We start from the raw sequence: 119,706 nt of genomic DNA, 5'->3' as shown, positions 1-119,706 counted from the left end.
GTGGTGAGACCCACCCTCTCCGTTGGGGTTCCAGCTTTGAACTAGAGCTTATCCCACTTCTGGCCACTCCAGCCCCTATCTGCCCGGTCCTGAAGTCCCTGAGCCCAAGACCTGAGCAGAGGTGGGGAACCCCATGGGGCCAGCTCTCCTGTGTGCTCCTGCTGCCTCTCGTGAAGTCTCCCTGCACAAGATGGTGTGGTGAGCAGCAGCTGGGGACCCAGGGACTGGAACGCCATCTCCATTCCTAGGGACCTCCCCTCCACCCAGACTTCCCCCTCCTTGCCCACTTCCTCCTGTCTCCCCCGCCACCCCGTCACCTGCCCCCCATGCTAAGAAGCCCTCAGGGAGGGTCACTCATTAATTTCCTGCTGCCCTCCCATCCCCAGCCAGCCAGGCCAAAACTGCATGCCTTCAGCCCTGAACTGAATCCACACCACAGCCCACCCAACCCCCCATCACATAGGACCCTAAAGTCACCAGAATCTGACAGGGATGCCAACTTTTTCATCAAAAAAGGAAGCTGAAAGACAAGTATTGTGTCACAGAAGGGCATTTTAATACCAAAGATGTGGGAAGGCCATCATCCCAGACTAAAAGGGTCTTTAAATAGTGTGCAGGAAGCTCAGGGGCGAAGCCTGTCCTTCCTGTCCCTGCAGCAGCCCACTGCTGTCCTCCATCCACCCCCATCCTGGGCCACCACCCCAGGCCCACACGCAGCCCCCACATGCAGGCGGCCTCACACTCTGGCCCTCCTTCCCCCCCGGGACCCTGGCGGGGGGAGCTCTGCCTTTTCTGACCCACCTGCCCCCTCCTCTCCCCTCACTGCCTGCTTCCATCCAGGTGGGGAGACAGAGACTCAGCCAAGCTACAGTTAACCTGATGCTGAGAGGGACACGGGGGCTCCTCGGGGAGAGGGTGGAGCTGGCAGGACTCCATACCTAGCTCCCCCACCCAGGCTGCACTGTACCCAGAGGAAGAGGGACCCTTCATGGCCTCAGGCTCTCCAGCGTAGGGGCTTCCTTTCTCCTTCAGATTTGGATTCTGTCCTTGGCAGCACTGCCCACCCTGCCAGGCGTCCCTCCCTGGAGCCCCCACAGCTATCCTGAGGACAGGCCATTGTGAAGGACTGCTATGTGGACAAAACCAGAGCCCTCAGGGAGGACACCCAGCATCAGGGGAGTCTGGCTGTGCCTTCCTGGACTGATGGTGGCAAAGGTCCCAGGGGGCTTCCCAGAGGGGCCCCCCCCGCAGCCTGTGGTCCCCCAGCTCCCTGTCACATGCAACATCCTGGGGTGACAGCTGGGGCACACCCCTCACGGATGGCATCGCAGTCATGAGGGGGTCCGGCCAGTTTCCCAAGCCACCCACATGCCTGGCAGCCATGGCCCTTGGGCTCTAGACCAGACGGCCAGGGCAAGCTATCCAGAGAGGCACTCTGTCCAGAGGGGCACTCAGGGCCCACAAGGTCCTTCCTCACTCCAGGATCTCCAGCTTGTGTCTTCTGCAAAAATGGGTTCGCTCCCTTCCCTCCCCTATTCTGCTGTTAAGGCAGTCACGGCCCAGACTGGGCTCAGCTGCCTGTAGAACGGGGACGTGACAGGCTGTGGTCAGGGCCGGACACGCTGACAGTGACAGCTGAGACCAGTGCCTGCCAAACCCAGCCTGGGAGTGGAGGTGTCAGTGAGCGCTCCGGCTGGAGGGGCACAGCCTGCACCCTGCACCACCTCGCTTTGCTGGGACCCAGCTTAGGGAGCCGCCGAGGCCCACACAGGTGTCTACACCGCTTTGCCTTTCAGATGAGGTGTCTGGGGGTTGGGTAAGGTTGGACTTACCCAAAGACCTGCAACTCTGGGTCCTCGCCTCAACACCTCTCCCGTGATGGCTAACAGTGCTGCCGTCACCCTGTGCTGAGCTGTGACAGCACCAACCACTGCTGGGCCCAGTGCTCCGAGGTGTCACATGGGGGAGTGGGTCACCTCTCCGGGCCTTTCCCTAATGGCCAAGGAGCGCAGTGCCTCCAAGCTGCGGTGGCTGTTGAGGGCTCCAGCTGAGGGGCCTGGTCGGGCTAATCTGAAACCCGTCTGGCTGCACGTGGGGGGCGCCTGTCAGCCAAGAAGCACTGTGGGACAGAGCAGACAGGGCTGGTGCTGGGAGCGGGGTTCCAGGATGGAACGAGGACAAGGCCCTGGACCCTCCCAGCAGCCACCAGGGCCCTGGGGGCATCCCAACAAACCACAGGGCAGAGCCCTGCCCCTCCCAGGCTGAGGACTGTAGGAAGGACTCCTCCAGCCTCAGGCAAGACAAGTAGGTGGGCTGTGTGAGGAGAGAGGTCTGCCTGTCAGCTGCCTCCTCCTGTCCTGGGCTGGGCAGCCTGGTGGGGCCAAAGGACCCACCAGATACAAGGCCTGGGCTTGGGCAGATGGGCACCTGGAGGGGGTAGGTGGCCATGGGCCCAGATCAGATCAGCCAAGGCCCACAGCTGGCCCCACCCCCAGCCTAAGACCCTGTAGAGGGCAGGTGGGGCCCAGGGGGAGGTGAGGCTCTGGCCAGCACGTGATCTGCTGACAGTCAGGGGCCAGGCTGTGGTTCCAAATGTCACCTTTGCGGCTGGGACAATGGTGGTGCTGGGCGGGAGGCCAAAGCCTGGAGCAGCAGGAACTTGGGTGGGGGCGCTTGTGCTTGACTGGGGAGAAGGAGGTGCCTGTGGCCACGTCCCTGGGCCATGCCCCTCGGGCCGAGCTAGGGAGAGCACAGGACCACCTGCAGGTCCGTGGGCAGAGAGCGGACGACCATCTCGATGTACAGCCGTGCCCGCTTCAGCGTTGCCTCCTTCACAGGAAGCTGGTGGCCCTGTGCCCGAACCTGCAGGGGCAGCAGTGGTCAGGGGCAGGCGACCTCCAAGTGCGGCTGGCCAACGTTGGGCAGGGCTGGAAGGCATCTCACCAGCCTCTCCCGAAGTTTCAAGACCAGGTCCACGACCTCCACCTCGGACTTGTCCTTCATCCAGATCTCAATGTTCTGCTGGGAATAAGGTGGGCCATCTATATCACCCAGGCCCTCCCCCAGCCCTGGGCCTGTGACCCCCCTCCCCCCAGCCCCCCTTACCGCCTCACAAATGGCCTCGAGGTGCAAGGCCTCCAGCTTCTGGGCCATCTCTTTGTGCCGCTGCCGGTACCAGCCATCAAAATGGGGGGACTTGAAAAACCGCCTGTGGGGCGCAAGGGGCAGCAGCTATGGGGCTGATCTTGTACACCGAGGGGTAGGCACAGCCACCACCAGCAGGAGCCCCAGGACCCTGCCTGCTGTCCACCCACCTGTAGAGGCCCAGCCAGTCGCCCTTAAGCATGCAGGTGAGCTGGGGCCCTGAGTGCTCCAGGCTACGCAGGAAGTCATCCTGGCGGAAGGGGCGGATCTGGGGAGGGGTCTGAGACAAGGGCCAGGTGAGCCCAGGTGCCTGGGGGGAACTTGGCTGCTCAGGACTTTCCCCCAGGGCACTTCCCAGACTCACTCCTAGGCCACTCACCCTCCTGGGACAGATCCTAGGGTGGCCCTTCCCGGAGAGGAGGACCTTGAGCCCCTCCATGTGGCCCCATTTCTCTGTCCTGTGAGGGACACCTGGCAGGTGTGGGGACAGCCTGGCCCTGGGGGGGCTCCCACCCACCCATGACCTCCCTCACTCCCCCCAGCCCCACCCTGGACAACACCTTCCAGGGCGTGATGCTCTTCTGCAGGGGCATGAGGCTTGCCATGTAGTGCTCCTGTGGGGGGAGGAGGGTAAGCCTGGGCCTCAGCCCCCGCCCCGCCGTGGCCCCCCTCCCCAGGCCTCACCAGAGGGATGATGAAGCTCTGCGTCAGCTCCAGGAGGTGCCTCCTCAGCAGGGCGCTCAGCAGGTCTGAAGGCCGCTCCCTCTGCAGGCCCTGGGGGGTGAGGTGCGGGGGGGCAGCTGAGCCCGGAGCAGCCACAGCCTGGGCCCCCTTCACCCCCGCCCTCCCGCCCACAACCTGCACCTTCAGCAGCCGTCTGAGCAGAGCCTTGTCTCGGTGGAGGTGGGCCGTGTACGCCGTGTAGAGGCCTGGGGAGGGCAGGGTAGCAGTGTGCTCTCCTGGGGAGGGGGGCACTCCCTTCTGGGTGCTGGCCCATTGCCCACACCCATCTCACCCCAGTGCCTGCCTGGGTCCCGGGGGAGAGGGGCTCAGACCTGGCTTGGTGTCCAGGGTCTTCAGCCTTGAGGGCTTTTTCAGCTTGACCTGCTTAGGAAGGTCCCCTAGGAAACAAGCCCGAGGTGGGCCTCAGGGCCGCAGTTCTGCCTCAGGCTCAGACCCCTCACGGACCCCCAGGCAGAGGCCACACTCACCTGACATCCTGGGCTCCCCGATGCGGAGGATGTGGGGCCAATGCTGGAGTGTTTTGATAAAGAAAGGGTTTGTGACCCCCAGGACCACGTTTGGTCTAGAGAGAGAGAGAGAGAGAGAGAGAGAGAGAGGAGGAGGAGGAGGAGGAGGAGGAGGAGGAGGAGGACGGGGGAGGGGAGGCAGAGGCAGGAGGGCAGGCAGAGGGGGCTGTGCAGGAGGCTTACGGGGCCTGCGTGCGCGTCGTGAACTCCTTGAACTCACTGTCGTGGACGGTGAAGTAAGGGCGGTAGTCGCAGCAGAACTTGAGGGGCTGCAGGCAGCTGTGGGGCGGGGGCACAGCGGGGCAGTGAGCATGGCAGGGCTGGTCCAGGGTCCCTACTCCCCTCCCACTGCTGCCTGGCCCACCTGGTCAAGGCCAGCACCATCTCCGAGGACACGGCAGGTGAGGGTGCCAGGACCACCAGCGGCTCCCCGAGGAGCATGAGCTCCCACAGCATCTGCACGTGGGCCAGCACGGGCTGGAAGCACCTGGGCCGGGCAAGGGTGTCGGGGGCCGCGCAAGGCTGGAGGCCCCCCAGCCCATGACCACCCCCCACCATGGGCACAGGCAGGCCCAGCTCGGGTGAACGCCAGGCACCACACCAGAATAACGACGGGGGCGGGAAAGGATGTCTGAAGATACTGCCCCACGCTCAGATGGCCCACCTGTGTTGCCTGGCCCTGTGCCCCCCATGTCTGAGGCTGGCAGCCCCGGCTCCCGCCGGGCCCAGCGCGGAACAGAAGGATCTCCAAAGGCAGAGCCCCTGCAGACTTGCCCAGAGTGGGCAGCGTCAGGCAGTAAGTCTCCCAACATGCCACTCCCCTCCGGCACCCACCTGCCAGGACCTCACTTGCAGCCCAGGGTGCCCACTGCCTCTGGGTGCAGACCCTGGGACCCCGGGCTCTTCCGCATGATTCTCCCCCACAGAACTGGCCAGGAGCTGACTCCTGCTGGGCCAAGCCCCCCACAGCTCCGCCCCCACCCCACAGGCCTGAGCCTTGCGGGCTGACTGGTCAGTCATCTACTTGGGCAGCAGGCGGGGGCTGGCAGGGCTCACCTGAACAGGTCCAGTTCGTGGACACTGCTGAGGACCACGGGGGCTGGGAGCAGGTTCTGAGAAGAGGGGGCTGGGGTCAGGCTGAGGGCGAGGCTGGTGATCCACAGGCCTCAAGCAGCACCTCTCACCCCAGGGCAGCCCCTGCCCACATGCCTCCCAGCCCCACAGTGACAGCAGGGCCCCCATGTCTCTGCCGGTGGGCCAGGGCAAGAGATGGTGGTGAGCTCCCAGCCCTGCACTGGGACACAGGCCAACCTCAGGCCCTCAGCTGGTGGGATGGGGAGGCCCAAGTGAGTGGAGAGTTGAGGCAGGTATAGTGCCACTGGCCCAGGAGTGGGGGCTCCCACCTCATGGCCGCACTGCTTTGGAGGACTGGATTCTGGCTTGTCTGCCCTGGATGGGATGTGCACCTGCGGACCAAAGAAGCAGCTGCCAGTGGGAGTGGGTATCTACATGCACCTGGGCCTTCCCACCCCTGCCAGCCAGCCCTTACCTGGAGGACGACTCCCATGACAGGCAGGTTCAGGGTCTGCCCAGGCATAGGGTCTGGCCACTGGTCAATCTCACTGCACACTGTGAACACAGGTGGCCAGGGTCAGGGGCCTGCCCCGAGAGGACGCTGCCTGCCAAAGCTGCTGAGGCTACAGCCAGGATGACGGGACCGCTCTGGTCACACCTGACAGCCACTCACCCGCTTCCAGACAGGGCACCAGCTTGTCGAAGTACTCAGGGGCAATCAGGCTCAGCAGTGCCTGGAAGAGCCGGACAAAGGGCAGGCGGGACACCAGCACCAGAGACTGCAGGGCCCAAAGGCCGGTGAGACGTCACCTTGGCCACTCAGGACCCTGCAGGGACCTCTGAGGCCTGGCTCATCCAGAGTCCGCCCAGGGCAGGACGTCCTACCTACTCCACAGCACAGCTGTCCCCAGGAATTTGGGATTCTGGGGTTATTAGAACACCCCAATGACAGCAGGGCGGGGCAGGACCCCAGCCTTCAGAGGGGAATGCACGTGGCGAAGATTTCTGGGATGATCTCCCACGGGTCAAACGAGTGCCTTTTGGTGTTTGAGTTCAAGACTGAAGTTGTCCTAATCTTGAAAGGGTGATGAGGGCCGCCCTCCCACCAGCAGCAAGGGACAGGGATGCCCTGGGCCCAGACACAGAGCTGTGGGTGCTGTGCTGGGCGAGGATGGGGCAGCAGGGCCTACTGCCCTGGCAGCTCAGTTTCAGTCCCTCCCTGTGGCTGCTGGCCCCCGCCTCCCTGCAGCGCCACCTCAGAGTGGCCAGGGGCTCACCTTCTGGAAGTAGCCCCTCTTCACGGAGCTGTCCTTCACTTGTCTGAAGTACACGTAGCCAAAGTAGTGTGCAGGCTCCCTCTGGAAGGAGTGGTGTCGGCCAGGCCCTACCCACTGCCCAGGCTCCCTCCTGCCTGCCTGGACCCAGCCATGGGGTCAGGCCTGGGAGTCGTGGCCCAGAAGGCAGGCAACTTCTCTTCGAGGGATATCTCCACAGACACAGTGGTGAGCAGTCTGGGGGCTGGGCGCATCTGGAGACTTCTGCTGGCCTCCACACACCAAGCCATACCCTGGTGCACACCTGGTGCACTGGAAAAGCTCCAGGGACCCTGGCAAGTCCTCAGAAGGGCTGCCCCACCCCCCAAATCAAGGCCAGGCTGCTGGGCCCAGCTTTCAGCAGTTGGAGACCCTCTCCCACCACACAGCCAGACGCCTTGAAGGGGCTACTTGTACCCGCCTGACCCTGGCCCACAAGGAGAGGCAGCCCTGGCCCACCTGCAGAGACACGGGGACCCCGCTGTCACAGTGCCTGTCATCTGGGTGCCAGAGGTGCCGTTGCCCTCCACACTGACGAATGCGGAAGCTGAACTGAGTGTCCCCGAGGCAGCCTGGGGAGGGAGGTGGTCCCCTTAAGCTGTGTCAGGTTGGACCCTCTCCTGCCAGTGTGCGGGGGCAGGGGACCAGGGATGGAGGGGTTGGCCTCTGCTGGGCTGTAAATGCCTCAGAGAGAAAGCCCAGCCCTCTGGGTCTGCATCTGCCAACCGGGGTCCCTGCGTCCTAATTTCTGCACCTGAGGGTTTACATTCAGCGCGTGGAATGGCACCTGCAGTGTGCACAAGCGCCAGCGGGGGGCCCGAGAGCTCAGCGTGGGCCGGCTTAGTCTGCCTGGGATGGAAACCAGGCTGCCAGGGCACCTGAGCCCGGTAAGGAGCAGCAGCTGGGCCCCAGCTCCTGGTGGCCCCTCTGGTGAAGGAGACCACAGCCTGCTGGTCCCTCTTCCAGATATGTCTCCCCATAGGACCCAGGGGAGCCTGGCCGCCCTGCTGCAGCTGGGGCTCTGGGTGTCTCTACAAAGCTGAGGGTAGGGCAGGTGCTCACTGTGCAGGCCTGGCCTCCTCTCCCCCGGTCCCAGAGCCCACCTCCAGGTGGGAGGGTTGGGATTGCCTACCTGAGTGGGAGTCAGGAAAGGACAAGTAGCAGATGCTACTTTTCTGAAACACAGGAAACCGGGTGAGGGCCTGCTCCCCAGGCGATGTCCGTTCCCAAAGGGCAGGACCCACCTCCTTGTCCGTGAGCCGGGAGTCGCTGGGGTACACCAGCTGTGGGGGACAGAGACTCAGTCGTGCGTCTGGGCAGGTTTGGAGCTGCAGGCGTGTCCCCTTACCCCCTGCCCCACACCCCTCCCCTCCAGCTCCCTCCTCTCCTCTGGGGGCCCCCCACCTCCCCAGGACCCTCTCAGCGGGAGGCCAGCACACACCTGGGCGAGATCCCGGATTCCCTTCTCACACTCTTGCCCTCAACGCCACTCGCCTGAACTGTGGCACGGGGCCCCGGCCTCCAGGTGCAGGCAGTCTGTCTGAAGCTGTGCCATTCCTTGGGCCCACTCCCCCAGACTGGGCCTGGCCAGTCTTTACTCAGAAGTCATGGGCACTGGCCTCCCTGTCTCTGAGCATCTTCACCCCAACCCTCATAGTCAGGGGTCTGGGGGCTTCCAGCCTGTGCCCCATTCAGAGTGGTCCCGGGAGAGCACCCTGGGTCCCAGCAGTGTGCAGTGTGACCAGCTGGACAAGCTTTACACTCCCCAGGCATGAAAGCGCAGGCTGAGTGATCCGGGAGACGGCCTTCTCTGGGGGAGGTGGGCAGGAGGCGGGCAGGAGGCCCAGGCGGCACCCAGCCCAGCAGCTCCGTACACGGGCCAACAGCCAGAATGGATTTCCTTGCAGGAAAACAAAAAGGCAGGAGCTTCCAGAGCCCTCACTCTCCACGGGCCCCCAGGTGTTTCCTTGGGAGCTGGTGGACCCTGGGCGTCTCCGTTGCCCTGGTCTGCTTGGATGCAATGGGCTGGCTGTCCCAGGAAGTGGCCATGCCTGCCGGGAGCCTGTGCAGCCCAGGAGCTGAGGGCCTGTATGCATGGGCCCCTCCTCCCTCCATCTGCCAAACTCCTATGCTGAGGAGTTGGGTTTTAGCTGCAATGAGGCTTCTTCTGGGGTGTGCCCTGAACCCCTAGATGGTGAGGTGCTGCGTCCTGGGATTTGCACGGTTGGAATGATGTGGCTTCTGCCCTTGTTTGCTCTGGGCTTGCTGCTAGGGTCCTGTTGTCTCCTCTGCTGTACACCACACATCCCGAGGACAGGGACTGGGTCCTGGTACTTTTGCCTCCCAGCCCCTGGCGGGGAGCAGACCCTCACCAGACACTGTACAGGCACACTTTGCTTTATTGTGCTTCACAGACGTTGCGTTTTTCTACAAATTAAAGATTTGTTGCAACCCTGTGACCAGCAAGTCTATTGGCGCCACTTTTCCAACAGCATTTGCTCAATTTGTGTCTGCATCACATTCTGGTAATTTTTGCAACATTTCAAACTTTCTCATTATATTTGTTACAGTGACCTGTGATCAGCGATTTTTGATGTTACTATACTGCAAAAAGATAATGACTTGCTAAAGGCTCAAATGATAGCGTTTTTTAGCAAGAAAGCATTTTTTTTCCTATTTTTTGGTGGGGGGAGATAATTATTTATTTGTTTGTTTATTTATTTATATTTATTTATGCCAAGCACATACTCTACCACTGGGCTATGCCTTCCCCGAAACATCACTTTTATACTTCCTTTTTTTTTTTTTTTTTTTTACTATTACAACGTTTGATAAAATTAACAATAATTCCTTAACATCATCTAATACCCAATCCATATTCAAACTCCCCAGCAGTCTCAACAAATGCCTTTTTTAACAGCTGATTTTTTGGAATCAGGATCTAACAACTTTTATATTTCCTAGCACATTTGCGTGACTTGCTTTATTGCAGGGGTCTGAAAACGAACCCGCAGCATCTCTGAGGTGTGCCTGTATTTGCGGAATGTATGAAAACACGCCTATAAAGTATAATGAACAGGTGGATCATGTGGAAACCTCAAGGAGATGTCAACTAAGGAGGCACCCAGGAAGAAGGGGAGCCAGACACTGTTTGTGCGGCTGGACCCACAGAGGTTCTGGGATGGCTCCTACTCGGGCCACACCCCTGTGTGTTGTGTTGAGGAGAGTGGAGGAAAGGTAGGTGCCTGGCAGCCAGGGCAGGGCCACGAAGGGCCCTCAGTGCTGAGGTTGGGCACTGAATCTGGTCTGCAGCCACAGGAGTCTCGTAGCATCTGAGCAGGCCCCACATCCAAGTCCAGGGTCTCCATGTCCAGGGTCTGGAAGCAGAGGCCAGAAGGGAGGCCATGCCCTGGCAAGGTAAGAAATGGCGCAGCCCTTGGAGAGAGGCAGAGGGCAGGAGGCTGCTCAATGAACCCTGCCCCCGGGCCGGTGGAGGTCCCATCCTTTCCACCAAGCCGGGCACGCAGGCTGCTGCTCCTGTAACCGTCGTCCCTGAGGAAGAGATGCGTGAGCTCTGCTTTAAGGTGCCTCCAGGGAAGTGCCTCTTAAAGTGTGGTGTGGGTCCCTGGCTCCTTGAGGTCCAACTGCCTTTCCCACTCCCGTCTCCTTGCTGTGTGTACCTTCTAGAGGCTGTGAAACAGGCCGTCGAGGGGTATCCCCGAAGCCAATGGGAGAATCCAGCTGCCTGCTATTTGGCCAGATGTTAGTAAGGGTTGTAGAAGTGTCAAATAATGCCACTCTCCTAAGTTTGTTATTGAAAACATGGTTGTTTTGTGGAAGTATTGATAGTTCTATTAATATGTAAGGTATTTGTGTTTTCACAGTAAATTAATAAGTGTTTTTAAATTCTCTCAGGACTCCTGGAGGGCCGGGCCCTGTCTTCTTGTGCAGCTGTGTCCCTGTGTCCAGCACCAACACTGCTGGGCTTGGCTGGTGGCAGCTGCTCAGTACTTGACTTATTGAATAAACGAATGGACAGCTCCTTGCCTTTGCTTTTGCTGGCCTTTTCAGGGGAAGGGTTACCTGCAACAGCCCCCTCTCCCCTGTCCAGCTGCCTCCCTCTCATCCTCCAAGATCTGGCCCAGCCCCATCCCTTCCTCTCAGCTGTGTCTGTCCCTGAAGTCTCTGTGATCCATGAGCCCCTGGAAGGCAGTCCCTGGTCTTCCGTCACATCCCAGCACCAAGGGCAGCGCCAGAGCCTTCGTGATGCTCAGTCAGGCCCAGCCCTGCATAAGTGAGTGCAGGGCAGGTGCTCCCTGAACGCCTGTGGTTTCGGCTGAAGCGAACCTGATCTTCCCCATGATTTCCAGGGGAGGGAGAAACGGCAAGGATGAGGGCTGCGTGGTCGCAAGGCCCAATTCCTGCAGACTTGACGATGAGGGGGTCCCTGGGTGACTCCTTCCCAGCTATACAGCCTCAGCCAAAGCTCAGAGGCCCAAGCACACGGATCTCTTAACAATTCTTGCTTGAATGGTTATGTTCCAGAAAATTACACGAGAGAATGTCTTAAGGAAACAGTGGGCTCTCTCCTCCTGTGATCTTACCGGGAACAATCTGGGCACCGGTAAGAATGGCGACGGGCTCTGTGATGTTGGGCAAATCACCTCACCTCTCTGTGCTCAAGTCCCTCTGGTGAGCGGGGCTGTCACAGTAGCGCACGCCAGGTGGGGACAGGTGGAAATGAATGGGGTCTCCACAGAGAGCTGGGCAGTGTCAGCCCTTTCTGTTTATGAGACTTGGGCTTCCCCTGGCCTCACAGAGTTCAGCTAGGCCTTGGAAAACACCCCTCATCTTGACGTTGGCTCTCCCGACAAAGGTGGATCAGCCTCATCGTTGCCAACTGCAGTCAGAGGACGCACGGCCTCTTGGGCTCTCAGAAAGTTCCTTCACCGGTGTGACGTCTACCTCCCAGCCTCCCTTGCACCAGTCAGCTCCAGGGTCTGTGTCATGGCCTTCAGGGCAGGGGGAAGGCCTCACTCCCTGAGTCTCACATTTCCACTTAGACCCACTTGGGTGGGGGGTGGGGAAGTCTTGCAGGCAGAGGGAACACCCCAGGCTGGTTGGGCTGAGTGTGGCCAGTCAACAGAAGGATGACCACTGTGGCTGGAATGTGACCCCAAAGGGTCTGGATGTAATTCTAAGTGAACAAGATGTCTAAAGAATTTAAGCAGGAGAGCCACAAAGGTTGGACTTCCGGGAACAGCTGAAAAGGCAATGGATCTGAGATCCCTGCTGGAGGTGGAGCTGTCAGCCTTGCCCACGGATGGATGTGGGGTGGAGGGAGGGGGAGTCAGGAGTGACCCCTGGGATTCTGGCTGGAGTAGCTGAGGGGAGAAGGTATTGTGGCTAGTGTGAGGACAGATTTTTATTGGGGAAAAAAATCAGGAGTACCACTTTGGCTACCCAAAGCGCAGGGCTCCTCTCGCCGCCCTCCCAGCCGGAGGTCTTGGCTACTGGCCTTTCATTCCTTTGCTGGGGCGCACCTTTTCGGGGATGACCAGTGCAGGATTTCGGAGATGGAGAGGCCATCGGGGGGCCTGCCGGGGGTACCTCACACGCACAAGAGGGCCCGCCCTCCCCGGCCCCGCCGCGCCCCCTCACCTCCAGCGCCTGGCCCAGCTCCAGGTCGAAGGTGACCACGCACACGCACTCCAGCCAGGCCGAGAAGCGCGCCCAGGGCGCCCCCGGAGCCCGCGTCGCGGAGGACGGCGCGCCGGGGCGGCCGCGAGCCGGGTGAGGCGCTGCACCGGGCCCAGCGTCCATGGCGGCAGCTGCAGGGCAGGGCGCGCGCTGCCCGGGAACGGCCGCGCGTTGTCGGGGGAACGGCCGCGGCGGCCTGGGCTCACACGGACCGCGCAGTCGAGCGGCCGCCGCGGACCAGAGCGGCTCGCGCAGCCGCGGCCTCGCACGCCCCTGGCGGCCGGAGGAGCGCCCTGCGGCGGAGCGGCGCCCTACTCACCAACGAGAAGGGCCTGCTGGCGCAGAGCGGCCCCGCGCCTGGAGAAGGGACTTCCGATGGGGCGTGTGGCCCGAGCAGGGGCGTGTTAGGCCGGGGTCGCGGGGGCGCCCCGCGGCCGGGCCGCGGCGAGGCTGGGTGCCCCACCTCCGGCCAGCTCTCCTAACCAGAGTTCTTCGCTACTGAGCTCCCTTTCCTCCGCCGTCACACACGGCTCGGCGCCTCCTTCGAGTCTCCTGCCTGGGGTCGCCCCCCTCCCCCCGTGGGGGGTCCCGCGGAGGGTGTCACGTCCTGCGTTTGTGTCTATTTTCTGAGGAGGAGGTTAATTAGGTTTCTTCATTGATTTCCGCTTGGAGGAGGTATACAGCACTTTTGCCTACAGTCTATGGGCCGAAACTAGTCAGAGAAGGCAGTATGACAAGGGAACCAGAGAGAAACTGGTAGATGCCACACAGCTGGCTTTGAAGATGGAGGAAGGGACCATGAGCCAAGGAATGCAGGAGGCCTCCAGAAGCTAGAACAGGCAAGGAACATCCTCCCCTAAAGCCTCCAGAAGGAAGGCAGTTTTGCTGACACCTTGATTTTAGCCCCTTAAAAGTTCAGAATTCTCACTTCCAGAACTGTAAGATAATAAATGTGCATTGTTTCAAGCCACTAAGTTTTTGGTAATATGAAAGTAACACATATGATATGCAGTCTTTTCTTTCTGGTTCCTTCACTTAGAGTAATATTTTTGAGCTTTATCCATGTTGTTGTCTCTATCAGTGGTCTGTTCCTTCTTATGATTAGTATTCCATTGTCCGGGTAGGTGACATTTTCTTTACCCCCCACCGTGTAATTATTTAAAGAAACCCCAGATAAAGTTGGAGTCAGGACAGGCCTGTAGGAGGCGCACCCATGCCCCCCATGCATCCTCAGGAAACAGGAAGACAGGTGTGTCTGGGTTCCCAGCCAGTCAGAGGCTGTCACAGCCCAATCAATGGGAAGCCTCCAATGAATCTTTAGTTATCACAACCCCTCCGAACTCCTCATTTTTCCCTGGAAAAGCAACCCCTCTTGGTACTTGTTTTCTGAATTTGCCTGTGATCTTCCATAGTTTCCACATACTGAGTTGCAATTCTTCTGGCTATTCCTGAATAAACTTGCTTTTGCTGGTAAAATAACTGGCTCTATTATATTATTAAAGTTGACACATCAATTGATGGACATTTGGGTTGTTTCCAGTTTTTGCCTATTATAAACAATGCTGTTACATAAATTTGCATACAAGTCTTTGCGTGGACCTATGTTTTAATTTCTCTTGGGTAAACACCTAGGAGTGAAAGTGTTGGGCTGTATGTTAAGTTTATGTTTAACTTTTTAAGAAACTGTCAAACTGTTCTCCAAAGTGGCTTTATCATTTTGCATTACCACCAGCAATGTATGAAGGTTCCAGTTTCTCCACATCCTTGTCAGCATTTGATGTTGTCAGCCTTTTTAATTGTAGCCATCCAAGGGGTTGTGTAGTGATAGCTCATGTGGGTCATTTTAACATTTCCCTAATGATTACTGATGTTGAGTATCTTTTCATGTGCTCATAAGTCATTTCTATTACATTCTTTGGTAAAATAGTTAAAACTTTTGCCTGTTTTTATGTTGGGTTGTTTGCCTTATCAGAGTTGTAAGATTTTTAAAAATATGTATTCTAGAATCAAGTCCTTTATCAGATACATGATTTAAAAACTATTTCCTCATCTGTGGCTTGTCATTTATTTTTCTTAGTCTAATCTTTTGAAGAGCAAAGGTTTTAAATTTTGACGAAGTCTAATTTATCAATATTTTTCTTTCATGTAGTACGTTTATGGTGTTATATCTAAGGAATCTTTTCCTAACCCGATGTCCTAGCCCAAGTAATTTTCCCTTTGTTTCTCCTAGAAGTAGTTCACTTCTCAGATTTAGGTCTATAATCCATTTTGAACTAATTTTTGTGGATGGTTTGAAGTAGGGGTTTAACGTCTTTTTTCTGCATATGAATAACCAAATTATCCAGTATCATTTGTTAAAAAGATATTGCTTCCCTATTGAATTGACTTAGAACTGTTACTAAAAAAATCAATTGATCATATTTGTAAGGCTTTGTTTTTTGACTCTCTATTCTGTTCCATTGTTATATATGCATATCCTTATACCAATTCTATACTATCCTGATTATTCTAACTTTATAGCACATTTTGAAATTGAGAAGTTAAGTCCTCCAACTTTGTTTTTTTCCAAAGCTCCTTTGGCTACTTCAGTCTTTTGTATTTCTATGTAAATTTGAGTATTCGCTTGTCAATTTCTACTGAAAAAGGAAGACCATCTGCTGAAAAATCCCCAGGTACTGCATTGAATCTATTGATCCGGTTTGGGGAGAATTGCCGTGTTAGCAATCATGAGTCTTTTAATCCATGAACATGGCATGTCTCTCCATTTATTTAGAGCTTTTCTAATTTTTCTCAGCGATGTTTTTATAGCATGGGTGTTGCGAGACCACTCTCAGGTTTGATGATTTGTAGAAAGGCTCACAGGACTCAGCATAGTCATTTTCATGGCCATGATTTATTACAGGAAAATGATACAAAGTAAAATCAGGAAAAGGAAAAGGCTCATGTGGCAAAGTTTGGGGGAGACCAGGTGCCAGCCTCGAGGGTCCTCATGGTGTTACACAGGGCGGAACTAATTGTCCCAGTGACTTGTGACAATGGGTGTAAAATGTTGCCCACCAGGGAAGGTCATTAGAAACCCTGCAGCCGCAGTTTTATGAGGAGCTTAAATTTATTTCTTATGGCCACTAACAAAGCTGGTACAGACTTGGAGACTTAGAACAACAGAAATTTATTCTCCCACAGTTCAGGAAGCCAGGAGCCAGAAGTCTGAAGTCAGCATGTCAGCAGGGTTGGTTCCTTCAGGTGGGTCTGAGGACAGTTCGTTTCAGGCCCCTCTGCTAACTTCTGTTGCTGCTAGCAATCTTTAGTGTTCCTTGGCTTGTAGATTTATCACTCCAATCTCTGCCTCTGTCTTTACATCACTTTCTCTTCTGTGTCTTTTTTCCTTTTCTTAGAAGGACACCTGTCATTGGATGTAAGACCCAACCTGATCCCAGATGATCTATCTTGACATCATAATTACATCAGCAAAGACCCTTTTTCCAAAGAAGGTCACATTCACAGTTTTTAGGTAGATATATCTTTTTTGGAAGGGTCCACTACAGGGCTGGTCAGATAGGCAATCTCTGCCTGGTGCTTGCCAAAATTCCAGACACCCAGAAAGAAAGCAGGTTTCAGCATAAATCATACTGTTGGTACAAACGGTTTAGGCAGAATGAGCCTCTCCAGTCATTTTGGGGATGGTGAGAAACTTCCTGACATCTGGTTTCTCGGTGCCGGCCCAGGACTAACCACGTAAGCAGGGTTTTTGTTTGCTTGTTTTGTTTTGTTGATGAATTGCTAGCCTGCTGCAGTGACTCTTTTCTGTGCGTACCACTTTAGTTCTTTTTATTCCTAAGTATTTTATTCATTTTGATGCAATTGTGAATAGAATTTTTTCTTAATTACATTTTCAGATTGTTTCTAGCATATAGAAATATAACTGTTGCTTATGTATTGATATTGTATCCTGTGACCTTGTTAAACTAGTTTATCATTTCCAGTTAATTTTTTGGGTAGATTCCTTAGGATTTTCTAAAGAGAGAATCATGTCATCTGTGAAAAAGACAATTTTGCTTCTTCCTTTTGATCTGTATGCCTTTAATTTTTTCTTGCCTTATTGCACTGGCTATAACTTTGAGTGCAATATAGAATCATTTCAAATATTTCTTCTATTTCTTTCCTCTCTTTCGGGTATTCCCATAATGTCTGTGTTACACCTTTTGTAGTTGTTCCACAGTCCTTGGATAGTCTGTTCTGTTTTGTTTTGTTTTTTTCCTCAGTCTTTGTTCTTTTAGTTTTCCAGTTTTTGAAGGTTCTCCTGATATAGCCTCAAGTTCAGAGATTCTTTCCTCAGCCGTGTACAGTCTACTGAAAAGCCCATCAGAGGCAGTCTTAGTTTCTGCTACACTATTTTACCTCTGACATTTCTTTGGTTCTTTCTTAGGATTTCCTTCACTCTGCTTAATTGCCCATCTGTTCTTGCCTGGTGTCTGCTTTATCCATTAGAGCCCTTAACATACGAATCATACTTGCACGAATTCCCAGCCTGATAGTTGCAACATCCCTGCCATATCTGGTTCTAAACCTTGCTCTGTCACTTCAAATTGTGTTTTTTGCCTTTCAGTCGTATAATTTGCCTAGTAATTTTTTTGATAGCCAGACATGAGGTACTGGGTGAAAGAAACTGCTATAAATAAGACTTAATAATTGGAGGTGAGGTGTGAGAGAGGGGAGGTCATCTGTAATCCTGTGATTAGATCTCAGTCTTTGAAGCTGTGCCTCTGGACTGAGAGCTTCCCAAGTGTTTCTCAGTTTTCTCTCCCCTCAGGATGCCCGGAGGGGGCTGGAGTTGGGTGTTTCCCTTTCCTAGATCAGTTAGGCTGGGATGAACCCTAGCAGGCCCGGCTCTTGTTAACTAGTCTTCCTTGCGGGCAAGTTAAGAACAGAGTGCTCTCTCTCCCCTGGCAGAAAGATGGAGGGGACTTTTCTCTGACACTCACTGTGGGAACCTGGTTGTGTGCCAGGAGGTAAATATCACAACACTGTGGGGGCTCCCTTATGATGGATCCCCCTGGAATTCTTAACACTCAGACTTGTACTGTGAGCCTCCAGAAGTCCATCAGCTACAGTTCAGGGACACCCCTCACCCCAATACATGCACAGGTTCTCAGGCCGGTTCCTCCCATGAGTCTCTGCTCTGATAAGCTGTGATGATGTGGATTCACCTGCCTTTCTCCCCAGGCTTGGAAGCAGTGGTTTGCCCTGTGTCCTCCCTTCTCTTACAGACCCAGGAAGAGTTGCTGATTTTTCAGTCTGTTTAGCCTTTTACATCTTAGGATGGAGTGGTGACTCGCAACCTCCTTGCATGCAAAATCCTACAGCTTGGAATTGAGGTGGTAAAACCAGATATCCTTGCCTTGTTTCCAGTCCTAGTGGAAAAGCATTAAATCTTTCACCATTAAGTTTGATGTTAGCTGTACATTTTTCCTCGATACCTTTTATGAAGTTGAGGAATTTCCTGTCTATTCCTAGTGTGTTAACAGTGTTTATCATGAACAGGTATTGGATTTAGAAAAATGCCTTTTCTGCAGCTATAGTGACAATCCTGTGGTCTTTATCCTCTATTCTATTAATACAGTGTATTACATTAATTGAGTTTTGGGTGCTAAACCAACTTTGCATTCCTGGGATAAACCCAACTGGTCTTAGTAGATAATCCTTTTTACATGTTGCCGAATTTGGTTCTCCATTCAAGGCTGTTGACTTGAGTGAACATCTTATGTTACTTTCTTTCAGCTTGAAGAACTTTCTTTAGTATTTCCGATGAGGCAATCTCCCAGCAATGAATTTTCTGCTTTGTTTATCTGGGAATGTCTTTATCCTACCTTCATTTTTCTTCTGCCTTCAGCTTTGAAGTACAGTATTGCTGAGTGTAGAATTTTTTCATTGGCAGGTTCTCCTGTTCTTTCAGCACTCTGAATATGACATTTTACTGCCTCTGGGCTCCATGGTTTCTTAGGAGAAGTCAGCTACTAATTCTGTCACTGTTCCGCTTTATGTGATGGGTCACTCTTCTCTTGCTGCTTTCATGGGAGATGCAGGAACTCAGTTATGGTGTGTACAGGTGTGGATATCCGTGTGTTTGTGCTACTTCGTTCATAGAGCAGGGGTCTTCTGATGTACTGGTCTGTATCTTGCTGCCCTGGTGGGGGGGTGGGGCTCTTGAGGAGAAGGACGGGATACGGCCACAGTTCCTCCAGTTCTGACTGTGCCCCAGGGGTGCACTCATTTTATATCACAGTTTTCCTTTTTCTCATTTATTGCTGAATGATTTTGCATTTGGTGATCTTAGCGATAGAATTTACTTTATTTGGTCTTCCGTATCGGAAATACTGAATTCTGCTTGGGTTTGTTCTAACTGCTCTGGGGAAACTCTAAGGCAGTTTGGAAGAGAACTCTGTTAAAGAGCCCTAGCTATCGACTATGTCTTATGATCAATCACAGAACATGGACTGTAGTAGCCTTGCATGTTTCTCTTTGCATATTACAGTATGTGATTATTTGTATAAACTACCCATTTTCTCCTCTCTCCTTTCCATTTTTTAAACAGGTTAACTTTACTATTTAGTTTTAACATAAATATTCAGTGGGACAGTGACCGAATTTGAGGAGTAATTAATGTAGCCAGTGACACATACAATGACTGTTGGGACTGTGCATACCCTCATTTTAGGGAAAGTGAGAATTTCTTCACTTGCAATAAGGATGGATGTACCTTGTTAGGTGAAAGTATTGTTTTGCTGTTGTGTGGAAGTTCAAACATGTTTGAAAGGATGCATACAGAAGCTGGCCTTGGGAGGGTTGGACTCTGCTCATTTTCTACTTACTGCCTCAGCTCTAAATCTACTTCTCTTTGTCTGCTCTGCAAGAAGGGAGCTGGCTCCTAGAAGGATTTCTCTTCTGCAGCTGGCACAGTCTTGAGCTTCACGGGCAGCGAGTGCTGGAGGGTCACTCCTGGGGGAAGGGACTTCCTGGAGTAGGTGTGCATTCTCTCTCCTCTTGTTCTATGGCACAGCAGCCAGATGCACTTGTGGGGGTCACACAGTGGTGCCACCTCTGCAGATGGCTTCCCATTGAGTGTCAGCAGTGCCCTCATTGGCAGGTTCCTCATGCATCCTGCAGACGCCTGAGCCGGAGGTTCCCAGGGCTTAGCCAGTAGACACCTTGAGAGGTGCATTAGCTCCATTCCAGAACAGCCTGGGGAACACCTCTGTCGTCCACTGGGCTGCAGCCACACAGCTCTCCAACACAGAACGAACTCCCTCCTTGGGGAGGGGACCCCTGCCAAGTTTTGTCCTGTCTTGAATATATAGTTCTTTATTCCTTTATAATTATTCCCCTGTAATCAGTAATCTCCATATCAGACTTTCTCTGAAGTCACTCTTTGGTCTCTGTCCCCTTATTGGACCAGGACTACTGATTCAGGAGGAAAAACCAAGCTGGGAAAGGGGCTGTGAGTGTGCCTGTGTGCAGGCATAAGTGCACATGTGCATGTGAGTGTGCACGCATGTATGTAGGTTTGAGCTCTGAAATGGAGAGGTCAGGGAAGACCTCTTGAGGGGGGTGGACAATGGAGTAAGATGGAGGCGATGAGTCAGTAAGCAAGGTGATCACTAGAGAGTGTGAAAGAATGCATGCACAAGTGGCCTGTTGCAGGAGCTTCTCGTGACTGGAGGTACAAGGCGCAGAGCACACGAGACACTTGACTGTGAGCACCTGTGAGTGGCAGCAAGGACTGGCCTTTGTGCTGTGTGAGCCGGGAGCCCTTGAGGGAGGGATGGGGTTGGATCTTTTTCACTGGGTGCCATGCTGATGACAACAAACTGGCCTCCAGTGACTATGCCAGGAGAGACAGACGCAGGGAGCCTGCCCAGGGGCTGCTGTGGGAGCGGGTGAGAGGAACTGTTCTTGGACCAGGGCCAGAGAGGGAGAGCTGCCTATAGCTGGAAGTAGAGGGATTTGCTGATGTGTCCAGTGTGGGGTGTGAGAGGAAAGGGGCCCCAGCTGACCCCAGGCATTCACAGCTGGACAAGCAGTGGGAGCATCTGAAGCGCTGGGGCGCCTGGCCCTGAGCCCCTGTTCTGCAGCACCTCCAGCCTCGGTGGGGAGGGTCTTCCCTTGTTTAGTTTGCAAACTATTCTTGGTTGTTAGACTAACACTTTTTCACCGTCTCTTCCTGAAGGTTCACCCTACAGAACTTGCCAGAAATCTGCCCTTTAGGATACCAGGGAAAGGTGTTCAGGGGAGCGTCTCACCGGCTAGCGGCCCGAAGGGTGCTGGGGAAGAGGAGCCGCAGGAGCTGGACACCGGGACGCGGCGCTTCCTACCGGCCCGCGCGGCGGCGGGGCAAACCCCCTCCCGCAGCGTCTCTCCCGCGCGGACAAGGCTCCCCGTAGCCGGGCGCCCGCATCCGTTTACGCGGAGGATCATGTGCATTCGGAGCAGAGGCAATAAAGTGACAACTGGCAGAAGTGTTAGCTGTTCCTCAAGTGCTCGATTTCCTTTCCCAACGTCTTTTCGTGGTTCACGTTGACACCCGAAGTAACAATTCTCATTTTAGAGATCAGTTTGATTGAGTTAAACAACGACAACAAATGTCAAATGGGCATATATCTTAAGGTGTAAAATACTGCAAGGACCAGTGCGGCGCTTAAAAGAACTCACAGGTCTGGTGTCTGCAGCTCCAGCGCTCCCAGCTCTGTTAGGAGAGAGGACGGACAGGGGACTCCGCGGGGCCTACGGCGGGCTGACCGCTGCTCGACGCCACGCGCACAGAGTCCAGGAGCCGCCCAGTTAGTTGCTCCAGCTGCGAAGACTTTCAGCCTTAGAGGAAGGCCCCCAGGGAGCAGGAAGCCCTTGCCCCAGGTGTGTGACCCTCAGATCTTTTCAGACCTCCGGAGGGGTACTGTTGCTGACGATACATTTGAAAATTTATCACAGCAAATGCTTTATCCCATCAGAAGTTCCCCACGCTTGTATAGAACCTTACCGACACCTCCGGGGGACGAGCCAAGAAGGAAGCCGCGCGCGCCGCCCCCCCGACGCGCCGCCCCCCCCTCCCGAGCGTGCCGCCCCCCAACCCGGCGCATCGCCCACAACGTGCCCCTGACCCGGCGCAAGCGTGCGCGCCCGCATGAGGCCCCGCCCCCGGCGTGCGCGCGCCAGAACGCCGTCACCGCCATTTTGGAGCGACCGGAACGCCGCCTGCGGCCCGAGCCGGTCCCGAGTCGCCGGCCGACCGCGCGGTGTCCGTGGGCTCCTCGCCCCGCCGGGCCCATGTGGGTGCGGCCCGCCCCAGGCCGCCCGGGCTTCGCCGCCGCCCGCGCCCTGGCCTCCACCGGCGCCTTCGAGGAGCCGCCGCGACGCCTGGTTCGCGGGGCAGGTGAGTGCGGCCGCCCCTCAGAGCAGGCGGTGCGCGCCCGCTGGGCCCGCGGTGCCACCCTGTCAGTGTCCTCGTGTCAGTGTCCACCCCCGTCATGTCCTCCACAACAGTGTCTGCCGACCTGTCAGTGACATCCTGTCAGTGTCCCACCATCAGGGGCCTCCCATCAGTGTCCACCCATCAGTGCCCCTCATGTCGGTGCCCTCCCACCCCTCTGCTTTCCCCCCAGTGTCCCCCTGAGCAGTGTCCACCCCACCTCTGGTGCCCACCTCCCTGCCAGTCGCCGCCCTCCATCAGTGCCCTCCCCGCTGATGTCCTTCCTTCCCGCATGCTGCCCAACACCGGCGCGCTGCATCCTAGGCCTGTCCATCCCGTCAGTCCTGCCTAGATCGTCAGTGTCCCCTCCCGTCCTCACCGCTCCCGCCCTTACCCCCGTCTCTTAGGACCTTTCCCATCAGTGCCCTCACCCACCTGCCAGTGGTGCCCTTCCCAGTGCCCCCCACTGCCTGTCTCCTGCCTGTCCATGCCGGGCACTCCCCTCCCCATTGCCCACTGTCGCCAGCCCCTTATCCACTCACTGGGTCCTCTCTCTGTCCCTTTTCCCATCACCATTAGGGTTTCACGTGTCTCCAGTCACCCACTCCCATTCTGTCACCTCCTTACTTCTCACTGCCCCATTTATTCTTCCATCCCCACCTTCTCTTCTTCCACACCTGTCACCTACCCCCATGCACCTTACTGGCCCCTTCATGTTCTCTCACCTGTCCCTGCAGTGTCTTCCACGCAGCCTCACTGCCTGCATGGTCCTCCCACCTGTTACTGACTGCCCCCAGTCTTCTGCTGATCACCTGCCTTACCACCGCCAGCCCATCAAGTCCGTCGCTTCCACTGAGTCCCTGCCTTTCACTGGGTCTTCTTCCCCATTTTGTCCCTGTGCCCACTTGTCTTCTTCTTGTGGCTTTTTCCTGCCCGTTACTCTTCCACCCACCTGTCACCTCCCCCCGTGACCTCTTCTGCCCATGCCCTTGGCCTCTCAGTGCCTGGGCCATGGCTGACACTCTCAGCTGTTCACCTTTTCTCTATGTCCCTTTCTGGCTTCCTTTCCCTTTTGGCTTCTCTAACTCTCATGTCAGCTAAGCTCTGGAAGGCACGAAGTAGCTGGCTGTGAGAAGAGGTGGAGCAGATCCTTCTAGGTGGAGGGGCAGCGCATGCAGAGGCCCTGAGGTGGACCTCCTCCGGGAACTGAGAGGAGGCTGAGATGTGGCCAGGCTGAGGGGAGAGCGCTGGTCTCCCGGCCATGGCCACACCGCTCCGCATGGCATGTGGGTCTGAGTTGGCGAGTGCCATCAACACATGAATGTGGGACATGCGTAAGAGGGGGAGATGAGGCTTTTGGAGTGAGTACAGTTGTGGTTTAGACATTGGTGACACTTACGGACGTCTTTTGGGGGTAGAGCTCTTGAGGCTTGCTGATACGTTAGGAGAGGGGTGTGAGGGAAAGGGAGGACTCAGGGTGATTTCTAGGCTTATTGATGGAAGACGTGAGTGGACGGGGTACTGTTTACTGCTGTGGGGAAGCTAGGTGGGGTGGTAGCAGGTGCAGGGCTGTCATTATAGGTTGGAGGTAGAAGGCAAGGCTTTCTCTTGGCTGAAAGTAGTGGAAAAAGTCTGACAAATCAAAGGATTGTTTGGGAGAAGGTATCTTGCAGAAGAATTGAGCCAGAGGAGAGGTCAAGCTGCAGATATACCATCTCAGCATGAGATACTGTTTAAAACCTTGGGAATGGCTGTTTATTTACACACACGGCAGAACTTTGATCATTTATTGTGGGGTACTGTCTTAAAGGCTTAGTGTGAGTTATTTAATTCTCACAAAAACTCTAGGATGAATAAAGCTTTATTTAGAAAAACAAGCCCAGACCCCAGACACTTTTTAGAGTGCCTCATTTAATTCTTTTTTTTTAATTCTTTTTTTTAAACAAAGTGCTTTACCTTTTATTCTTGTATTCTTATGAGACATAACATTTAGACATGAAGTGGGAGTGATGTGACTTGTGCAGAATTTACTATAAACCAGAGAGTGAAGACCAGTGCTACATTCTACATTTTGACATCTAACCCAGGAACATTTATTTCTTCTTTTTTTTTTTTTAACAGTCTTTATTTTTTAGAGCAGTTTCAGGTTCACAGCAGAATTGAACAGAAAATACAGAGTTCACACATAGCCCTCCCCACCCACACGTATGTACTCCCTTACCTTCAACATCCCTCATCAGTGTGGCATATTTGGTACAATCAATGAACCAACATGGGCACATTATTATCAGCCAAAGTCCATAGTTTACATTAGGGTTCACTCTTGATGTCATACATTCTATGGGTTTTGACAAATGCATAATGACATGCAGCCACCACTATAGTATCATACAGAATAATTTAATTGTCCTAAGAATCCCTTGTGCTCCATCTATTCATTCCTCCCTCCCTCCCTCTCCCCAAACCCCTGGAAACCACGGTCTTTTTATTGTTTCTGTAGCTTTGCCTTTTCCAGAATGTTAATTTGGAATCATACAGTTTGTAACCTTTTCAGACTAGCTTCTTTTCGTTTAGTAATATGTCTTTTAAGTTTCTTCCATGTTTTTCATGGCTTGATAGCTGGTTTCTTTTTCTTTGTCTTTTTTTTTACTGCACATATATTTTAATTTACATATATGTATTTTTCATTGTCTCTAAGAACATTTAGAGCTTTATCTTTTAAACTTACATAGTTATCAAAGGAATAAAGCCAACCACAAAATAAGAATTAATTCAAAAAGAGACTTACATCCTGCTGTTAACAGCAACATTATTTACAATTGCCAAGATGTGAAAGCATCCTAAGTGCACATCAATAGTTGAACAGATAAAGAAGAAGCTGTATATGTGTGTGTGTGTGTGTGTGTGTGTGTGTAAAATGGAATACAACTCACCCAGAAGAAAGAAAGATACTTTGCCATTTGTGGCCCTTCATTCACTTTTTTTTTTTCCCACTTCAAAAGCCAGAATTTTATAACTGGCATGAACATTTCCATTGCATCAAAAACAGCAAAATACCTAGAAAGAAACTTCACCAAGGAGGTTACCTATACTCCAGAAACTGAAATGACACAAAGAAATGTGCTCTTGGATTGGAAGACTCAACACTATCAAAATGGCCACACTACCCAAAGCAATCCACAGATCCAATGCAACCCCCGTCAAAATACTCAAAACATTCCTCACAGAACTAGAACAAACAATTCCAAAATTTATAAGGAACCACAGAAGACCCCGAGCAGCCGAAGTAATCTTTTGTAGGTCTCTTTTTTTTGTAGGTCTTTCTTCTTTTTGTTCTCTTATGGTTTGATGACTGGAGAAGTTCCTTTAACATTTGTTGTAAAACTGGTTTGGTGGTGCTGAATTCTTTTAACTTTTGTTTATCTGTGAAGCTTTTGATTTCTCCATCAAATCTGAACGAGAGCCTTGCTGGATAGAGTATTGGTTGTAAGTTTTCCCCTTTGATAACTTTAAATATGTCATGCCACTCCCTTCTGGCCTGTAGAGTTTCTGCTGAAAAAATCAGCTGATAACCTTGTGGGAGTTCCCTTGTATGTTATTTGTTGCTTTTCTCTTGCCAATTTTCATATTTTCTCCTTATCCTTAATTTTTGTCCATTTGATGATTATGTGCCTGAGTGTGTTCCTCTTTGGGTTGATCTGTGTGGAACTCTCTACGCTTCTTGGACTTGGGTGACTGTTTCCTTTCCCAAGTTTGGAAAGGTTTCAGTGATTACTCTGAAAATTTTCTCAGGTCCTTTGTCTCTCTCTTCTCTTTCTGGGACCCCTATAATGTGAATGTTAATGTACTTCATGTTGTCCCAGAGTTCTCTTAAACTATCCTCATTTCTTTTCATTCTTTTTCTTTGTTCTGTTCTGTGGTAGTGACTTCCACTAATCTGTCTCCTATCTCACTGATCCGTTCTTCTACCTCATTTAGTCTGTTCTTGGTTCCTTCTAGTGTGTTATTCATTTCAGTGATTTTATTCTTCAGCTCTGGATATTCTTTATGTTTTCCAACTCTTTGCTAAAAACTTCGCTCTGTGCATCTATACTCCTCTTGAGTTCTCTGAACATCTTGACCATCGTTACTTTAAACTCTCAGATAAATCACCTATCTCCTCATCACTTATTTCTTCTGGGATTTTATCTTGTTCCTTGGCCTGGGAGATACTCCTTTGCTGCCTCATCATCTATCTTTCTATTTTTAGTTTTAGGTAAGTTAGTTATGTTTCTTGTTCTTGGAGAGGTGGCCCTCTGTGGGAGAGGTCCTATGCGTCCCAGCAGTACACTCCTCTCTTGTCACCCGAGGGCCAGGGTCCTGTTCGTCCCAGGGTAGAGTCTGGCCTGTGTTTGTGGATTCTTTCCACAGGCTTTGGGATTGCTGTTTTCTTGTTTCTGGCATCTGCCCCTGGTGGGTGAGGCTGGACTAAAGGCTTATGCAGGTTTCCTGGCAGGAGGAGCCGGGGCCTGCACACTGCTGGATGGAGCTTGGTCCTGGACCTCTGGTGAGAAGGGCCGTGTCTAGAGGCCTCTGTGGCTCAGGAAGTCTGCTGATGGGTGGGGCTGTGCTCCCACCCTGTGTGTTATTTGGCCTGGGGCTTCCCTACAGGCTATTGGGTGGGGCTAGGTCTTGGTGCTAATGATCCAATCAAGATGGCAGCCTCCAGGAAAGTTCATGTACATGAACACTCCTGGAATGTCTGCCACCAGCTTTTATGTCCCCTGGGTGAGCCGCAGCCATCCATCACGTCCCCAGGAGACCCTCCAAAACTAGCAAGCAGACCTGGCCCAGGTTCCTATGAAATCACTGCCTCTGCCCTTGGACCTGGTGCACGTGACTTTCGGTGTATGCTTCCCTAGAGGGTGAAGTCTCTTTTTCCCCCAGTCCTGTGGGACTCCTGGCACCAAGCCCTGCTGGCCTTCAAAACCAGACGTTGTCGGGTTTCCTTCTTGCAGTGCCAGAACCTCGGACTGGGGAGCCTGACGTGGGGCTCAGAACTCTCCTGTGGGAGGGTCTCTGCGACTTAACTATTCTTCAGCTTGTGGGTCGCCCACCCAAGGGGTATGAGGCCCAATTTTATCTCAAGCATATCCCTCCTACCGTCCTGCTGTGGTTCCCTCTTTATGCTTCCAGTTGCAGAAGATCTTTTTTGCTAGGTTCCAGCTTTTTTTTTTGATGGTGATATAGAAGTCAGTTGTGGTTTCATTGTAGTCGCAAGGAGAGGCGAGCTCGTGGTCCTACACCTACGCCATCTTGTATTTATTTTCTTCTTTTTTAATTTATTTTTTACTTTATTTTTAAAACTTTTTTTTGTGGGGGAGGTAATTAGGTTTATTTACTTATTTGCTTGTTGTTGGAGGTACTGGGGATTGAACCCAGAACCTCATTCTTGCTAAGCATGTGCTCTACCACTGAGCTATTACCCCCCACCCCCACAACGAGGTAGTTACTCTTAATATTCCTGTTCATATTCATATGAGAGCACCAAGGCATAAACAAATTAAGTAATGTACCCAAGGTAGCACTTAATAAGTGGAAGAGCCAAGACTCAGCTTAGAGGGTCAGACTCCAGGGGGTGACCCTGCACGTGGTAGTTTGCACTTAGCATAGAATTCAGAGGACACTAAAGAGAGTGTATCATTTTCCTTCTGTCCTTCGGCCGTCTTTCTCTTGGAAATCATGTCTTGTCCATAACAGAAAGCAGCCCTCTTCTTTTTAACACAGAATGTACAATCTTCTGTGTCTTTACAAATATTCCACCATTTAAGAATTATTCAAGAATATTTTACACCCAGTGAAATGTAGATATATACTTAAGTGTATGTTTGGTGAATTTTTCACAAATGTATACACCTGTGTGTTTATCAGTCCTGTGACGATATAGAACATTTGTATCATCCCTAAAAGTTTCTTTGTGTCTCTTTTCAGTTATTACAGTCATCCTTCAAAATCCCAAGGCAACAGTTGTTCTAATTTCTGTCATTACAGATTAGTTTCGCAGGTCCTGAACTTCACGTAAATGGAATCATAACTAATATGTGCTCTTTTGTGTCTGTTTTCTTTGTGTAATGTTTTTGAGGTTTATTGATTTTGATGGCTATATCTATAGTTTGTGCCTTTCAAGTAGTATACATGTGTGTGAAAATATAATTTATCTCTTTTCTTAGTGATGGACATTTGAGTTGCTTTCACTTTTTGGCTGATGTGACTAAAGTCATTGAAAATTATTGTACATGTCTTTTGGGGACATATTATTTCTTTTGGGTAAATGTCTAGGAGTGGAATTGCTGGGTCATAGTATAGATATATGTTTAACTTTTTTAGAAACTGCCAAACAATTTTCCAAACTGATACCATTTTTTACTCCGCTAGTAATGTATAAGCATTTTAGTTTCTCCACATTCATATCAAAACACTTAATGTTGTCAGTCTTTTTAATTGTAAATTATGTGGTAGTGGTATTTTGTTACGGTTTTAATTTGCATTTCTCTGATGAATAACAACAGTGAGCAGTTTTTCATGTGCTTATTGACCATTTTATATCTCTTGTGAAGTGTCAGTTCTTTTGCCCATTTTTTGTTGGATTGTCTTTATTATTCAGTTTTAGAAATAAAAAATTCTGGTTATGAGTCCTTTATGATGTGTGTGTGTACATACATGTATAGTGAGGGAGTGGGAGGAGGAGAGGAAGTGAGGGGTGAATATTTTTTCCTATTTTATGGTTTGCCTATTTAAAAAAAATTGAGGGGAGGGGTAGTTAGGTTTATTTACTATTTTTTTAGAGGAGGTGCTGGGGATTGAACCGGGGACTTCGTGCATGTTAAGCATGCCCCCTACCACTTGAGCTACACCCTCCCCCTGCCTATTATTTTTAATGGTGTCTTTTGATGAACGGAAAATTTTAATTTGAAGTCAAAATTTGTCATTATTTTCTTTTTATGTTTATTATGTGTTGTAAGAAAATTGTACCTGTATTGGGATTGTGAAGACACTGTCCCATTTTTTGTTTTTGTAGAGGCTTTATAGTGGTGGCTTTTTTTTTTTTTTTAACTTAACACAATCTAAATTTATTGCCCCTTTGTTCTGCACTCCAGGGAAGATTCCTCTCAGATTTCTTCCACTTTTATTTTTTTATTTTTATTATTTATTTATTTATTAAACATTTTTTATTGATTTATAATCATTTTACAATATTGTGTCAAATTCCAGTGTACAGCGCAATTTTTCAGTTATACATGAACATATATATATTTATTGTCACATTTTTTTCCTCTGTGAGCTACCATAAGATCTTATATATATTTCCCTGTGCTATACAGTATAATCTTATTTGTCTATTCTACTATTTTGAAATCCCAGTCTATCTCTTCCCACCCCCCACCCCCTTGGCAACCACAAGTTTGTATTCTATGTCTGTGAGTCTTTTTCTGTTTCGTATTTATGCTTTGTTTGTTTGTTTGTTTTTTAGATTCCACATATGAGCGATCTCATATAGTATTTTTCTTTCTCTTTCTGGCTTACTTCACTTAGAATGACATTCTCCAGGAGCATCCATGTTGCTGCAAATGGCATTATGTTGTCGGTTTTTATGGCTGAGTAGTATTCCATTGTATAAATATACCACATCTTCTTTATCCAGTCATCTGTTGATGGACATTTAGGCTGTCTCCATGTCTTCTTGGCTATTGTAAATAATGCTGCTATGAACATTGAGGTGCAGGTGTCATCCTGAAGTAGGGTTCCTTCTGGGTATATGCCCAGGAGTGGGATTCCTGGGTCATATGGTAAGTCTGTTCCTAGTCTTTTGAGGAATCTCCATCCTGTTTTCCACAGTGGCTGCACCAAACTGCATTCCCACCAGCAGTGAAGGAGGGTTCCCTTTTCTCCACAGCCTCTCCAGCATTTGTCATTTGTGGATTTTTGAATGATGGCCATTCTGACTGGTGTGAGGTGATACCTCATCGTAGTTTTGATTTGCATTTCTCTGATAATTAGTAATATTGAGCATTTTTTCATGCGCCTATTGATCATTTGTATGTCTTCCTTGGAGAATTGCTTTTTTAGGTCTTCTGCCTGTTTTTGGATTGGGTTGTTCATTTTTTTCTTATTGAGTCTTATGAGCTGCTTATATATTCTGGAGATCAAGCCTTTGTTGGTTTCATTTGCAAAATTTTTTTCCCATTCCGTAGGTTGTCTTTTTGTTTTACTTATGGTTTCCTTTGCTGTGCAGAAGCTCGTAAGTTTCATGAGGTCCCATTTGTTTATTCTTGCTTTTATTTCTTCTAGGAGAAAATTTTTGAGATGTATGTCAGATAATGTTTTGCCTATATTTTCCTCTAGGAAAATGTTTATGTCTTTTGTTTAAGTCTTTGATCCATTTTGAGTTGATTTTTGTATATGGTGTAAGGGAGTGTTCTAGCTTCATTGTTTTAAATGCTGCTGTCCAGTTTTCCCAACACCAGTTGCTGAAGAGACTGTCTTTATTCCATTGTATATTCTTGCCTCCTTTGTGGAAGATTAGTTGACCAAAAGTTTGTGGCTTCATTTCTGGGCTCTCTATTCTGTTCCATTGGCCTATATGTCTGTTTTTGTACCAATACCATGCTGTCTTGATGACTGTAGCTCCATATTATTGTCTGAAGTTTAGGAGAGTTATTCCTCCAGCCTCTTTCTTTCTCTTCAGTAATGCTTTGGCAATTCTAGGTCTTTGATAGTTCCATATAAATTTTATTATGATTTGTTCTAGTTCTGTGATATATGTCCTGGGTAATTTGATAGGGATTGCATTAAATCTGTAGATTGCCTTGGGCAGTGTGACCATTTTAACAGTATTGATTCTTCCAATCCAAGAGCATGGGATATCTTTCCATTTTTTAAAGTCTTCTTTAATTTCCTTCATCAATGGTTTATAGTTTTCTGTGTGTAATTCTTTCACCTCCTTGGTTAGATTTATTCGTAGGTATTTTATTACTTTGGGTGCTATTTTAAAGGGGATTGTTTCTTTACTTTCTTTTTCTGTTGATTCATTGTTAGTGTAAAGAAATGCAACTGATTTTTGAACGTTAATCTTGTAACCTGCTACCTTGCTGAATTGTTCGATCAGCTCTAGTAGTTTTTGTGTAGTATAGGGGTAGCTTTGTATTCAGGTTTATCATTCCTCTTCTTTTTAACAGCTTAATTGAGATACAAATGATGTACAATAAAGTACAGATGTTTAAGTGTAAAATTTGATGAGTTTTGACATATGTAGACACCTGTGAAATCATCACCATAGTCAAGTTAGCGAACGTAACCATCATCCCCCAGACTTCCTCATCCCCCTTTGGGGGTCCCTCCCTCCCACCCTTTTTTGCCCCTCCACCTCCAAGCAAATACTGATCTCCTTATGAATGATCCATCTTGCATTATTTTTTTGTGTGAAGTGGAAACAGGGTACATTTCCCCCCACGTATGCGTTATACAATCATTCTGGCGTCATTTGTTGAGAAGGCTCTATCCATTAAATTGTGTTGGAGGCTTTGTTATAAATTAATTGTATATGTATATGCAGGCTTATTTCTGGGCTTTCTCTTATGCTCCATTGGTCTGTTTTTCTATGCCCGCACCATGCTGTCTTAATTGCTGTAATTTTACGGTCATTCTGGAAATCAGGTAGTGTAAGACCTCCACCTTTATTCTTGTACAAAGTCATCTTGCCAGTTTTGTAATAAGCTCTTAAACTTGTATGGAAATTTTTGTTAGGAGTTTGGCTGGGATTGCATTCAATATATAGATCAACTTTAGAATTGAGGTATTAACTTAAGGTTTTCTGATCTGTGCACATGGTATATCTCTCCATTTATTTAAATTTTCTTTAATTTTTCTTAGCAATGTTACAGTTTTTGATGTGAAGGTACGCTTTTTTCATTCAGTATGTTTGTAGGTGTTTAATATTTTTGACATCATTTAGAATATTTTTACATTGTTTTTCAATGATTTGTTAATGTACAAAAAACACAGTTGGTTTATGTATACTGAACATTACCCTGTAACTTTGTTCAATTCACTTCTCTTCACAATGGGTTTGTATATTCCTTTGGGTTTTCTATCTACATAATCATATCATTGGCAATAGAGACAGTTTTACTTTTTCTTTTCAATTGTTATGCCTTTTATTTCTTTTTCTTTATTGTACTAGCTAGAAACTCTAATATAGTGTTGAATGGAAGTGGTGATAATTGGCTTTCATGGTTGAGAAGGTTGCCTTTTAGTCTTATTTTATGGAATGTTTGTACTGTGAAAGGGTGTTAGATTTTGTCAGAGGCCTTTTCCTCATCTGTTGGGATGTTGATTTGGTTTCTGTCCTTTATTCTATCAATATAATGTGTCGTGTTAATTGATTTTCAGGTGTTATGGCAAATTTGCATTTTTAGGATAAATCCCCTTGGTATGGGGTGTATAATCCTTTTGAAACATGGCTGGATTTGGTTTGCAGTGTTTTGTTAAAGACTTATGTATATGTGTTCATAAGAGATATTTGCATATGACTTTTTTTTTATTTTGTATGATATCACTGATTTTGGTATCAGTGTAATACCAGCCCCATAGAATGAATTGGGAAGGTCTTCATGAACCCTTTTTGTAGGGTGGGTTGCTATATGGGATCATTTTCCTTCAGCCTGAAGCACTTCCTTCAGTATTTATCATATTGTGGATGTGCTGGGGACAGGTTCCCTCAACTTTTGTTTGCCTGAAAAAAAATTTACCCTTTAGTTTTGAAGGCTATTTTTGCTAGATATAGAATTCTAGGTTGACAGCTTTTTTCTTGTAGTACTTTGGAAAAGTTATTCCATTGTCTTTTAGCTTCTGTTGCTTCTGATGAGGAGTCTTTCATTCTTACTTTTGTTCACCTGGGATCTTTTTTTTCCTGCTGTGTTTAAGATATTTATTTATTCTTATTAAATTCTTTATTAATTTTTTTTTCAATTTGACCATAATTTTCTAGGTGTGCTGTTTTTATATTTATCCTTCTTGGGATTTATTTAGTTCCTTGGATCTGTGGGTTGATATATTTAATCAGTTTTGGAAACTTTTGACTGTTGCCTCTTAAATATTTCTTTGCCTCATAATCTTTTTCCTCTCTCCTTGGGATTCCAGTGATACCTATTTTCGATTGATGTTGTCCCACAGGTTTTGAATGTGCTGGTATTAAAATTTTTTTTCTCTCTTTGTTTACATTTGTATATTTTCTCATTATCTATTTTCAAATTCATTGTTTTCTTCTTTGTTCTCATTCTGTTATTAATTCTATCCAGTGATGTTTTAATTTCAGACACTGCACTTTTCAGTTCTAGAATTTCCTTTTGGTTCTTCTTTCAAGTTTGCATTTCTCTGCTAATACTCTCTACCTGTTCATTTCTTCTGTCCTCTTTCCCCCAAATCCTTTAACATATTTGTAATTGATGTTTTGAAGTTCTCATCTGCCAGTTCCAGTATATACTTGTTTGTGGGTCCTGTAGATTGTTTTTTCTCTTAATTATGGGTCACATTTTTCTGCTTTGCAGTTCTAGTAATTTTTGTTTGTTTGTTTGTTTGTTTTGGGTGGGGGAGATGATTAGGTGTGTGTGTGTGTGTGTATGTATCTATGTTTTTAATTGCGGTGCTGAGGATTGAACCCAGGACCTTGTACTTTCTAAGCACACACTGTTCCACTGCGCTATTCCCTCCCCACCTAGTAATTTTTTTATTGCATAATAGACATTTTGGATGATATATTCTAGAAACTGTTTTAGGTTATCTTTCCATAAAGAGTGTTGAGTTTTGTTAGTGTAGACTGTTACATTACCAGAAGATCATCTTGATCCTGTAGAAGGTTTCTAGAGTGGATCTGTTTTGGTTTCACACTAAATTTTAAGGCATAGCCTTTAATTCTGGTACATGGTTTTGACTTGTAAGGCATGGCCCTTCTTGAGTTTTAATGGAAAATCCTTCTAATTTAGTAGAATTTAGAAGACAGATTCTGTCTTCACAGTGCCGGACAGCTGCTGAAATCTTTGCTCAGCTCTTTCGCCTCACAACAGCTGTTTTTGGCTCAGTTTCTTGTTTTTTCTTTCTTTTCCAGCTTTGTTGAGATATAACTGACAAGTAAAATGTTAAGATATTTGAAGTATATCATGATTTGACATATGTATACACTGTGAGAGGATTCTTCCCGTCTAGTTGTCACATCCAGCCATACACACCTGTGTGTGTGTGTGTATACATCCATGTATACATATATGTACACACACACACACACAATGAGAACGTTTAAATTCTACTGTTTCAGCAAATTTCGATGATACGGTGCATTGTTACCAACTGTGGTCACCAAGTAACTTAAAAGGTAGCTATGTTAAGATTGAGGAGCAGGATGAAGGGACAGGGTGGGTGAGGCTTCTGTCTGGTGCACTCTTCTGAGGTTCTTTTACAAAGTTTGGACTATTTTTGGCTGTAATTTCGTGTATTTTTATATTCTATTTCCTCATATTTCTTTGGGATTTCAGTAACATGTATGGTAGACCATTTAATACTACATAGGTCACTGAGGCTTTATTCATTTTTAAAAAAGCCTTTTTTCTTTCTTCTCAGATTACGTGGTTTCTCTTGATCTTTTTTAGGTTCACTGACACTTTCAGTCTCCAGTTTTTTATTAAGTTTATCCAGTATATATTTTTATTTCAGACATTGTATTTTTTAGTTCTATAATAGTCATATGTTTTTCTGTGGTTTCATTACTGTGCTGAGATTTTATCTTTTCACTCATTATCACTATCTTTTCCTTTAAGTCCTTGAACTTGTTTTTTGTTATCATTATTGTTATTGTTATGATGATGATGATGATGATGATGATGATGAATTCCACCATCTGAGACATCTTGGGATCTAATAGTTGCTTTTTAATTTTAAAAAATTACATTCACATTTTCCTCCTGCTTTATGTCTTATTTATTTTTTTAATTATATGTTGATACCTTGATTATGGCTTGAGTTTTCTTCTGGTACATAGTTAAATTACTGGAAGATCTTTTTGGTCCTGTCTGGCTTGGTTTTATTCTTTGAATAGGTGTGTTTTGGTTTTGAACTTAGTCTTTGGGTGTGGCCTTTGCTCCAGGTTGTAATTTCTACTCTGCAGGTGTGGCTTTACTGGCCTTATGCAGCGGGGTGCCTGAGAGTGCTCCATGAGGTTTTCCATTCCGCCTGGATTGGGACTCCAATGCGTCCTAGGCCTGCAGGACATCTAGTGTCTAGGTTCAGCTCTCAGTCCCACTGCTCCCCGCTGAGCAGGTGTGTGGGGCTGCGACACCTGTTGTGTAGTTTTGACTTTGGTAAATATTTAACATAGGTAGAAAACAAAATTAAATAAGAAACAATAACAAAAAAGCAATTCCCTCCAATTGAACAGAAACACAAACGAATGGACCTAACTACACCAAGTTGGAGTCATAATCACACCAGGAAACTACTTCAGGAAAAGAAGAGGAAGTTGGTTGTAAGTGTACGCAGTGGTCTTTAGTACTAAGTAACTGTTATTGTGAAGCGAGAGCATCTGTATTATAAGTTAGAGCACATTAGAAGTTGTATGAATCTTGTTCATAAACAAGACTTGCAACAGAAGTCTGAGCTACTTAGGGTCTACATGTTAGGCTCTAAATCCCTCTTCCAGCCAGCGTGTGCTTCTAGCCACGTTGTTAGCTTTGTGACCTTGAGTGATGGAAATGCAAATTAAGATGAGGATTCCACTTCACACACACCAGAATAGCAAAAATGAAGGAGCCTGACCATACCACCATGGGTAGGCAGTCTGGGGGAACAGGAATACGGTGGGAGGATGTATTGATTTCATAAAGCACTTTGGAGAGCAATTTAGTAACATCTAAACTTGAAAGCATCTGTCCTGTGACCCAGCAATTTCACTGTCAGGCAAAGCAGAAGGATGCGTATTCAGAATGTTCAGGGCAACCTTGATGATGGTAATAAATCATAAACGACCTAAAAGTACCTCAGTAGGGAAATGGGTAAAAAGTGCCATCTTATGTGAAGGAATAGTGTATTTAAAATGAAAGAATTAAAGCTAGGTGTATCAATATAGGTAAGTTCTGAAAATACAAAATTGAGCTTAAGACAGTTGGAGAGCACCCATATGTGTTATGAAAGTATTTAAGTATATTCTTAAAGCAATGTTATTACTTATGGTTACATAAGTAGTAAAACAATGAAATTATGGGCACTGCAAATTAATGATTATCTCTGGAGGAAGAGGGTTGAATGGTTTGTGGATTTCCCAATGTATTAGAATTTTTTTTTTAAGTAGGTGGCATATGTGAGCAAATGTTAACATTTATTAAATCTCAGTACATGGAATTTGTTATATTTCTCTCTGGAGCTTTTTTATTTAAAACTTTTTTCATAATTTAAAATAAATAAAAATACTTAAAACTAGGTTATTGTAACGTAGTGACTCTCTAGAAGAGGCATAAACAGACTCTTGTGAGAGCACCGAGGAGGCCTCAGCAAAGCCTGGTGAAAGTGGTTGTCGCTGAATTCCAGACACGCAGGGAAGGTGGGACAGCGGGCGTTGCGACCACGGAAGGCCCAGCGCCGAGGCGTCAGCTGTGAGGGACACGCAGCGTATGTGGGAGATGTAAATGGGGCGTGGTTGGGGAGTTGGGTGGGGCTGAGGAAGGAGGGCCTCAGTGGTGATGTGTGGCGGCCCCGTTTAACGTGTCCTGCTGTTGAGGCTCACAGTGTGCTCTCTGCTCCCTTTCCTCTTTTGCTGCCTTTCTTTGGATTAAGGGTGTATTGACGACTCTTTGGGGTCTTTGTGTGTCTTTCAGGCCTCTGTGTAACACATCTACTCTGCCCTCTAGGCTGTGAGCGTGTGGAGGTGCGACAGGTGTTCGTGTGTCCCTGCCTCTGCTCCACTGCCGGAGTCGCTTCTGGGCTTCCTTGTGTGCCTGCCACTTTTGATTAGATGCCAAGATGCTGTGAATTTTGTCTTGTTAGTTACTGAGTATTTTTGTATTTCTGTAAACGTTCTTGACCTGTGTTCTGGGATGTGGCTAAGTAACTTGGAAACAGTTTGATTCTGTGGGTCTGGTTTTTAGGTTTTGTTAGGAGGGACCAGAGTAATGTTGAGTTCAGGGCTCATTTTGCCCCACCTTCTGAGTACTTTGTCCAATGCCCTGAGGATTAGAAAGTTTTCACTGTGACTGGCAGGGGGAGTAACTCTCTGGCCCCGTGTGACCTTGGGGGATCCTTCCCACTAATCCCTGGTTTGGGTTCCTTTCTCACACACATGCACTGATGTGTACCTGGCTGGAGACAGCAGATCTTCATTGCTGTCTGTGCAACTCAGTCCCCTCCAGTGCCTGACGTGTGAACTTGAGCGCCTTGGCCTCCCTGGCCTCCCAAGGCTGTTTCTTCACTTTAGGAGACAGCTGGAGCCCACCACGTCCCTCTGCTGTGACCCAGGACTACTTGTCAGGCAGAAAGTTAAAGGGCCCCTCTTGTTTTCCTTCTGTCAGGGATCACTGTTCTTCATTGCCTGATAGCCGGTGTCTTCAGAACCATTTCATGTGTTTGTAAATCTGGTCCCTGTTACTTCATCTTGGCTAGAAGCAAAAGTATCAAAATCAGGTACTTGAATGAAGTTACTTGGTAGCATGGAAGATATCCATGGGCTCCCCAAGAGTGCTGACCCCTTCTTGCTTGGGATGCCTTGGGGGACAGCAGAGGCGGGCCTTTCCTGGGTGGACATCACGGGAGTCCATTTGTTTAGGGAAGGAGTTGGGAACAGGGCTTGGGAGAAAGGTTTCACAGGAAAACCCAGGCTACAGGGTGAGATCCTCAGGGCCTGCTGAGAAGGAAGACCCAGCAGAGCCTAGGCTGGAGGACCAGGTGACCAAAGGCCGGTATCTGCGGTGGGAGGGTGTGGGGATGGTGACGCTGCCAGGAGTGCGAGTGTGGGTGGTGCTCGGGGTATGTGCATCTGAGGAGGAGGTGTCATTCAGTCCCCGGCGGCACGTCCCTCCTGACGCCCCGGCTGTGTGGCGCTTGTCAAAAAGGTGTATGTTACAAAAGCTCTGGTTCACAGTCAGAATAAACAGGCCTAAGGGTCCTTATAGAGGTACTTTCTTACTTTGAAACTGTGTGAAATGCTAAAAAACCAATTTTGAATTATTTAGCTTAGTAATTATGGAATGTTAGATGTGCCAACTTTAAAAATGTAACAGCCTGTTATTTTACCAGAAAAATGGGTTTATTTGAGTGTAGCAGAGAATTGCAATTTGGGACAACCAAGTTATAGCAAAAGCCATAGACAATTCCCATAAACAAAGCAGAGGAACATTATAGAGAAAAAGGAAGAAGTTGAGAGGGGCTGTTTTGAACAAAAGTCCGTTGGAGGAAAGTGAGAGTTCAGAGTGGTAATGCTTTCTCACTGACTGAGGTTCTGGGCAACAGGAAACCTCCCTCCATGGAGGTCTGGGATTGAGGCTGAGAGGTAGGGTGAGGGCTCCCCTTCTTGCCTCCCAATTCCATTTTATTTTGTTAAATTTTTATTTATGTATATATTTATTTTTAAATTGACATACAGTCAGTTACAATGTGTCAGTTTCTGCTGTACAGCACAATGTCCCAGTCATGCACCGGCTCCATTTTATATGAAGTTCCCTTTGTTCTGTTTCACAGATGTAAAAAGATTTTCCCATTTTAGGTTATAACACTTACTTATTCCTGGTTTACTAGCACAACTTGGAGGCCTCTTTCTGTTAGATTTTTCTGTAAAATTAAAAAATAGACAAATGTGCAAAAAAACATAATGAATACCCATGTACTCATCTCCCAGCTTCAACAGTGATCAGTACTTTGCCAGGTGCTTTGTTTTTTTTTTTTCAATCTATCCGGTTTTCTCTCACACTTTTAAAATTTGTTTGGTTCTTGTTTTTTGGTGGAGTGTTTTAAAAGTAAATCCCAGAAATAATGTTATTTCACCCATACATACTTCACTTTTTTCCTCTAACAGATAAGGGAAGTCTTTATTTTTAAAAACATAGCCAGCATGTCATTGTCACAACTAAGAGAATGACAGTAATTCCTTAATGTCATCTAATACCAGCCCATATTCAGATTTCCCCAGTAGCTTCAGAAATATCCTCTTCCAGTTGATTTGTTTTAATTGGACCCAAACAAGATCTAAATATTACATTTGATGATTATGTCTCTTAGCCTCTTATATTCTTGAACTGCTACCCCTCCTTATTGCTAAGTATAAATTTCAAAAAATAAAATCATGACTTTCATGCAGATACGAAATGAACAGCCCTGGGCTGTGCTGGCCCATGTTCTTGCTGCAGGCCTTGGTGTCAGTCATTTCTCCAGGGAGTGCTGATCACTTCATTTGGAAGTGGTTCTCAGAGACTACACCTGGAGCACTCTGGGAGCCGTGAGGGGTCACCAGTGAGCCTTCTGGTCATCTTGTGACCAGGATGTGTGTGTGTTGATGGTGATGGTGTGTGGTCGTGGAACGGCTGCACAGAGACTCTTCTCGTGTCCTTGAATTGCAGCCGCTGGCCCGGCCGACCAGACACAGAGCAGGTGCGTATTGTCAGTACTGATCTCCTTGGAACAGGCAGGGACGAGGGAGTTTTAGGTCCTCAGTCATGGAATGTTCTGATAATTCGGGTGCTAATAAAGATCATGATTTTTGTTTTCCTTTTCCCTGTCATTTTGGTAAGTTAACGTTACAAAAGTAGAACTTAAAGTAAGTTTTTTTCCTGTTATTTTTCAGGTGAAGAGATTATAAATTGTCCACTGAATGAAAAAATTTTTCTTCAAGTGGCATATATTCCAAGAAAAAATCCCAAATGTTGTATTTTGCCTGAATACAGAATTTAAACAAGGAGTTTCCACAGAAGGTAAGATAATTTTCTTTTTTGATTCTGCTTTATTGTGTATTTATACACGTATTCTGTATAAGTGAATGTTCAAAGATGGATGACAGCAAAAATTGTAGTTTTGAAGATGTGCGTATGGTTTCCTGACTTTTGCGGGTTTTGATGCTCCTGTGTCTGATTTTGAGATGCTGTGTGTGGGAAGGTTACTTGGTCTCTCCAAGCCAAGGGAAGCCCAGTAAAAGGGGCGGCCAGGCACATGCAGGGAGGTCTGTGCGCGTGTTCTGTCGAGGTTGCCATCCCCAGCGCAGTCCACATATAGGTGGAGAGGGAAGAAGGGACTTGTGCCCCACAGAGTGGATGCTCCTCCAAGGCTCTCCTGTTGCAGTCCAGTTAGATGTGGTTCAATGACATGTATATAAATTATTCTGAGCACGTATGTGCATTAAGAATTAAGCCAACTCTTCAAAGGCCAAAAGAGAAAAAGAAAAGAGATAGTATTGTGGTAGAATTCTTTTGTTCCTTGCTGAAGAAAATATAAATTGTTTTCAGAGCAAAGAATATTCAGTGTAGGCCCTTGGGATTTCTATAGATTAAATTTAAGCAAACTTGAATGTACATTCAGGACACACACAGACCATTGTGAGGAGAGTTGGCATAGTTAGATGCCCTAAGGGCTGCAGGTATTGAATAATCAGATGCAATATATATAATAATGTGTGAAATGTTTGAAGAAATACAAAATAGAATAAAAATTCATAATGAAAATCAAAGTATGAAAATGAACCAACTAGAAATTTCGGAAATAAAAAAGAAAGTTGAAATTAAAAACTCGCTGTAAGTGGATTAAACAGATTAGACGTAGCTGAAGACAGAGTTAGGGAACTGGAATATATCCCTGAAGAAGTTATCTAGTTTGCAGCATTGAGAGGTGGGAGATGGAAAGTGAGACTGAGAAACAGAGGGTAGATAAAAGCGTTCTGAGTGTGTGGTGGGGCCCCAGTATGGAGACTTGAAGAGAACAGGAACAGGCATTGTTCAGAGTACTGATTGCTTTGACTTTTCAGAAATGAACGAAGGAGATAAATCCATAGACTCAGGGAGCTCTAGGAAGCACACTGTGTCCTAACCTGTATAAAAGTGTAAAAGGAAACCCATGCCCGCACACTGAGATTTTATAGCACCAAAGCCAAGAAGCCTGTGAGCCAGAGGTAAAAGACAGAGTCCCTACAAGGAACATGTGAGGCAGAGAGAAGATGTCTCGTTAGCATGAATAGAGCCCAGTAGAGTGTGGAGTAATTCCTCAGAGTGATGAGAGAATATAAATTTTAGTATAGAATTGTGTATCAGGTATATTTTGCAAAAAAACAGCAATGTTTTTATGTTTTTGATAAATGTTAGGCTAGGTTATTTGGACTACCTTCTATCCTCCCCTTCCCCACTCTACAGAAAACAGCTAACGTCGTGTTAAAGAGAAAATCAGAGGACTGACAATACAGCAAGGAAGTTTTAGGCCACAGAGTAACAGAAAGAACCAGAAAGGTAATTTAAGCACCATAGGATGGAATCTTCCTTTGCCCTAGGGTGTTGCTCGTCTGGACAAAGTGGAGCGTGGACGTCAGAGGCCTTGTCGGCCTCTGAGGTGAAGTGAAGATACACAGTCCTCTCGGGTAGAGGATAAAGGGGACCCTCCCCGTATTAGGTGGGGCTCTGAAGGTCTGTGTCCGCAGAGTCAGGGTGAACTAGAACCATCCTGCCCCCACCTGGTTGTCTTTTTACTAAATGTAGCAGGAAAAATGGGGAAACCTGTGTCTGCAGATTAGATTAGCCTTTGTGAGGAGTTGTACCCCAGGTTCACGCTGCCTGGTAGTTCAGAGAAATTGAGCATGAATTGAAGGTTTTCTGGTTTGGTAACACCTTCAGGCATCCTGTGGGACCAAACGTAAAACCTTTCTGGAGGAAGTTACAGTCATCCTAGAATGCAGAAAATTCCTATGGGTATTTTTTAAGGGCAGGGATTAGTACACAGGCAAAACTGGCCCGGCACACAGGGAAATAAGGCACCAGGCACGGGAAGCCGCAGCACAGGCCTCGAAGGCGTCAGACTGGGGGCTGCCAGGGACAGAGTGGTAACTAAGTGCGCTCTCTGTCTTTAAAGAGACACTTAAGGAAATGAAAATATCCGCAGGAAGCAGTAAAAGGCGATGCGTAATACTTGAAAAGAACCAGATATAACTTCTTTATATAGAACCAGTATAAAGAATTTCTCACGTGGTTTTTTTAAACATATATATATATATATATATTTATTGAAGTATAATCAGTTTACAATGTTGTGCCAGTTTCTGGTGCATAGCACAATGTGTCAGTCATACATGAACATACATATATTGGTTTTTATATTCTTTTTCACCATAAGTTACTACAAGATACTGAATATAGTTTCCTGTGCTATATAGTATGAGCTTGTTTATTTTATGTATACTCATATGGGTTTAATACTGAATTATATAGTAAAGAGATAATCAGTGAACCAGAAAGTAGGACAGGAGAAGGCACCCAGAATGAAGCACAGAGAAAATGATGGAAAATATAGGGCAGAGGGTCTAGTTCAGTGGTAGAGCACGTGCTTAGCATGCAGGAGGTCCTGGGTTCAATCCCTAGTGCCTCCATTAAAAAAGACAATGTAGAGTAGAGGTTAGGCAGCATGGAGGATAGCACGAGAATGTCTAATATATGTTAAATGGGCATTTTATAAAAAAAAGAGAATGGGGGCAGATCTATCATTCGAAAAGATAAAGGCTAGAGATTTTCAAGAATTGGTGGAAAAAATACGTTGAAAAAGACAGATGAATCATAAGCAGGATAAATTAAAAGCAAATTTCCAGCTGGTTGAAGAGAGTAAAGCTGCAGAGCTGCAGAGACAAAGAGGGACCCTGAAATGAACCAGAGGAATGAGGTTAATGAACAGTGGTCACACTGAGCTTGCTTCTCAGCTGTGGCCGTGGAAGTCAGGGGCCAGTGAAAGAATAGTATCTTTATTGTCCTAGGAGTGAGCAGTTGCTAATTTCTAACTCTGTGTCTGACAAAAATATCTTTCAAGAATGAGGTGGAGATGAATACACTTTTAGGAAAACAGAAACTGAGAGTTTATCACTAGCAGTCCTTTACTAAAGACATTTCTAAATGTGCAGAAAGTAGTGATCCTAAGTGGAAGAACTAAAATTCGAGAGAGAATGAAAAGCAAATCTAACATTCATTGTTTGTAGTAGATACAGCGTCTTTTGAAGGGAAGTCAGGCCAGAATCACGTGAGGCATGAAAGCAGCACACACGCTGAGAGACGGAGGGTGAGGAGCTGAGGCGGTCAGCGTCTGTGTGGTAGCAGGGCTTGGGAGAGTGCGGGTTAGTGTGGACTTTAGTACGTGCACAGCGCACAAGCTCTGAGGAGCCACAGTAAGAACAGAAACAGTGTGCAGCTTCCAAAGAAGTGGGAGAGCGCCGGGAAACTTCCTGTATTCTTATTAAAAGAAACTTTCAGCAGCCCTTATGTTTGATAATATACTGAAAGCTTTCTCTGAGAAAGTGGGAGGGAGACAGGGGTGCTAGCTCTGACTGCTTCTGTTGAGGACTATGATGGAGATTTTAGCCAGCCCAATAAGTGAGGAAATGGGGGAAAAGATAAGAGATTGGAATGGAAGAAACAAAACCGTTATTATTCACTGATGATGTGAACAAAGTTTTCTTGTATGTAAAAAGTCCAGAACAATCTACAGGTAACAGTCAAATTAATAACCTTTTAGCAAGCTGCTGGATCCAAAATCAGCTTATAAAGATGAATTGTCATATCCCAGGAACAAACACATTGCAACAAAAAAGCTATGTGTATAGCAGCGTATACATCAGAAAGTACCTGGGGACACATCTGAATACAAGGTGTGCAGGGTCCATAGGGCGAGCACTGTGCATTTTGAAACTGAAGAAAGGCTTGAGTGAGTGGACAGCTCCACCCTGGTTTAGGGTTAGAAAATGCAGTGTTGTAAATATTTCAGTGTCCTCCAAACTGGTCTAGAAATTCATCGTTATCTCAATCAAAAAACCCAAGGGCTTGCACGGGAGGATGGGGATAGGGAGGGTGGAACTGACCAGGTGACTTTGAAATGCTTGAAAATGAAAGTGTCCTTGAATAGTTGAGACAGTCTTGAAGACCTGCAGTTCATTCCACATGTGCAGACCTCACTGAGACATGGCTTTGAAGGCCGGAAACGCTGGTGTTGTTGGTGTTGGTGGGGTGTCCGTCAGTCCTGGTTTTTGCCTGTGGTGCTGGTTTTATTAATAGCGTGTCCTTTCATCATGAGTCCCCTTGGAATCTCATTCTGCTATTTCTGGAAAGGCTTGGCTGCACTTTTGGGTTTTAGTGTTTGTTTGTTTGAGTTTCTCACATTTTCCCAAATGTAGAACTCCAAGTCAAGGAATAGTATCTGGTGATAGTAGAGAAAGGTTGCTTCTCTCCGGTCAGTCAGGGCAGTCAGGTGGGAGCACTGGGCTGGCCCGCGAGGACCCTGGGCTCCTCACCTCTGCTGTGGTCGTAGTGCTACAGCGGCAGCTGTCCTTCTACGGCCGGGAGAGGCGGGTGCGTGTTAGGACTGGTGGAGCAGGGGAGGTGACACTGGTGGGGCTTAACAGTGTGTGTGAGTGACGTCACCCCCCTTCCTTTACTTGCCCAGAAAGTGCATTTTTTATATGCCAGACGTATTACTCAAGTCCCATAACCTTTTGAAGAAAATACGGTCATTTTATAGGTGAGAAAACTAAAGCTCAGGGAGGTTAAGAAGCTTGCTCTAAGTGTATTAAGGCCCGGACTGAGCTGCTGCGGCCGACGTCCCAGAGCTCAGTGGCTGAAGCACACTTCTCCCAACCCCGTGCCTGGTCTGCTCGCAGCCTTCCTGGGTGGCAGCCCCTCTTGGAGGAGGTCCAGTCTGAGTTGTTCCAGTTCTTGCTGTCCCCAGGAGGAGGAGGGTCCTGGAGACCCCGTGGCTCACAGCAGTAAGGCCTTGACGTCCCAGCGTTACTTCCACGCCCACCCAGGTGCCCAGGGCTTCGTCACGTGACTACAGCTAGTTGCAGGGAAGCGGGGAAAGCTCCGCTTAAGAAGGGTGGCCAAGTACCCAACCCAAAACGCTGCCATTGAAGGAGGGCGAATGAAGACTGGGGACCAGCAGAGTCCCTGTCACACCTGTTGCGTCAGTTGGGTGGGAGTGTGCACCCAGCCTGTGCTCCCATCTGTTGGCTCCCTGCCCTGCTCCTTGGCTGCAGCTTGCTGCCCCCGGGAAGAGTCGGCCTTTCAGCACTTCCGCCAGCTTTGTCTGCTGCTTGATGTGGTGAACCCCCCGGAACTTTGACCCAGGTGTGCAAGGGGCTGTGAGCACTGCTCCTGTCCTAGAGGAGCTCGCCGTCTGCTGGGGACAGGCACGCTCACTGCCATCTGGGTAGGCCCTTCGGAGCGCTGCCCTGCTAGAGCCTAGCCCTGTTCTGGAGGTTGGTTCTGGCTCTGACAGGGCTGGAACTGTGTTTCCTGAGTCTCAGGTGGGTCAGTATAGACAATATAAAGCTATTCTTTTATAATTATTTAAACTTATCTTTACGTTTATGGCTATTTCTTTTCACTTCCGATTTTGGATTTCTGTTCATCTGTTCCTCCCCTCACTGGACTGTGCCCAGTGTAGACATGGTCTCATTTGTTGACTGACTGATTGTATAAGTATTTACAGCTTTCCACAGATCACATCGTGGTTTTTTTTTTTTTTTTTTTTAGACCAAATAGAATTCCAGTGGTATGTTGGTGAACATTTACAGGTGGCTCTCTGGGGGAGTAAAAACCCCCTGGCTTTTGTTGCTTTCTGCAGTGCAGATGCTTCTGTCACATCCAGTTTGAGCTGCCAGTGTGATGGCAGAGGGAGAAGCGCACAGTCAGCTCCTGAAGCAGGTCATGCCTCTTGGGCCACCGCTGAGCCTGTCCTCTGCGTACGGTGACCTCGTCTGTTTCCTCCTTTCCTCTGCAGTTGGGACCTTTGAGGAGAACGTGCGCCCACCCCGATTACGGGCTCTGCACAGGGTGGCTCAGTTAACCCTCACAGCAGCTCTAGGAGGTGCTCCTGTTCCCAGTTCACAGGTGAGGACACCAGGGCACAAGAGGTCATGTCACGCTCGGGTCACACAGCAGAGTCAAGACTTTGGTCATAAATCTTAAAAAAAAAACAAAACAGCAGCTGATCTGTGGCCGGATAGGTAATAGGATTCATTTCAGATTATGATTTTCTCTTAGCAACAGTCTCTATCACAGTGTTCTTTTTTTGAAGGGCTCTGTTCATGAAACTGCAAGATCATATGAGCAGCATTTCTCTTTGGAAGCTGCCTTCTGTCTGATGGTTATGCTCACCAGAAAAAGTAAATAAAGAAGCAGAACTTGGAGTTCCTTCAGTTTGGCTGTTGGATGAGAATCTGGAGGATGTTGGTGATGCTTTGCTTGGCATCCTAGGTAGACTGTGGGAAAACATAGTCAGGATGTGACAGAATTCCTGGGCTGTGTTGATATTGCAGGTATAGCCAGAGGTGTCTCAAGTCAATGAGCTAGTTCATGTGCCAGTAATTTGTTCTAAAGATGCTGGCAGAGGTGGGCCTCTGGGTCGTCTCGGGAAGGAGGATTAGCCTTCCTGTAGGTGAGGGCCCACTAAGAGTACTGGCATGTCTGTGGAGGGCAGCATGTAGTTGCTGGGACATGGGAAGCGGTTGGAAAAGTACACAGCATTACCTGAGTGACGGTTTTGAAACTGGTGTAAACAGTGAGATTAGCTGTGACTAAACCAGTACCATTGCGGGGAACTCTTTCAGGGATGCCACCAATGTGACTATTTCATAAAATGCGTAGATAGCTGATGGAAGTGCAGAAATGCTGTTGCACAGAGATCCTTGGTTTACACGGAAGTGTACTGGTGTGGGCTCCTGGTGTGTGGTCGCTCTCAGTGAGTGATCTGAAGAGTAGCCAGGTGTCACTGGTAATGTAAATAGAAGTTCTCAGATGCTGGTCTGTAATGCTGGTGAGATAAGCAAAGGCGAACTTTTCTCAAACTGTATTTTTTCATTGAGGTGTTATCCTCAATCCTGAGGTTATGGCTTTCTCGTTTTGATGTTTAAAAAGCCATTGTCTGGAATGAAGGTGATTGTAGATGTTAGTTTACCCTCTGCTCCTTTATGTCTACTTTTCTTTCTGTCTTTCTCTCCTTTCCTCCCTCCTCCTTGTTTGGCAAAGTGAAAAAGTTGGCAACCCTTTGTTAGCTTTCCAAATTAAAATACTTACCAGCCTGCAAACTCTGAGTGTCTTGGGACGACCGAGCTGTCCCCTTGAGCAGGTGAGTTGGTGGATTGGATTCTGCATGTGGGATGGGTTCTCAGAAGCCCTTGAGTGTCTCACTCTTCTACAAGGTGGAAATCCTTACTAGGCTTCCTGTTTTATGATTTAAGGGTAAATAAGTAGATGTTAGCTTATTATTTCAGACGACAGAAGTTAGAATAAGTGAGCAACATGATGCTGATTATTTGGGTTTAATTTTGGTTTTATTTGTTGGCCGAGATTTGCTCTCTACTTAGCCTGTGACGGAGTACGTGGGCTGAGTGGCTGTCCCGACCGTGAAGGGACCTCCAGTTGGGGCTGACACGCGGACCCAGTCCACGTCTGCGGTGCTGGTGTCCCTCAGAGCTGCCGCACGGCGGGCCGGGACATCTGCGAGCAGGACTCACACCACCTCCTACCCTCCCTCTGCTGGGGACACCTCACTGTCCTTGGAGGGCCCTCCAGCCTCCCCATGGCTGGCGCTGTCACGTGTTCAGTGTGCACCCTGTTGTGTGTCTGTGTTTCTGCAAATGCATGCTGTTGTTTGGTGTGTGTGTGTTTTAAATTAAATAGATGGACCGTATCATGGACCTGATTCCATTTCTTACATTTTCCCGTTTGCCCATCCTTTTGAGACTTGCCATCGAGTTTGCCCTCTACCTGTGCATGACACTCCCCAGGTTCGCTTCCTGTGCTGCCTCCTCGTCCTCATACATGGCCCCCTGGTTTCTTTGGGGTGTCCTGGTGGGAGTGGGTCACGGGGCACGTGGACAGACATGGGTGGTTTCCTGAGCGATGTCACGATGCCTTCGTGTGGCCACCCACCTTCTCTCTGGTTGGGAGTGTATGAGGTCCCTCCTGCCACCTGGCCTGCCAGCACTTCTGATGATCCAGTCAATCCTGCAGGCGTGAATTCATGTATGTATTTAGTTACCTTTTTCAAAGAGTCAGGTTTTAGTTAATCTCACTTTTTAAATTTTCTATTTCGTTGATTCAGGTTATTATAGTTACTCTTTCTTTTTCTTATGTTCTTAAGTTAATTGCTTAGTTTGTTTAGTTTTAATCATTCTCATTTCCTGGCAAGTGTATTTAAAACCATATTCTTTTCTTACTGCTTATGGCTACATCTTACGAATTTTGATATGTAATATTTCCATTATTATTCAGTTGTGAGTATTTCTTTTTTTTAAACATTTTTTATTGAGTTATAGTCATTTTACAGTGTTGTGTCAAATTCCAGTGTAGAGCACAATTTTTCAGTTATACACGAACATACGTATTTTCATTGTTACATTTTTTTTTGCTGTGAAGTTGTGAATATTAATCATTTTTTTAAACTGTGGGTTTTTTAAGGATATGTTTGTCTCAGACAGATAGGATTTCTTTTGACAGTTTTATTAAGATATATTTCATACACCATAAAATTCACTCATTTAAAGTATACAATTCGGTGGGGAGAGCGTAGCTTAGTGGTAGAGTGTGTGTGCTTAGCATCCACAAGGTCCTGGGTTCAATCCCCAGTCCCTCCATTAAATAATAAATAGATAAACGTAATTACCTTCCCCCAAAGTAAAATAAAATATTAAATAAAATAAAGTGTATAGTTTGGAGGAGGAAGGGTATGGCTCAGGGGTAGAGTACATGCTTAGCGTGCACAAGGTCCTGGGTTCAATCCCCAGTACTGCCATTAAAAATAAATAAAAACCTTACGAAAACATGTACAACTCAGTGGATTATAGTGTATTCACAGAGTTGTGCTGCCATTATCATGATCAATTTGAGAACATTTTCATCACCCGCAAAGAACCCTTGTGCCCTTTACCAGTCATTCCCCATCTCCCCCAGCCCTCCCGTCCCCCTGTCCTGGACAGTCACTAACCTGGTTTTCCTCTGTAGGTTTGCTCACTCTGGTCGTTTCACGTAATGGTACCCTGCACCATGTGGTCTTTCATGATCGACTTCTTTCACTTAATATATCTTCCAGGTTCATCCAGCTCTCAGTACATAGCAGTGCTTCACTCTTTGTCATTGCTGAACAATATTACATTGTTTGGTTAGATCACATTTTAAAAATCCATTTTTCCTTTGATGGACATTTGGGTTCTCTCCCTCTTTTGGCTTTTGTGAATAATGCCGTGGTGGACATTCGTGTCCTGGTTTATGTGTAGACATTTGTCTTCCTCTCTTGAGTGTGCACCTGGGAAAAGAATTGCTGGGTCATGTGGTCACTCCATGTTGGATCATTTGAGGAACTGCCAGACTTTTGCAAAGCAGCTGCACCATTTCACATTCCCACCAGCTTCTCCACGTCTTTGCCAACACTTCTCACTATCACTTTTTATGATTCTATCCATCCTAGTGGCTGCGAGGTTGTACCTCATTGTCGTTTTGACTTACTTGCATTTCTCTGATGGCTGATGGAACTAAGCATTTTTTTCATGTGCTTATTGGCCACTTGGATATTTTCTTTGGAGAAATATTTATTCAGATCCTTTGCTCATTTTAAAATTTGTCTTTTTATTATTGAGTTGTAAGGGTTCTTTATATATTCCAGATACAAGTCCTTTATCAGATACATGATTTGCAAAAATTTTCTTCTATAAACATTTTCTCCCATTGTGTGGGTTGTCTTTACACTTTCTTGAAGGTGTCATTTAAAACACAAGAACTTTATTTTTGAGGAAGTCCAATTTATATTTTCTTATGTTAATTTTGGTGTCATTCCTAAGAAACTGTTGCCAAATCCAAAGTCATGATTTAGCTGTATTTTTTTCTTCTAAGGATTTTATAGTTTAAGCTCTTAAATTTAGGTCTTTGATCTATTTTGAGTAATTCTTCATATATAGTGTATAGGTAAGGGTCCAAATTTATTCTTTTGCCCACTGACATCGATGGACAGATCTGGACAGTACATTAGTAAAGCAACAGAGATCCTAAGTGACACAATGGAACAGTTAGAATTAATTGATATTTTCAGGACATTACATGCAAAAAAACCCAAGATACACTTTTTTCCCCAAATGCATATGGAACATTTCCTAGGGTAGACCACGTACTAGGACACAAAACAAGCCTCAACAAATTTAAGCAGATAGAAATTATTTCAAGCATCTTTTCTGACCACAGCTGTGTGAAACTAGAAGTTAACCACAGAAAGAGAAATAAGAAAAAAAAAAGATTACACGGCGACTAAACAACATGTTACTAAAAAACCAGTAAGTCAAGATGAAATCAAAGAGGAAATTAAAAAAAATCTTCAAATGACAATGAAAACACAACCATACAAAAATCTATGGGATGCAGCAAAAGCAGTCCTAAGAGAGAAATTCATAATGATACAGGCCTTCCTCAAAAAATAAGAAAAATGTCAAATAAATAACCTAACATACCACCTAAATTAGAAAAAGAAGAGCAAACAAAATGTAAAATCAGCAGAAGGAGGGAAATAATAAAGATCAGAGAGGAAATAAATAAAACAGAGATAAAAAACAATAGGAAAAAATAAAAAAACCCAAGAGCTATTTATTTGAAAGGGTAAACAGAATCAGCAAACCTCTGGCCAGGCTCACCAGGAAGAAAGGAGAGAGGACCCAGGTAAACAAAACAAGAGATGAAAGAAGAGAAGTAGCTACTGATACTGCAGAAATACAAGTAAAATTTAAGACTACCACGAACAACTATGTGGAAACAAATTGCACAACCTGAAATAAATGGGCAAGTTTCTAGAAACGTATAGACCACCAACACTGAAACAGGAAAAAATAGATAATTTGAACAGACTAATCACTGGAAGTGAAATGTTATCTGTAATAGAAGAAAACTCCCTGCAAACAAATTCTTCTGTGTGCAGATATCTAATTATTTATTCCAGCATCATATACTGAAAACACTGTTCTAACCCCATTGAATTGTTTTGGCACCCTTGTCAAAAGTCAATTGACTGTAAATGTGTTTTTTTTTTTTCATTTTTCAGCTTTATTAGGTGGAATTGTTACAGTTTAACTGCACATATACAACATATTGCATGTAAATATGTATATACAATATACTGCACATATACAACATATTGCATGTAAATATGTATATACAATATACTGCACATTTACAACATATTGCATGTAAATATGTATATACAATATACTGCACATTTTCTTTTTTAGTTTACAGTTATGTACTGATCATTATTTCTAAAAACAGTTTAGAGATTTAGGTTTTTAGTGAGTGTTTATTTCTTGGCTCTCAGTTCTGTTCTATCAATCTGTATGTCGTTCCTCATGCCAGAGCCACAGTGTCTTGGTTACTGTAACTTTGTGGTAAATTTTGAAATTGGGAAGTCCTCCAACTCTGTTCCTTTTCAAGACTGTTTTGTCTGTTCTGGATCTCTTACATTCCCAGATGGACTTTAGCATCAGCTTGTTGATTGACATAGGATTTTTAGAAACTATCCTTGAGATATTAATTTCTGTGTTGTGTTGGGGAACACAGTCTGCAAGATGAAGGTCTTTTGGAGTATATTGAGGCTTCCTTTTTTGATTTAGTGTGTGGTTTATATTTGTAAATATTACTTGGTGTGTTCAAAAAGAATTTGGATACTTTGTCCTTGGGTGTAAATTTTGTGTTTCTTTAATAGTTTGAGCTTATTAATAGTATTCACATTTTAAAAGCTGCAACTGTAAGAAATAATACAGAGAGATTCCATTATACACTTTGTCCAGTTTCCCACTGTGGTGACATTTTGCAAAATTATAGTGAAATATCACATTGAGGAATTGACATTGGTATAGTCCACTGGTCTCATTTACAGTCCTTAGAGTTATTTGTATGGTATGTGTGGGTGCTTAGTTCTGTACAGTTTGCCATCTGAGTAGGTTCTGGATCTACTACCATAGTCGAAATGCTGAGCGGTTCCAAAGCCACGGGGATTCTTGTGTTGCTCTTTAATGACCCCACTCGTGTCCCTCCCTCCACTTACCCCTTCCTGATCCCTGACCAGTGGCAGCCACTAGTTTGTCCCCCATTTCTAAAATTCTCTCATTTCAAAGACGTTCTGTATAAATGGAATCATACAGTATGTAACCTTTTGGGATGGACTTCTTTTGCTCAGCAGTAATTCCCTGGAGACTCATTCAAGTTGTTGCAGGTATCGATGGTTTGTTCTTTCTGCTGCTGAGTGGTATTCCATCATATGGTTGGACCACGGTTTAAGCACTCATCTGGACTGATTCCAGTTTTTGACTATGACAAGTTAAGCTGCTGTGAGCATCCATGTGCAGGATTTTGTTTGAACTTAAGTTTTTTTTCTCTCTCTAGGATAAGTGCCCAGGGCCAATGCAGTTTTCACTTTTGGATTTCTGTCTGTTGCTGCAGTAAAGGTTATAGAGGTTGAACAGGACTGTGAGTGCATCTGTGTCTTGTCTTGTTGTCCCTTTTACCTGTATTACATTCCTCTTTGCCTCTAATTTTGTCTTAACTTTTAGTTTGTCAGATGTTAAGATTGTAGCTCAGATTTCTTTTGGTTCACATTTGCCTTGTGTATGTTTTTCAGTCTTTCTGTTTCTACCTGTCTCAGTTTTTAAAGTATGTTTTTTGCAGTAAACAAATTGTTGGGATACTGGGCTTATATAAAATTCAATCTGAAAAATATTTTTATTGATTAGTTTATCCCGTATACAATTATTGAAATTATTATGTTAGTGCTAATTTAGATATTCAGTTTTTTTAGTGACATTTGTTAAAAAGGATTATACTTTCCCCATTGAATTGCTTTGCTACATTTATTGAAAGTCAGTAGACCATTGTTCACAGCAGCACTGTTTGCAATAGCCAAGACATGGAAGCAACCTAAATGTCCATCAATAGATGAATGGATAAAGAAGTTGTGGTATATATAGACAATAGAATACTACTCAGCCATAAAAATAATAAAATAATGCCATTTGCAGTAACATGGATGGGCCTAAAGATTATCATATTAAGTGAAGTGAGAGAAAAAAATACCATATGATATCACGTATATGTAGAATCTAAAAAAATGACACAAATGAACTTATTTACAAAACAGAAACAGACTTAAAGACATAGAAAATAAATTTATAGTTACCACAGGGGAAGAGGGGGGTGGGGAGGGATAAATTGGGAGTTCAGTATTTGCAGATACTAACTACTATATATAAAATAGATAAACAACAAGTCCCTACTGTACAGCATGGGGAGCTACGTTCAATATCTTGTGATAGCCTGTAATTAAAAAGAATACGAAAAGGAATATATATGTATAATTGAATCACTATGCTGTACACCAGAAACTAACACTACATTGTAAACTGACTATACTTCAATAAGAAAATTTTTTTGAGAAGTAAAAAATATTAGAACTTAAAAAAAAAAAGAAAGTCAATTGACCATATATATGTTGGTCTATTTCTGGACTCCTCTGTTTTGTTCTGATGAATCACCAGAACCACACTGTTTTGATTAATCTCACTTTATAGTAAGTCTTGAAATCAGTGGTGTTGGTACTCCAATTTTGTTCTTCCTTTTCAAAATTGCTTTGGCTATTCTAGATTTTTTTCATTTCCATATACATTTTATTAAAAAAATTTTTAAGTTAAAATTATATCACTTATATTAAAAAATGTAAGTGATATATGATATTTGGCTTTCTCTGTCTGACTTACTTCACTTAATATGACAATCTCTGGGTCCACCCATGTTGTAGCAAATGGCATTATTTTATTCTTTGTTATGACTGAGTAGTGTTCCATTGTATAAACATACCACATCTTCTTTATCCATTCATCTATCGATGGATACTTAAGTTGCTTCCATGACTTGGCAATTGTGAATATGAACATTGGGGTGGATGTATCTTTTTGAATTAGTGTTTTCATCTTTTCTGGATATCTTCCTTGGAGGGGGATTGCTGGATCATGTGGTAATTCTATTTTTAGTTTTTAAAAGACCCTCTATACTGTTCTCCACAGTGGCTGCACCAATTTACATTCCCACCAGCAGTGGAGGAGGGTTCCCTTTTCTCCACACCCTCTCCAGCATTTATTATTCGTAGACTTTTTGTTGATGGCCATTCTGACTGGTGTAAGATGATACTTCACTGTAGTTTTGATTTGCATTTCTCTAATAGTTAGCGATGTTGAGCATCTTTTCAACCTGTTGGCCATCTGTATGTCGTCTTCTTTCTGTTTAGCTCTTCTGCCTATTTATTGATTGGATTGTTTCTTTTTTTTTACGTTGAGCTGTATGAGTTGTTTGTATATTTTGGAAATTAAGCCCTTGTCAGTCGCATTCTTTGCAAATATTTTCTCCCATTCCATAGATGGTCTTTTCATTTTGCTTGTGGTTTCCTTTGCTGTGCAAAAACTTGTAAGTTTGATTAGGTCCCATTAAAAAATGTTTTTTGCTTTTATTTGTTTTGCCTTGGGAGACTAATGTAAGAAATCATTCCTATGATTTATGTCGGAGAATGTTTTGCCTATATTCTCTTTTAGGAATTTTGTGGTGTCATGTCATATATTTAAGTTGTTAGGCTATTTTGAGTTACTTTTTGTGTATGGTGTAAGGGAGTGTTCTAGCTTCATTGTTTTAAATGCTGCTGTCCAGCTTTCCCAACACCATTTGCTGAAGAGACTGCCTTTTCTCCATTGTATATTCTTGCCTCCTTTGTTGAAGATTAGTTGACTGTAGGTGTGTGGGTTTATTTCTGGACTCTCTAGTCTGTTCCACTGATCCGTCTATATACATTTAAGTGTCATCTTGTCAATTTCTGTTTTTAAAAATCTGCTAGGATTTGTTTGGGATTGTATTGGATAAATAGACCAGTTTAAGGAAAACTAACATCTTAACGATACTGCATTTTCCAATCTATGAATATAGTATATCTCCCCATTTATTTAAGTCTTCTTTGATTTCTCTCAGCAATGTTTTGTAGTTTTCAGTTTGCAGGTCTTGCACATATTTTATTAAATTATCCTGAAATATTTCATGTTTCTGAGTGTTATTGTAAGCAGAATTAAAAATTTTTTTTTCCAGTTTTTCATTCCTAATATAGAAAAGTACGATTATTAACCTTATAAACTGGTTAGCTTGCTAAATTCACTCCTTAATTCTAGTAGCTTTTTCCCTTATCTTCAGCATTTCTGTGTCCATAATTGTGTCACCTGTGAGTAAAGACAATTTTAGTTATTCTTTTTCAGTTTGTATGTATTTTGTTTCTTTTTCTTGCCTGATAGTGCTACCTGGGATGTTCACTGCAGTCTTGAATAGGAGTGGCTCGAGTCTCTTGTTCCAGTCTTGGGAGGAAAGCATTCAGCTTTGTCACCACCAAGTGTCCTGATAGTTGTAGGTTTTTTAGTGGGTGCTCTTTATAAGATTTAGGAAGTTCCCTTCCATTCCTAATTTGTTGAGAGTTTTTATCATGAAAGTGTGTTGTATTTTTATAAATATTCAGACTCAACCATATTAAATGTAAATGATCCAGATACTTCAATTAAAAGGCAGAGAATAACAGGATAACAAAGGAAGACTATATCAATCATGTGCTGTTTAGAAAAGAAACACTTTAAATATAAAGATACAAATAGATTGAAAGTAAAAGGATGTTAAAGGGGATACCAAACATGAACCACAAGAATGACATGCTGTATTAATGTCAGACAAGGCAGAGTTCAAGACACCCTATGTTGCCAGAGAGAATAAGGGACAGTTCAAAGTGATCAAAGAGGCACTTCATCAAGAAGACTCACCAACCCTAAATATAAATACACATACATAATAAAAGGAATTCAAAATGCATGAAGCAAAAACTTACAGAGTCAAAAGAAGAAATAAATAAGACCACAGTTAGAGTTGGAAATTACAACCCTCCCTTCTTATTTGTTGGTGGAACAAGTGGACACCTAATCAGTGAGGGTGTAGAAGACTTGAATAACATTACCAGACAACGGGACTTAATGCCCTGTGCAGCAGCAGCATAATGAAAATGGTTTTCTGGCACACATGCCACTTCCACCAAGATGGACCAAGTCATATGTAAGGCCGGCCATGGTGGGGAGATTCAGCCCACTGCTTGGTTTTGTGCAGCTTGAAGACAGAATAGTTTTTATGTTTTTAAAGACACATTAAGAAGAAGGAGGAAAAAAGGAAGAAAAGGAACATCTAGTGGAGACCCTATGTGGCCTACTAAGCTGAAAACAATGACTGTTAGCTCTTTAAAAGAAAAAATATATTGACCCCCTGTGCCACACATAAAACAAATACCAATAAGTTAAAAAAAAATGAAATCATACAACCCTGCTCTCAGACCACAACAAAAATTAGATCTCAGTAACTAAGATATTTAGAAAATCCTTAAATAATTAGAAAATTAAACATTATACTTCTCAATAATGTATACATCAAAGAAAAAAAATCACAAAGGAAATTAGAAATGTCTTGAATTCAATGAATAATGGAAACATCAAAATCTGTAAAGCAGTGCTTTGCAGGAAAATTTATAGCTATAAATGCTTATATTACAAAAAAGGAAAGGTCTAAAAATCCGCTAAGTTTCTACCTCAAGAAGCTAGAAACAGAGAAAATTATACAATAGGAAAGAAACGAAAAAGACAGGAGGAATCAGTGAAATAGAACATAGGCAGATAATAGAGGAAAAACCCCAAAAAATGGTTCCTCAAAAGACCGATAGCATTAATAAACCTTTAGTTGTGCTTATGAAGGAAACGGGGAGGGGGGACAGACGTCTGTACTGATATGTAGGGATGAAGAGGGGGATGTTACTATAGACCTTACCTGGCAGTGAGAGAATAACAAGGTGGGTGTTCCGAACAACTTCATGCCGATCCTGTAATCAATTTAGATAGAATGGTTAAGTTCCTTCAGCAGTGTGAATTACCAAAACGGAAACAAGTAGAAATCGAAAATACCTGTTAAAGAAATGGAATTCATAATTTGAAACATGACCAAAGAGACCTTTAGAGGCTTGGCTTCACTGGTGAGCCCTGGTGAGCAGACATTTTAGGAAAAAGTGATGCCAGTCCCGAGTGAGTGCAGAGCTGGGGGCGGAGGGGCGTCCCCAGCACCCTTGCCTTTCTTGAGAGCAGCACTCTCGACAGCCAGGGCAGACAGAGGCCTTGCGAGGGGAGAGCATGGGGACCAGTATGGCCATTAGCTACTCCCCCACTGCCTTTTTTTTTTTTAACTTTTAACCCGTATCTTTATATTTCAAGTAAGCTTTTTATACTTAGCATATAGTTAGTTCTTGCTTTTTAAAATCTAGTCTGACCATTTCTGTCTTTAATTGAAGTTATTAATCCAATTGCGTTTACTTCACTTGTTGATGTGGTCGAGTTTACGTCTGGTAGTTTGCTGCTTTTTTCCATTTGTCCCATCTGTTTCTGTTGCTTATTTCCCTTTTTTTTTTTTCCCTTGGTCTTCTTTTGGATTAATCCAGTTCTTTTCTAGGATCCTGCTAGAAAACCGTGTCCCATTTGGTTGATGGGATCTTGTAGTCCACCCAGCCACTCACCCCTCTGGTTGAAAACAGGATGCATAGAAACTACCTCTGACTGCCCTGTCTTGCAGGTTCTTGTTTGGAGAAAAAAAAAAATGCTTTGGCAGGGTGGGGGTCTCCCTCTGGTTCTTCTCTCTCCCTAGATTGTATGCTATCCAAGTGTTTTGCATCATTCTGTAGGGCATTTAGGAGAGGGGGGGCATCTGATGTGTGTGTGGGGGGACAGCCATCTCTTCCTGAAGGCACGTCTAGTAATCATTACTTCTGGTCCCCAAAGTCTGTTACTGCAACCTGCAAGTCTCCATCTACACTCTTCACAAGAGAAACAAGGGAAATATTAGGACCTGGATGGAAGCCGAGTGCCTGTCAATCTGTGGACTCCCTTGCACTGCAAGTCCCTGTGGCTCCCGTTGGAGTCTGCCAGGCCAGCAGAAGGACTGAGCCCAAGAGTGTGCTGGAGGGGCAAGGCAAAGAGTGATACAAATCCCTGTGATGAAGGCGGGGTCAGGGGGGCAGTGGGAAGTGCCCAGAGAACCTGGAGGCAGGTTGGGAGAAGGAGCCTTGTGGGTGGTGGACATTTGAAGCCAGTGCAGGTTTTAAAACCCAGGTGAGGGGGATGTGAAAATACCTGTGTTTTGGAAAAGTGAGTTTGATGCAGTAAAGACAGGAGGTTGTGGAGGGCATGTCCAGACGGCCAAGAGGCCTGTGTTGGGGGCTCCTGGGTTGCTGGGCTTCACACACGGACAATCTGGGGGCTTCCCACGTGCATGGAGTCTTACTCTTCTGAATAAAAATATTAGATCAGTTAAATCCCATCTACGATTAATCATGGTTTTGCAAGCAGTGATTCATAGAACAGTGAAAAGATTCATAATCTCAAAATTCAGGTTTACATTGTTAAAGATACAGGCTTTGTATTTTTCATTCTGCACTGCAGCAACCTAGGCCCCCAGACTGACGTGGACTTACTGAATGGGGCAGACTTTGTGCGGTCCAGGCAAAGACAGCAAGGCCTGCAGGGGTGGTGGGACGTGGAGGAAGGGCCGGTCAGTCGTGATTTCTCAGGTAGCTGTGGCAAGGCCTCGTGCCCAGTGTGTGTGTGTGTGTGTGGCCTCAGGTGTAGCCCTGGCTCTTGCAGCAAGGTGGAGTGTGAAAGGAGATGCCAGGTAGGTGGGGGCGGCAGAGGTGCGGAGGGTCGGGCAGAGGGAGCTGCTCTGAGTTTGGCTTGTTGAGGCTGTGTCTGGGAGCTGTGCCAGGATCTTCATGAGACGGCCCCGCAGGGGCAGCCAAGAGAGCAGGCAGAGAAGAGGTGGGAGAACAGGAGTCAGGAGGTGCCATCCTCACGCGGGGCCACATTGGGCAGCCCTGGGGGATCTGGACCCAGAATGGACAGGAGCCCGGGTGGAGCTGAGGCCATGGCCTTTGTTGGGGTTTCCCTGTGAAGGGCACCGCTGGGCAGGGTGAGCAGCAGAGGGACAACGGGGATAATCTCGACGCCTCTGAGCTGTACGGGGCAGGCCCCGGTTGCCTGGCCCCAGCTGCAGGATGCTGAAGGCAGGAGCACATGGTCCCCTGGCGAGTGCGGCCCTGGAGGGCAACCTGCAGGTCACAGGCGTGCTCCCGGGGACCCTGTGTTGTCGCTAGAGTTGGCTGCCCAGGAGGGGCAGCCTCTCCCCAACCAGAAAGATTTTTAAAGCTGTCAAAACATAAAATGCAAAAAATTAAAAATATGTATGAGACAGAGACATCTGGGGACAGATGTCCAGTGTTCACTCAGGAGGGGACTGGACACTGGGGAAGTGGTTTATAAGTCATTAAATTTTCTGGGGTGGAGGGGCATCCTCAGTCTGCCAGGCAGGAGGTAGGAATGTGTTGGCCTAAGGGAGCCAAGGTGAGTGAGAGCACTGGGGGCCTGTCGGTCTCAGGCTGGGGCGGCGGTGGGAGTCCCAGGGGAAGTGAGAGGAGGCAGCAGGTTCTGAGATGCAGGCGCGGGATGTCCCTGCTGACTTCGGAGCCCGAGCACAGACACATGGGGGAGTAGCCTCTCTGGCCCAGGCCCAGGCCCTGGGTGGGCTGCAAGACTCTGGGGCAGGTTGTGCGGCAGATTCACACAGGGAGCGGACGTGACCCTCTTGTCTGCTTGCAGCTCTGTGGCTGTCACCATGTTCTGGAAGTTTGACTTGAACACCACGTCCCACGTTGACAAGCTGCTGGATAAGGAAGACGTGACGCTGCAGGAGTTGTTGGATGGGGATGACGTCCTGCAGGAGTGCAAGGCCCAGAACCGGAAGCTGCTGGACTTCCTGTGCCGGCAGCAGTGCATGGAGGAGCTGGTGAACCTTGTCACGCAGGACCCGGCCCTGGACATGGAAGAGAAGGTCCGCTTCAAGTATGTACTGAGGCGCTGAGCGGCCGGAGCTGGGCAGTGCTCCCGGGAGGCGGTGGGCAGTGTTTGAGGATGGCCAGAGTCTGGCTTTCTGACAGAGGAGCCAACCTTAAATGATTCCCCCACCTGAGAAGTGAGAAGGCTCTCCGGTGGGGTTTGTTTTTTGTGCTCTCCTGGGTATAGTGTCTCGTTCTGGTTAACACAGTGAGTAGCGCTGTGCGGTGGAGGGTTGGGGTGAGTATGTGCTGGAAGGAGACTGGTCCCCTGACGGAGAGGCAGACGGGCTGCGTCGGCCTGGCTAGGTGGGGCGGCACCACCAGCAGGAGGCAGGCCCAGCCTGCTGAAGCGGCCAGGGCCCAGGACAGGTGGCATCTGACCGCTCGATGCTTCACTCTGGGTGGGGTCTTGGGCCCACAGGAAGTATGCTGTGTCATAGGTGGTACTGACCGTTCACAAAGTTTTTCCTAAAATGTTCCATTTGACAGTTGGCTTGGATGTTAGGAGATAATAGGAGGGATGGAGTGGGGGCTTGAGGGTGAGGACAGAAGAGTGTGAGCAGACAGGGGCCTTGGGTGACACGGAGGACCAAGCAGACCCAGCCTCCAGCTCTGAGGGTGCCACTCTGGGCCAAGCAGGTTCTGGAAAGCGGCGGGGCTGAGGGCTAGTGACTCAGGGAATTGGGGTGGACAGGCTGCTCTCATCTGCTCACGTGTCCCACAGGGGGTCAGTGTGTAGGGCAAAGCATAGGGTTGGCAGACTGTGTCCTGAGGTCACATCCTATTTTGGTGTATCTCGCAAGCTGAGAATGGTTTTACATTTTTAAATGGTTGAAAAAAATCAAAAGAATGATTTTTTGTTAAACATGAAAATGACAGAATTCACAGTTGTCCACCAGGAAAGTCACGTTGGACACACTCACACTGACCCGTTGGTGATGACAACATGGACCTTCTAAAATACTCTCTGGCTCTTTGCCAGAAGTCTTTGCCGACTTAGGAGGAAAATAAAGCAGGATAGGGCCACAGTGGGTCAGGACTGCAGTCAGGGTGGCCTGCTGCCTGCTGGGGAGGAGAGCCCGGGAAGAGGCGGGCCAGGCTTTGGGAGGAGCCGGCTTGGGGCCGTGGTGACCCTCTGTGACGGGTCAGAGGCTGTCGTCCGTGGGGTGCCCTGCCAGCCTCTCTTGTCTCAGCATCACCTTTAATGGCCCCTGTTCCTTTCGGTCTCTCACCCTCAGGTGTGTCCTGCCTGGTGACCAGTTCAAGGGTCTCCCTGTCTAGACTAGGGTCTGGTGGCTGCTCTTGGGGAGGGGAGCTGGGGCTGCATGTTGTGGTTGTGGGCAGAGGGAGCGTCGCGCAGTCCGGCAGCAAGGAGGGTTTGACAGCCCGGGTGTGGGCGATGCTGGCAGTCAGTTGGTGCAAACCAAGCACGCGTGGCGGTGAGGAGACCGTTGCTGGAGAGGGACGCACGTAAGCAGGCAGACGCAGCAGTGCCCGCGTGTTCACGCAAGGGCAGCGCTCGTGTGGGTTGGTCTAAACGCTGTGGCAGGATTCTACGGAGAGAGCGGGAATGAGCAGCAGGGTGCAGGGGCAGCTGGCGTGAGGGAGACCTCATCATCCCCCTGGGGACGCCAGTCTGCGGTGTCTGATACTGCTGAGTGAGGAAGCACGTGTGTGTTTTACCCAGAAACGTGGTGGTCAGTGGGAGAGAAAGCTGCTGAGGGACTGGTGGCTGTCTCTGGACTGTGACTTGGGAGTGAAAAGGGGCCTCTTCCTCACCAGCCCTGTACATATCACCTGTGCAACGAAAGTAAGAATTAAAATATTTTAATTTAGAAATCAATTTACTTTTATTGAAAATTAATTTACTTTTAAGTAAAATTAAATCAGGCATTCCTTTTTGAGAAAAGGAATAATCGGCTGGGTGGAGGGAGGAGGCGGTAGCTGAGGAAGAAGTGGGGTCATGGTGACTTTCAGAGATGCAGAGACCAGGAGCGGCCGACCCAGAGGTCAGGTTGTCTTGGCTTCGAGCGGGGGCAGGGGTCTGTGTCAAGCTCTCATCTCTGACGGTGGGGTGTGCCGGCCCCCTCTGCCCTGTGCAGGAGCAGCTGTGCTTCAGGGACCAGTGCCTGGGCTCCTCCAGCGGCCCTCATGCCTCTGAGGGGAAGCTTTTGCTCGCGGACCTGGTGAGCACCTCAGCTGGTGTGGCTTCACCCTTGGGGCTGCCGGCCATTATGGAGGGACTTCCCCAAAGTGGGGAAAGCGCCCGCGCCATGCAGGTCAGAGGGAAGCTGCCCTGAGTCATTTGAGCTTGAGCAGCACACACGGTTCCTGCTAAAGCCGAGGCTACTCCCTGCAGGGGAGGACTCTGTGGAGAGTCCTAGACTGGGAGCTGGCCACCTGGTCCAGCCCGAGAACCCTAATGATGCTTCTGGCCTTTTTCTTGTGGTTCCTGTACAGTTTGCCTGCTGAGTTCACGACCATTTGAGAAATAAGACAAAAGAGCCAGCAGCTGATGCCAAGATCCCACTTGTGTTAACGTATGCAGCGCTGTGGGGGGTGTTGGTTATAGCCCTGTGTGGAGGGCTTCCTCCTCCCAAGTCACAGAGGTAGAGCTGATCACCTAGTGGGAGCAGTGCTGGGTCAGGGCAGGCCCCCAGGAGGGCCCCACCAGAAAACCCTGCCTGCCCTACTAAGGGGCCGAGCAGAAAGAGGATTGCTAAGCCCAGCTGCCAGATGAGCCCCTGGGGAGCAGTGGTGTCAGGAAGGGAAGGGGCTCTCCACCGTTACAGTTCCTGGACCCTCCATCCTCGCCTCGCCCTGACAGTTCCCGTGTCCACCGGGATTTCTTCTTCCTCGTCTTTGTTTCCTTTCCCTGGTGAGTAGAAGTCCCGAGCAGCTTCCTGAGAAGGGGTGTGTGGGCGGCAGTTGTGGGGCTCGGGCCTGTCTGAGTGCATGTCCCCTTCCTGCTTGTTCTCATCTCCCTCTGGCTTTCAGTCCCGACTGGACACAGTTCTCCTGTGATTTTGAAGACTCCATAGATGTCTTCCAGCTCCTGGTTCCAGCCCCGTGGCTGACCAGTCTCACGTAGCTTTCCTCGGGCATTTAGGGCCTTGTCTTGCCCTGTTGTTCTGGGACCTCCTGGCAGTGTGACATGTTCCCTGGGTCAGGACAGGGGCCGCTCAGGGGCACCCACAACCCAGGAGAGGTTTTGGTCAGAGAGTTTGGGAGAAAGTAGTATAAATAAGCGCAAAACTGAGCAAACGGAACGGAGGGGGGGCTGGAAGTCTTCCTGCACCAGCGCCTCCACCTGCCTCGTGCCCGTGGTCTCAGCCAGGCCCCTCGGGAGCTGTGTGTCCGGTTCTCCTCGCCCCGCCCGAGGCAAGAGACTTGCCACCACCACTCCCTGCCTTCCAAGTTCATCTCCGCCTCGAACAGTGCAGAGAAGGAGACAGACAGACCCGCGTGTTCCGTCAGCCACAAGGAACCGAACGTCTGCCCCCTGTGCGCACTGTGCACCCTGTCAAAGCACTTCCTGTTGGTGAGATGCCGAGGCAGGTCTCAGTCCCTCCAGCTGGGTGCAGCCTTCGCTAGGTAACAGCAGTGCCTGGTGGCTCAGCGGGCCACACGCGGGCACATGTGAGTGCGCGTGCCTGCGTGTGTGCGTGTGCGCACACGTGCTCAGGAGACAGGATGGGGCCTTTCTGTGTGCTCTGGAAAAGCTTCCCATGCTTTTCTCTGGAGCTTGCCTCTCCCTGTTGTCCTGTTGTTTGGAGCCTGGTGGACATCTCCCCACCCATGTCGTGGGGTCCCTATTTGGCCTTCCATGTGCACTCTGAGAAGGCTCTCCGGCCTCCGCCCCTGGCGGCTGTACCCTCTCTGCCCTGCCGGTCACCGCGGTGCATGTCCGTGGTGCAGAGCTGCCCCGTCCAATCCTTGTAACAATCCTGTGAGGTGGGCGCTGGCCACACCTCTGTCTGGGCCTCTGTGTGAAGTTGGCAGGTCCCTCACACCTGGCTGCCCACTCGGCACTGTTTCTCTGAGCTCCAGGAGGCACTTTCTTCTCTGGGCTGATGAGGAACACCTGTTTCCTCCCCGCCACGTGCGGTCGACTGCCCCGCTCCACCAGCTGTTTGCTCTAGAGTCTCGCAAATCCAGGCCGCCCAGCTGGTCCGCAGTGACCACCATCATTTGTGCTCGTGCTGGGTTCCGTGTTGGTGGCTCGTTGAGGCGACCTTCATCTAGGGCTCACTGTGCCGGGCGCTGGGGGTGCACTCGAACCTCCACGTTCAGATGCGGACTCCCAGACACACAGAGGGCAGGTCATGTGCCCAAGGCTGCACAGCATGTCCCTGTCGTGCTGGTCTGCCCTGCAGGACACTCTCCCAGGTTCCTGCCTGCTCGGCGCTGGATGCCCTCGCCTGTGCCCCCAGATGTGCTGCATGTGGCAGCAGGCATTGTCACTGCTCCGCTGTGGGGCTCTGTCAGGGGCCATACAGGGAGCACAGTGGTACAGGGTTACATGTAATGGGATGAGGGTTACTTAGTATCTGGTCATTTTTTTCAAATGAATCATAAATGATTTACATATATTGGTGTTTCTTTTTTTTCTTTTTTTGGTGGGGGAGGTAATTAGATTTACTTATTTATTTATTCTTAGAGGAAGTACTGGGGATTGAACCCAGGACCTCATGCATACTAGGCATGCGCTCTACCACTTGAGCTACACCCTCCCCCCCATATTGGTGTTTCTTAGCAATAACTTGCCTGCAAAACACCTCAGAACTGGGGCTGCTTTGTAAGCTGCTGCTGTGACATCTCATCAGTCTGGGAACAAGCTGGGTCTGTGCTTGGTGCTGTTAGTGCAGGAGGGGCATGGAGGAGGGAGGACAGAGGACCAGAGATAGGAGACCCTGGAAGATGAGGAAAGGTCCTGTAGAGGGTGGAGATAGGGCCAGTACCTATAGGATGTCAGACAGAGGCCAGGGTGTGAGGGGCCTGGAACAGGTACGACGTGAAAGCTGTCGAGCTCCAGTTAGTCAGAAATGCCGTTTTGTCACAGAATAAGCATTTTCAGTCTGCTCCAAGAATATCTATGTTCTTGCCCGTGGACCTGCTTCCTAAGAGGCAGATTATTTAAGTAGCTTCCTGACAGTTGGAGAAGTCTAATTTCACCTCCAGTTGCTTGCCCTGTGCCCCTCTAGGTACCCAAACATGGCCTGTGAGCTGCTGACGTGCGACGTGCCACAGATCAATGACCGGCTGGGAGGGGACGAGGCTTTGCTGAACCTTCTTTACAGCTTCTTGGACCGCGAGCCGCCCCTCAATCCTCTGCTCGCCAGTTTTTTCAGCAAGACCATTGGCAATCTAATTGCAAGAAAAACTGAACAGGTGATCGTCTGCCAAGTCCACGTGGTTTGGGAGGGCTGGCGTGGATGGTGCTGACACATCTTGGTGACAGCCGTTGCTCTGTGACCCATGTCATTAGGTTGTGGGGCGCAGAGATCTGCCTCTTCTGTGGGACACACATGGAGCAGGCTGGGCTACTGCTCTGTGAATTAGAATTTGGTTAAGAAAGTGGCTTCCCAAGAGACAGCTCTGCTGACTGGCTGTGGAGTAAGCAGCGCCCCTGCCATCCCCGGGAGCTGCGCAGGGCCCCAGGCCAGGGCAGCTTGTGCGGCTGCTGACCCGTCCCAGGCACGCATCGTGCCAGGACCTCGAATGCCTCTGCTGCATCTGTGTGGGTGGCCGGTGTCTGTGTGTCTAGGGCACTTACTGTTTCAAAGCAAGTAAAAGGAAACTTGTAGCAAGAGGTCTCTGTAAAGTAGTGGGTGGATCCAGCTGGAGCACGGTCTTCCTGGAGGCCTCACATCACCCTGAGCACTGTGTTGAGAAGGCCGTCCTTCCTCGGTTCCTTTGCAGTGTCCCTCATGCCGCAGATGAGCAGTTTGACCTGCGTGTGTCCGTTTCTGTTCTGTTGTCCTGCTTGTGCTCACCAGCATGGCTTAACCGCTGTAGCTTTATGAGTTTTGATATTTGATAGAGTTAGGCTTCTCACTTTGTTTTTCTTTAAGATTGTTTCTTACTGTTCTTTGCCTTTGGCATTATTTTAGAACGAGTGTGTCTCCTCTGCCCCCCAAAAAGCCTGTGGAATGTCTGATTAGGCTTGCATTGTCTATAGACTGGGGTTGACAGATTGTGGTCCACAGGCCAAAGCTGTCCTGCCACTTGTTTTTGTAAATGAAATTTTACTGAAAGTCAGTTGCTCCCATTTATTTACACATTGTCTGTGGCTGGTTTTGTGCTATAGCAGAAGCTGAGTAGTTAGGGCTTCTTTAATTTCTCTCAGTAATGTAGTTCTCTGGGTAGTGGTCTTACATGATTTTCATCATATTTATTCTTAAGTAGTTGATGTGTTCCTGTTACTCTAAACAGTATCTTTTTATTGAAAAATTTTAGTGAAATAATTATAGGTTCACATGTAGTTGTATGAAATAACACAAGAATATCTTTTGTACACCCTGCCCAGTTTCCTTCAACAGTGACATTTCATAAAACACTAGTAAAATATCACAACCGTGGTACTGACGTTGGTACAACCCACAGATCTTACTGAGATTTTCCCAGTTTCTCTTGTTGTCATTTGCGTGTGTGTGTATGAAGTTCAGTACAGTTTATTGTGTGTGTGGGTTGGTGTCTCCACCTTCACGGGTAAGATGCTGGACAGCTCCAAAGCCACAAGGGTTCCTTGTGTTGCCCTTCTATAACTACTCCCACCTTCTCCCCGCCTCTGTCCCTTCACGCATCCCTAACCCCTGGCAACCACTAATCTGTTTCCATTTCTAAAATTTTGTTATTTCAAAGTGCTAGTTAAATTAAATCTTGTAATATGTAGCCTTTGAGGATTAGCTTTTTTTTCTAGCATAATTTCCTGAAGATTCATCCAAGTTGTTCTGTGTATCAGTAGTATGTTTCCTTTTATTGCAAAGTAGTGTTCAACGAGGTGAATGGACCACAGTTTGTTAAACCATTCACATATCAGAAGGACAGCTGGGCTGATTCCAGTTTTTGGCAATTATCAAGAAAGCTTCTGTTCTAATAATTTATATTCCTTAAAAAATTTATGTATGTACACAAGATCATGTCATCTGTGATTAATGACAGTTCTGTTTTATCTTTTGCAAACCTTATCATCTCTTTTTCTTGCTTTACCGCATTGACTGGGACTTGCAGTACAGTGTTGAACTGAAGTGGTGGTGGTGGGCATCTGTGTTTTATTTACTACCTCTGAGGAAAGACTTCCAGTGTTTTACAATGAAGTATGGTGTTTGTTGTCGAGTTTTTATAGATTTTTTTAAATCAAAGAGTAAGAAAATTTTCTTTATTCCTAGTTGTTTTAGTTTACGACAGGAGTGATTGTTGAAATGTGTCAGATGTTTTTACCGTATCTATTGAGTTCATCATAAGGTTTGCCTTCTCCATTCTGTTAATAGGTAAATTCCACTGATTGGTTTTCTGATGTTAAACCAACCTCGACTTCCTGTAATACAGCCAACTTGGTTCTGATGTATTATGCATTCTTTCATATTGCTTTTTTTTTTTTTAAGAATTTTTCTATCTGTGGTCATCAGTGAGATTGGCTTATAATTTCCCTTTCTTATAATGCCCTTGTTAGGCTTTTGGAATCAAAGTTTTATGTCCTTATACCATGACATGGGGCTTACTCTCTCACCTTACATGCCCTGGAAGAGTCTGGTATATAAGACTGGGGTGATCTTCCTTTGAACGTTTGGTACCCGTCTTCAGTAAGGCCGTTCATTAGAACCTGGAGCTTTCTGTATGGGGAGGCTTTTAATTATAAATTTTGTTTCTTTTGATACTTCAGAATTCTTTTCTTCTTGTCAGTTTACGTAAGTGTGTTTTTCAAGGGAATTTTTCATGTTTCTAAGTGTACATAAGCTGGCGTACACTTGTTCCTGGTGACCTCCGGCTGGGGTCATGCATCTGTAGGTGTGCAGGGCGTCCGAGGGCCTGCTCTGCTGTGCTTTCAGTCGTCCTCTCCAGGCGCCCCGTTGCTCCTTCCGCACGTCTCTCTCCTCCAGCTTCCTCTTCTTCCCCAGCACTTCTCAGCATGAGGGTGGCCGAGATTCCTTAGCTGGGTGGCCCTTCTCAGGGCCGTTGTCCCTGGTGCAGCCTGAGTGTGCCTCAGCACAGCGGCCTGGACACACAGGCACTTCCTCTCTGGGCCAAGCTGAGCTGACCTTGCAGACAAGTGGCCAAGGGGGCCGCTGCCCCAGCTCCTCCGCTCCACCTGTGCCCAGCCCACCGCACCCCCGTGGCTTTGTGCTCAGTCATCCACGTCTTGTTGGCCCTGGTCACCAGCTGGCCATCCACCTGACCACCTCTGCCTCTTCTTTTCCAGAACCTCAGTCCTTTCCCTTCAGCTGCCTGTCAGCTCTCTGGGTTTGTGTCCCGTGTCCGATGGCTGCCACCCCCGGCTCGGCTCTGTCTGCGCTGGTGGCTTCTGCTGGAAGCACTTGAGCTGCTGCATGTGGAGTGGTCGCTGCGCACAGCGGCTTGCGCTCTGACCCTGCTCTTGCGTGCCTGCGCCTGGCCTCCTGCCGACTCCTCTAGCCGGGGGTCCTCTCATGCCCTGCGCCCCCGGCCCCCGGGACTCACCTGTGTCCGGGCCTCTGCCTGTCCTTGCAGGGCTTTCTTACAACGTTTTCTAGGTCTTCCCATTATTTCTCTCAGTACTGTTGAAAATAAATCTTTCCCATGGCAGTCCTTGGGGGTAGTAGCCTCTCCTGGTGGTCAGGGTCTCCCCACTCATTTCTCAGGGGGCGTCTGATTTCAGGTGATTGTGTTCTTGAAGAAGAAGGACAAGTTCATCAGCCTGGTGTTGAAGCATATCGGCACCTCCGCCCTCATGGACCTGCTGCTGCGTCTGGTCAGCTGCGTGGAGCCTGCCGGGCTCCGACAGGAGGTCCTGCACGTGAGTGTGTGGCCCTCCCGTGTGTGTGCCGTGCAGGTTCTCTGAGAGTGGGGGTCGGTGCCTGGCACAAGGAGGCCGGAGCCGGGTGAGGGTCCCTCTGGGCAGGTCACTGGGGCTTCTTGTCAAGGTTTGTATCCGAGGTCTGGCGTCCGCACCTTGCCTCTTGTCCTGCCCGGTCCACTCATGAGCCAAGAGCAGCAACGGCTTCCTCGCTTCCACCCTGCGGTGCGCGCCTGGGAGGGAACACTAGCCCATGAGGGTTACACTCAGAGAAGCTGCAGAGGCCAGAGTTGGCCTGTTGTTTGTCCTGGAGCGTGTGCCTGTCTGTCCTGACAGTAGTCGCCTCCTGAGGGCTTTCCCCGAGAGAGAGAGGATTCTCAGCCCAGAGGAGCCCAGGAAGTCAGTGTTGGACAACCTCTTCACGTTGTTTGGCAGGTTTTGTTTGTAATGCGATGTAAGATAGGTAAACTGTTGGGCCTTCTTGCCAGTTTTCTGGCTCCTGGAATCAGGTGACAGTTGTCATCGAGGTGGCAGGTGTCACTCTTAGGTTCGTAGCTCACTTCTCTGTGGACCAGCCTCTGCTATAATTAACCCTCGTAGCAGATGTGCTGCAAAGCGGCATGGACGTCAGCGTTGTTGGAGTCGGTGGGAAGCCTACGCTGACCCACGCCGAGCAGGTTGGGGCAGACCAGCCCATTCTCAGGCGAGGAAGTGTGTCTGTGCGGCCCAGGTCAGCCCCTGGACAGCATGGAGCCCTGCAGCCTTCACGGTGCTCCTCCTGGTCTGGGAAGGGCCCAGAGGCCGCAGGGGTGCGGCTGGGCCTCTGTGTCGCGCTGGGTTGTGCGCTGAGAGAGCCCCATCAGCGCGCGGGAGGCTCCGGGCTCCCCTCGTGCTGTCTTGGGAGAGGTCCTGAAAACAGCTGGTGCATGCATGTGTAAGAGTCTGAACCGTCAGGACACGTGGACAGTGACTCCCTCCTTTGTAATCTTTGAGTCACTCTAGAATTCAGTCACTGCTGGTTCTTCCCGGATCTGGGTGGCCGCACAGGCTGGAGCAGGAGTCTCTGTCCCCAGAACTTGGTGGTGGATTTCTGCTGCATTGAAGGGCTTCCTTTCCGGTCAGTCAGATGTGAGCAGAGTCACCGACAGGCCCTCTTCCCTTCCAGTGGCTCAGTGAGGAGCAGGTCATCCAGAGGCTCGTGGAGCTGGTCCACCCGAGTCAGGACGAAGACGTGAGTGGGGGCTGACGGGGGCGGCGTGCCCTGCATTGCTGTCCTCAGATGAGGACCAGTGAGACACCACTCTTCCTTTAGTTGAGCACTGACTTCTAGACTTTTATTTTTACTGAAAAGTAATGCATGCATATTATAAAAAACAGTTCAGACGGAATTGTGTTAGTTTTCTGTGGCTGAGTCACAGATTACCCCACAGCTGAGTTGCCTGTAGCAGTAAGCTTTTTATGTTAGTTTTTATGGCTCAGGGATCGGGCCCTCTGCCCAGGCTTTCACAAGACTGGTCACCCTGGCTGCCCGGGAAGGGCCTGCCCCCAGGGTCACAGTCACCGGGCAGGACTGCGTCCCATGAGGGCTGCTGGCTAAGGCCGGCCTCAGCTCCACACCCTGGGGCCTCGGCTTCTCACGGAGCAAGCGCCCCCCTCACTGGCTGCGTTCTGCTCCCGTGAGTGGCTGGTTCCAGCCTGTACTCACCCGCAAGGAGGCAGCTCCGGAGGAGACCCCCTGTGGCAGAAGCGTGCAGGGTGGCTGCGGTGTCACTGTGGAGAGTGTGAGGTATGTCCCGATAGGCCTGTCTCCACGGGTGCCAAAACTGAACACGCCTGCTCTCCTCCGCACTTTTGAGAACGGGGTGCTGACTCCTGTCTGAGCCTTTGCTGCTGTCAGTCCCGCCGGCCCACAGGGCTGGCCAGGTGGCTGGGGGTCTGTGCTCCGGGTGGGGAGGAGGGTGCGCTGCAAGCTGACTAGTTCCTTCCCAGCCTGGAGGCCAATTTGGATGCTTTCATTGTTCCCTAAAATAGTCACCAGCACTTCCTTCAGCCCGGTGTCCCGTGGGGCTGCTTCCTGCTTAGTTGCCCCTGCAAGGAGACAGGGGCTGAGTTTCTCCCTAAGTCATATTCATCTGCCCCACAGAATAACCCCCACATTGATGGCAAATGCTTGGAATAAGAGATTCTAAGTTTTCATGGGGTTAATGCTTCCCTAGAAAAATCTTCTGTTTTCTCTGTAACAACTCTCGTGTCATTAGCTCACAGGACTCATTCTGGATATTAGAGCTACTTGTCAGTTTAAAGACAACCTCAGTAACGTGGGCACACACGTAGTGTAGCTCAGAAATGGGTCTGAGGGACAGAGCAGTATCTGGCATATTTGACCATTGAGGCCCCCTTTGAACTCTGGGGGACAGAGCAGTGGCTAAAACGTGTGGCCAGATCTGCACCCTGACAGTGAAAGGCTGACCAGGCGTCTCTGAAATGAAGCAGCCTGGAGCGAGTCCAGCATCTCAGGGGACTGAGCCGTGGGAATCGCTCTGACTGTGCAGCCTTGGCTGTGTGGACGCTTGTCCGTGGCCCTGAGGGGAGCTGTGTGTCTCCCTGTCTTTTCAGAGGCAGTCCAATGCTTCCCAGACGCTCTGTGACATCATCAGGCTGGGCAGAGAGCAGGGCAGCCAGCTGCACGAGGCTCCAGAGCCAGACCCCCTCCTCACAGCACTGGAGTCGTGAGTGGTGGGCGCGTGCTGGCGGGCCTGGGGTGGGGCGGCCTCCAAGCCCGCTCCAGGCTCCCACAGGCACTGCCGCCTTCGCTGGTTGTTTGTAATGAGCTGGCTGTGAAGGGCTTGTCCTCATCCAGTCACCTGGATGGGCCCCTTCTCACAGGAGGGGTCTCCGGGGGCCTCCTAGCAGGTGCGGAGAGTGCAGGCCAGCCAGGGCAGGGGCGTCCTGAGAGCCTGGGTGCCTGGGCCGAGCCCTGAGCAGAACCCCTCTGGGGTGCAAGGCGTTGCCCCGCCATGGGTAGGCCCTGCCCTTTCCAACCTGGTCTGTGAGTCTGCACCAGGAGGTGGTGACCCCATGTGTCCGACAGGCAGGACTGCGTGGAGCAGCTGCTGAAGAACATGTTCGATGGAGACCACACTGAGCTCTGCCTTGTCAGCGGGACGCAGGTGCTGCTCGCCTTGCTGGAGACCCGGCGGGCCGGGTGAGTCTCCCGAGAGGGAGTATGCCACCCGGAGCAGGGGTGACACTTCAGGGACCTGGGGCCCAGAGGGGCGGTCCATCTGGGCACGCCGTGTCTTCTGATCACTTCCTGATTTTTCAAGTGACCACACAGATAGACTCTCCTTGTTGGAAAGGTGAACTTCACGGCTGTGGCCCTGTTCCCTTTGACCTTCATGGTCAACCTGGTTCCCACCTCAGCCCAAAGGCACTGCTGTCGCCAGTTTGGAAAGCGTTTGGACTTGTCTGTGGAGCACACACGGTCAGCTGGCTTCCCCAAGGACTGTCCCAATGAGTCAGCGCCCACAGCACCCTTGTAGGCTGTGTGTGTGTCGTATGGAGGGTGTGTGGCGTGTGCGCTGTCTGCTCTGTTCGCTGTGCTGTGTCACCACCCAGCACGCTCCCCGGGCGGTTGCAGTCCCCGTGTCCGTGTCTGGGGGGAACTTCACTGTGGCCCCCAGTGCTCACAGCCTGCACTTTTTTTAAAAGAAAGGAAAAAAAAAAACGACGGGAAATTGAGTCAGTCTCAGTGGTGACATTATTAGCAGTCTCTCTCTCTCTCTGGTGCCCAATTCATATTTATTAGTTTATTACCTAAAAATGGACTTCTGAGGTTAGTGTCATTTCCCCATCAGACGCCAGGATACTGCTTTTCATCTCCACGAGCCCAGGGCGCCTGGCCCCTCCCCAGGGCCCTGCCCAGCCTGGGACAGCATGAAAATGAGGAAACAGAGAGGAGCCAGCTGATTTTCTTTGCTTTTTAAAAATCTTTTTATGTATTTAAACATATTTTTCTACAATGATTGTGTATTACTTTTATATTTGGCGAAGTGTTTCAATAAAAATCTCAGAAAAATTAGCTGGATAAAGCCATGGGGACAATGTGGGCTGGTTCTGTCTCTGTCACTGAGGAGTGGGGAGGCAGGAAGCGGAACCAGTTCCAGTGAATGTGACGTCCATAGCTGCTGGGCTGGCCCCCGGGCATGGCCCCCGTACGATCAGGGGCCTCCCTGGAGACGTGAGTGGACACATTTGTGGGCGTCCCCGTGTCTCCACCTGCCTTCTCGTCCACAGGACCGAGGGCTTGGTGGACGCTTGCTCTCAGGGACTGGACAGGCCGTGCACCGTCAGCAGCGGCGTCCTGCATGGCATTGAGCCGCGGCTGAAGGACTTCCACCAGCTTCTGCTCAGCCCGCCAAAGGTAGGTGACTTTGAGCAGAGGCTGGGGCTGTGGAGACGATGTGGGCTGGGTCACTTGTAAGCGGAGGACTCCACACATCATCCAGCCAGGGTGGGTGCACTCAGACGCTGCTGTCCCCAGACCCCAACTGAGAACCATAGACAGGTGCCAGAGGCATGTTTCAGACCCCATGTGCCGTGTCCATCTCGTCTTAGGTGAGGCCTGGGACTTGGACGTTTTGCTGCCCCCCAGATGGCTCCTGCATTCTGAAATGGGGAGTTGTCTGAGGACCCGAGTTCATTGTAGGCCTGGCCTGTGAGCTGGGGACACCTAGCCTAGGTTCAGGGATCCTGGGAGAGACCCTTTGTTCAGCTGGGCAGCTCTGGGCAGTGAGTGGTGATGTTGAGGATAACTCACTCCTCCACCACCTCAGTCCCTCTGAGCAGCCTAGGGTGCCCGCCCCTCTCAGCTGGTGGCCTCTTCCCTCCCCTCTAGTGCTTCTCCTTGGCATGCACCACGGTCTGCCGTGCTGTTTATCATGTTTACCAGCTTGCTTCTGGTCTGCCCCCCACTGGAAAGGAAGCTTCATGAAGGCAGGGATTCTGGAACATTCTGTTAATGAAAAGGTGGACGCGCTGAGTTGCATGTGCGGTTCCCCCCGTCCTACAGGCCAGCTTTGTCATCAGTCTCCTCTGAGTGTGTCAGCTCAGTATCTTGAGACTGTGTCCCCGAGAGCACTGCCCCATGTTGGTTGCATCTTGTATGCCGAGGCCACCTCCCTTGGGCTGGCCACCTGAGACCAGGGTGCCCTGGACTCCCGGGAGCAGAGGTCCAGCCTTGGTCACTCTTTTGTGAGCCCCGAGGGGAGCGGTGGGGTTTTTAACCCTGCTGCCCCTCATTTCCTCCTGCAGGCAGCGCTGCCTTGAGGACCCCCTCCAGCTGGGCCACGTCATGCAGCTGCAGCCCTGGCCCTTTGACACTTGGCACCTGAGCTAAGAGAAGCCCACGGTGGTCACAAGGCTCCAACTGGGCGGGGCTTCTGTGTTTGCAGAAAAAAGCGATCCTGACCACCATCGGCGTGCTGGAGGAGCCCCTGGGCAGCGCCCGTCTGCACAGCGCCCGCCTCGTGGCTGCACTGCTGCACACGAACACGCCCAGCATCAACCAGGAGCTCTGCCGGCTCAACACCATGGGCTTACTGCTGGTGAGCGGCACCGCTGCCCCCGTGCCTGCCCGTGCATCCTGCGTGGGCTGCAGCGGGGTGGGGGGCAGGCAGCTGGACCTCAGCCCCTGGGCAAGGGGCTGCCTAAAAGGGGACCCTGGTTTGGTCCTGGACCGGGCACAATCCGTGCAGAGAGACTGTCTCCTGCCCCCAAGGCTTGACGTGAGAGCCCAGGGCTGATTCCCCCGTTTGAGGGGATGGAGCCCATCTCCTTTCTGATTCCTGCCTTGAGAGAGAACTCTGTAGCTCTTCAGCACAGAACAGCCCAGGAGAGCAGCTCCTCAAGCGCACAGCACGGCAACGCTGGCGGGCTGCCCCCGCGGGGCCTCGCCTGAAGTGTCCTCAGTGCAGATCCATCCTCAGGGTTCTCCTCGGCCTTGCCCTTGGGTCTCTGCTCCCAGGAAGCTGAAATCACTTTACATTTAAATCTCAGTCCCTGAAGGAGCCAGCCTTGGAGCTGGGCCTTAGGTGCTGATGCCGCGGGAGCCCTCCCAGCACTGGGGAGGCGGCGGGGCTCAGCTCTTGACTGCAGAACCACGTGTGGGTCAGAGGGCCATCATAAGACTCCATTTCCCGTCCTCTCCGCAAAGAAAGTTTTCTCTCTCCCACTCCCCCTTTTCACTCTTATTTTACTGTGGCAAAATATGCGCAGCGTAAAGGTTAACGTTTTAATAACCTTGAAGCGAGCAGTTCAGCGGCGTTAAGTGCGTTCGTTGTTGTGCAGCCACCGCCACGATCCATTTCCGGGACTTTCTCGTCTTCCCAAGCTCTTTTAAACACACTTCCCATGCCCCGCCCCCGGCCCCCGGCCCCCGGCCTTCTGTTTTCCGTCTCTGAATTTGACTCCTCCGAGTGCCTGTGTTGGTGGGCTCATACAGTGTGTGTTCTCTTTTGTCTGGCTTATTTCGCTGAGCGTCGTATCCTCCAGGTTCATCGGTGGCGTAGCGCCCGCTGTACTTCCCTTCCTTTTGAGGCTGAATGGGATTTCGCTGTGTGGATATAGTACACTGTGTTTATCCATTCATGCATTGATGGACACTCCGGTTGCTTCTGCATTTTGGCTGTTTTCACTAATGCGTCTATAAACATGGATGCGCAAACGTGTGCAAGAGCCCCGGCTTTCACTTGTTCTGAGTATATACCTAGAGGTGAGATTGATGGGTCAGGTAGTAGTTCTGTGTTCAACTCTTTGAGGTGCCCACAAACTGTTGTCCATGGTTGGTACCCTGTTTCACATTCTTACCAGCAGTCTATGAGGGTTCCAGCTTTTCCACTTTCCTCCAACTACAGTTTCCATTTTTTTTTGATAATACCATCTTAATGGGTGTGAGGTGGTATCTCATTGTGTCTTGACTTGTGTTTGCCTGATGATTAGTGATGTTGAGCACCTTTTCCTGGGCTTTGTACATCGTCTTTGGAGAACTGTCTGTTCCAGTCCTTTGCCCTTTTTGAATTGGGTGTGTTTAATTTTGGTTGTTGAATTGAAGGAATTCTTTATATATTCTAGATGTTAAACTCTTAGATATTTGATGTGCAAACATTTCCTTCCATTCTGTGAGTTATCTTTTTATTGTCTTCATAGTGTTCTTTGATACACAAAAGTTTTAAATTTTGATAAAGTCCAAGTTATCTATTTTTTTCTTTTATTGCTTGTACATTTGATTCCATACCCAAGAAATCATTGCCAAATCCACTGTTATGAAGCTTTCCTGTTTTCTTCTATGAGTTTTATAGTTTTACGTCTACCAAGTCTTTGACCCATTTTGGGTTCATATATAAGTGTAGTGTAAGGTAAGGGTCCAGCTTCATTCTTTTGCATGTGGATGTCCAGTTTTCACAGCACAATTTGTCTTCTTTTGTTTTTTATATAAGTTTCACGTGTACATTCTATTTCTACTTCTGTATACCCTACAGTCAACTACTGGAAATTTAGTTTATGTCCATCACCATGCGGCTGATCTCCTTTACCCGTTTCATCCTCCCCCCGCCACCCCACCACCCCTTACCACTGGTCGTCACTACTCTGTTCTCTGTATCTGCGTATTTGTTTTTGTTTGGTTTCTTTATTTAGTTTGTTTTATATTCCACATATGAACGAAATCATACAATATTTGTCTTTCTGACTTATTTCACTTAGCATAACACCCCCAAGGTCTATCCATGTTGTTGCAAATGGCAAGATTTCATTCTTTTTTATGGCTGAGTAATATTCCATTGTGTGTATATACCACATCAGCTTTATCCAGTCATCTGTTGATGGGCACTTAGGTTGTTTCCACGTCTTGTTTATTGTAGATAATGCTGCAGTGAACATGGGGTTGGGGCATATATCTTTTCAAGTTAGTATTTTCGTGCTCTTTGGAGAGGTACTCAGGAGTAGAATTGTTGGATCACGTGGTAGTACTATTCTTAATTTTTTGAGGAACCTCCATTCTGTCCTTCACAGTGGCTGCACCAGTTTACATTCCCACCAACAGTGTAGCAGGGTTCCCTTTTCTCTACCTCCTCACCAACATTTATTATTTCTTTCAGCACCGTTTGTTGAAAGGACTTTCTTTTCCCATTGAGTGGTCTTGGCATCCTTGTTGAAAATAAATGGACCATATGTGTGAGGATCTATTTCTGGACTCTGTTCAGTTCTGTTGGTCTGTATGTGTGTCCTTATTGCTAGTACCACAGTCTTTTGATTACTATAGCTTTCTTTGTTGGAAGTTTCACAATTGGGAAGTGTGAGTCCTCCAACTTTGTTCTTTTTCAGAATTGTTTTGGCTTTTGGGATCCCTTAACATTCCAAATGAATTTTAGGATGAGGTTTTCTGTTTCTACAAAAAAAAAAAAAAGAGGCGTTGGAATTTTGATAGAGATTATATTAACTCTTGTAGGTCCTTTTGAGTAATATTGTCATCTTAACAAAATGAAGTCTTCTAGTTCATGAACACAGATGTCTTTCCATTTATTTAGGTTTTCTTTAATTTCTTTCAGCAATATTTTATAGTTTTCAGTGTATAAGTGTTTATAAGTCTTTCATTTTTTAGGTTTAATTTATTCCTAAGTATTTTATTCTTCTGGATGGTCTGCAAACGGAATTTTTTTCTTGTTTTTTGGATTGTTTATTGTTACTGTGTAGAAATGCCACTGTTCTTTTTTGTTTTGTTTTGGGGGGAGGCAGTTAGGTTTATTTACCTATCTTTTTAATGGAGGTACTAGGGATTGAACCCAGGACCTTGTGCATGCTAAGCATGTGCTCTGCCACTGAGCTGCTCTGCCCTCCACCTGCAACTGATTCTTGTGTGTTGATTTTGTATCCTGGGACTTTGCTGAAATTATTTATTAGCTCTGACAGTTTATGTGGAATCTGTAGAATTTTCTGCATATAAGACATTGTCATCTGTGAAAAGAGATAATTTTACTTCTGCCTTTTATTTCTTTTTATTGCTTGATTGCTCTGGCTGGAACTTGCAGTGCAGTGTTGGCGGGCAGTGGCGAAAGGGGCGTCCGTGCCTTCTTCCTGATCTCACCTTCGAGTGTGGTGTTTGCTGTGGGCTTGTCACAGATGCCCTTTGTCATGTTGGGGAAGTTTCCTTTGCTCCTAATTTATTAAGTGTTTTTATCAAGAAAATTTGTTGAATTTTGCTGAATGCTAAATGCTTTTTCACAATCAGTTGAGATGATTTTGTGGGTTTTGTTCTTCACTTTTTTAATGTGGTATATTACATTGATTGATTTTCGTATGTCAGTCCATCGTTGCACTCCGGGAATATAAATCCCGCTTGGTCATGGTGTATAATCCTTTTCATATGCTGCTGAATTTGGTTTGTTATTTTTTTAAGTTATTTGAGGGGGGTAATTAGTTTTATCTGTTTGTTTAATGGAGGTACTAGGGATTGAACCCAGGACCTCTTGCACACTAGGTACACCCTCTACCACTAAGCTATACCCTTCCCCACCTCCTCCCCACCCTGGCTTCTTAGTATCTTGTGGAGGATTTTTACATTAGTGTTTGTGAAGGGATATTGGTCTGTAGTTTTCTGCTCTTGTGATGTCTGCGGTATCAGGGCCATACTGGCCTCATGGAACGAATTAGGTGTGAGGTGCTCCCTCCTCTCTCAAGTTTTTGGGAGAGTTTGAGAAGGACTGATGTTATTAATTCTTCTTCAAATGTTTGGCAGAATTCACCAGTGAAGCCCTGTAGTCTGGGCTTGTCTTTGTCGGGAGGTGGGTCTTACTTTGTGTTGAAGAGAAGGCAGCGTGGCGAAGGCCCCTCCCAGGTCACCCGAGGTCACACAGACAGAGACAGTGAAGCTGAGATTGCGCCTGTCTTTCTGTGGAGGAGGAGGACTGCGTGGAGCTGAGGGCCTCCTTCCGTCAGCAGCCCCCAGCTTCCTGGTGTGCAAGGAGGGCTCACGCGCGTACACTGCACCCACCCTGTCTCCCCTGCACACCCCTTCCCCTTCCACATGGGCAGCAGATGGTCTGGGTGTGAGGTGGCTATGTCACCACTCCCAGCTGGCGTCGCACTGCCGTCTTCACAGGCGGGTGTGTGTGGTGGGGTGCGGCTTCCCACTCAGCCTGCTCTGCGACTTCAGCCTGGAGCTTGGGTTTGGGCCCCTCTGGGAAGTGTCTCGACGCGCACCTCCTGATTTCACGACTCCACTGGATAGAGTCCCAGGGGCTGGAGAATTTCACACTCCCAGGAGCTTGTGGGTCAAAGATAGTCATAAAGGAAGAATGATTAAAGTACTGTGTAGCAACATGTGTCGATGGTGGATTTTACAGGGGAATGCGCAGCCTTAAAAAGACATGCTGGGAAAGGAGAGGCTGAGGGCTCATGGGTTAAGCTTCCAATTTAAGGACAAAAGCATAAACCCACAGGAAGTGGTCAGATAAGAGCAAAGATGAGACAGAAACAAAGCCCCCGGCTGGATGGAGGTGGAAGGCATGTGGCTCTTTGCAGAAGTTTCTAAGGGCACCGGGTCTGGATGGTCAGGAGATAGTGGAAACGGTGCTCCTGCTTCAGGAGACCAGCCTGAGGGCTTCCCTCCGCCCCCAGGACCTGTTCTTTAAGTACACCTGGAATAACTTCTTGCACCTCCAAGTGGAACTGTGCATAGCTGCGATCCTGTCCCACGCTGCCTGGAAGGACAGGGCCGAGGCCAGTGGACCTGAGGGCAGGCTGGAGCCTCCACCCCTCAGCGGGGACCCAGAGACCCCCCAGCCTGCTGCCAGCTGCCCCGAGAACACGATGGTGACCCATGTAAGTCCAGCTAGTGTCCGTGCATCCTGTGCGTCACCGTGTGCTGAGTCCCTCCAGACCGTGTGGCGGTACCGTTGATGTGGGCCGTTGTGGCCAGCATGGCCCTGGCCCTTGTGTGTTTTCTCCTCTGACCCTCATGTGACTTGGGGGTGCTGCTCCCCTTTTTCACACGAGACCAGAAGTCACAAGGAAAGTGTCCATGTCTGCCCAGGCCCCCAGAGCTAGTAGAGCAGAGGGCCGGGGGTGGGGGTGAGCAGCCCCACCGTCAGGAAGGTGCTCAGGAGACAGCATGAACGTGTCGCTTCTCACGGGAAGACTTTCTGGGACTGTGAACCTCATGGATCCTCTGCGTGACACTCCTTTTTCCTCCTGGGCACCTCCTTTCGCCTGAGCGCACTCTGGACGCTCACCCTGGGGCCGCCTGCACGCCGCCGTGTGCTCATGGGCCTTCCCCAGGGCTGTGGGCAAGAGCACACCTGCGCCCTTGGGGACTGTGTCCCCAGTGGGGAGGGAGCAGGTACGTGGGAGGGTGGAGCACGTGGCACAGACCATCCCCCAGCTGGAGAGCCCCTGTGAACAGAGGAGGTCGTGGGGGTTGGCCCTGCCCCTCACCGGGCTGGCTTTGAGGCTCAGACAAGAGGGCTTGGAGGGGGTCCTGAAGGGCTGCTCCTGCCTGCCTTGGCCCGTGTTGCTGGGCATCTACGGGCCTGAGCTGGTCGATGGCCTACGGGGTGAATAGCCGGGGTGGGCGGTTTCAGTGCTGAGAGCCACATGGCGGAGGGAGGGGGCAGGGGCCATTCAGGCCAGGGAGGGATCCCCACCCAGATGATGAGGCCACAGGTGTGTGAGTGGTGGGGGGGTGCGATTTGGATCCCAGAACAAACATCCCAGGTGCCTGGAGCCACCTGTGTGAGGGCCTGGGAGCAAGTGAGCACAGGGCCCTGGCCTTCCTGCTGGGCAGAGGAGGTGGGAGAGCTGCCAGAGCAGGGTGGGAAGCTAGGGGAGGCTGGAGGAGGCCGAAGAGGGACTGTCCTGTTTCGACCCTGGTCTTGACGGGGAAGGCCCTTAGCAGTGCCTGCCGGGTGTCTGGTGGGGACGGCAGGGCTGGGCTGTCGTGCTGTCACTGCCCACGGGGGACTTGGGGCTGGTGTGTCTCATTGCTGCCTGCTAAGCCCACTTGGCCCAGGGGCAGTGGAAGGGGGTGTGCACCCCTGCTGGCCTGACTGGTGTTGCCTGTCTCCCAGCTGTTCCAGAAGTGTTGTCTGGTCCAGAGGATCCTGGAGGCCTGGGAAGCCAACGACCACACACAGTGAGAACCCCTGGGGCTTGGGTGGGGCTCTGGGGCTCTGAGGAAGGTTTGTTTGCATGGAAGGGTCCTGCTCCTCATGGCCTCCTGCCCCAGCCCCTGGCTCCCTGAGCCCCTCCCCCTCTCCTCCACTGTCCTTTGGCAGAGACCCCATCCTATGTCCCAGTGTGTCCCGAATCTCCTCATCTCCCCATCCCAGCCTCCGGCCACTTCTCTCACTGAACTCCCGAGTCCTTGAAAGAGTGCTCTAGGCCACTTCTGCTTTCTTCCTGCCCCACTGGCCTTCTGATGCCTGGGCAGCTAGGGTTGTTCTGAAATTAGCAGGTGGTGTCACCCCTGCTTGAAAGTCTCAAATGCCTAGATCCCAGGTGTGCCGCAGGGTCCAGGGTTGGCAGCCCCAGCCCACTGTGTTCCCGCTCTGCCTGGCCAAGGGCTGCTCCTGGGGGCTCCCAACCTCACCTACCTCCCCACACGTCCCACAGTCACTGAGCCACAACGAGCAGGGTGGGGCCACCCGGCCTCCCCCTCGGCCCTGGTCTGTGCGATACCCAAGGGGCTGGTGCCGAGCCTGCTCGTGTACGTGTTGCATGTTGGTGCACGCGTGTGTGGCAGTGTCAGGGAGAGGTCCGTGAGCCACGGTAGACTGTGGGCAGGCTTATGAGCCTGGACGCCTCCAGGCCTCAGCCCTGGCCAGCTGCTCCCAGGTCTCCCCCTCATCCCAGCTTCACCTGTGGACCAGGTCGTCGCGGTCCCTCCTCCCTGCCTCTGCCAGGCTGGCCACCTACTCAGGACCGCCTTCGCTCCCTCTTCTGGGTGTGGCCAGGCTCTCGGGAGGGAGGTGGGAAACAAGCCCCGTGAGTGCTGGGGTTCAGGGGCGGCCGCTCTGAATGTGTCAGAATCTGGCGTCTTTCCTGACGTGCTGGGGAGTTTAAGACTTGCTCTTCTGTTGGGTCACGTGTGGGACGAGTGAGAAGTTGAGGGCAGAGCCATGTGTTCATGGCCACATGGGACACAGGTGGACAGAGGGCAGGATGTGTGCTTCTGCCGGCTGCCGGGTCCCGCGTTGCTCTCAGTCCTCACTAGGAACTGGGACACTCAGGGTCAGCACTCGCAGCACTGACAGGCCCGCTGGCCTGGGCTCAGCCCCGGCCACGCCCGTTCTCTGGTCCATCCATGCAGGGGTGGGAGCGGCACCTGCCCGTTTGCACTTCTCAGTAGTGAGATTAGAGTGACATTGGCATCTAGTAGGCGCTCTCCAAAAATAAGTGTCCCGGAGGCCAGGCCGTGGTGCGGAAGCTGGTTGGAAGGTGGTCCTGGGCGAGGCCTGCCCTGAAGTGCGGTTGTCCCTCAGGGCAGCAGGCGGCATGAGGCGTGGGAACATGGGCCACCTCACCCGGATTGCCAATGCAGTGGTACAGAACCTGGAGCGGGGCCCCATGCAGACCCCTGTCAGCGAGGTCATCCAAGGTGAGTGCCTCTGGGTGGCAGGAGCCCTGTTCCAGATGTTGCTGCCAGAGGCTGTCCTACCCCTGCCTCCTGCTCTCTGCCCTCTGGCCCCTCAGCTGGCAGTGACTGCACTGGAACCGAGACTGAGGGCTCCCCTTCCCGCCTGGGCTCTCCTGTCGGGTGAGCCTGGCGCCTGGGCGTCAGTTCTGAGGGGCAGATGTCTGGAGCCCCTGCCACAGTCATGGCTCTGGTTCCCCTGCATCCCGCACCACCTGCGTCTGCCCGCACGCCTGCTGCTGCCCCAGCGTCCAGCTCTTCTCTGCACTCGGGGCTTGGCCTGGGTGCAGGGCCTTTGTCTTTAAGAGCAGCCGAGGGGCCTGGACAGAGGCAGCCCGTCCTGGCCAGGCCTCCTCTGCCCCACAGACTTCCTCTCATCACGACCCGCCAGTCCCCCTCCCCCCCAGATCTGGGGGCTGCCACCTGTACCCCTTCCTAGCCCTCACATATCCTGGGCACATGGTCTGCAGCCCCCAGGCATCTGGCTTCCTGGGCTGAGCCGGGGAGGGCTCCAGGGGGTCTCAGTTCAGACAGATGGTGGGCAGCTTAGAGGGGCCTCGCTGGGGAGGACGCCTGGCCAGCCTGTACAGGGTGTGCTGGGTGCCAAGAGGGACAGATAATCGGGGCAACCAGGAGGGCCTGAGGGTGACATACAGTGGGCCCCAAGGGCATGGCGGGTGGTCACACTAGCTTCACAGCCATGATGGTTTGCCCCCGGTCCCATGTGGGGGCCTGAGGACAGGGCTGCCCAGGGTGAGATGGATGCCAGAAAGTGCGCAAAGGATTGAGCAGGCCCATGGTGGGTGTGAGCGACGGGCTCAGCGTGCCTTCTAGGGGAGGCGTGGGAGGTGCTGGGTCTGTCCCCGTCCTGGGGCTGAGGTGGGCGTGGCCGCAGCAGCTCTTTTCCCCCGTGGCCCCTGGGGCAGCTGTCAGGCTGTGGGGCCAGGATGAGCTGCCGCTTCCGTCCCAGGGCTTAGCTGGCTGCCTTTTCTGCAGGGCTCCCTGAAGACTGCCGTGGGCGGTGGGAGAGCTTCGTGGAGGAGACACTGACGGAGGCCAACCGCAGGAACGCGGTGGACCTGGTGAGCAGCCTGGGTGGCGCTGACCGGTGCTGCGGCCTCAGGCCCTGGGCCTGTCAAGGGTGCGGCCCCTGCAGCCCTCTGAGCAGGGCAGTATCAGCCTTTTGGTTCTTCCCTGGCCTGTGCTCCTGGGGCTCCGGTGTGCCCTGCACAGGGAGGGCAGGTCGGCTGCGGCCCTGGGTTCACCCGTCTGGCTGTTGCAGGTCAGCACCCACCACCTTCACCCCTCCAGCGAGGATGAGGACATGGAGGGCGTTTTCCCCAGCGAGCTGTCCCTTCAGCAGGTGCGTGTGGCCAGGCCCTGCGCCCCTGCAGCCAGGCCCCCACCGCCATACTCTGGGCAGCGCTTAGGCCTTGAGGGTGTCCCGCTCCCTGGAGTGTCACCAGACGGCCTCAGCAGGACAAGGGAGAGGCGAGCACTGATCCCCGCACCCCTGGCCCAGCTTGTGCAGGAATTGGGGAGTTAGGGCCCCTAAAGCCGTTTTACACTGGTGAGACCTCGGGACGTGGTGGGCGAACTGAAACTTACGAGTTAGGATGAGGCCACCTGCGAGCATGCGCCCTGGGGGTCAGGGTTTGGGGGAAGCTGCTACAGCATCAGTGGCTCCCTCCCCAGGCGTTCTCTGAGTACCAGGTCCAGCAGATGACGGCCACCTTTGTGGACCAGTTTGGCTTCAGTGACGAGGAGTTTGCCGAGCAGGACGACAGCGTCAAGTGAGCCCAGCAGCACGCGCCCGCCTCCCTCACGCCGGGGCCACACTTGAACCTCCGCTGCCGCCCACTCCCCCGTCTTCAGTCCCTGCAGGACGGAGCTGCCCTCGGCTCAGTGTGACCAGGTCCCAGCCCTGTGGCTCGGCCGTCCCTGGCCTTAGAGGCCATCACACCATTTCCTTGGCTAGAAGCCAAGTGTGACCCCACTGCGCGGAGCTGCCAGGGGAGGCTGGGCTGAGTTCAGCCCCCGAGACACCCTCGGGGGAGGCAGGCTGTTGCCATGCAGACCGGGAACCCGGAGTGGCCGGGTGGAAGTTACCCCCAGGCTGCTCCATCCAGAGGTGGGAAGAGAGCCTGAGAGCCTGAGGAGGGGAGCCCTCCCCCGACCCCCACCTGCACACACTCACCTGGGCTTGGCCCAGAGCCCTGGCCTCCTCTGCCTTTGCCTCCCTCGGATCTGTCTCCCCTCCCTCCTGGTGCACAAGGGATGGGGACGAGCCCCCGTGGGGTGACGCGTGTCCCTGTTTGCCCAGTGCCCCGTTTGACAGGATTGCAGATATAAGCTTCAGTGTGGACGCTGACGAGGACAGCGTGAGTCCATGGTGCTCCTTGGGGGTGGACAGGGTGTGCGGGCCGAGGGCCGCGGGGCCATGTGCGCTCTCCTGCAGCCTGGTGCAGCTCTGTTCGAGGCCTGCTGCAGCGACCACATTCAGCCCTTTGACGAAGAGGACGACCTCTGGGAGGATGAGGAGCCGCACCATGCCGCCCGTGTGACCAGAGCCAGGTGGGCCCTGGGGCCACGGGAGCACCAGCCCTGCCTGGCCACACGTCCCGGGCGTGCGGGCAGTGCTGCTTTGGGGCCCTGCTGTGCTGACCACGCGTCTCCTCGCAGGTTTGGGGGCCCTCGTGCTTCAGAGAGCTGCTCAAAGGATGGCCTGGAGCGTGGAGTCCAAGTCGGGGAAGGGAGCCTGGGAGCAGATGGGGATGCCGTGCGGGCGGGCACCTCTTGGGCCGTTGCCCCAACGGAGGGTCCGTGTGCTGAGGGTGGCTCGAAAGGTAGATGGTGGGGCCGTGGGTGCGGGCTGAGCAGAGGAGACATGGGTGGGGACACAGGAACTGAGGATTTGGTGCCCTGGCCTGTGTGTGGCAGCAGCTGCTGTGGGCCTGACACCCTCTGGCCCCACTGCACATGGTTTCCAACAAGCTCCTGTGCCCCTGACCCTGGTGACATGGGGTTGGTGGGAAATACTTTGGCTCAGCCCTTGGTGGCCCCCTGCTCTGTCACATCACACATCGAGGCTGGTGTCCTTTAGTCTCATTGGGGAAGGTGCCCCCATCCACAGCGGGTCACGTCTGGGCTGCAGGGCTCCGAGGGTGGGTGGGGCCCACTGCTGGTCAAGGGGCCTAGACCAGTGCGTCTCCTCAACAGGAGCCACGTGGCCAGTGTTTGATGAGCCAGTGAACTCGGCGGCCTCGGTCCCAGGAGTGGCGGTGGACGTGGGTTCCAGCGTGTGGGCGGTCAGTGCCCCCAGCACCTCAGCTCCAGAGGAGAAAGGCTGGGCCAAGTTCACTGACTTCCAGCCTTTCTGCTGGTGAGGCAGGGTGGCTGGGAGGCAGCCCTGGCTGTGTGGGGGCCAGGTCTCCCTGACGTGGTCTCAGTGTCAGCCTCATCTACAGCGCTGAGTCGGGGCCCAGATGCAGTTCTCCGGTGGACATGGGTCCTAGCGATGCCCAGGGTAGCCTGAACCAGGGCCCAGAGAGAACACGTGAGTAGAGCGGCCCCACGGGCAGGGGAGTGGCAGGAGGTGGCCAAGGCCCTGGGTCACTGTGTCTCCCTGGTGATACTGAGGTTTGCATCACATCTGGGGACTGGACTGCCCCTCAGAGCTCAGGTCTGACTGACTAGCCAAAACCTGTCTGTGTTGCCAGGCCCCCGGGTTGGCAGTGAGGGCCTTCCCGACCAGGCCAGTCTCCCCAGGCCTTGCTGCCATCCAGGTGTGGGTCGTAGGCGTGCACCGTGCTGCTTCGGGCCAGTACCGAGCCCCTGGCCCTGAGCCCCAGTCCCCCTGTCAGACTTAGAAGCCCTCCAGGATGTCAGGGTCCCATGGGGAGGGACCAGGAGTCACAGGATGAGCGGCAGTCCTCCCTGCAGGGGAACAGTCCCTCCCTGCAGTTCCCGTGAACGCGCAGACGCACAGTGGGCGCGGTGCATGCCTGTCCCCGTGTCATAGGCTGAAGTTCTTGCATGCTCCACCCTGGCCCACACAGGCTCTGCCCTGTGGCCCCTCTGTCCTCACCACATGTTGCTGGCTTTCTGTCTTGCAGTTGGCCCGGCTGTCCCCAGTGCCTGGAACATGTATGTCACCAGGAAGGCCCCCCTCGTAGCCTCCAGCAGCCATGAGGACGAGCAGAAGGTGGCAGGTGCCTTGGAGGCTGTCAGTGTGGGTCCTGGCCACGAGGCCCCCCAGCTGCCCGTGTCAGTCCCCAGGTGAGCAGGATGGGGTGGTTGTGGGCCCCCGGCTGCACGCGGAGGTCTGGCTGTCCCCAGCACTTCGCTGACCTGGGAGCTGGCTGGCCCTCCTGCCCTGATGGCCCGTGACCCTGCGGAGGCGGGCTCGGGGAGAGAGGGATGCACCTTCATCTATCTGGAAGCCAGGGGTGTTGTTGAGACGAGCACAGGGCCTGAACCTGTCACCCTAGGGACTGGGGGCCGGGCCACCCCACGCCATGGCCTCCTTGGAGAGAGTGGCCAGGCTTTGGGTTGACAGAGTTGCCACCTCAGGATCTGGGGCTGTTGCGCTCGTGTGGTGTATGCGTAGTCCGAGACACGTGCCACCTCAGGCAGGCACCTCAGTCACGCCCGGGGTTCTGGGCCGGTAGGAAGGGGTAAGGTCTCGGGACTTGGCTTGGGGCCCTGCAGATGCTCTGACCTGGGGCGTCCTGCACCTCAGTGCCGCACGTTCCACTCCTGTGCACAGGAAGAATTTGGAGTCCACTGCTGGACAGACAGCATCTCCTGGCTGGTGGGTGGGGTGGGGGAGCCAGGGGAGTCTGTGCTGTGGAAACGGAACTGGGCAGGAGGGCTGGTGGGGACGCGAGGGAGGTAGGGCTGCAAGGGAGAAGGTGGGGCTGGGGCTCTGTAGGCCTTGGGGGAGGGACGGGGAGCAGATGGGGGTCGGTGCTGCTCCCACAAGGTCCCCAGCCCAGTGATCCTGGGGTGTCCCTCCTGATTCGGGGGCTCCATCTGTCCTGCTGGCGGGTGTCCAGCTCTGGCTCACAGCACACTCGTTCCTGGGGCCCCAGAGCACATCTGTCCTCCTGGCCCCTGTCCTGGGCTGGTGGCCGTGGGCACAGCCCAGAGGAGCAGAGGAGGCAGGGCCAAGCAGCTCAGTGACGGCAGGGCAGGGGCTGGGGTCAGGTCAGGTCACGTCGTGGCAGGGGGAGAGCGGGCCAGGCCGGGGGCTGAGTGGGACACCTGGGTTTGAGGTGCACACGTGGCTCTTTGGTGGGCTTGATCGCTTAAAGTTTAGAATCACTGACATTTTTAAAACCTTTTTCTTTTCCTGACCCCCGACCCTCCCCACAGTCCCCACCCACTGCCAGAGGCGGGTGATGTTGTTTCAGGGGTCTGTCTGCACAACGCCTGCAGCAGGGTCCTCGAGGCCTGGCTGGGCTTGTCTTCAGGGGCGTCTCGGGCTCTGTCTCACTCTACTTGAGTCCTGACCGACTGGGCAGCAGGGCGCCCTGACTGCCCCTCCCGCCCCTGCCCTCACCAGTGCCCAAGGGCCCTTGCCAGGCTTGAGGTGACATCAGGAAGCAGGCACGGGGCCCATGGAAGGGAGCTGTGGGCTGTTTCTCTTCCTGGGCTGCAGCCAAGAGTGCGAGAAGACCAGAGCCTGGTGCCAGGGCCCAGTGTCCCCAGGCTGCCCTCCCCCTACTCTCCGCGTGGAGGGGGTGGGCGACGTTCAGGGCAGACGTAGCCTGTGAGCTGTACAGGGCAGTACCCTGGGCCCGTGGGGTCTGCAGAGTAGTGGGGGTTGCTAGGATCCCTGAGGGGGCATGTTCCAGAACGGGGTGGAGGTGGGGAAGCTGCAGGAGACCAGACTGGTTGGGGCAGCCCAGGAGGGATGTGGCTGGGAAGGAGGCTCCAGGCCTTGGACAGGACGGTGGCTCTGGCGTGTTTGGACCTCAGGGTGGCAGTGCAGCCTCTGGGCCACCTTGTAGGGTGGAGCCACACTGGGGGTGGCCCAGGTAACAGGAGCCCATCTGCCACACAGGGCTGGGGGCGCCACCAGCACACCACCAGACCCTGCCCCCCCTGCGCCTGCAGAAGTGACCTCTCCCTCGGGCGTGGCTGTCCTCCCCAGGGCTGCCGTGGCGGCCACCACAGTACTAGACGACTCTGGCCCCACCCCGGCCACCCTGGCAGCCTCTCCTGTGCTGTCCCTGGCCGTCACCACAGCCCCAGCCAGCCCAGCCCTCTCCACGGTGGCCACCCTGGGTACAGTGACAAGGGACAGGTGAGCAGGTCAGGTCAGGCCATGGGAGGGGGGTGGGTGAGGACCCTCACCCTGAGTGACTCCCACCGCCCCCCTGCAGGCAGACAGACGTGCCGCCGCCTGCAGGAGCCGCCTCTAACGGCCCCGTGTGATGATGCTGCCGGCCTCGCATCCCAGCCAGGACGACCACCTGGTTACGCAGTTTGTCTTTTTTAATTTAATTTAATTTAATTAAAAAATAAATGCTGCATTGTTAAAGCTGGCAGTTGGAACCAGTCGGACGGCCCAGCCTGCGTTTCTCCTGCCTGACCCCAAGTGGGCCACGAGGGTCTGGCCCCACGCACAGCAATAAGGCCTCAGATGTTGTGCTCTGTCTGGGGGAGCTGGGGCTGCGACCTCAGATGCCACAAGGGCCCAGGGCTGGGCCTGGCACCACCAGCTCCAAGCCTGTTTTTACTGATTTTTTTAAACAAATGCAGAAGAGCCGCATGTTTGCACTTTTTATCTGACCACAGGAGGTCTCCGAGGCTCCGGGGAAAACGCTGGTCTGGAGCTGGGCTGGCCATACTGGGTCTTAGCTGCCCAGTGGCCCTGGGAGCTGACCTTAAGTCAGGCTGCAAAATTTGACTGCCTTAAAAAAATATGCCCCTCCACGGCCTGGCAGGGTGTCCTGGCCCTCACGCCACAGTGGGCAGTGGGGCTACCCGGCAGGAGCTGGCGGTGCAGGAGAGGGTACGGGGGGGTGGGGGGCAGAGACACCCTAGCAGTGCTGGGTGGGGTAGGGCCTGCACAGTTGGAGGGGGCAGGACTGAGCTGTCCTGGAGGGGTCTGCAGGGTTATTTTATATGTTCTGATCATCTGTTGGGGCACCCAAAACCCCCAACTCCCAATAAAAGTTGTGTTATTCTTACTGACAGACCCGTGTATTGTTAAGCTGCAGGTCCTGAAGCCCGAGCGAGGCCGGCAGCGGGGTTTTCTGGTGCCCCAGGCCCCTCCTTGAGCTAGAAGCAAACTCTGCCTGGAGGCTGAGAGTTGGGCAGGGACCCCCAGACCCGCAGGTTCCTGGACATCAGGAACCTTGGCCTTACAGCTGTCCACAGACAAAACCAGGTGCTTTCTCACAGCCTAGCCTGCTTGTGTCCAGGCCTGCTCTCACTTCCCGCCCGCACCACCAGCTCTCTCTGACTCGGGGACAGTGGCCACCACCCCAGACCACTCTGGGGTTTTCTCTCGGCCTCTGCAGTGCCTACCCCTATACCCGCTGCCTCCCGTGCCCCTGGGTGGCACTGTTGCTGGTGAGGTGCTAGACCTGGTGGGACTCCAGTGTTACTGGGACAGGGGAGTGGGCCAGGGGCTGGAGGAAGGCCAGGACCCCAGGTGAGACCCCAGGGGAGAGGAAGAGACAAGCATCTGGAGCAGAGTCCCCAGAACGGAGGCCGTCAGGTCCTGTGCCCCACCTCCCCACACATAACCCACCCCCTGCCGCATCCCTGAGCCCTCAGGCACCCTCGCCCCCAAGGACGTCTCCCACCAGGCCCCCTCCCACTCCTCCAGCCCACTGACTCATGTGACCAGGGAACAGCAAGTCTGGACCCTGTATCCTCCGGCTACCCCTACCCCGTCAGTTCTCTGGACCCAGGACAGCTTCCTAGGGGCCTCCTCCCCTGGTTCCCCTCTTCACAACACACCCCCAGGCGGTACCTTCTGTTTCAACCCTGAGAACGGCCTCCGAGGCCTGGGGGGATGGGCAGCCGGATGCCCGGATGGCAAGCAGAGGCCTGGTGCGGCTGTGGCCCCCCCACCAGCACAGACCCCTCAGTGGACTGGGTGGTTAAGAGGGTGGGGGACCCTCTGGGCGGGCCGAGGACACGCAGCCACGTGGCTTGTCATTAGCTCTCTTTATAGATTCTGGTTCTAGGAGCAGGTTGCCTGCGGCCGGCCGGCCGGGGCCAGCACGCTGACAGGGCGGGTGGGAGTGGACTATTTACAGGCCGACGGCGAGGGCTGTACCATGGCTGCCCCCGGCGGTCAGCTGCGACTCCAAAATAAGTTAGAGCCGGCGGGCGGGGTGGGGCTGGGCGGGGACTGTACACACATCAGGGGCGGGGCCTCAATACTGTCAAGGGCGGGGGCTGTAAACATGGCCGGGGGGCCCTGCCCACCCCTAGTGGTCTGCAACGAGTGGACGACTGGACGCAGGGCCGGGCTCAGGCGTCTGACAGGCAGCTCTGGATCTGGTCCACCCACTGCTGGGCTGACGGCACGTCCTGAGCACAGAAGTTGTAAACACGACGTGTCGTCTTCACCTGGGGACAGGGAGACACTGACTCCACGGCCCAACCTGGGCAGCCACCTGCCCCCACCTCCCTGTGCCCCAGTCACAGCTCACGTCAAAGAAGGCCTTCTCATCCACGGTCTTGGGGGCACCCATCGTGGGGGTGCCAGGGGCCACGGCCTCCACCTCTGCCAGGTCGATGACGCCCTTGCACTCGGTATCCACACGGTGGTCATAGTAGCGCAGCTGAGTTGGGGCAGAAGTCAGGGGAGGCTTCCCCCCCACCCCACCCCCCACCTCCCCTGGCTCACTGACCACTCACCTGGTGCTTGGTCTTGTCCAGCACAAACCAGCGGGCCTTCCAGGGCTTCATGAAGGCCCCTTTCTTGTACAGGGTGCCCTCGTAGGACCTGCATTTGCAGCAGAAGGGGCCGAGGCCAGTATCAGGGCCCAGTGACTGCCCTGCCTCCCACCCCCACCAGCCCCAGCAGCAAGACCAGGGCCTCTGTCCCCAGACTGACCCCAGCCTGGAGCACAGGGCAAGGGAAACTGAAGCAGCCCGGGGCTGTCCCCAGAAAGAAGGGACCCCCACCCCCTCACAGGACAGACACGGGGGAGGGTCCCACACCAGAGCCTCAGGGTACAGGGAAACAGCCTGACAAGCAGAGCCAGGCCCTGGTCCTCCGTGGAGCAGGCAGGTCTGGGGAGACTGGCAGCATGGCCCCTCCAGGCCCAGAGAGCGGGATGCAGCCTCACCTGGAATCTGCTTCCCCATCACTGGGCACCATGCCTGCCTCATAGGACCCCATGGCCCCGTCCCCCTGCCCTCTGCAGCCTCCGCAGCCTGGCTGTGGTCAGCGGTTCTGTGTCCCAAACCCTCCCCACGCCCACTTGCTTCTCTCCAGCAACTGTCAGCTTCTGCTCAGGCCACCATCATGGCCACCCCACAAATCACTCCACCTAAGAAACTAGAAGCGGCCCCCAAGGCACCTGACCCTGATCTGGGAACCACCCAGGACCCCGGCGCCCCCAGCTCAAGGCGTTCATGCCGCAGGGAGCGGTGCTTCTCACACCTGTTTTCACTCTCAGCTGTCTGGAACTGGCTGTACAGGGTGCTGGTGCTGCGGCGGGCTGCCTGGCGGGAGCCAGACGCGGTTGAGCCGCTGCTCTGGTCACTGTCCAGGCTGAGGCTCAGGGTGGAGCCCGCAGGCCCCTCCTGCAGGTACACCCCCAGCGAGCGGCGGTGGTGGGGCACACTGGACACCAGCAGGGAGCTGGGCACTCCCTGGGGGCAGGAGGGTGGGCCTGTGTCAGCGGGGTGACCGCCACCTCCTCCTGGCAGCAAGCCCACCCCAGCCCCCCACACCCACACCCCACTCACACGTCCGTCTGGCCGGCCTTCAAGGCGCTGTGCAGCTTTCACCCGGTCCCAGGCGTCTTTCCAGCGCTCAGGGGGTCGGCCCAGCTCTGTCTCCAGCCGCTGCAGCTCCTGGGGGAGAATTCGAGAACTGAAAGATTATTCAGAAGAACATACTCAGACTGGGATGTGAAAAGACAAAAGGATGGAAAATACAGGAAAGTGAGACAATGAAAAGGTCTAACACACGTGTAAAGTGTCGTACAGGAGGTGGCTTTGGGCAAAATCAACAGCTGGAGACAATAGTTGAAACTTTCGCAAAACTAACAAGAGACATCAAAAGTATAACCAAGAAACACTACAAACCCCAAATGGGATAAGCTGAGCACAAACCCAGGATGACACAGGAAAACTCCTGAAAAAGAGAAAATTCCAAAACTAGGCAGAAAAAAGACATGCTGTCTTCAAAAGAGCAACGGTGAGCTGACTTCCACACAGAAAGACAGTGGACCTGGACGAGCAGCCAGCCATGCAGCGCCGAGGCCCTGAGACGGGACCACGGCAGGGGCCAGAGCACACCAGGCAGACTGATGGGAGCTCGGGGAGGCTCATGTGCCTGGATCTGCAGGGTGGCAGAGAGAGGAGGAGGCGGCACTGGCCAGAGCCCTAGAAGTCCAGAGAAGGCCTCCTTGAGTCTTCGGCCAAACTGAATGCCATGTGCAAGGCAAGACATCACAGGCCTGGCAGAGAGCAGCGACTAATGCAGGAAGGTGTAAGAATGTGGAGCCAGAGTGGAGAGACCCTACTGAAGACACCAGACCTTCAACTGAAACCCTGAAGAGACCACGCACTTGGAGGAGGCCTCCTCTGAACCCCGGGGAAGGCTTCTCTAGAGCTGCCCGAGCACGGCTGAAAACAACCCTGAAAGACCAAGCTGACCTATGGGCTCACTATCTGCCTGCAAGAGTAAAACCCAAGGCTAGAGGAAGAGCCTGTGACCCTGAACCTCGACCATGTCCAGTTCACAGAAAATTATTAGACAAACAAGAAGGCAGGAAGTGAGAGCCATCCTCAGAGGAAGAGACAGACCCAGAAATGAAAGATACTCAATTAGCACACAAAATACTCAAAATTGTTACAAATGTGTTGAAGATTTAAAGATAGACATAACAGTTGAGCAGATGGGGAATCTCTACAGAGAATAAAAGCTATGGAGAAAAACGGAAATTCTACAGCTGAAAAATACAGTATCTAAAGTGGAAAATTCAGACAGGCTTAAGAGCACGTTAAATCTAAGAAGGAAACGAGTTCTGAGCTTGAAAAGAGAGTAACAGAAATCATCTAAAACGAACTGCGGAGAGGTAGCAGTGGAGGAAAAAGACAGTCGGAGCCTCGGTGACCTACAGGACAAGAAAGTCCCAGAGAAGAGGAGGGAGAGATCGTGCAGAAAAAACTTTTTAAAGAAACAGTGGCCTGAAATGTATTAAATTTAATGAGAACTATCACTTCATACATCTAAGAAGCTTAAAGAGCTCCAAGCAGGACAAATACAAAGGAAAAACACATGATGGCCAAACTGCTGGAACCAAAAGCAAAGAAAAAATCATAAAGGTCACATCACGTGAAGTTTACAAGAGTAAGAACCGTCACCAACCTTTAATCAGAAACAATGCAAGACAGGGAAGAGCGGAATGACACCTTTAAAAGGGAGGGTGTGAATAGCTGTCAACCTAGAATTCCATCCAAAGAAAACACCCTTTGAAAAGGCACAATGAAGGCATTTTCATGTGAACAAATGCTGAGGGGATCTGTCACTGGCAGACCTGGGTTACAAGAAACATTCAAAGTTCCTCAGGCTGCAGGGAAATGATACCAGAGCAGATCTACACTGAAAGAATGAAAAATGCTGGAAATGGCAAAGAGAGGGCTTTTTCCTTGTTTCCTACTTTCTTTAAAACAAAGTTAACTATTTAAAACAAACGCAATACATGCTGCGTGCTGATCTCCTAGGTAAAAGTAAAATGTTTGATGACAAAGCCATGCAGGCTGGGAAGGGCTGAGTGGGTAGTTCCCTGGGGGGGTACAATCCAACCCCAGATGGACTGTGACTGTGGGCACTGACGACCCATAAATGGCTCAAGATATACCCCCAAAACCAAACAAAGTGGACAACACAAAATAATAATAAATAAATACTCAACTGTTAAGGAAAATAACAAAAGGAAGAAAGGAGCAAAAAATAAATGAGGTAGAAAAGAGCCAGAAGCTAGACTTTACACCAATAATTAAATATAAATGGATTAAAAATTCCAATGAAAGAAAAGACGGGTAAAAAGAAGAGCAAACCACATGCTGAGTACCAGAAACTCACCTTGACCGTAGACACAGACCTGTCAGAAGCGAAAGCGCCACACACGGTAACGCCGCACAGAGGCTGCTGGCTGGGGGCCCGGCCCCCAGGCCACAGTCTTCCCAGAGACAGAGAGGAACACTTCTCTGCTCTGTGTCTATGGGTCACTTCCGCCCACAGAACTACGACCTGGCTCCCCCAAGACCTGGGTGGCAGGTGTCTTCAGACCACGCCAGTGCTGGGGCGTCGAAACATACTACCTGTTTGGTTACATCTCACCACCTCCTGGAGAGGCAGGAGTCAGTATCCCTGCCTCTCCCACAAGGACACTTAGATGCTCACCAAAGCCAGCCGGCCACAGAGTGGGCAGCGGGATGCAAACCTTCCTCTGGTCTGGACCTGAGGCCCACTGCCTTCTGATGGCTCGGCCCCAGAGAGAACCCTGGCCACTGGATGGCCGCCCTCTATGCCACCCCCAGCCCCTCCCCGCCCATGGAGCTCTTTTCCCTCTCCCAGAGGTCCCTGCCCTATTGGATCCTGATTGCTGAGGCTGAGCAGACATGCCCACCAAGGACAGCAAAGAGAGGGTGAGAGGCCGGAACGTCCATCCCAAGCTTCCAGGCCTGTCTCTGAAGGGGGCACCAGAGGGAAAGAACCCAGCAGAGCACTGTCCACATTAGGGTGGGTGGGGCAGCTCGACCTCGGTATGACTGATGGCCAGGCACACGAGGAAGAAGAGGGCAGAGGTCTGCAGAGGACAGGGAGGGCACCTGGGAAAACGCTGATTTCCCCTAAGGCTGACCCCCACGAGCCCGGAGCAAGGAAGCCGAGTCCTGAGACCCGGGGGTTCACGGTAACAGCCTCCGGTGTCCACAGGGAGCCATGGGTACCAACCGCCAGTAGGGTGGGGGAGGGCAGGGCCACAGGACCGGCGTACATGCTCGGACACCCCCTCGGAGTCTCAGGGCCCAGCCAGGCCGCACGCACCTCCAGCAGCCGGGAGATGGCGTCAGGCTGGACCCGGGGGCGGCTGTCGTAGCAGGGCCACACCACCCGCCGCCTGCTCTGGGGGGCGCCCCCATCGGGCCGCTCCTCCTCCGGGGGTTCGGGGGGCCCCTGCGCCAGCTCCCAATCGTAGGGGGGGCCCTCGGCCAGCGTCTCCTCGGTGTAGAAGTCCCACACCTTCAGGTTGGACACGTTGCTGTAGGGCCGCAGGACCTGGGGGGCGGCCTGGAGTGAGGAGCTGGGCCGGTGGGAGCCCGGGCCCCACCGCGTCCTGCCCAGGCCCCGGCTCACCTCCGCGTCCTCGGGCGCGTACATGTAATTGTAGAACACGGGCGTCCTCTTGCTCAGCCGGTCCACGTACTCCCACACCGACCGGCACGCCTGCTGGCCCCTGCGCTCCCCCTTCTCCTCATACAGCAGCCCTGCAGCGGCAGTGCTCAGGCCACCCTGCCCCGCTCCCCGGCCCCGGGCCCGGCTCCGGCCCCGGCCCCACCCCCACCCACGCCCCGCCCGAAGACCACGCCCCCAGCCCACCCGCGACCACGCCCCTCCCGGCGACCATGCCACACCCTTACGACCAAGGCCCCGGCCCTGCACCCCCTACCCAGCTCAATGCGCTCATAGTCCGAGTCAAGCAGGAAGGTCCGGAAGCGGCGGGATGCGTGGTGGTAGCCAAGGAACTTGAGGTAGAATGGGCTGAACTCGAACTCCATGGGGAACTGTAGGTGGACCTGTGTGGGGTCAGGGGTCAGGGGCTGGCGGTCAGAATGCACTTCCCCTTACCACAGCCACCTGCTCACCTGGTGCACGCAGTCCAGAAACTGCAGGAAGACAGGTGTGAAGCCACTGCTCTGCCCGGCCAGGGTGTGGGCCCCGCGGTGGCTGAATCGATGGCCAAAGGACAGCCACTCCTTCTCCACCAGCAGACGGAAGCCCTCCAGAGTGCGGTAGAAAGGGTCTGAGAGCAGCTGCACCAGGGACACCACCTACCAGCACCCCCGCACGTCAGGAGGGCACAGGTGGAAATCCTTGGCCTGCCCCCCACCCTGGCCGCTGCGCACCTGAGTGGTGATGTCCCAGCCGTCCTCCAGGCTCACCAGGACCGAGGAGCCCGAGTCCAGGAGCTCCACCACCAGCACCGACACCTGCAGCAGCTTGTGGATCTATAGGGACCAGCAGCACCTCAGCACCTCCTGGAGCCCTGGCCTAGGACCCCAGCACCCAACCAGGCCAAGACCCACACCTGGGGACAGCCTGTGAGGCAGACACAGCACTGGATGGACATGAAATGCTCTGGCATGCTACCCCCCACCCGCCCAAGTCTCCTGGGCCTGAAGAGGTGCCCTCTGTCCTTGAGGTGCCCAGCCCCACCCTGACGGAGAGTGGAAGCCCTGACAGAGCTAAGCCTGGCCTCCCTCAACCGTCCGGGTCCACCACCAGGAAGTGGCCATCACCCCCTCCCAGAGCCCAATACTATCGGACAAGCAAGACCCGGCCTGCCTTGGCTCTAGGTAAGTGGGGGCCCAGCACCCAGGCAGGGAGTCCCTCCCCATGTCCCCCTCCCCCACACTGAGGGCAGGGGCATAGAGAGACCTGAGTCAGCCACTCTGAGTCTTCCAGCGAGCGCAGGAAGGAGGCTGGGCCTGGCTCGGTGGCAGGACAGCCAGGGACACATGCCTTCAGCAGCTTCTTGAAGCTGGCTTTCACCTGTCGTGCCTCAAACACCTCAATGGGCACCAGCTCCCACTGCTGCAGCGGGTCTGGCCGCACACCCTGGAGGAGACCAGCCATGGTGAGATGTGCCCAGGCCCTGTGCCCCTACCTGACCCTGTGCCCCCTCCCCAGTCACCTTGAGCTGGGCTTTGTCTCCAATGATGTAGAGCGCTGCACGCTGGGGCCGCAGGAAGCCTGGGTCAGGGGGGGCCCCATTGGCCTGGGGGGGGCTCAGCATGTCTCTGCCTGCTAGCCGGGAGCCTACATCACTGCTGAGCCCCCCACTGCGCCCACCGGCCCGGACACTGCCCCATTTACCTGCACAGAGAAACCGTGTGAGCGCCTGAGTAGGGCTGGGGCACTACTTGCCTGGGGCTGAGCTCCCAGGGCAGGGAAGGGTGGGACTCAGGGCATCAGGCTGTTAGTGCCCAGGGCTGTGGTGGGGGCTGGGTTATGCTGGTCACACGGGGCCGTTAGTGCCAGGTGTGTGGGGACGTTAGTGCCCAAGGTCACTCAGTCACATAGGGGCCATCAGTGCCAGGTGTAGGGGAGCCGGCCTATGTGGCCAGTACGGTACCTCGGGGCGCGGTCCGTCTGGAGGCCGAGGCCGCCATGGGGTTGGACAGCGTGGTGACCCTGGCTCTGGGGCTGGGCACTGGGGGCACAGCAGAGAGAAGGCTCAGGCCTGGCCCGGGGGTGTGCCCAGAGTGTGGGGGGTGGGGGCTGTGGCCCAAAGAGGCTGGGTTCCCACCAAGCACCCTGGGGTCCCCAGATACAGTGAGGATCACTGCTGAGGCCCTGTGGGCCCCCAGGGCAGGCCGGGGAGCAGAGGGCCCAGGGACAAGGAAGACCCTGGGCTGTTCTTCCAAGCCTCCTCTATAGCCCATCTCTGCAGCCCCAGCCCCATGGTCACTGCCTGAACTGCTCAATGGCACATGGCCACCAATCGTCCTCTGCCCAGCGTAGGGAGAGGGGAGGCCACGAAGCACGGCCTGGAGACGACCAGAGCCCGGAAGCTCCCAGCCTGGAACCTTGCAGAGCGGTTCGGTCCAGGACACAGGTAGGCCTGAACCCCAGCGGCAGGGCCAGCTTAGCAGACTTGTGAGGGCTGGGCCCAAGGCTTACAGGCTGGGACCACGCAGCCTGGAGGCACAGGAGCCTGTGTGAGGAAGCTCCGCAGCGTTCTCTGGCTCCAAAGACGGCACCTGGCCCTGCCCCAGGCTCACCTGCTGCGGAGGGCACAGGGCACCACAAGCAGGCACACCACCAGCCTACCAGCTGCGAGCAGAAGCACGGGCACCCAGAACGGGGACAGTGTGTCCTTGTGATGCAGAAGCCGGACTGGAACGCATGTATGGCTGAGGTGAGCTGAGCCCCTGTACACCCTGGGCAATGAGGGGGTGGCCCATGCCCAGAACTCAGGGACACCAAGAGGCACCGGTGGGCTTTGGGGACAGTCAGGGAAGACACAGGCACTAGAGGACAGAGGATCCTGAGGAGAAGGCGCTGCCTGCAGGGGCCACTCAGAATCTCTGGAGAGCAGAAAGAGGAGACAGCGTGACCAGAGGTAAAGCATGCCTAATGACGGACGCTGGTGTCTGGACAGCAACATTCCAGCAGAGGAATGAGAAGGGGAAGGTCTGTGCCCCTCCAGAAGGGGAGGTGCCAAGGCCAGACCTCTCTAGGACAGCATCCCTATCAACTACCAAGAGGGCAGACTGGCCGCCCCTGTTCCCAGCCCCCGTGGCCTCAGCACCCAGCGAGCGGTAACAGATGGAGGCTGAGGCCTGCGGGCGACACGGGGACGGGAAGGCGAGTGTGCTCCAGCAGCCAACGAGGGGCCAGGAAGGAGGCCCTCCTCAGGCCTCACTTAGCGGGGGGTGAAGGCCCTCTGTTCCGGAGCCTCTCCTGCTACAGGAGTGAGGGGCAGGGCCACCGGGAGGCCCTGCCCTATGAGCAGGAGCAGCCTGGGCCAGGATAGGGGCAGTCAGCCACAAGGAGGGCTGCAGACCTCGGTGGTCAGCTCACAGGACCCAGGACAGGCAGAGAGAAGAGTCAAAGACGATGCCCGGGCTTCCGGAAGGTTCGGGCCACAGAGGGTGCCACCAGCCCCCAGCCCACGTGAGAACCCCAGTGCATCTGGGGGCCAGAGCAACAGCAGAGAAGAACGCAGACAAGCGTGAGGGGAAGGAGGAAATCAGGAAGGCCTGGCCAGCAGGTGAGCCCCGGTGTAACATCTGCACGAGCCAAGGTATGCGGAGGGTCTCACAGAGAAATGACCCCTCATGTGACATCCCCGAACTCTGAGCACGTGACAGCCAGGATGGCTCTGGGTGGCACAGATCAGCCATCCCACCAAACCTCCCAGGCAGACATTGTCACCACATCTGCTCAAGTACAGGCACTGGGCGGCTTAGGCCAGCACTGGGCCACAGTCCGGCCCCGCGTGGGCAGCCACCCAGGCCTCATGCCTCCAATGGAGAGACAAGACCTCCAGGCACAGACTAAGAGGCTACTCACTAGACACCAGGCCCCAGGCACAGAGGAACAACGTGGGCTGGAAGGCAGCTGGAGCCATAAATCCAAGGACCAGCCCTCAAGGAGGCCCAGCACCTCTCAGGCGGGTGGAGAGAATGAGCCACATAGGGCCAGAGCATCCACGAGGGTCTTGGAGGGGAGATGGGGGAAAGACAGGGTGAGGTGCAGGGTAGGCCTGACGCAGAAGTGATGGCCTTGGAGGGAGACCCTGGAGGCAGCGGCCCATTCTGACACACACCCCTCCCCGCCTGCATGCCCTCGGGCCCTGATGGGTCTCCTGTCTAAAATCCTCTCCCAGCACCAGGCACCCACATGGCCCACCTCCCCAACAAGGTCCCCGCCTGTCACCCCCCAGAGACCAGACCACCCCTCGTGGGCAGCAGCACACACTTTCTTGCATCCCCGAGCACCTGTGGGAGCCACGCTGCACCATGCCTGGCGGCCCCCAATCTGTCGGGCCTGCAGCCTCTTCTGCACCCTGGCCTACTGGGACCTTGCAGAGCAGGACAGAAGGTGTATGAGGGGGCGGGGCTGGTGTGATCAGAGGGAGGGAGGGTCCTGTGGGCCTGGATTTGCCAGGGGCAGCAGGTCCAGTGTTATGTTCAGGGGGCCCGTGGTGGGGACAGGGACGCCATGCAGACAAGGCCCAGGGGGCCAGGACAGATGAGAAATATGGTGGCCAAGCGGTAAGGTGACTGGACGGCGGGTGGGCAACACTGCAGGGGGAGCAGGACGAAGGAGGACAGTGTCCAGTGACACCAAGGCCCTGGAGATCATGGGCAGGGAAGATGCAGAGGTCAAGAAGCCTGGCTGAGGGGGAATGGTCAGAGCCGGGCCTCAGGAAACTTACCTGCTCCCACACCCCAGAACTTCTGTCCCCTTGCTGGCCAGCCCTCCATAAAAGCCGCCCCACCCCCAAGTCCTCCCGCCCTGAGGATGCTCACCGTGGCTGCCCATGTGGGCTGAGGAGAAGCCGCTGAGGGTATTGCGTCCAGATGTGTCAGCATAGCGCGGCATGGAGCTGACAACAGCCTGCAGGTACTTCTCCTGCTCCAGGCTGCTTGAGTCCGCCTGGGATTGGCCTGCAGGAGGAGGCGGAGCTGGAGGCAGAGCGCAGTGGGTCGGATGGGGGCAGGACAGGGTGCAGGGGGCTCGAGGAGCAGGGTACCTGGAGATGGCGCGTTCTGGGTCTTGAAGAGGCCAACGACCCCTTTGCCATGCAGGCCCCCCGAGCGCAGGAGCACGGCCTTGGAGCGTCCGCTGCGCCAGCAGACCACGGGGAAGCGATTCTGGCGGTAGCAGCGGGAAACGCGCTGCAGGGCATTGTCCTGGACGCTCTGGGGGACGATCAGCAGCCCGGGGTAGCTGTGGGGAGGCGGATGTGAGGGGAGGCAGAGGGGCCCTCCCCCATGCTCACAGGCCAAGGCACACCTGGACCCGTGGCTGGGCACCCCCCAGGCCTGCAGCCTCCTACACCCGCGGTGCTCACTTGCCGGCCCGCTCACCTGCGGCAGATGGCGTACATGCGGTTCACCGGGGAGATCCGGAAGGGCTCAGACTTGGCCCGGCTCAGGCTGCTGCTCAGTGTGCCCAGCCCCAGGCGTTGGTAATCGCGGCAGCATGCCCGCTCCACCAGGCTGCTCATGGTCATGCGGTCCGAGGGCTTCAGGGCCGAGGAAGGGGTCAGCGTGCTGGGCTCCAGCTCCTCTGACACTGGGGTGGGCCAGGCACACACGGGGGTCTGCACCCACAGACCACCCTGGCCCCCACCCTCCACGTGGGGGTCTCCACCAGATGGCCGAGGGCTCCCCACACCCCCACCTGAGATCTCGTCCTCCTGGTCCTCAGTGGGTGTCTGGCCCCGGTGCTCCCAGCTGGGCGGGTTGTACTTCTTCCGAGTGACATACTGCCGCCCGATGGTCTTCTTGGCGTTCTTCACCAAGTTCCGGGACAGCGTCCTAGGGCAGGCGCAGGGTCAGCAGAGGTGAGAAGAGTGGACGTGGGGACGTGCACACGGTGGTTCTGGGAAGGGTGGGTTCCCTGGCCTCGGCACTCAGCTCCACACCTGAAGGAAGGACCTTTGTCCTTGGTGGTGCGGGGTGGCCTGCCAGGTGTGTGGGCGGAGCCCAGGGTGAGTGCGAAGGTGCCCCTGATGTCCGGCGGGTACCGCAGTTTGTGCAGCTGCTTGCGGAAGAGCTCAGCGCTGTCGGACCCCACCTCCTCATCAAAGGCCATCTTCAGCAGCTGCACCAGACAGAAGGACCTCAGCGGCTGGGTGGCCCCAGGGCCTGGGCCCTGACCACAGAGGCAGGTGGGCCTGTGGGACCTCCTGTGCTGCGTCAGACACCTCCTGAGGGGGCGCCCCAAGGACAGAGGGTCAGAAGAGCTGCACACGGCTGCGGCTGAGGAGCCCAAGCTCTGACCATGATTCGTTCATCTGTGTGTTTCAGTTGGGCTGGGCTCACACAACACACTCCAGACACAGGTTCTAGGGTTAGGGCCTCACTAGGAAACGGGAAAACCTCAGAGGCCGGCACATCACACAGGTGGAGGACACCCAGCCAGCGCACAGCGACTCCCGTGAACTCAGGGATCGCAAAAGGCTCAACGCTGGCTCAAGCCGGCTCGTGAGACTGAGACCAGGGCTCAGATGCCTGCCCTCCCGGAGTGCCCACAGACCCCAGGAGCGCCCGCGCCCGGCTGACCTGAAAGGTGCAGGAGCGCAGCTGCAGCCCGTCCTGCAGGAGCTGGTCCACAGGCGTCTGGACGCTGATGCGCTTCTCCTTGGTCAGCGCGGCCACCGGGAAGGAGCGGACCACCACCTGTTCCCCCACTTGTGACAGGCCGGGCCAGAGTCAGGGGATGGAAGGGGGGGGGTCACAGAGTCCCAGGGTAGCCCAGGCAGGTGGGGGGGGAGCAGGCCACAGGCTGTGTCCCACAGAGACCCTGCAGCCCTGAGGACGGCAGAGGGCGGGGCAGAGAAAGCCCCACTCACCCCGGGACGGGGTGCACAGGCAGAAGGGGCCGAAGGCTCACCCAGGGGGTCGGTGGGCATCCCCGTGAAGATGACCCGGTATGTGGTGAGGAAGACGGCGCCCTCAGCTGGAAGCAGTGCGGGGCCGCCCCCGCTGCCCCCGGCACCTTCCTCACGCCCATCGGGTAGCAGGTAGACACGCAGGCCATCCAGCACACACTCCTCGCCGGGCAGCAGGCGGGGCCGAAGCAGTTTGGGCTGCTCAGGGACAGGAGTGGCGCCTCAGGACACAGCCTGGCCCCAGTGCCCACAGGCCCCCCGCCCCCACTCACCTTCTGGATGGGGGGCAGCCTCTTGCTCTCTCTGTGCACGGCCTCCAGCGTCTCAATGTGCATCTGGACGATGTCTGGGGGAGAGCAGCTTTCACGCCCTGGCCCCCGCCCACCCATCCAAGGGGAGTGTCTCCAGGCCCGGACCCCGTACCTGGCACCATGACATGCAGCCCCTTGAGGTGGTCGCTGGTGACCCCACTCTCTGTGCAGACCTTGTCCACGAAGCGGTTGATGAAGCGGACCACGGCCCCCGCCACATCGCAGGTCTCTGCGTCCTCGAAGCCGCTCTCCGTGTCGTAACTCTCTGCCACACTGCCCGCCATGCTGGGCCGGGGAAGGGCACAGTGGGCATGGCCGCCCACACGAGGCCGTCCCACCCAGGTCCCAGCCCCGGCCGCACCCCACCTGTTGGTGACCAGGCTGTTGCTGGCGCTCTCCAGGTCACCCAGCCCCGCACGCTCCCGCAGCAGCCGGCTCTTGCTGCTGTCCAGGGGCAGCAGCAAGTAGCTCATGCGGTTGGCATAGTGGATGGCCTGGCTGAACACTGTGCTCTCCTCCTTCTGCACCAGCTCCTGCTGCTTCTCGCGGCTCAGGGTGGGCCACAGGCGCCTCTGCTCAGACGCCACGTCCAGGGCCGAGCGCTCGTCCTCCCATCCAGGCACCTCCCCGACCTGCCACAGGGCCGCAGGTGAACCAGGGCCAGGCCCGCCACTGCCCTGGGCCCAGGGAGCACCCCCGCACCTGAGAGGGGTCTCGGTCCTCGGCAGGCTCCAGGTAGAGGGCCCGGATGTGAGTCTGCACGTCCCCGTAGAACATGGCCTCCCAGAACTGCGGCGTGCTCCACACCACGTGCTCCTGCACGCAGCTGTACGCAAACTGCGTCACCCCCGGGCTCAGCTTCTGCAGAGGCCGAGTGGGAGTCAGTGGGTGCAGCGGGGAGGGGCAGGGGAGATGCTGTGCCACCCGGCACTCACCCGGCAGAAGGCCGTGACCAGGGGCAGCAGGGCAGCTGCGACGCCGTGCTCGTCCAGGGAGGTGCAGTCCTGCAGCAGAGCCGGGCTGTTGGAACCTGTCCCAGTGCCCATCCCACCCGACTGACACCGCCGACAGGGCAGCACCTCCCACACTGTCCCTGAACTATCTCCACCAGGTCCCCAGGGCTGCTCGGAGATTGGGGGCAGGAGACTCCCACACCAGCCTCCAACAAGAGTTCTCCCCATGCCACCCTCAACAGCAGACCAATGTCTCCGTAGTTGTTGGCGTTCCCAGAAGACTAGGGAACCCTGCACACCCCAACCCTGCAGCCACAATGCCAGTAGGTGGAGGCCCAGTCTCACCTGCAGGCAGCAGTTCATCATGCGGACAACGAAGTCGAACTGCTGGTGGTCCAGGACAGCCCGATTCTGCTGCACATGCAGGTGCAGCTCCTGGGCGAGGCAGCGGCGGGCTGCACGCCCCTTCAGCGCCCTCAGCACAGCTGGAAGCAGCTGGGGACAGGGAAACAGAAGGAAGACGTGAGCCGAATATAGATCCAACCTCTTGGAGGGGCTGGAGGGAGGCACAGGAAAGGCTTGGCACAGACGTGGGAGGCCAGAGCCCAGGCTCTAAGAAGAGGACACCCACAGCCACCTGGGTGAGGTGTGCCCAGACTCCAGAGCTTCACTGCCCAGGAGGCACCAACACTCTACTGGACCCAGCCCTCCCCACACAAAGTTCATGGCATGCTCCAGGTGAGGCCCCACGGCCCTAGCTCAGCACTCACCGGCTTGGGGGCCCTTAGCCCCTCGGCCAATCAGGGACTCAGTGTCTAGAAAGCAGAACCCTAACACAGAGCAAGCAGCTGGCTCAGCACTGGGCCGGCAGAGAAGGGGCCAGGCTTGTCTCGTGCTCACTACCATCCACTGTAAAACAACTGGAACCCTGCAGGCCCCCAGTAAGGGGCAGGTATAAGAATTAGGTGATTCACATGGGCCCACACAGCCATGAAACACGAGGCAGACTCAGCGGCTGCCGTGAGACCTGAAGTGTCAGTGAACACCTCAGAGGGCGAATTTGTAAGTATACTCCACAGATAAATGACCCATGTGGGTCTACGTTCTTTTTTGCCAAGGATAAGGGAGAAACTTGAGTGGGGGAGATATAGCTCAGTGATAGACCACGTGTTTAACATGCATGAGGTCCTGGGTTCAGGACCTCCGTTTAAGAAAAAAAGAAACTTAACAGCAGGAAACTTCAGGGTTTTCTGGTAACTGAAAGTTACAGTAAATTCCTTCTGCTGAGCTTTCGCAGGAAGCTGTTCTGGCATCCACTTGCCCTTTCTGCTGGTCCAGCTCCCTCCGGTCGCAGCAGGTGAACCAGGGCCAGGGCTCCTCTGAGAGCCACTGCCCTGGCCCAGGTTGTCCCCAGCCCCGGAGCCCCGGCACTTCCTATGCCTGGGGCGCCCTCACCTTCTTGGCCTCGAGCATCTTCCCCTCAAACACGTAGGAGATGCAGTTGCGGACCACCTCCAGCCGGCGAGCGCTGTTGCCATGGAGCCCACTGTTCCGCTCAAGGATAGCGGCTGGGAACCAAAGATCACACTTACCTCTGACCTCACGCCCCACCCAGGCCACACTTGAGGGCCCCCTCATCCCCATTACGCACTCATGGGGGGCCCTGAGGGCACAGTGGTCCTCCTCTCGGCCTTCACGGCCGGGGGTGCGCCCTGCATCTTGGCCGTGGCCTGGTCCACTATCCACTGCACCATGCCCTCGTCCAGCCGGGGGAAGGGCCGGGGTGCCCGCCGCAGGTGGCTGGCCTCCCCTGGCCTCTGCACCTTGTGCATAGCCACAGCGGGGTATGGGTTCTCCTGGGGGGACACAGGCAGGCGTGGGTAAGTGGCTGGGGGCACAGTGACCTCGCCAGGCCAGCCCACCCCTCGTGTCACCCGCCGTACGTTCTTGTAGAGCTGCTCCGCCAGTTCCTTGACGTGACGCAGGACACGCTGAGGGTGGTTCTCGTCTGCCCGCATCCTTGCCACCTCGTGGGCCACCAGCTGGGGGAGGAAGCAGGGTCAGGTGGGCTGGCTGGGGCGAGGAGAGGGTGGTGGGGGCTCCTCCCAGCTGCGGTAGGGGCACACCTCATCAAATAGGTCTGTTGGGCGGTAGGGGACCCCGCGTTCCGACACGAAGCCTGCGAAGGCCATGCCCTCCAACACCTTCATCAGGAAGTCGTCCTCCACCAGCCCGCGCTGGCCCAGGAAGGCCGCCTGGGGAACACGAAGGGGTCAGCACCAGAGGCTCTCACCTCTCCCCACCCCACCCCTGCCTGGCGCCCACCTTGTGAAAGCGGATGACAGGCTCCGGGTGGATGCGGACCATGTGCAGACACCAGCGGTAGCCTTGCAGGAGCTGAGCAAAGAGCCGTAGGAAGACGGCACGCAGCTCCTTATCCTGGGGCATAAGTGAGTGCAGGTGAGTGCCAGGCACTCCACTGGCCAGGCACCTCTGTCTCTCCTGCCCCTCCAACCTTCCTCCACACAAAGCCACAGAGCCTCCTCTAAGACGGTGCTGACAGGCACACCTGCACAGGATGCTCCGAGGCTCACACCCTCCACACCTGGCCCCTGGAGGAGTGCTCGGCACTACCAGCAGCCAGCAGCGGCAGTAAACCTGAGGAGAGGGCATGGATGGCCATGGGCCCCCCACCAGAATGGCAGTGACCCCCACCTGCATCTTCAGGGAGGAAGTAGACATTGTGGGTGGAGGGAACGCAAGATCGGCCAACTCCAGCTCTGGATCCAGGACCTGTCCAGGCAGAGGAAGTGGGGTCGGCTGCATACCTGCCCGGGCTCCAGGCCTCCTGCCACCAAGTGACCCCACCTGGCTTCCCTGAGGCCCCGGCCCTCCCTCACCATGCTCAGAACACTGTGCGTCTGACTCTGCAGTGGCTCCGGCAGGGGTGGGATGTGCACACACTCGGGGACAGTCACTGTCCCTCCATCGAGATCAGCAACAATCACATCCAGCTGTGGACCAAACGGGACGCGGGGTCAGGGACCCACAGGCCAGTCAGCAGAGCCTGGAGCAGCAAGGTGTACACCAAGCAGGGCCCTCACCAGCTCTTGGGCCTCTGCCTGGAAGGCGGCGTTGACTCCAATGATGAAGGGTGTGGGCGTGCTGAGCACCTCCAGGAGCTGCGCCGGCAGGATGGGCACATACGTGAAGCTGCAACGGGACTAGGCTCAGTGCGGCCGGGCCCACAGAGGGCAGGCAGGCGGCGGGGCTGTGGGCGAGTGGTTGGAGGGGCGGCAGTGAGCACCTGTATCTAAGAGGGAACAGCAGCGCCAGAAGCCCCCGGCAGGCATCGGAGAGGCGCTGGTAGCTCCGGGACAGGAAGAGCACCTTGTGCTCCGTGAGCGCAGCGCAGAACAGGGACAGCACGTTGGTGATGCCTGCGGGAGGGACAGCTTAGAGACCCTGGCACTGCCCCAGCAGGGAGACATCCGCGTGTGCCCACCGGCCCCAGGGCAGGAGAGGAAGGACTGTGGGTAGGTGGCTGGCTCACCCAGCTGGCGGAAAAGCAGGGCCACGCTGCAGCGGCTGATAGGCAGCGAGTCGGTGAGTGGGGTCTGGATGACCTGCCGGTCACCAGCTCCTAAAGAGATGGTTCTCTGTGGAGAGAGAGAGACCAGTGCTCACTTGCTCCAACCAGACCTGCGAGAGCCTAGAGCTTCACAGCCTCGGTCACACCTAGGGGATTGATAGGTGCGCCTGGCCAGGGCGGGCAGCATGGCAGGAGGGACAGCCACGCCAGCCTCTGTAGGCCCCCGCAGTGCTGCAAAGAGAACTCAGGGCCTCTGACCTGGGGCAGGGACGGGGTCTGGGTGGGCAGAAGAAACAAAGAATCCGTACCACTCCGTCCTCAACAGAGTCCAGCTGCACAGGACAGACAGGCAGAGAGACACAGTTAGACACACCCACGCAAGGGCACAGACCAGGGACGGACGGATAAGCTGACGCCGACATCCAGAGACAGGTACACCCGAGGAACAAGAGGGCAAGAGGGACCGAAGGGGGCCAGGAAGAGAGCCAGGAAGAGAGCCAGGCGAGACATGGCACACAGGCGAGAGCGCAGGGCCAAGACAAGCTGACAGGTGGCGGCACCAAGATGTAGGAAAGCATCCCAGGCTGGGGCCGTGCTCAGCCCAGGCTGGATTCCAGGGGCCTACCAGGCCCCACCCCATGGCCTCGGGCACCAGGAAGGCCTGTGGCTGCAGCGGGCAGCAGCTGTCCTGACCCACCTGCGAGCCCCCGGCCAGGGGGATGACGCATGTCAGCAGGTTCCCCACCACACTCTCCAGGCCCACGTTCAGGCCCTCCACGTGGATGGTGTAGATGAGACCAAGGCTGTTCTGCAAGGACCACCAGTGGGGGGTGAGGATGGCACTGCCGGCGGGAGCACCCCATGTCCAGCCTCAAGCCCTGGCTGCCCACCTCACCCTGAACACCTCCGCGTGGTCCAGTCGAGATACCAGCACCAGCGTCTTCGGAGCAAACAGCTGGCCTGGTGAGCCAGATGCCGTGGGTGACGGTCGCACTGGGCCTCCCTCATCGGCCTCCTCCTCCCTCTCGGCGGCGTCCTGGGTGCACACCCCTTCCTGTGGACAAAATCCCCGTCAGCCCCACTCTCAGGCACGCCGCCTGAGCCCAGGGGAGGATACAGGTGACTCAGACAGGACTGGCCCTCTGGGAAGTCCAGCCTCCATGAGGCAGGGAATCAGGACCAGACACAGCCGGGGGACACATGCAAGCAGAGGACGACGGCCCCAGCCGGAAGCTCAGCGCCGGGCAGGCTGACCTGCGTGGGCTCCAGGGGCTCCCAAAAGGTCAGGCAGGCGCAGTAGTGCCGCTCAGAGTTGATGTCGGTGAGGACAGCAACAAAGAAGGTTGGCGGGTTCCTCTCAGGACACAGCTGCCACCCACTTGGCTGGCAAAACTGGTGAGGAAGGGGCCAGAGTCAGCAGTCGGCTCCCTCTAACTCCTTGCCCTCTAGTGACTGCAGAGCCAGCGCCCGGATGCCAGATTCCAGTGAGCAGGCAGCACCCTGCTCCGTGACCTGGGTGCCTCCTGGCCCTCAGCCCCTCCACCATAACAGGGAGCAACGGCCTCGGGCCTCCCTGTACGGGGCGAGGACCCTGTGACGCAGGGCATGGGCCCCACCACCACAAGGAGGGGACACCATGACAGGACTGCCCTCTGGTGGTGGGGCCAGGCACTGCAGCAGGTCCTCTTAGTCCAGCAGGGCCTCCCCGCACCATCTCAGCACCCCCTTCTCAGCGCACGGCCGTGCGGGAGTGCCCCTCACTCACCAGCTCGATGCCCTGGGGGAACGGGTTGTCCTCCCAGTCCTTCTCTGGGAAGCGCTGCAGGATCTGGCCCTGGCCTTCCCCACTCCCTGAGGACAGGACAGGGGGTCAGGGCGCCACCACCTCCCACACCCCCACCCACTCAGGAGCCTCAAAGCCCTGAGTGGAAACATCTCCCCCACCCTGGCAGCAGACCAGCCTCAGCTCCCAGACCTATAGTTTCTCTAAGGAGAGGCCACAAGGCAGCCACAGAGCCCAGGGCCACCAGAGGGCACAGGGAGTAGCCCTTGCTGAGGGGTCAGGCCCCCTGCAGGCCTGGGGCTGGGCCAGGCACCAGAGCACAGAAGCCCCAGCCCGGGGTGGGGGGTGGGGGGGCGTGCACTCCCTGCTCCTGCCCTCACGCCCCCAACCGCATCAACTCCCTCAGCCAGAACCATAGCCAGCATGCCAGCCCAGCTGCACGGCACCTGCCCCTCCAGGAAGAGGACAGTTGTTCCAGACTGTTTCACAGCCAACCCCCAGCCTAGGCACTCAGTCCCCACGACCCCCTGGCCTGCTGGACAGTAAGCGAGTGGTGTGGAGCTCTCACACCTGTTGTTTCTGTCCCAGACTGCTGCTTGTCCTCACTGCCTCTGACAAGATGGGCCCAGCAAAGGTCCCAGAAGACAGCCAGAGACAGTGGCAGCTGGCAGGAAGGACAGGAGTGCCGTCATGGGCACTGAATGTGGTGGCACAGGCCTGCTCCCTGCCTGCACAGGTCACTGCGTGCAGCCCTGGCTCCCCTGGACCAGGGTGGAGGGCTGGGGGGCAGGGGCACATGTCCCAATGTGTTCCCCAGAGACCCCCCCCCCCGACTCCTTGAAGCCACAGGGCCCGCTAAGTCCCATCTGATCTCCTCTCGCCCACTCCATGGGCAGGGCACTGCTCCCAGATCCAGTCCATGCTGGCAGGGCCAGCTGGAGGCCCCTGTCTTGCTCACCCTCTGTGGAGCCAAACCTGGAGGCATGATGAGGGCCAAGTCAGGGAAGCACCCCTAACAGGCCTCGTGGAGGATGGACATGGGTCTCTGTTCTTCCTCAAGCCCCCACCCAGCGTGGCAGCAGGGCGAAGTAGGAACAGACAAGAGCCTCCCCACCTTCACCTCCCACACATGACCAGCAGGCACCACCAGCCTCGACGCTGCTGCCCATGCCAGCAGAAAAGCAGGGGCAGATAGGTAAGGGGAAGGGCTGCCCAAGGCCCAGAAACCCACCAAGTGCAGACTTGGAGGACCTGTCACATGCAGCCTCACGTCCAGCCAGCCTGGTCTACCAGGACCTGAATGGGCACAGGAGCCTCAGACAGAGCTGGGGGCCTGGGCACAGGCAGGCAGGCCCCAGCAGGAGGCATTCCTTAGGCCCCTGGAAGGCAGAGGAGCTGGGTCACACGCACTCTTAGGCGACCACCCACCCTCCAGGATCACGGAAGGAGGTCAGCAACAGGCAGCCTGGGAGAAGGGGGGGTGAGGGGCCATGACTCTGACTCACAAAACCTCAGCTTCCTGCTCCCCTCCCCCTTTCACCACTGACATCGAGAAGAGGTGGCAGACAAGACAAGGTGGGGGAGGACAGGTGTCTGCTGGTGCCATACACGTGCACATGCAGCACGCGGGGTCCCTCCAGGCCCACCCCCAAGGGCCACAGTCAATAGGCCCAGGCTGGCTCACCCTGACCCACAGCTCCTTCCCCTCCACTCCCCCAGGGGCCGACTTGTGTGCGGCCCCAAACCACCACTGGGCACAGCCCAGCTGGCACCTAGGGCTCACCCAGTTCTTGCCATGAGGCAGCAGACTGAGGAAGAGGGGTATGTGCGGATGGGACGTAGCCTCTGCCCCACAGCCTGTCCCAAAGCCGGGGGACAGGCAGCCTTCCGCAGCCTCTCCCCACAGGGAAGCGGGCAGAGTGGCTGGCCACTGGCCACTGCCCACCCTCCCTGCCTCATTCAAGTATGAAACCCCACTTGCAGGGCTCCAGGACCCTCTAAAGGACCAAGTGAAGGCTTTCCCTGAGCTGTCCCAGCTGCCCATGGAGGCAGGTGGCCAGGCAGGGCAAGTGAGTGTCCCCCGCTGGCTCCTTCTGTGGGCCATGACAGTCCCCAACTGGCCCTCAGATCTCAGCCCAAAGAGTGTCCCCTCCTCGAGGCAGCGCGTTGCCCCCTGCCCAAGCCTGGGGCCTGCAGTGGAGCCCCCAGGACCTCCCACCTCTACCGCACCCTTCTGTGATTCCGGGGGCACTTGTTGGCCAGCTGGGCCAGACAGGAGCTCCACGAGCTGGAAGCTGCATCTCTGTGCCCATCGCGGCAGCTGTGCCTGGCACGGACCGCGGCTGAACAGGGCTTGCTGAACACACACAGCCGGCTCCACCACCATCCTCCCACACCCAGCCCCGCTCACACCCCACAAGCAAACATGTTCTTCAGTAAGAAGTGCAGGACAGCTTCCGGAGCCCCGAGGCACACCAGGACACAGAGGCCCTCCCAAGATGGGTGCCCCCTGGAGGGGCCTGACCCCCTGGTCTCCCCCACCCTTCTCTGAGACCCCAGCCTACACCTCAGCTCTGTGCTAACGGGGGCCAGGCGGCAACCAGGCTGCTGGCCTGCATCCTGGGATGGGGGCGGGGCTCTGCCACATCTCCCAGTGTCCCCACCCACTCAAGCCCTTGTGGCCACGGAGGCAACCTACAGAAGCTGAATTCCCTGTCCCACCAGAGCTGTCCCACCTGGGGGTAGACACCCCCACCCTACAATGACAGGGCTAATCCAACCAGCACAGCCGTGCAGCACAGCAGGGTGCTCTATGGGGGGGCCCCAGGAGGAAGGGCACCAAGGTCCCCTGAGACACAGACAGGGACTAGAGCTTCCTCTCGCACCACGTCCCCACAGCCAGCCCCGTGGGGGAGAACACAGAGCTCGCATCTGTCATCTGCCTGCAACACCATCACCAGTGCCAGGCTCCGACGCCTGGGCCGGCCCCAGCCAGCATGTGCTGCGGGCAGAGGCAAGGAAGGATGGCTGTCTCCCCTCCTGCCCCGCCGCACACGCCCTGAGATGAGCCCAGCTGTGGGAAGGACAGCACCTTCCTGCTGCTCCACCCTCCCAAACCTCAACACACAGGCCACTCCCAGCCAGCCACAGCAGCAGGCCATGTGCAGAGGGGCCGCAGCCTCTCCGACTTCCTCCAGTCAGACTAGACTGGCTCTGACCCAAGGCCTTGGACCCTTCAGGCTCCCAGGGTGGGGCGGGGAGCCAGCTGAGGCCATCCCAAACAGCCCCAACCTGCTCCAGAGGGAGGGCAGGAACATGGGTGGGGAGAGTAGATGGGGCCCAGGAATGTGGCCAGCTCAGCAAGTCAAGACTGAAAGAGGCCAGGCCATGGGATAGAAGGTCTTTTTCCCAGATATTGGGGGGTGGAAGATGTGCACTTACTACCTGGTCAGCTTGAACACATTTCCTGCCCCGAAAGACACACCCCAGTACTGGCCAGACTGTGTTAAATCAGCTGACCACCGTCAGGGCCCTCCTGGGCCAGGAATGGGGCACGGGTGGTCTCTCCAGCCCCTATTATGTCCCCAGAGCTGGGCCCCCTCCACTCACCAGGGGAGGAGTCTGCACCCTCTGAGATGAATGAAGGGGTCCCACCAGCCACTCCTTGCCCTCCTGCCTGAAGCAGTCTGCAAGGTAGTAACATGAAGCCAGAATGCTCCCTCAGGCAGGACTCTGGGGCTCAGCACCCAGGCCCTGCATCCAGCAGCTCCGGACGGGATGTCCAGATCCAGGCCAAGGACAAGACACCCCCTACTCTTACCCTCTCCACCGAACCCAAAAGACCCTGTGTCTTGCCCCAATGTTCTAGGCCTGCCAGCAAGCAGGGGGACCGCCACCTCCTGCTGAGGTGCCTGCAGGTGTCCACACACCTGCTGCTCAGCATGAGCAGCACACCCATCATTTCCCAGAGCCTCTCACACGAATGGTTTCACGTGTGTGTCCATCTTGTGCTCACAGGAGCCTGGAAGGTCTGTGTGACTCATCCCATTCCCAGATGGGGAACTTGGGGTGCCAAGGGCCTAAAGACTGGCACAAGGTCACAGAGATATCAAATGGTGAAGCAGGGACCCACCGACCCCCACTCTGCTTCAGACTTCCCCACCACCTCACTCTGCCCTGGGCCCCACAGTCAAAGTTCCAGCCTGTGGGCTTGTTCCTCACAGAGATGGACCAGTCCTACCAAGGGAGGCCCTGAGGGTGGCCTGCCAGCAGCTGACCAGCTCCAACCCAAGAAGGCAGTGGTTAGGGGGCTCCATGGTCCTCCCACCCCTGTTGCAGTGGATGTCTTGAGACTTATTCCTTCCGGCCACTCCGGGTGAGCAGGCATTGTGGGCTCCAGCCTTCTCCCCTGTCCTGCTCAGAGTCCACACACACCTGGGGTGCCCAAGCCTGTGTGGCTCCAACCAGTTTGCCATGGAGCCCACCCATGACTCCTTCTGCCTCCCTGACATTCCCTTCAGCTGCCACCACCATCAGCATGCCTTCTACCTGTCCTCTGCCTGCGGTCTCTGCCTCCTCAGCCCTCCCTACACTGCCCTCAGCATCGTCAGCTGCCAAGCCCACTCTACTCATGCAGCCCCTGCCCTGGCACCCAGCCCAGGGGCCTACCCTGGTGCAGCCCCTTGGCCATCCTTGTTTCCCTGGATCGCATGCAACCCTCTGCTCCAGATGACAGGCCCTCCTCACTGCCCCCTCCCCACAAGCCTTGAAGCAGATGGCTCTCTCTCTGGGCCTGAACAACACAGTGAACTGCAGGACGAGGACAACTGGTCCTTGCCCACAAGAACTCCCTTTCTGGAGGGAGAGATGTGCTCATGACCAAGAGCGACTGGATGGATATGCACACAGGTGGAGCAGAGAGGAGGAGCGAGTGCTGAGTGAACAGGGACTGAGGAGTGTCTGGAAAGTGCAGGGTCCAGCAGGTGGAGGCTCAGCAAGAAGACAGGCAAAGAGAAGAGAAAATCCAGGTCCTGGATGGTGACAGTGGCTGCTGCAGTGACAAGAGGCAGGGTAGCTTGGGGTGGGGGGAGGGGGTGCTCAACCCCACCCTCAGCTCGAGATTCAGCCCCAGTCTGACCACACAGCCACCTCCACCACCCCCAATGACATGTACTGCCCTCTTGCCACGGGGATTTGAGCCCACAGCTTGGCTCTGGGTTAGCCCGGGGGCGTGTCCCAATCCCTCTGTGGGGTCTCAGACCAGGCACTCAAACTCTCCGCCCTGACTCCACTCTACAGATGGGAGCAATAGGAGAGAAACCTCGGTGGGCTGCTGAGAGGAAGTGAGATCACACACACACAGGGCTGTGCAGGGCCTGGCACACCAAGTGCGCTCCCCAGCGCCACTGTCTCCCGACTGCTGCTGATGTCATTGCCAGGCTGCTTTCTCCTACCCTCTGGGCTGAAGGGCTCTCAGACATAGGCGCTGACCCTAGACGGACCTCCTGGCCATCGGCACCAGGCACCACACTGATCCCCAACCCAGGGCTTGGCTTGCAGGCATGAAGATGCAGGCCTTCTGCCAGGAACCTTCTCTCTCCTCCCCACGGTTCCTCCTGAAGTCCTTCGAGTTCCAGCTCAGACACCACCTCTTCAAGAAGTAGTCCCTGAACCCCATCCCTCTTCTGCATCCCACCCAGCCTCCTGGACCAGACACGTCACAGGGGCCGGAGGCTCCAGACCAGAGGCACTGGGGGTCAGAGGAGGGGCGTGCAAGTGAACGGTCCGTGCCCCCGGAGGCAGAGCCGCCCGGCAGTCGGCCAAGGCGGAGAGAGCCCATCCCACCCAACTGGGAGTCAGGAGGCCGAGCCGCCCCAGGGCCCTCCCACCTCCCGGGCGACGCCGAGGCACTGCCGGCCTGGTTCTGCCCTGAGAGAGGCGGGCAGGCTAGGCTCGGCCCGCCCAGTCTCATCGCGCTGCCCACCTTAGAGAGGCAGGCCCTCTGCGACCCCCGACCTCAGACCCCGACCCAGCCCAGCCGGCAAGTGTCCTGCTGACCCTGGAGCAGCCCCGCCGCCGTGACCGACCCTTTCCGGCTCCCGGCCCCCCGGCCCCGGCTCTCGGCCGCGCGCCGGCACTCACCGCGCGGGTGCGGCCCGAACGCCACCAGCACAAAGTAGTCCGCGAGCCGCGCCATGGCGAGGGGCGCGGGCGGGCTCCGCGGCTCGGGGACGCGAGGGCGGAGCGCTCATGGCCCGGCCTCGGCCCTGGCCCGCGCACCCCGGACGCCCCTGGCCCGCTCCGCGGCGGCGGCGGCCAGGGTTCCCGCCGCCATCTTCCCAGCCAGCCGGCCCGCCCGGCCGCGCCGTGCGCCTGCGCGGTCTCGCCCCGCCCCCCTATGGGCGGGGCCTGTAACGATGCGCCCCCACTGGTCCAGCGGAGCGGGCTCGGTTCCCGGGGGCGGAGCTCTGCCTCACCGCCCCCTCACCGCCCCAGAGCGGTGACAGCGACGGCGGCTCCCGCGGGTCAGCGGCAGGCGCCGCCGGGGTCCGAGGGCGCCTCGCTGTGGCGGCTCCCACGAGGGACGGAGAGGGGTCCTGCCCTATCCCTGGGAGCTCTTCCCCGGCGCTGTCAGTCTGGAGAAAGGCTGGAGCGCCCGGCCCTGCCCGCAGATCTCCCACGCTGGGGGAATGCCCACCCAGGCCCTGCCCTTGGGGTTCCCAGCCTGAGGAGTGCTCGGGCCGCCCTTAGAAGCCCCATCTAAGAGGGCTGAAACGCTTAGCACATGACCTTAAGAAAGGCGCGCTGCACGGCCTGCTGTAAAGTCCAACGTTTTAGGCAGTGAGGGGTCTGGGGCCCAGGTTCGGTGCTTTGGAGAAGGCTACACCACCCTCAGGGCAGGGGCCGGCCAGGGCCTCCCCCGCAGTGGTGCAGGGTTGGACAAGGGGGACACAGTCTAGGGCAGGACATGCTAGGAGAGGAGCTGGGGAGGTAGAGGGGAGCCTCAGAGCTGCCCCACGGACATGCTGGGAGAGGGAATCAGGGTTGAGCTTGTTTTTAGATGAGGTTGGCTGCTGCAAGAACCTCCGAAGGAACAAACTGCTGACGTCCATGTTCCACCCCTTGCAGGGGCCAGCCAGAGACGAGCTGAGGGAGGGGGCTGTAGGCCCAGGCACAGCCTCCTCTGCTTCTGTCGGGTCCTGGATACACAGTCTGAGAAACCGTCCTTTTTGCGCCTGCTGTCTTGAGTGGGTTTTAGTCATTTACACCGAAAAAGTTCTTCACCACCACGTTAGCACCCCACTCTGCTTGTGCACGGGCAGGCAGTGCCCTTGGCAAGTCCTCTGGCCTGACACCTGAGCCAGGACTGGCTCTCCCCCAGAGGGTATGGGGACCCTGAACCCCATTCTCCCCTACCCTCATGCCCTTCTTGCAAGGAATCCATTCCTTGCAGCCCTCTCAGAGGCACCTTAGGGTCAAGGGTAAGTTTGGGGTTACTTCTAGACCATGATACCCCCATCAAGTTCCTTGCTATTGAGTTTCTTGCCCACCACACTGTCCGTGTCACCCTCAGAGGTGCTCACTCCTGCCTGCTTCCTCCCCTTCCCAGGGACTGAGCCTCCTCTCCGCCCAACAGGGAGCGACTCTCTCCAGTCCTGTTCCCATCCTTTTACCTCCACCCAGTGTGGCTCCAATGTCAAAGCTATGGAGGGGAGGCCTGGTGGCATCACCACACCCCAAGCCTCTCCCTTCATGCTCACTTCCCCCTCCACAGCTACCACAGAGGCTCTACCCTCCTGCCCCCCTCCCCATAGCTGTTTTCTCTCAGTGCCCCAACCTCAACCCCTCCCTCTCTTGCATCCGTGCCATCAGGATGAAATTCAGTCTCTCCCACCTTAAAACACTCAAGCAAAACCTCCTGAGATGCTGTCTGCCCAGCCAAGTGCCACCCTAGCTTTTCTTGCCCCAGGAATTTCTCTAAAGCGTTCCTCCAACGTCACCACCACCACCTGGCTTCCGTGGCCCAGCCCGCGTGCACCAGGAGAAACTCTGGTTTACTTCTAGCGTGTTTCCATGGGTGGGTGGTACTCTGGGAGCCAGCCCATCGCCCCCCAGAAGCAGCCCCTCCACTGAGGATAAATGAAAGAAGCCCTTGGATTTCCCTTCGGAGGGCACGTGGACAGTGACAGACAACAACTGTCATGAGCTGTGCAGTGCAGGGGGCTGTAGGGCCACGGGGGGTCCCTGATCCAAGCAGGAGGGATAGGGGTAAAATAAGCTACCAAGCTGAGGCCTGAGGACATCCTGTCTGTGGGCTGTTGGGGAGATGGGACCCCAGGTCCACGGCAGCAGCAAGTGTTCTGAGGCTTACCTCCACCTGTTGTAGAGACAGGCAATTTTGATTTATTTTTTGTTTACTAGAGGGGTGAGTAACATGATCACATGTATTTTGGAAAGATGGTACTGGCAGAACTGTGGATGGCAGATTGAGGGACAATGGGATGCTGGTGGGAGAAGCAGCAGCTGCAGAACTGGGTAGGCCCCTGAGGTCCTTTGCGTGCCCCCCTGATTTGTGGCTTCAGAGCTGGAGTGCTGGGTCCCATCCCCTCTCTGTGGGTGATGCTCACCACCTCCTCCCCTCCTTGCCTCCCAGAGCCTTGCCATCTCTGAAACTCCCAAAATTGTGTTCCAGGTCTGCCTTCTCTTCCTGCAGGCCCAGGACACTGGAGGCCAGCCAGACACCTCTGCCAGGATGTCCCCCAGGCAGCTCCCTGCATCAGCGAACAGAAGGGTTGACGCTCCCCATCTGCCCCTCTGCTGTGCTGTTTCTCTGACCCATCCACTCTGTCCTGCCCCCTGCCCCCACACCCTTCCTGCCAGCCCTCCAGCACCCACCCTCCCTGCTGAACTTCACTTCTAATGTAAATGTGATCACATCACCCACTCTTGTCCCTGGTGAAAATAAACAAATAGAAACTCAAGTACCTGCTGATGCTTCCCTGCCTTTTTCAGGATGTAAGTCAACACTTGTGGCTGTGTTCAACACTTGTGGGTTTATTCATCCAGCAAATGTCTATTGAGGTTCTGTGACTTGTGCGGCAGGAGGGACGGAGACTGACCAGGTCTCTGATGATGACCTGACAGAGGGAACAAGCCTGGGGCAGGGTAAGGCAGAAGAGGAAACACAAATGGACCTAGAGATGCTCAGATGATCACAGAAGTGTCTGTAAGGGGGTGATGAGATAATTGTTCCTGCTGACATCGAGTCCACAATCAGTTGACAGTTCATCGGCTTTGTGGGGAGCAGTTTGCTCCAACTGGTAACACAAACACAGGCTCACCTTCAGCCAGAATTTCCGCTTCTGGGAAAGCATCCTATACAGACTCATCTATGAGCTTACACTGACGGGTTCTTGCTCTTGGAAAGCCTGGAAATCATCTACTTGCTCACTAATAAAGATCAGCTAATTAAGTCACAGGACACCTACATGTTGGTGTAGGGCCAACCATAAGAATGGCGGTCTCTTAAGTTCACACATGTTTTTACTGTTACATGCATATATGTGAGTACCAAATATACACAGAGGACGCCCTCTCAACAACACACACTAGTGCACCCAAGAGAAATGGGGC

General features: G+C 52.9%; 3 protein-coding genes and 1 non-coding gene across 22 annotated transcripts; 1 reads left to right on the top strand and 3 right to left on the bottom strand.

Moving 5' to 3' along the window:
• Window positions 1–534: 534 nt before the first annotated feature.
• Window positions 535–12,673, bottom strand: DENND6B (DENN domain containing 6B). Of its 10 annotated transcripts, none has more exons than XM_031463537.2 (20): window positions 12,443–12,668; window positions 8,026–8,064; window positions 7,914–7,956; window positions 7,241–7,353; window positions 6,746–6,826; window positions 6,142–6,247; window positions 5,944–6,023; window positions 5,798–5,860; window positions 5,451–5,506; window positions 4,759–4,881; window positions 4,578–4,673; window positions 4,356–4,450; window positions 4,200–4,265; window positions 4,009–4,073; window positions 3,829–3,918; window positions 3,693–3,758; window positions 3,315–3,424; window positions 3,106–3,208; window positions 2,944–3,021; window positions 535–2,862 (listed from the first exon to the last, which is right to left on the bottom strand). In XM_031463537.2, exons 1-20 carry the CDS (start codon window positions 12,602–12,604, stop codon window positions 2,740–2,742), a joined length of 1,758 nt encoding a protein of 585 aa, XP_031319397.1. In that variant the 5' UTR covers window positions 12,605–12,668; the 3' UTR covers window positions 535–2,739. The 10 variants fall into 10 exon arrangements, 9 of the variants coding, with proteins under 9 accessions (XP_031319397.1, XP_031319401.1, XP_031319396.1 ...); XM_031463541.2 differs by having other exon boundaries at window positions 2,944–3,018; window positions 3,705–3,758; window positions 12,443–12,664; XM_031463536.2 differs by having other exon boundaries at window positions 6,142–6,202; window positions 7,914–8,064; window positions 12,443–12,669.
• A 9,046-nt stretch (window positions 12,674–21,719) lies between these two features.
• On the top strand, window positions 21,720–90,076 carry PPP6R2 (protein phosphatase 6 regulatory subunit 2). Of its 9 annotated transcripts, XM_064491326.1 has the most exons (26): window positions 21,720–21,905; window positions 39,793–39,919; window positions 45,957–46,066; window positions 59,956–60,198; window positions 65,396–65,582; window positions 69,049–69,186; window positions 70,352–70,417; window positions 70,868–70,972; window positions 71,803–71,915; window positions 72,278–72,391; window positions 73,483–73,609; window positions 74,640–74,792; window positions 79,861–80,064; window positions 81,309–81,373; window positions 82,722–82,837; window positions 83,870–83,955; window positions 84,156–84,236; window positions 84,569–84,666; window positions 85,197–85,254; window positions 85,332–85,447; window positions 85,556–85,719; window positions 86,093–86,255; window positions 86,341–86,429; window positions 86,989–87,151; window positions 88,941–89,183; window positions 89,263–90,076. In XM_064491326.1, exons 4-26 carry the CDS (start codon window positions 59,972–59,974, stop codon window positions 89,312–89,314), a joined length of 2,928 nt encoding a protein of 975 aa, XP_064347396.1. In that variant the 5' UTR covers window positions 21,720–21,905; window positions 39,793–39,919; window positions 45,957–46,066; window positions 59,956–59,971; the 3' UTR covers window positions 89,315–90,076. The 9 variants fall into 9 exon arrangements, with proteins under 9 accessions (XP_064347396.1, XP_031319410.1, XP_031319416.1 ...); XM_031463550.2 differs by lacking the exon at window positions 45,957–46,066 and having other exon boundaries at window positions 21,721–21,905; XM_031463556.2 differs by lacking the exons at window positions 45,957–46,066; window positions 70,868–70,972 and having other exon boundaries at window positions 21,722–21,905.
• On the bottom strand, window positions 64,852–64,925 carry TRNAT-AGU (transfer RNA threonine (anticodon AGU)). Its single transcript has one exon. It is a non-coding gene; the product is annotated as a tRNA-Thr (tRNA).
• Window positions 90,077–91,045: 969 nt separating the features above from the next.
• SBF1 (SET binding factor 1) lies at window positions 91,046–116,416 on the bottom strand. Of its 2 annotated transcripts, XM_031463542.2 has the most exons (41): window positions 116,215–116,416; window positions 110,056–110,141; window positions 109,545–109,682; window positions 109,186–109,344; window positions 108,988–109,098; window positions 108,252–108,357; window positions 108,006–108,138; window positions 107,803–107,911; window positions 107,599–107,712; window positions 107,414–107,491; window positions 107,024–107,137; window positions 106,825–106,953; window positions 106,642–106,740; window positions 106,350–106,554; window positions 106,154–106,266; window positions 105,044–105,193; window positions 104,681–104,749; window positions 104,448–104,606; window positions 104,112–104,377; window positions 103,858–104,030; window positions 103,707–103,780; window positions 103,437–103,632; window positions 103,106–103,233; window positions 102,466–102,644; window positions 102,222–102,358; window positions 101,906–102,113; window positions 101,569–101,765; window positions 101,345–101,482; window positions 98,440–98,517; window positions 97,999–98,180; window positions 97,743–97,922; window positions 97,211–97,312; window positions 96,950–97,135; window positions 96,754–96,880; window positions 96,441–96,571; window positions 96,132–96,362; window positions 92,819–92,926; window positions 92,511–92,722; window positions 91,760–91,847; window positions 91,552–91,683; window positions 91,046–91,468 (listed from the first exon to the last, which is right to left on the bottom strand). In XM_031463542.2, the coding sequence occupies exons 1-41, from the start codon at window positions 116,267–116,269 to the stop codon at window positions 91,370–91,372; spliced, it is 5,679 nt and encodes a 1,892-aa protein (XP_031319402.2). In that variant the 5' UTR covers window positions 116,270–116,416; the 3' UTR covers window positions 91,046–91,369. The 2 variants fall into 2 exon arrangements, with proteins under 2 accessions (XP_031319402.2, XP_031319404.2); XM_031463544.2 differs by lacking the exon at window positions 98,440–98,517.
• Window positions 116,417–119,706: the final 3,290 nt, after the last annotated feature.

Source organism: Camelus dromedarius, chromosome 11 (genome assembly GCF_036321535.1).
Source record: "Camelus dromedarius isolate mCamDro1 chromosome 11, mCamDro1.pat, whole genome shotgun sequence".
NCBI classification, from domain to species: Eukaryota; Metazoa; Chordata; class Mammalia; order Artiodactyla; family Camelidae; genus Camelus; species Camelus dromedarius.
Note: the sequence above shows the minus strand (reverse complement) of the source record. Positions and strands in the feature narration are given on the sequence as shown.

Bases quoted from the DNA above. Each gene is read 5' to 3' on its own strand.
- DENND6B (XM_031463540.2), bottom strand. From the start codon at position 12,604: ATGGACGCTGGGCCCGGTGCAGCGCCTCACCCGGCTCGCGGCCGCCCC. The intron at 8,065-12,442 runs GTGAGGGGGCGC...TGTCCCCCACAG, and splicing joins AGCTGGGCCAGGCGCTGGAG to CTGGTGTACCCCAGCGACTC. The intron at 6,248-6,745 runs GTGAGCCCCTGG...TGGGCCCTGCAG, and splicing joins AGAGGGGCTACTTCCAGAAG to TCTCTGGTGCTGGTGTCCCG.
- SBF1 (XM_031463542.2), bottom strand. From the start codon at position 116,269: ATGGCGCGGCTCGCGGACTACTTTGTGCTGGTGGCGTTCGGGCCGCAC. The intron at 106,741-106,824 runs GTGTGCCCCTAC...TTCCTCCCCCAG, and splicing joins CAACAGACCTATTTGATGAG to CTGGTGGCCCACGAGGTGGC. The intron at 97,923-97,998 runs GTGACTGGGGAG...GGTCTCCTCCAG, and splicing joins GAGACAAAGCCCAGCTCAAG to GGTGTGCGGCCAGACCCGCT.
- PPP6R2 (XM_064491326.1), top strand. From the start codon at position 59,972: ATGTTCTGGAAGTTTGACTTGAACACCACGTCCCACGTTGACAAGCTG. The intron at 60,199-65,395 runs GTATGTACTGAG...GTGCCCCTCTAG, and splicing joins GAAGAGAAGGTCCGCTTCAA to GTACCCAAACATGGCCTGTG. The intron at 71,916-72,277 runs GTGAGTGGTGGG...TGTGTCCGACAG, and splicing joins CTCCTCACAGCACTGGAGTC to GCAGGACTGCGTGGAGCAGC.